The 137,497-nt window shown below is 50.9% G+C and overlaps 7 protein-coding genes across 14 annotated transcripts; 5 read left to right on the plus strand and 2 right to left on the minus strand.

Annotated features, from left to right (window-relative positions):
• The first annotated feature begins 6,858 nt into the window (after positions 1-6,858).
• SH2D2A (SH2 domain containing 2A) lies at positions 6,859-16,019 on the plus strand. 4 transcript variants are annotated; one of them, XM_003937860.2, is made up of 9 exons: positions 6,859-7,032; positions 7,615-7,703; positions 8,475-8,659; positions 9,368-9,457; positions 9,631-9,799; positions 12,132-12,278; positions 12,461-12,748; positions 14,927-15,097; positions 15,695-16,019. In XM_003937860.2, the coding sequence occupies exons 1-8, from the start codon at positions 6,999-7,001 to the stop codon at positions 15,092-15,094; spliced, it is 1,170 nt and encodes a 389-aa protein (XP_003937909.1). In that variant the 5' UTR covers positions 6,859-6,998; the 3' UTR covers positions 15,095-15,097; positions 15,695-16,019. The 4 variants fall into 4 exon arrangements, with proteins under 4 accessions (XP_003937909.1, XP_074246074.1, XP_039316003.1 ...); XM_039460069.2 differs by having other exon boundaries at positions 6,886-7,032; positions 15,175-16,019; XM_074389973.1 differs by having other exon boundaries at positions 14,927-16,019.
• Positions 16,020-21,378: 5,359 nt separating this feature from the next.
• Positions 21,379-58,149, minus strand: PRCC (proline rich mitotic checkpoint control factor). The gene is made up of 7 exons (XM_003937859.3): positions 57,406-58,149; positions 44,530-44,577; positions 39,191-39,757; positions 32,275-32,370; positions 28,939-29,082; positions 26,136-26,201; positions 21,379-21,899 (listed from the first exon to the last, which is right to left on the minus strand). Exons 1-7 carry the CDS (start codon positions 57,871-57,873, stop codon positions 21,813-21,815), a joined length of 1,476 nt encoding a protein of 491 aa, XP_003937908.2. The 5' UTR covers positions 57,874-58,149; the 3' UTR covers positions 21,379-21,812.
• Positions 58,150-68,392: 10,243 nt separating this feature from the next.
• HDGF (heparin binding growth factor) lies at positions 68,393-78,595 on the plus strand. The gene is made up of 6 exons (XM_003937863.4): positions 68,393-68,817; positions 75,366-75,442; positions 75,592-75,730; positions 76,374-76,559; positions 76,826-77,052; positions 77,239-78,595. The coding sequence occupies exons 1-6, from the start codon at positions 68,731-68,733 to the stop codon at positions 77,243-77,245; spliced, it is 723 nt and encodes a 240-aa protein (XP_003937912.1). The 5' UTR covers positions 68,393-68,730; the 3' UTR covers positions 77,246-78,595.
• Positions 78,596-79,457: 862 nt separating this feature from the next.
• Positions 79,458-82,889, plus strand: MRPL24 (mitochondrial ribosomal protein L24). Of its 2 annotated transcripts, none has more exons than XM_010348472.2 (6): positions 79,458-79,543; positions 81,447-81,675; positions 81,760-81,855; positions 82,056-82,159; positions 82,421-82,551; positions 82,660-82,889. In XM_010348472.2, the coding sequence occupies exons 2-6, from the start codon at positions 81,508-81,510 to the stop codon at positions 82,794-82,796; spliced, it is 636 nt and encodes a 211-aa protein (XP_010346774.1). In that variant the 5' UTR covers positions 79,458-79,543; positions 81,447-81,507; the 3' UTR covers positions 82,797-82,889. The 2 variants fall into 2 exon arrangements, with proteins under 2 accessions (XP_010346774.1, XP_003937902.1); XM_003937853.4 differs by lacking the exon at positions 79,458-79,543 and adding an exon at positions 79,594-79,725.
• A 346-nt stretch (positions 82,890-83,235) lies between these two features.
• METTL25B (methyltransferase like 25B) lies at positions 83,236-92,003 on the minus strand. Of its 4 annotated transcripts, none has more exons than XM_010348470.3 (8): positions 91,594-92,003; positions 88,505-88,629; positions 88,151-88,258; positions 87,583-87,645; positions 87,089-87,232; positions 86,110-86,594; positions 84,264-84,448; positions 83,236-83,547 (listed from the first exon to the last, which is right to left on the minus strand). In XM_010348470.3, the coding sequence occupies exons 2-8, from the start codon at positions 88,607-88,609 to the stop codon at positions 83,426-83,428; spliced, it is 1,212 nt and encodes a 403-aa protein (XP_010346772.1). In that variant the 5' UTR covers positions 88,610-88,629; positions 91,594-92,003; the 3' UTR covers positions 83,236-83,425. The 4 variants fall into 4 exon arrangements, with proteins under 4 accessions (XP_010346772.1, XP_003937900.1, XP_010346773.1 ...); XM_003937851.4 differs by lacking the exon at positions 91,594-92,003 and adding an exon at positions 91,420-91,589 and having other exon boundaries at positions 88,151-88,343; XM_010348471.3 differs by lacking the exons at positions 86,110-86,594; positions 91,594-92,003 and adding an exon at positions 91,420-91,589 and having other exon boundaries at positions 88,151-88,343.
• Positions 92,004-92,126: 123 nt separating this feature from the next.
• On the plus strand, positions 92,127-99,087 carry ISG20L2 (interferon stimulated exonuclease gene 20 like 2). Its single transcript, XM_010348469.3, has 4 exons — positions 92,127-92,215; positions 92,868-93,731; positions 96,560-96,760; positions 97,469-99,087. Exons 2-4 carry the CDS (start codon positions 92,985-92,987, stop codon positions 97,580-97,582), a joined length of 1,062 nt encoding a protein of 353 aa, XP_010346771.2. The 5' UTR covers positions 92,127-92,215; positions 92,868-92,984; the 3' UTR covers positions 97,583-99,087.
• A 15,243-nt stretch (positions 99,088-114,330) lies between these two features.
• Positions 114,331-121,824, plus strand: CRABP2 (cellular retinoic acid binding protein 2). The gene is made up of 4 exons (XM_003937849.3): positions 114,331-114,555; positions 119,463-119,641; positions 119,848-119,964; positions 121,345-121,824. Exons 1-4 carry the CDS (start codon positions 114,486-114,488, stop codon positions 121,393-121,395), a joined length of 417 nt encoding a protein of 138 aa, XP_003937898.1. The 5' UTR covers positions 114,331-114,485; the 3' UTR covers positions 121,396-121,824.
• Positions 121,825-137,497: the final 15,673 nt, after the last annotated feature.

Genomic DNA, 137,497 nt, shown 5'->3' on the forward strand with positions numbered 1-137,497 from the left:
GGCAGGAGAACTATGTCAACCCAGGAGGCGGAGGTTGCAGTGAGCCAAGATGGTGCCATTGCACTCCAGCCTGGGCAACAGGAATGATTTAAAAAAAAAGAAGGCCGGGCGCGGTGGCTCAAGCCTGTAATCCCAGCACTTTGGGAGGCCGAGGCAGGTGGATCACGAGGTCAAGAGTTCGAGACCATCCTGGTCAACATGGTGAAACCCCGTCTCTACTAAAAATACAAAAATTAGCTGGGCATGGTGGTGCACGCCTGTAATCCCAGCTACTAGGGAGGCTGAGGCAGGAGAATTGCTTGAACCCAGGAGGCGGAGGTTGCGGTGAGCCGAGATCGCGCCATTGCACTCCAGCCTGGGTAACAAGAGCGAAACTCCGTCTCAAAAAAAAATAATAATAAAATTAAAAAAAAATAAGAAAGAAAAAAAGAAAGGGAGGGAGGGAGGGAGGAAGAAAGGAAAGGAAAGAGGAGAAGGAGAAGGAGAAGGTGGGGAGGGGAGGGAAGGGGAGGGGAGGGAAGGGGAGGGGAGGGGGGAAGGGAAGGGGAGGGAAGGGGAGGGAAGGGGAGGGAAGGGGAGGGGAGGGAAGGGGAGGGGAGGGAAGGGGAGGGGAGGGAAGGGGAGGGAAGGGGAGGGGAGGGAAGGGGAGGAGAGGGGGAAGGGAAGGAAGGGAAGGGAAGGGGAGGGAAGGGGAGGGGAGGGGAGGGGAGGGGAAGGAAGGGAAGGGGAGGGGAGGGAAGGGGAGGGAAGGGGGGAAGGGAAGGGAAGGGAAGTGGAAGAAAAAGAGGAAGGAAAGCCCCAACCGAAGTTCAGGCTGTGGCACAAGCTCTCTGCCTCCTGAGCTATGTGACCCAGCATGTCCAGTGATGCTGGAATCACCATGGTGGATAAAGAATGGAGTCTTTGGTGAGCTCCCAGGGAGAACTGCAGCACACGCCCTAGGGTTCCAGACAACCCTCCCATGTCATCTCTGACAAAGACGTCATCCTCTCTCTGACAAAGAATTACACTCTGAAAAACAGCCATAGTATGCTCTTGGGCCCTCACAGAGACTAAGAGCCTGACCGGTGGATACCAAGTGACCATCAGCCTGAGATGGCCGTCCTAAGCTGAATGATGGGTCATAAGGTTGGACATGCAAGGCAACAATCCAGTATGTGATGGGAGGGATACATTCGAACCAGGCTCAGCTGCTTCAGAACACGTAAGTAAATTGCATGAGCAGCTGGTGGCCCAGATCCCCAAATCACCTGCCTCTATTGTACTACTGCTGCTTCAATCCGCATGTACGACCTCTGGGCAGGGGTGGGCAGGGTGTCCATATAACCAACTGATAAATGTGCCAGCATCATATGCTGGCACTAGCAGCAGTGTGGCTGCACTCAGGAGGTCGCTGAAAGATGACGGTAAAGGAAAATCCTACCAGAGGTCAGAGCTGCAAGCATATAGCTGTTCATCCATTTTGCACATGGGGAGCGATAGTCCAGGGTAAGAATATACACTGACTACAGGGAAGTGGCACCTGGCCGAGCCAGCTGGACAGGGCTCTGAAAGGAATAAATAAAATGGAAAGACTGAGAAAAGAAGATCTGGGAAAAACACAGGGTACGGCAGGGCCGGGACCAGGGGGCATCTGCACAACCTAAGGATGAGTGCCTCCCTAGGAACCTCCTTGCCTCACCCAGTCCCAGCCTTGGCAGATGGGCTATGGAAGTGGGCACACAGGGTGTAGATCTTTGGGACTCACATTAATGCTCACCAAAGAGCATCCATCACCAGGGAGGCAGTCAACAACGCGTTGGGTAGGATAACTCATCCTGTAAGATGTTAGCCAGCCTTTCCCTTCAGCCACCTGTACCCCCCAGGGCTGGCACAATGGGCTGATCAACATAGTAGACTTGGTGGCTTCTCAGGGGCTCAAGATCATAGACACCGTCTCACTAACGTGCAGAGCTACAGCTAAGCACCCAACTTGCTTGCAGCAGACACTGACACTGAGTCCTATACCTGGTGCTATTCCTTAGTGGGGAGAGAAAACATCCAGCCATATGGTGGCAGGTCGATGACATCAGAGCCCTTCCTCTTTTGAGGGAGCAGTGATTTGTCCTTACCAGAATTATGACAAACTCCAGCAGCAGCCTCCATGTGCCTACAGAATGCCTGCTCTCTCCGCATGGTATCCCACAGCACAGTGCCTCAGACCAAAGAACCCATTTCACAGCGAAGAGGCGAAACAGGCTTTCGATCACAGGGTGAACTGGTCCTGCCCATCACCCATAATTAATCAGCATGATAGAATGATGGAGTGGCCTGTTGAAGGCCCAGGAAGGCACCATCTGGGGAACAACTCTTTGTGGGGGTGCTGGTATAAAAATAGACACGTAGACCAATGGAACAGAATAGAGAGCCCAGAAATAAAGTCAAATATGCACAAATTTGTGAGCTTTGACAAAGCACACAAAAACATAAATTAGGGGGCTGGGTGCAGTGGCTCACAACTATAATCCCAGCACTTTGGGTGGCCAAAGCAGGCAGATGGCTTGAGCCCAGGAGTTCAAGACCAGCCTGGGCAACATGGCAAAACTCTGTCTCTACAAAAAGTACAAAAATTAGCCATGTATGGTGGCGCATGCCTGTAGTCCCAGCTACTTGGGAGGCTAAGGTGGGAGGATCGCTTGAGCCCAGGAGGTTGAGGCTGCAGTGGGCTGAGATTGTGCCACTGCCTTCCAGCCTGGGTGACAGAGTGAGACGCTGTCTTTTTTTTTTTTTTTAAGATGGGGTTTCACCATGATGGCCAGGCTGGTCTTGAACTCTTGACTTCAGGTGATCCACCTACCTCGGCCTCCCAAAGTGCTAGGATTACAGGCATGAGCCACCACACCCAGCTGAGACCCTGTCTTAAAAAATAAACAAATAAATATATTGGGGAAGAACACCTTGTTCAATAAATGGTGTTGAGTAACCTGGCAAGCCACATGTAGAAGAATGAAACTGGTTCCCCATGTCTCACCTTATACAAAAATCAACTCAAGATGGACTAAAGACTTAAATCTAGGCCAGGCGTGGTGGCTCAAGCCTGTAATCCCAGCACTTTGGGAGGCCGAGGCGGGTGGATCACGAGGTCGAGAGATCGACACCATCCTGGTCAACATGGTGAAACCCCGTCTGTACTAAAAATACAAAAAACTAGCTGGGCGTGGTGGCGCGTGCCTGTAATCCCAGCTACTTAGGAGGCTGAGGCAGGAGAATTGCCTGAGCCCAGGAGGCGGAGGTTGCGGTGAGCCGAGATCGCGCCATTGCACTCCAGCCTGGGTAACAAGAGCGAAACTCTGTCTCAAAAAAAAAAAAAAAAAAAAAAAAAGACTTAAATCTAAGGCCTGAAACCATAAAATTTTCAGACGATAACATTGGAAAAACTCTTCTGGACATTGGCTTAAGCAAAGAATTCATGATTAAGTCCCCAAAAGCAAATGCTATGAAAACAAAAACAAATAAATGGGACCTGATTAAACTAAAAAGCTTCTGCAATAGCAAAAAAAACTCATCAGCAGAGTAAACAGCCCACAGAGTGGGAGAAAACATTCTCAAACTGTGCATCAGTTCCTATAGGATAAACAAAGACTAGTGTCCAGAATCAAGGAATTCAAACAAATCAGCAAGAAAAAAACAATCCCATCAAAAAGTGAGCAAAGGACATCAATAGACATTTCTCAAAAAAGTTATACAAACAGCCCAAACACATACAACAAAATGTCCATATCAGGCCGGGCGCGGTGGCTCAAGCCTGTAATCCCAGCACTTTGGGAGGCCGAGGCGGGTGGATCACGAGGTCGAGAGATCGAGACCAACCATGGTCAACATGGTGAAACCCCGTCTCTACTAAAAAAATACAAAAGATTAGCTGGGCATAGTGGCGTGTGCCTGTAATCCCAGCTACTCAGGAGGCTGAGGCAGGAGAATTGCCTGAACCCAGGAGGCGGAGGTTGCGGTGAGCCGAGATCGCGCCATTGCACTCCAGCCTGGGTAACAAGGGCGAAACTCCGTCTCAAAAAAAAAAAAAAAAAAAAAAAAAAAGTCCATATCACTAATCATCAGGGAAATGCAAATTAAAACCACAGTGAAATACTACCTTTCTTCTGTAAGAATGGCCATAATTAAAAAGTCAAAATACAATAGATGTGGCCAGCTGTGGTGGCTTATGCCTGTGATCCCAGCACTTTGGGAGGCTGAGGCAGGGGGATCACCTGAGATCACGAGTTTGAGAACAGCCTGGCCAACGTGGTGAAACCATGTCTCTACTCAAAATACAAAAGTTAGCTGGGCATGGTGTCAGTCACCTGTAGTCCCAGCTATTTGGGAGACTGAGGCAGGAAAATCACTTGAACCTGAAGGCAGAGGTTGCAGTGAGTCGAGATCGCACCTCTGCACTCCAGCCTGGGCGACAGAGACTCCATCTCAAACATACACACACACACACACACACACACACACACACACACACACACACACAAATAGATGTTGGCATAGATGTGGTGAAACGGGAAAAACGGTTTTACATTACTGGCAGGAATGTAAATTTTTACAACCACTATGAAAAATAGTACGGAGATTCCTTAAAAAAAAAAAAAAAAGTAGAGGCCGGGCGCGGTGGCTCACGCCTATAATCCCAGCACTTTGGGAGGCTGAGACAGGTGGATTATGAGGTCAAGAGATCGAGACCATCCTGGTCAACATGGTGAAACCCCGTCTCTACTAAAAATACAAAAAAAATTAGCTGGGCATAGCGGCGCACGCCTGTAGTCCCAGCTACTCGGGAGGCTGAGGCAGGAGAATTGTCTGAACCCAGGAGGCGGAGGTTGCGGTGAGCCGAGATCGCGCCATTGCACTCCAGCCTGGGTAAAAAAAGTAGAAATACCATTATATCCAGCAATCCCATTAGTGGGTGTCTATCCAAAGGAAAAGAAATCATTCTATAAAAAAGACATATGCACATGCATGTTTATAGCAGCACAATTTGCAATTGCAAAGATATGAAACCAACTTAAGTGCCCATCAACCAATGAGAGGATAAAGAAAATGTGGGATATATGCATCATGGAACGCTACTCAGCCATAAAAAGGAATGAAATAACGTCTTTTGCAGCACTTGGATGGAGCTGGAGGCCATTATTCTAAGTGGAGTAACTCAGGAATGGAAAACTCATTTATAAGTAGGAGCTAAGCCATGAGGACACAAAGGTTTGAGAGTGATATAAGGGAATCTGGGGACTTGGGAAGGATGGGAGGTGGAGCAAGGAATAAAAGACTACATATTGCATTAAAATCTCAGAAATCGCCACTAGATAACTTATCCATGTAACCAAAACCCAACGGTACCTCCAAAACTACTGAAAATGTAGAACATGTTTTAAAAAGGAAGAGAACAGTACATAATTTTTTTCAAAAACAGTATGTCTTGGCAGGTCCATCTCCCCCACCTGACATCTTGAGACAAAGTTCCTTTTCCTCTTTGTTCTCAGTACCAAGAACAGCGCATAGCACATAGTCATGAACCTTTGGCCTAAATCACAGTGAACGTAGTGAAAGGAAGTCCAGCTTCTAGTCCCAGCACTCACACCAACTTCTCAGACACTGAAAGACTCTGGCCAAGGCACTTCTCTGAGCTTCAGTTTACCCTTCTGGTAAATAGGGACAATGTTCTTGTCCCGTTCTTAGTCTGTGAGGATCAATTTAGAGAGAAATGGGATTAGTCCTTTGGTGTGGCGGGAAGTCTAAGCACACTGGGAGTTTAAGACATCAGCACCAGCCAGCGCGGTGGCTCACGCCCGTAATCCCAGCACTTTGGGAGGCAGAGGCGGGTGGATCACTTGAGACCAGAAGTTCAAGATCAGCCTGGCCAACATAGAAACCCCTCTCTATTAAAAATACAAAAATTAGCCGGGCGTGATCCCAGCTACTCGGGAGGCTGAGGCACAAGAATCCCTTGAACCTGGGAGACGGAAGTTGCAGGGAGCTGAGATTGTGCCATTGCAGTCCAGCCTGAGTGACAGAGCTAGACTCTGTCTCAAACAAACAGAAGACACCAGCACCGATGTTATTAACAACAACTGCTGATAGCATTGATGCTAATGATGACCTGCTTAGCTGGAGGAATTCTCCTTCCTTCCTCCAGGATTCCCTGGTTTTGACCTAATTAAGCTCCATTATCTGCTGAATGATGGAAGCCAGGCCCCCTCCTCTCTAACCCCTTGTCTCACAGATTTCTTTTTTAATTTTTAAAAAAGAGAGATGGGGTCTCACTATGTTGCCCAGGCTGAGCATGAACTCCTGGGCTCAAGCAATCCTCTCAGCTGAGCCTCTCAAAGTACTGGGATTATGGGCGGAGCCACCACGCCCAGACTCATAGATTTCATATGTCCTCAAAAAGTCCTTCCAGAAGTCTGACCCACATCCTTCATGTTGCAACCCTGCCCTCTCCCTTCTTCATGTCGCCTCAAAGCATAATCCGTGAGCACCTTGTGTAGCTTATCCCTGAGAGTAACATCCCCATTCCCACTGCAGAACAGGCCAAGAGGCAGAGGGGGAGATTTTCCAGAGAGAAAGAAATATAAGCCAAGAGAGATAAGAGAGAAAGAGTGAGGGGGGGAGAGAGAGAGAAAAAGGAAAGTTCTAGTTTGCGATGAGGGAGCAGAGAAAGAATCTGGAGGGATGGAGGTCAGATAGCAGTAAGGACTTCCTAACACCTAAACACAGAATGACACAGATACCCCCACCACTACACCACCGCTATCTACAGCTGCACGGCTTCCGGGGGTGGGACCATTGTCTTAAGGCTTTCCATGACGTGGGTCCTCTGCCAGAACGAAGGCTGTGGGTAAGGCGACATTTCCTGCCCCCGGGGCCAGGGCTCGGGGAGAGATGATGAGTTGCTGAGTGTGCACCCCTTTCCGGAGCACATACACACTCCCTGCTCTGGGGTCCCTTGTCAGGCTGCCCCCATGGAGCTCCCCCTGGCCCAGATATGTCCCCGAGGTAAGTGTGAAGTTGGAGGATACGGGTGAGGGGGACACCAAGACCCCCCCCCAACCAGCCCTGTCTCCAGGGCCGGAGCTCCCACTTCAGGGATGAGGGGCCCCACCCTAAGCCAGAGCTGGAAAGGCTCTTCAGCACCACAGCCCTGCCTGGGGCTCCATGCTCACTCATCCCTGAGGATAAAGGTGACAGGGTTTGTTGAGTGCTTCTCAGAGAAGAGAGAGGAGGGAGCAGGAGGATGAAGGGAGGAGGAGGCAAAAGACCCAGGACCAGAAGAGGGGCCTGCCCTGAAGCGATCTGCCTCTCTGACCATCCAAGGGCCAGCCTGGTTCCCAGGCTTTCCTTCTAGGCACCTGGTGTCCCTGACAGCCTCCTCTGGCAGCAATAGCTCCCACCCCCCATCCCCACCCCCATGCCACCTTGGCTCCTTATCCTCATGCCTGAGAAACTCCCCTGCTGCCCTCCTGCGTTTTTCCTGTCTTTAAGACTGTCCCAGCCCTCCGGGTCCCCGGAGCCTTGGGGGACGGGTGGTCAGGCTGAGATAGACACAGTCTGTCTCTGAGAAACCCTTTGCGCTCACAGGGAGTCACGAAGTCCCCGTCCCAACCTTCAGCACCTTCCAGCCCACGCACATGACCCGCAGGAGCTGCCAGCGCCTCGGCTACACTGCGGTGAGTGGAAACCTGGGGCGGCAGGGGCGTGCAAGGCCGTCTTCTCTCCCGCCCTCCCATGGGTAAGGACTTGCAGATGGACAAAGGCCACCCCGAGAGAAGGCAGGAATGATCCGGGTCTGCCAACAGCCTGGGGCACAGAGGGAGAGAATGAAAATGGGGAGTACCTCCTTCATGCACTGAGTTTCCCACTCACCCCCTCGATGCTCCTAGGCCCTCCGGCAGCTCAGGCTGAGTCCGCAGGTGACCAGGGTCCAGTGCATGGAGTCCCAGAAGCAGCCATCGGCACTTCTGGGACTTGCCCAGTGCATTCCACTTTCCCATCTCAGCCCTCCTCTCCCGCCCCGTCAAGAACTTTCCCTGCAAATTAGCTCAGTCCCTCATATGGTGGAAAAAGCCCCTCCCTCATTCTGGCCTCTTGGGTGACTTCTTGCATCATGTCCCTGCATCCTCGAGGCCAGGGAGTGACTGTCCAACTGGAAGGCCATGCTGCCTTTCCCGCCCCTCCAAGAGCCCAGCATGACAGCTCACTGCAGCTGGATTAAAAGCCCTCAGGACCCAGATGGCAGAGGAGAATCTCTGGAAGCCACAACAGCTGAAGCTGACAAAGCGTTTTAAGTTAGACTTTAGGAAGGACTTTCTGGGCAATTGTACCCTAAAATAGGCAGGAAAGGCTAGGTATGAGGAAGAGAAGGTGGCAGGTGGCTCCAAGTCAAGAGAAAGCCCACTCATCATGCTGCTTCCCTCTCCTTGAACTCTTCCCCAATCCAGGCATCTCCCCAGGCCCCAGAGGCTGCCTCCATCCCAGAGAATGCTGAGAGGGCAGAGGAGGTGCCTGGGAAAGGAAGCCTGTCCCTGCAGGCCAAGATCCGGGCTTGGTTCCAGAAGACCCAGGCCCACTGGCTCCTGCAGCACGGGGCAGCCCCTGCCTGGTTCCATGGCTTCATTACCCGGAGGTGAGTCACAGAGGAGGAAATCAGCCAAGACAGGCGCAGGGCAAGTCCCGGGTCTGGGTCCTCCCACTCCCACCAGTGTAGATGGAGGCATTCACTGCAGGCTGCCCCTCCCAGAGTTTCCCAGACCTTTCACTGAGGCATTTCTCCAGGGGAGATCATTGGAGAGGCTCCAATCCAGCCTGCTCTGTGCCTCAGTTTCCCCTCTCTAGGCTCCATTATCCTCCTGTCCCTAGGCCTCGAATGCTGGTATTTTCCAGCTCTCTCTCCCTCCAGACTTACTGCATCTTTACCTCCCAGGCCTCTCTTCTTCCACCCTTGCAGATCCTCCCTCCTCCATTTCTCAGCCTCACTTCTCTCCTATCTCTTTGTTCACCCTCCTCAGTTCAGCTTTGACTTCTGAAATCTGCCAGTCCAACTACTATCCCATCCCTGTTGCTACAGTAGCAGCCCCTGCAGGCTGCCCTTCCGGGATGAGGCTAGAGGAGGATGCGGGGGTCTCCTGAATGGGACTCCTGGCCCCTGTCCACGACCAGTACCTGCAGCGGGAGAGCAGCGCCCACATGTTCTCTCTCCCCATCTCAACCCTAGCCCTCTAGCTGCTCCAGTATGCTCGCTTGCGGGTAGGGGTTCCTCGTGAGAGCCGGGGAGACAGAGGAGAGGCTGGAAGTGTCAGAGCAGGGTTCGGCCCCCTCTCTCTGTCACCCACAGGGAGGCAGAGAGGCTGCTGGAACCCAAGCCTCAGGGATGCTACTTGGTGCGGTTCAGCGAGAGCGCGGTGACCTTCGTGCTGACTTACAGGTGAGGGGCGAGATCGCGCAGCGGGGCTCGGGCTCGTCGGAGGGGTGGGGCTTGGGGCTGGAGGAGCGGGGCTCTCAGCTCAGTCCCCGGGCTGCTGAGGTGGGGACACGCCTCGAGCTGCTGGCCCTGGCCGAGGAGAGGGAGACAGTCTGATCCCTAACGGCGCCCTCCAGGAGCCGGACTTGCTGCCGCCACTTCCTGCTGGCCCAGCTCGGGGACGGGCGCCACGTGGTGCTGGGCGAGGATAGCGCCCACGCGCGGCTGCAGGACCTGCTGCGGCACTACACGGCACACCCTCTCAGCCCCTACGGGGAGACGCTCACCGAGCCCCTTGCCCGCCAGGTACGCGCCCCAGACCCTGACCCGAGAGCCCAGGGTCTCAGGCCAGCGCCCCTCCCACTCAGAGCCCAGGCGCAGGACAGGGCACCAGGCACTTTCTCATCCCGAAACACCACCGGCCAGGCCTCCCTTACGCTGGCACGCTGGCACCTTCCTCTTCGTGGGAGGCCCTTCGAGAAACAGGAATGCTGGGCTGGGCTGGGTGGGGGGGCAGGGCGTCCTTGAGAGGCCAGCACAGCCGCACGGAGACAGAGGGGCAAGGAGAGACCAGGGGCACACAATCATTTGGGGTTTTTTGTGTGTTTTGTTTTGTTTGAGACAGAGTCTCTCTCTGTTGCTCAGGCTGGAGTGCAGTGCCATGATCGCTGCTCCCTACAACCTCCGCCTCCCGGGTTCACTTGATTCTCCTGCCTCAGCCTCCCGAGTAGCTGGGATTACAGGAGTGAGCCACAGCACCCAGCCTAGTCATTTGTTTTTTTAATGTAAGAGAGATTTACAAAGTACTTAGGCTCTACCAAGTGCTGGCAGGTCCTGAGAATAGACCCATGAGCAAGACAGACAGGTGGGTCTCAAACTCACAAAGCTTACTTTCCAGCAGCAAAAAATGGACAAGTAATAGAAATCCAGTGTGGAGAGTGTGATTCTAGAGGAAACCCAGAGTGCCCTTTAGCTTAGCAGGCAGTGGTGCACAAGTTCAGGCAGTGCTCAGGGGCCATTCTATGCCAGGCTACCTTCTGGGCACTGGAAAAACAGCAAGAACAAAACAGTGGGTTGGAAGGACAAGACAATGCAGGGAGAGGAGTCAGGAGCCTGAACTAAGGTGCTGGCCATGTGCATGGAGAAAAGTACACAGACATGAACAACAGACAGTGGAAGGGGCAGGACTTGTGTATGATTTCATGTTGGAAGGAAGGTGGAGCCATCAAGGCTGACTCCTAAGGTGCTATTTTGGTAACAGGGTGGAGATGTCACTTTTTAGTCAGGAAGGACATACTGAGAGAGGAGGGGGTTAGGGCAAGGAAAAGAATTCTTTAGATTCCACAGTACACCTCCGGATGGAGACGTGCACTTGGTGGATAGCAGGAGCACGAGAAAAGCCCTGTGACCTTAGCCTACAGGGGCCGTGGGCATGGGGACAGCATTCATGGACCAAGGGCTAATGAACGCTGAGCTAAAAGCACACCCTCTGTGAGATGGAACCATCCTACATGGGGATCCTCTCTCCTGAGGTAGTCTCTGCCCTTAAAAATGTTAGCTTATGGCTGAGCACGGTGGCTTATGCCTGTAACCCCAGCACTTTGGGAGGCCAAGGCCAGTGGATCACCTGAGGTTGGGAGTTCAAGATCAGCCTAACCCAACATGGTGAAACCCTGTCTCTACTGAAAAATACAAAAATTATCTGGGTGTGGTGGTGGGCCCCTGTAATCCCAGCTACTTGGGAGGCTGAGGCAGAAGAATTGCTTGGACCTGGGAGGCAGAGGTTGCAGTGAGCCGAGATCACGACACTGCACTCCAGCCTAGACGACAGAGTGAGACTTGGTCTCAAAAAAAAAAAAAAAAATTCGTTTATAACTCCATAAATTAACCAGCAGTGCAGAAATAAACACAAGCACAGCTGTCATAGAGATTAGTCCCCATGCCAGTAATTTTTCAGCTAAAGACGTGTAAGGCCTACAGTGTAGAGGATAGCTGGGAAAAAGGAAAAAAAAAAAAAAAAAAAAAAAGACCAGTAAAGTTCTGTTGCATTTTCACAACCACAGGCACAAATGGAATCTGGCCTGGCCCTGTGTTCCAGATGCAATTAAGTTTAATGCAGCCAAGTGTGGTGGCTCACGCCCGTAATCCTACAATAGAAGGCTGCAGTAGGAGGATCACTTGAGCCCAGGAGTTCAAGACCACGACGCCTGGGCAACATAGTGAGACCTCATCTCTATAAAAAATGAAAACACAGTTAGCTGGTGTGGCAGCACATGTCCGTAGTCCCAGCTACTTAGGAGGCTGAGGTGAGAGGAGGGCTTGAGCCCAGGAGGTCAAGGCTGCAGTGAGCTGAGACTGCACTTCAGCCTGGACAGCAGAGTAAGACTCTATCTTAAAGAAGAAAAAGTTTAACCCTAGATATGGCCTGTGACCAGCGTTCAGCACTGCCTCCACCCAACCCAGGGTCTCCTCACCATCTCCAGCCCCTCTTCCGCATCCAGAAAACCCAGCCCAGGCCAAATTTCTGGGCCCATCCCACCCCCCATCCTCCACTTAGACCTGATGATTTTGTGCTCCGAATCACCTCCCCCTCCTCAACGTCCCCTCAAGTTTCTCAGAACTCCTTCTTTCCCAGCAGACTCCTGAGCCTTCAGGACTTTCCCTGAGGACTGAAGAATCAGACTCCGGAAGCAAAAGCCAGGACCCAAACCCCCAGTACAGCCCAATAATCAAGCAGGGGCATGCCCCAGTCCCGATGCAGAAAGAGCGGGTCGGAGAGAAAGAGGTATTGGGCTGAAGGGGCTGAGGGAAGGGGAGGAGAGGCCTGCCAGGGGGTGCAGGCAGCAGGGAGGAGGAGGGGCGTAGCAGGGCAGAGGCTCAGCTGGGAGTTAGGCTAGGGCTTTAACCGCGCTGCGGTGTTAACCCTGCCTCCCTCGCTCTACTCTTCTCTGGCCTCACCTCTCCTAGCCCTCCCAGCCACTCAGGCCCAAGCCTCCCATCCCCGCCAAACCTCAGCTGCCCGCAGAACTCTACACAAGCCCTGCTCCACGCCGCTGCCCGGCCTCACCCCCCAAGCCCCCCAATCCTATCTACAACGAGCCTGATGAACCCATAGCCTTCTACGCCATGGGCCGGGGCAGCCCCGGGGAAGCCCCCAAAAACATCTATGTAGAGGTGGAAGATAAGGGCCTGCCTGCCACCCTTGGTCACCCTGTCCTACGGAAAAGCCGGTCCAGGCCTGTCCCAGGAGCCCAGGTAATGGGTGTGCCAGGAAAGGTGGGTGCAAGAAGGTCTCCCTGCAGGTAGATCGGGGAAGGGGAAGAAGGTGTTGGGAGTCGATGCCCAGGTCAGGGCGAAGGACAGGGGTGTGAGGTGATGTGGGAAGGGCGGAATGATCCAGGTGCCAGCCTCCCTTCTCCAGGCCCAGAGACTCCCCCGTCTTCTCCCCAGAGTCACTCAGACCTCATCTTTGTCAAGCCCCTATGCCCTCCTACCTCACAGAGAAAATTGAGGCCCCGGGCAGGGATCCCCTCAGCCTCCGCCATCGAGACGTTTTTGATCTGCATCCATCTTGTCCTGCAGGCCCGCTTCAGACGCACCTGGGGCTGACACCCCCCGCCCCCAACCACAATGCCTCTCGGGCTCTCTCCCTTGGCCTTCATGGTCCTGCTGTCCTGGAGAAAAAGAGCACTTGGGGTCCCTTATATCATCTCAGGGAAGTCCCAGGAGGAGGATTCTGCTCTCCCAGCCTCCTGTGTACTCCCCGTCTCCCTCTTCCTTCTCCCCACCCCGAAGTCTTCTGGCCTACCTTTCAAGTCAGTATCTCATGGCATGGGTTAGCCCCAGCAGCCATCCCACCCTCTCCCTCGGCCTCTGCGGCTCTCGTGAAGCCCTTCCCCAGCCTCCCTCCTCAGACCCTTCCCCAGCCTCCCTCCTCAGACCCTTCCCCGGGCTCCCCCTCAGCCTGAGCCTGCTGGCGCTCACCCACACCCCTGCCGACGCCTGCTGTCCTAGAGCTGACGCCCCTGTCCATGTCTCCATCCAAACTTCTCTCCAAGCTTCCGGTCAGTTCCCCCAGCATTCCACGGTCCCTCAGACCACACAGCCAACACCGCTGTCACCCTTGCCCTCCAAACGGCTCCTTCCCATGTTCCCTATCCTGACTGGTAACTCTCCAGCCACCCAGCTATCCAAGCCAGAATCCCAGGGCTCCCTCTGCACTGCTCCCTCTTCGCTCCCCACAGAAGCCACTCGTTCACTGCTGGATCTCTTCCTGAGTATATTTTTCCTTTCCCCAGTTCCAGCCCCCATCATTGGGGTCTGGCTTTGTCACCCAGGCTGGAGTGCAGTGGCACAATCATAGCTCACTGCAGACTCGAACTCCTGGGTGCAAGTGATCCTACCACCTCACCTGAGATTTGCAGGCTCGAGCCACCTCACCTGGCTCCCAAGAGCTTCTTTTTTGTATGGAGTCTTGCTTTGTCACTGAGGCCGGAGTGCAGTGGCGCAATCTTGGCTCACTGCAACCTCCGCCTCCCAGGTTCAAGTGCCTCAGCCTTCCGAGTGGCTGCTTCTGTGTACGCCCACCACCATGCTCGGCTAATTTTTGTATTTTTTGAGAGACAGAGTTTCACCATATTGGCCAGACTGGTCTTGAACTCCTGACCTCATGATCCACCCACCTCGGTCTCCCAAAGTGCTAGGATTACAGGCGTGAGCCACTGCACCTGGCCCCAAGAAAAAGCTTCTTAACTGGTTTCCTAACCACCATTCTTGCGACTTCAGATCCACTCTGCACCGAAGAAGCCAGGATGGCCTTGCTGAAGCAGCTGCTTGGCCCATGATGTACTCTAGACTTGGATGAGGGGATCCCACCTCCAAAGCCTTACCACCAGCTGCTCCCATTCTCCTGGAATGATTCACATCTCTCTAAACTCACCAAGTAGTTGCAAGCCTCCTGGGATTTGCACCCATCAGTATCTCTGCCTGTAGCAACTTCCTGCAAGCTCATCCTCTCGTTGCCTGGCAACTTTCTAATCATCAAAGCTTCAGGACCAGCTTTCCCTTCTCAGAGGCCACAGAGGCCAACCCCTGTGCTTTACAGACACCTGCCATGCCATTGATCACCTGACACACCCATCTCTTCCCATCTCCTTCTCTCTGTCCCTTCCCCAGCTTAGAGTGTGAGCTCCCTGAAGGCAGGAGCTGAGATTTACTCATCTGTTTCCAAAACACCCAGCCCAGAGCCTGGCATGGAGCAGGTACTCAGGAGACGTTTATTGAATGAATGAATGAATGAATGAATGAATGAATGAATAAGAAGAGTTTAGACACCCTCTCTGGAAGCCAAAGTCTGTTACGTGTTGAGACTGTAGGTACACCTAGGAGGCAGAGGGTAGAGGGTGTGACCTTGGACTGTTCTTATCTCTGCAGAATACAGGTGGCTCCCAGCTGCATTCTGAGATCTCTGTGATTGGGCAAGGCCCTCCCCTGCCTCACCAGCCCCCACCTGCCTGGAGACACACCCTCCCCCACAATCTTTCTAGACAGGTGCTTCAGGACAGAGGAAAGGCATGGCTCCCTCTCGGGCCTCCTCAGTAGGCGGTAAGTCTGAGCTTGGGGAGGATAACTTGGGAGCATCAGGTCCATAGACCTTCACACACACCTGGCACCCTTCTCAGGAAATGTGGATGGATCAAACCACAGGTGATCAAAGCTGGAAAAAACCTCGGCCATCATCTATTGCAAGAATGGCAAAGAGGCGTCATCTTGCATGCCAACTCCAATCCATTGGTTGTGGCTGCCTAGAGTGCTGCATTGGAAAGGATGCTAAGGTCGTATCTGAACTCAGCAGAAAAAAAGCGCATGATTGATTAGTGATGTCTGCCACGGGTAGGGGCGGGAGGATGAGCAGCGTTACATTTGCCCTCACTGATCAAGTCCAACCCCCTCACTGTGCGGAAAGGAAACACAGCCCGAGAGGGACAGTGACTTGGCCAAGGTCAAGGACTGGAATCCAGACTTCCTGATTCCCTGTTTAGTGCTCTGCTCCTTCCCACACATCCACAAACTCCAGTCCACAGGAAACATCCGAGATTTTCTCAAATAGGAAGTCTGGCCACTTTCCAGAGTTCTGCTACACGGAGGCCTGGGTGCTGGGTCCCCTCCTCTGGATCCCAGCTTAACTCTGTCCCCTGACAGGTCTGGCCTGACCCCCAACAAAGAAGCCTGGAGGTCAGAGAAGGAAATGTAGAGTCTGCTCCCTCCGGAGATCCCAAGAATCCAGTGGCTCAGTGCTTGGTGATTGTCTAAGACAGCAAGAAGTGTGCGAGGAGGGCCCTGCTGGCTCCCACTGTCCTGGTTTCTCCTCCTGGAGTCTAATTTCCTTGGCCCTTGAGCCTTTGGGTCTGGGCCCTGGTCCAATAATGCTGCTGTTGTCTGAGGAATGGTTTGGTGAGAACAGATGTTAGAACTTGTTTGTCGATTCTTGTCTGGCTAATAAATCATCACCAACTGCCTCCCCCTACAGGGATTCAAGTCCTCCAGGCTCCTTCTGTCTCTGTCTCTGACTTTCTCTCTCTCAAACTGTGGAAAGCAAGTGGTTGAACTGCCATTGCAGTGAAGGTGGAGGGGCTCGAGGGCTGGCAGACACCAAGGCCAGGGCCACAGACCTCTGCAAAGTATTCCTTCTCTGGCTGGGACGGTTGAGTGGGCAGCCAGGGACATAGAGGTGGCTGCACCACCTAAGACATAAAGAAAGAGGGGCAGAGAGGTGAGCAGTTGAAACAGCCCCTTCACTTTCTCTGCAACCCTCGCTGCTATGTACAGGACTGGGAGAAGGAAGATGTGTGTGTGAGCCCTTAGAGGACAGGAATCCCCTTGGAACTGGCTCCAGGACTCTCATCTTCTAGCCTCTTGGGCTTAGGCCCTTTGCCTCAATTAGGACCCCATTCTCTCCCCTATCCCTCTTGCTTCCCCATTCTCTGCCCAGACCCACTAAAGAGCCAGCCTCCTGTCCTCGTGCAAAGCTCTACACTCTGGGGCTCTGGCATGTGCCTTAGGTCTTACTCTTGTCTCAGACTGGGGACTTTTTTTTTTTTTTTTTTTTTTTTTAAGACAGGGTCTTGCTCTGTCGTCCAGGCTGGAGTGTAGTGGCACAATCATAGATCACTGCAGCCTTGAACTCCTGGGCTCAGGAATCCTCCTGTCTTAGCCTCCCAAGTTGCTGGGACTACAGGTGTGCACCACCATGCCCGGCTAATTTAAAAACAAATTTTTGTAGCCGGGCGCGGTGGCTCATGCCTGTAATCCCAGCACTTTGGGAGGTGGATCACCTAAGGTCAGGAGTTCGAAACCAGCCTGGCCAAGTTGGTGAAACCCCGTCTCTACTAAAAATACAAAAATCAGCCAGGCATGGCAGTACATGCCCGTAATCCTAGCTACTCAGGAGGCTGAGGCAGGAGAATTACTTGAACCCAGGAGGCGGAGGTTGCAGTGAGCCGAGATCACACCATTGTACTCCAACCTGGGCAACAGAACAAGACTCCATCTCAGGGAAAAAAAAAAAAAATTGTAGAGACAGGGTCTCACTATGTTGCCCAAGCTGGTCTCAAACCCCTGGCCTCAAGTTATATATTCCTGTGGCAGCCTCCCCAAGTGCCGGGATTACGGCTGTGAGCCACCACACCCAGCAAGACAGGGGGCTTTCTAAGGCAGGGCTGTGTCTGCCCCTGGATAGTCCTCAGGGCTCAGAGCTGAGATGAAATCATCCAGAGCTGCCCAGGCTTGGGGACTCCAGTGGTCCCATCTGTGCAGGCTGTTCTTTTCACATTCACTCCTACAAGAGTCTAGTCCTGGCAATCAGCCGGTCAGGGGCCCTGTACCTACCTGAGACACAAGAACCCTCCAGACCCTTTCCTTAAGCCACAGTCCCTAGGCCTGGGCATTGCCACCACCACACCACCCCCAGCCTGGCCCAGATGCCAGCTCCAGTGACTGGCCAATTCCCCTCCTTTCCACTCCAGTGCTAATCAGCTTAAGGAGAAATATGGTGCTGAGTCAACAGAGTTGGGGTTCCACTTCCCTTTGTATAGACCTCAGATCTCAACACCCTCCTAAGCAAGAGGAGAGGTGGGGAGGGAGGCAGAGGGGCAGGGAGGGAGGAGCAGATGGCTTTGCTGCAATCAAGGAGGAGGCTGAAAGTGCCAGAAAGGTCTCAGATTAGACACAGGGAGCCAGTTACCTCGTGGCTGATTCCTTGGGGCAGGGGAGGAGGCAGAAAAGAGTGGCGTATTTATTGCACAGCAAGAGACAGGAATCAGAAAGTCAGAGAAGAGATTTCCTCAGACTTAGGGATGTAACAGAATGGGCAGGTGTGGGGAGGGGGACCGAAAAGGCCTAGTGACCCACTTGGTGTTTCTGGAGGAGAAAGCCTGGGGCAGAACAGGGGCAGGAGCAAAGCCAGGGGCAGGGCATGACCTAGGGACCCTCTCCGTCCTTCTGCAGCTCCACAGAACATGGGTGGACACACCAAAGGGGTACTGGAACTCAGATGAAGCTATGCCACCAAGACTCTGGGTCTGTCGTGGACTAGTGTCAGATCCACTGCTCCCTCCGTTCCTTATGCAATGGAGATATGCCTCATTTGCACACAGGGTCTCATGGCACACAGATGAGACCATGCAAGTGAAGGGCTTTGAAAAGCAGTACTGCTGGGGCTAGAAGGGACTTCAGAGACCCTTGATGACAGTTTTTGGCTCAACTAAAGAGGAAACTGAGCTCTAGAGAGGGGAGGTGACAGGGAGCCAGGTACAGTCAGGCTCAGGGGCCGGATCTTGTCATCCCAACCCAGTGTTCCTCCAAATACCACGGGGCCCCCCCTAGGCCAAAAGATAAGGTCCCAGTCCTGCTGAGGGCCACAGCTGCAGGCCCAGCTCTGAAGACCAAGGTGACGGAACCTTCCTTCCCCTCATGAGGGGCCCCCTGCACCACTGCACCATCCTGTACACTTTCCTCCAAGCTGAGGCCTGGGGCTGCGGTGAGACCTCAGGAGGGAGAAGTTGAGTAACTGTCCAGGAAAAGGGAACTGGGGCAATTATGCTGAGCCAGACTCCACATACCAAGAGGGGGAGGGCATTTCTCACCGCCTCAGTCTCCGTGTGGCCATTCCATCCTTCCTCCTGCCTCCTCCAGGCAGAGTCGCTCTGGCTGAGCCCATTCCCAGATCTGTGAGAGGACAGCCTCTCACCCTGTCACAGCACATGGAAGACCTTGCTGTGAGTAGAGGGCAGTGCCCACTACAGGGTCCAGCTCTGCCCTCCAGCCCCATCCCCTTCAGCACCACACCTTACCCTGACGGCTCTTTCCTGCTCCGGCCTCCCCTGAGCTGCCCCTTTCATCCTATCCGCTCCCTCAACTAATGCAGCACAGTCTCAGTAAGATCTGTAACTCTGGCTCAGGGGCTTCCCCGGGAGACTAAAGAGCTAACATCACACCCCATGAACCCACTCAGGGAGGGGCAGGGGCTGGTCATCACCGAGTCCTCACCTGAAAGAAAGCTGAACCCAGGCTGGTCATGGTGGCTCATGCCTACAATCCCAACACTTTGGGAGGGCGAGGTGGGCGGATCACCTAGGTCAGGCATTTGAGACCAGCCTGGCCAACACGACAAAACCCCATCTCTACTAAAAATACAAAAACATTAGCCAGGCACGGTGGCAGGGGCCTGTTTTCCCAGCTACTTGGGAGGCTGAGGCAGAACGGCTTGAACCCGGAAGGCTGAGGTTGCAGTAAGCTGAGATCGCACCATTGCACTCCAGCCTGGGCAACACGAGCAAAACTCCGACTCAAAAAAAAAAAAAAAAAAAAGAGCTGTTATAACTCAATCAAGACAGTAAAAAAAGCAAGCAAGCTGAACCCAGAGGGAAAGGGATAAAAGAGGCAGACAGAAGCCCACAGCCCAGAGCGTTCCAGCGCGTTCCAGCACCCTTGCCACTTTCGCCAGCCACCACTGAACTACTCCTTGATACATTGGGTTTCTTGGACAGCGAGCTCAGCACCCCAGCTAGGGTGGAGACGTGGCTGGCCCCCCTGAAGGGGCCAGTGGTGTTGCAGAGGCACTGAAACACCCTCTTTACGACAACTTCATCGTCTCTGTGATCCTTGTCGACCTCAGCTTCTCCAGCTCCACCGTCCTGGTCGATGCGATACTGCACACCCAGCTTTGCCCCAGCCCCTCCAACATCTTCCAGCGCTAACTGGATCCATTTCTGACCAAGGCCTTCACACCTTCCTCCTTCTGCCCCTTGGCTGTTGCTGCCGTGCTAATTTTAACCGTCACTTATTTCTCCCTCATTTCTGTCTCTGTCTTCTGTTCATCAGAACTTGAGGCTACCACCTCCAGGAAGCCCTCCCAAATGCAGGCTATCCATTTTCTGTTAGTTATTTCTCAGTGACCAGGAAATTCCAACCATCAAATAAAATGCCATCTTTGGTAGGACTAAAAAGTGGCTTTTAAACAAAATGTGGCTTAAGACTACTTGAGTGAACTGAAGGAAGTGGGAGGCAAGAAGACCCTTAGAGGTATTGAGCCCAATTCTGTCCATTTCCAGAAGACCCTGGGACTCTCCCTCGCACCATCTTCTGCCTGCCGGCCCAGAGCACTTCCGGCTACATTACGGCACAGCCCCCAAAATGAGAAAGTTGAATCCCAGGAGTGTGGCAACTCACAGGGGCAGGGCGGCATCTGAAGCATACTGGATGTAAGAAAGGAAGCACTGGACTCATTGGAAGTTGAGATTTTAGGCCCTTCTAAGCCCACCTCACCACCTGCGACATCCCAAAGGGACAGGATCTCAGCCCCCCTGACCCCCAGTGCCTGTTACCACTGGGAGCATAATGGGGCTGAAGCTCCTTGCTGAAGGCTTGACTGGATGCACGGATTTGGACAACTACAGCCCGAGTGTCCCTGTGGGATGCAGGAGCCCTGTCTGGCTCCAACCCGAAGTAGGTCAGATTTCAGATAAGCGGGTGGTTTTCCTGTAAGTGATGAAACCCTCTCTGTGCTTAATGAGAAACAGACTCCTCAACTTACCCCAGCATACAAAACCAGAAGCTTGGTGAGGTTCCTAACTTCTGTCTCTTCCTTCCCATCCCCAGATCCCCACTACATACCTCAAATGGCCCCTATGGTCTCAGCCGCCCCTCTCTGTCCCCAGGAATTCCAAACACTAATTCTTCCCAATGTTTTCCTGCAACAGTACACTCAAGTGTCTATTTCTGATCAACAGCTCCTCCACCTGACATCCAAGGCTCCCCGGGCTCTCTTGTAGGAGTTTCCTCAACAAACCACAGCAGCGGAGCCCTACTGGAATCCTGGTACCCTTAGCCGTATTTTTCAGTGGTTTGCAGTATGATTTGCACATCATTTTGGAATCATGCCATTTGTCTTGTCACTTCTGGGCATCAAAGTGCCTTACAGATAATTGGAGTCTATAGACCCTGTACCTCTTGTCTTCAAAAAAAGCTAGGGCTCTGGAAGTCTCCAAGGATATCTTTCTAGTGCCCAAGTTCAATGTGAAACTTCCAACCCGATCCAGACCAATGACTACCAGTGTCAATCTGAATCATCTTCAGGGACAGGGATTTTGCCACTTGACCTACTGCTGGATAGGACTTACCATTTCGTGCTACAGAAAGAACCTCCTGACTTCATCCAGTCTCCAGAGGTACCTGAGATCAGCAATACACATTTAGGATCACAGGCCCCTCTGAAAATCATCCCGCCTCATATGAAGTTGTGCACACAATTTCTAGGGTCTTCAATGGCCACAAACTCACATTAGATGGTGGATAGAGAGGAACAAAAAGCAAAGTGATGAGGCAGCTCAAGAGGGTTTGGAAGGTGCTTTACACAAGGTAAACACAAATCCAGGGACAGGGCAGGCAACGTCTGTCAGACTGAATGTTTTATTTCAACAGACATCCCTGGTTTAAAAAAAAAAAAAAAAAGAGTGGTGGCGGTGGGGAGGGTTCAACATTTCATCACACCTGACAGGGAGCAAAACTCCCATCCCAGAACTCAGAGCCCCTTCGGAGGCATCACACAAGTCTTTGCTAGCTCCAGGACAGAAAGGAGCTGAATTTTTCTAACTTGTTAAGAAAAATCTATCAAATATGTTCATTCTCGCAGAGGCGAGGGCTGGGTCCTTGGGGAAAGAGATCCTGGGCTTAGAGCAGCTGGGGTCCCAGAGGTGAAGCTGGGGGCCAGGCCAGCTGGGCTGGCAGGAAGGAGATCCTGGGAGCAATCAGTTCCAGAGCCCTAGAATCCGTATTTGGCTTGGGTCTGACGACGGCTGAGCTTGTTCTCTGACCATGTGTTCTTCAGTTCCAGCTCCCGCTCCTTGGCCTGTGGCAAGGAAGAAGGGGGAGGGGAGGGTCAAACTGGAACTCTGAGAAACACTGTCCTCTTGCCTCTGTGAGCTTCCCAATTTACAATCTTTCTCCTCTCAAAAAAATTATGGGGAAACAGCAAACCTCTTGAAAGACTTATCCAAGCAAAAGGGGAAGACCCCAAGAAAGCAAAGAAAAAAATCATTTCTTTGGAGAGGTATAAAGGCTTATGCAGAATAAAGACTCAAGAATCGCCGGGCACGATGGCTCAAGCCTGTAATCCCAGCACTTTGGGAGGCCGAGGCGGGTGGATCACGAGGTCGAGAGATCGAGACCATCCTGGTCAACATAGTGAAACCCCGTGTCTACTAAAAATACAAAAAAAAACTAGCTGGGCGTGGTGGCGCGTGCCTGTAATCCCAGCTACTTAGGAGGCTGAGGCAGGAGAATTGCCTGAGCCCAGGAGGCGGAGATTGCGGTGAGCCGAGATCGCGCCACTGCACTCCAGCCTGGGTAACAAGAGCGAAACTCCGTCTCAAAAAAAAAAAAAAAAAAAAGATAAGAAAAAAGAAGACTCAAGAATCCTGGTGTTTCCTCTAGTAGAATTAAAACTCAAAAGCTGAAATGGGAAATGGGTAAATGAAAACTAGAATTAGCATCTAAAAGGAAGAAAATCAGCTGCCTTAGACACCTAAGCAGCAGAGTAGGAGGGGGCAGCTTCAAAGGCTTGCACCAGTCAAAACGGAACACTAACTAACAATCGCTTAGCTTGGATATGCAGTTTTGCAGTTGTGTCAAATACAGTATGTGTGGTACCTTAGAAATTCAAACAATTAGGCCGGGCACGGTGGCTCAAGCCTGTAATCCCAGCACTCTGGGAGGCCAAGGTGGGTGGATCACGAGGTCGAGAGATCGAGACCATCCTGGTCAACATGGTGAAACCCCGTCTCTACTAAAAATACAAAAAATTAGCTGGGCATGGTGGCGCGTGCCTGTAGTCCCAGCTACTCAGGAGGCTGAGGCAGGAGAATTGCCTGAACCCAGGAGGCGGAGGTTGCGGTGAGCCGAGATCACACCATTGCACTCCAGCCTGGGTAACAAGAGCGAAACTCCGCCTCAAAAAAAAAGAAAAAAGAAAAGAAAGAAATTCAAACAATTTTAAAGTAAGGACTGAAGCTTTGAAAAACTGAGAGGTACAAGAATGACTTCTCTCTTCAGATCTCAACAACTCCTGGCTCTATACTGCATTCTGAAATGTAGAAGTACCACCCTAGAAAGGGGGTTCTCAAGCCCCCTCAAAAGTGATCTGATGCCTGTTCATTTCCTTTGGAATTTGGGGTGGGGGTTAAGAGAGTGGGTTTAAATAATATCATAATCTCAAATCCTTTCCCACAAACCACAAGATAGGGAAAGAATACAAAGGAGTTCCTGAAAGGAAGGTGAAAATACGACAAAACAATGAAAGCCAGATTTACCATGAAATCACCAACCAGAATGTACACTCCCCAGGAAAAGGGCCAGGAGAGGGTCTTATTCATATCTGTATCTCTGACAGAATTTAGTTCAATTAGTCTTAAAAAGATGTTTAGCCAGGCGTGGTGGCTCACGCCTGTAATCTCAGCACTTTGGGAGGCCAAGGCAGGTGGATCACGAGGTCAAGACCAGCCTGGCTAAGATGGTGAAACCCCGGCTCTACTAAAAAATACAAAACTTAGCTGAGTGTGGTGGTGGACGCCTGCAATCCCAGCTCAGGAGGCTGAGCCAGGAGAATTGCTTGAACCCAGGAGGCGGAGGTTGCAGTGAGCCAAGATCACACGACTGCACTCCAGTCTGGGCAACAGAGTGAGACTCCGTCTCAAAAAAAAAAAAAAAAAAAAGATGTTTCATGACTATTGACCCTTGAACAACATGAGTTTGAGCTGCACAGATACGCTCATGCGTGGATTTTTTTTCCATTAAATATTTAATATTTTAGAACTTTTTTTTTTTTTTTTTGAGACCGAGTTTCGCCCTTGTTACCCAGGCTGGAGTGCAATGGCGCGATCTCGGCTCACCGCAACCTCCGCCTCCTGGGCTCAGGCAATTCTCCTGCCTCAGCCTCCTGAGTAGCTGGGATTACAGGCACGTGCCACCATGCCCAGCTAATTTTTTGCACTTTTAGTAGAGACGGGGTTTCACCATGTTGACCAGGATGGTCTCGATCTCTCGACCTCGTGATCCACCCGCCTCGGCCTCCCAAAGTACTGGGATTACAGGCTTGAGCCACCGCGCCCGGCTATTTTAGAACTTTTTTGGAGATTTGAGGTAATTTGAAAACACAAATTGTGTAACCTAGAAATACTGAAAAAATTAAGAAAAAGGTATATTGCGAATGCATAAAATATATGTAGATACTAGTCTATTTTATCATTACTACCATAAAATATACACAAATCTATAGAAAGTTAACATTTATAAAAATGTACACACAAATACAGATCATACGTGGTGCCATTTGTAGTCAAGAGAAATGTAAACAAATTAAATCCTAACTGTGTAAAATTCACTGTAATACACACTGTACTAATGTCATAATTTCATAGACACCACCTCTTATTGCTATTGCAGTGAGCTCAAGTATTGTATCTGCTTAAAACACCAGATAACACTAATCATTTCCAAGGGAGCTGCTTGTCTCCTAGAACATTGCGTAACACAGCTAAATGTGCTCACTCAGTTCTTGTGTGTTTTTCATTGTGTACAATACCATAAATCTTTTTTTTTTTTTTGGAAACAGAGTCTCACTCTGTCACCCAGGCTGGCATAGGCACGATCTCGGCTCCCACCTCCCAGGTTCAAGCAATTCTCCTGCCTCAGTCTCCTGCGTAGCTGGGATTACAGGTGCGCACCACCACACCCAACTACTTTTTTGTATTTTTAGTAAAGATAGGGTTTCACCATGTTGGTCAGGCTAGTCTCGAACTCCTGACCTAGTGATCTGCCCATCTCGGCCTCCCAAAGTGCTGGTGGGATTACAGGTGTGAGCCACCACGCCCAGCCCATAAATCTTAAGTAACACCACAGAACCCATATGAAGTGCTACTAGTCATGCTAAAGTGTTCCCAAGCTGCAAAGGGATGACATCACAAGAAAAAGTTGACTCGTTTGGTATATTCTGTAGATTGGGGTCTGCAGCTGCAGCTGCCTGCCACTTCAAGACAAATAAATCCAGCATAAGGACAATTGTTTAAAAAGAAAAGAAATCATGCCACTGTACTCCAGCCTAGTGACAGAGCAAGACTCTGTCTCAAAAAAAAAAAAGGAAATTTATGAAGTTATTGTCACTGCTATGTCAGCAGGTCTGAAAACCCAGCACATTTTGCAAAACACAAAATGTGTTATCAGTAAGGATTCTGGTCAACAGTAGGCAATTAGTAGTTCGGTTTCGGGGGAAATCAAAAATTATACACATAGCCTGGGCTACAAAGGAAAATCCTATCTCTACAGAAAAAATTTTTTTAATTAGCTAGATGTGATGGCACACACCTGTGGTCCCAGCTACTTTGAAGGCTGAGGTGGATCATTTGAGCCCAGGAGATGGAGGCTGCAGTGAGCCGTGATTGTGCCACTGCACTCCAGCCTGGGTGACAGAGTAAGACCCCGTCTCCAAAAAGGAAAAAAAAAAAAAGTTATATGCAGATTTTTGACTGTTCAGGGTGTCGGCATCCCTAACCCTCTGTGTTGGCCAAGGGTCAACTGTATTTGAAAGCTGCCCAGTCATATTAAATAAATTGCGAGACATTCTAATTTCAAAAGACATTTTTGGATTACTTGTAATTCTGAATTATTTGTGTTGATGTTCCCTGCCACAGAAGTGGAGAATATAAAACCAACCTCTTCATCAGGTGGATGTTTTGTTAAATTGATGAATCAACTTTTTTTAGTTTTTTAAATTACTAGAGAAAGTTGCTATTTAAAAGAACCCTATGATAAGCCATTTCACTCTCCTCTTAAATTATGTTTTGGATATCTGGATTTTCACTTAACAGAGTTTTTATTCAAGCACCTGCACCTGAATCTTATCTGCAGTCAGACTGAAGTAGAGCAGAATAATTCTGAAGGATATATCCCCTCCTAGTGGCCACTCTGAGAACAGGAGGATGCCTGCCAGAAGATGGTCCCTGGCATCCGGGCTTCTAACCGGTACCTCAGCCTTCAAATTCCCAGATTTACAGGGATTCTGCCTGAGCCAGAGCCCTCAGCTCTCTCTCACCTGATGAATCAGATATGTGATCTGGTGTTTCCGCCGCTGCTGGCCTGTTGGCTGCTCACCTTTCTTCTGCAAGAGAAGAAAACATAGTCATTAATCCACAGGATGAAAGCAGAAATTTCTCATGTGCCCAGATGGTGTGGTGTTAGGGACTGAGAGGCCAATTCCACAGCCCAAAACCTGGGGAAGAAAAGTTGGAGCTGTTTTTACCTCTATATACTTACAAACCCTGTATTTTCATTAAAGCCATTAAACAAAAAACCCAAGCTAAGAACACTTGCCTGAAATAGCCTGCTAATATACCCTGCTAGACTGGAAATACTTTGAGGTCAGGATTGTCTTCTGCATCTTTGGTAATCCCACCAGATCCCTAGCACCCAGCACAGGGCTTTGGCCCCTTGGACGTGAGATCAGTTTTACTGCCGGCAGTCAGTCTGAAACAGTTTGTGGGCCAGGGCACAGGTGACCTTCTGCCCCCCTGCCAGGCACCCCCACAATCCCCATGCCCATCTCCCTTCAAACCCTCTTCATCTCTGTCCCCTTCTCCCCAGTCAAGCCAGATGTCTAGCCTGTCTCCTACCTACTGCTTACCAAGCTCGCTCCCATCAATCAGCTCTGGCTAAAACCCCGCCTTCCCCATTCTAGTAAGTGCCAGCAGCTTCCCTGGAATTAGAAATCTCATAATCACTCCACCTCTCCCCAATCTTCCAGCCTCCGCCCGTAACGGCATTGAACCCGTAACCAAACTTTGATGCAAATGATTTACTGTCAAAGTCTATATTGGTCTGGGCTTTCATTCTGCGGTTTTTCTGTTCTCTGCCAGAGTTGTCTCAGACTAGAAGCTTCCTAATCATCTCCACCCAACTCCCAAAACTCCTCTCTAGAGTCTCCTCAGCACTTATGTAATCAATTTGTGCTGTAATCATTTACACTCAAGTGTCCTTAAATCTCTTCTTCCCAACTATGCTGTCAACTCCTCAAGGACAAGGACCATATCTTTTTCTCCTTATAACAAAATCTACTTCAATACAATGAGAGGGTGGCAAGAAAACTCGAAGATAGGAAAATAGCAAATACTAACTGCTTGCTGCTATTGAATGTCATTTAATGTGACAGTTAAAGATGACATACATAAAACACCCAGCTCCGTTCCTGGCCCACGGTGAGCATTAACGACAGTAGCTATTACTACGTGACTATGCTTCTCGACCCACAGTTGGTAGAGCACACTCTCCTAAGTGGCTTTTCCAGTAAACAGTGATGGATCTACGCTGATCTCTAACCACAATCCTTTGCTCTGTCCTGTATGACCGCCAGCATTCAGTTAAAACAAACGGCTGGGGCTTGCATGGCCATCTGCGGCCACAGAACAAAGCAAAGCAAATGGGGGGAGGAAAAGGGAACAAAATCCTCGACCCTGGCCTTGCTGGTGCTGGGCACAAGTCCAGGGCTTCCCAACATTTTCCCCCAGTGGCAGGCTCATAAATACCCACATTTGCTGTTCTCAGCTACTAGGTGGAGATGTTCATCATACTGGCTGAAGAAAACTAGGACAGAGAAGGCAGGAGTGTGTTGTGGGAAATGTGATGAATAAAAGCACTGGACAAGACTACAGCTGGCTACAATAAATAATGGAGAGGACACAGAAGAGTTGAACGCTCAGAATCTCGGGACTCCAGGACTTCTGAGGTTCTGTTGTGCCCACACCTCAAAGATATGCTGGGCCAGGTACCAGCTTGAAACAATGAACTGAGGTCGGGTTTAGTGGCTCATGCCTATAATCCCAGCACTTTGGGAGGCCAAGGACAAGGTGTGTGGATCACTTGAGGCCAGGAGTTCGAGACCAGCCTGGACAACATGGTGAAACTCCATCTCTAAAAAATCAGATGGGTATGGTGGCATGCACCTATATTCCCAGCAACTCAGGGGACTGAAGTGGGAGGATCATTTGAGCCTGGGAGCCAGAGGTTGCAATGAGCTGTGGTTGAGCCAGGGCATGCCAGTTTGGGCAACAGAGTGAGACTCTGAAGAAAAAAAAAGAAAAAAGAAAACAAAAGGAAGGAAGGAGGAAGGGAGGAAGAGAAGGAGAGGAAGAAGATAATATTTTAAAAGAATAAAAATCAAAACAAAAAAAGCGAAAAACTTTAAATCAAAAAAAAAAAAAAAAAAAAGACGGATCTGACCATAGGGAAAAAGTAGAGCAGCTGTGGATTCTGTGCAGCCTGGGAAGGAGCCACAACCACAGGCTGGGAGTCCTTTCCAACCACTCAGTCTCAGCAACCAGACACCCCCATCCAGCTGGAGAGCTGTTAAAAGTACTGCAAAGTTCTGAAGTGCAGGCGCTATATCTGTGAGGTTTGCTGCATACTCTAGTGCCATGAGCAAAATGTGTTTACTAAAGATGCTGTGGCCGGACGAGGTGGCTCACGCCTGTCATCTCAACACTTTGGGAGGCCAACGCGGGTGGATCACGAGGTCAGGAGTTCAAGACCAGCCTGGACAAGATGGTGAAACCCCATCTCTACTAAAAATACAAACATAAGCTGGGCATGTTGGCAGGCACCTATAATGCCAGCTACTCAGGAAGGCTGAGGCAGAAAAATCGCTTGAACCTGGGCAACAGAGGCTGCAGTGAGCTGAAATCACACCACTGCACTCCAGCCTGGGTGACAGAGTGAGACTGTCCAAAAAAAAAAGGGGGGTGCTGTGACAATAACAATGGGGTGTGGGGTCAAGATGGGGTGTAAGACAAGATCTTGCTTTGCAGTTTCCCAAGTTGGCCACTCAGTAGACCTTTCCCACTTACTTTGCTGAAGGACTTCATGGTTTTCTCTTCTGTCAACGACTTAGTCATCCATTGCTGGGCCCCACTGAGCTGGTCATCACCTTTGATCTCTACAAAGTTGATTTCTTCCCTCCCTCGGTTCCTCTTGCCCTGTAGCCGCTTAAACTGGAAAAGAAAAAAAATGCAGGAGTCAGGAATCTGGGCAAGAGGATCAGCAGACGTCACTAAAGAGCCAGAGTTTATGGAATGATTTTGTGACTCACCAGTCCCAAGGTACCCTCATTTCTTCTCTCCGTCCTTTCACCCTGCCACCTACCAAATTCCCTTGATGCCAGATAAAAGGCTACTTCTACTCAGGTCTCCTGGACCCAAGGAAAGGGAAGCTAAGGGGTATCTCCAAACATGAACGAATGCAGAGAACCAGCGGTATAAATCTGCATTCAAATGGTACCTGCCTACCACTGTGCAATATACCCATGTAACAGACTGGCACACGTACCCTTGAATCTATTTTATTTTTAATGGCATCTGCCTCAAAGGACTGTATACAATTTCCATATTAAGAATTCAGAGTAGGCCAAGCAAGGTGACTCATACCTATAAAACCAGCATTTGGGAGGCCAAGGTGGAAGGACCATTTGAGACCAGGAGTTTAAGACAAGCCTGGGCAACAAAGTGAGACCCCATCTCTACAAAAAAATTAGCCAAGTGTGGTGGTGTGTGCCTGTGGTCCCTGGGAAACACAGCAAGACCTTACCTCTAAAAAATAAAAATAAAAAATAAAATTCCAAGCCCCCCAAAAACACAAAACTCTAGGATTTCTCCTTTAAAAATCAGTTCTTTGTTCATCTCTGTTCCTTCTAATTGTTTGGTATCATCGAATCAACAGACCCCACACCAGAGTGGACATTACAGACAAAGAATGTGGGGCTGCATAGAAAAGAAGCCTCATGTACACACACAGCTTTAGCTTTACTTCAAAAGAGTTTTTTTCTTTACTTTTCTGCTGGCTTCTCGACATGGATCAAAAGAGTTTTTAAGGGTAAAGAAGAAAAAAAAAAAGTCCAGTAAACTTTCTAGGAGACTGTTACTTTTTCCTCCTTTAAAAAAAATAAAAATAAAAATAATTGCGAATCACACAAGTCATCCAGAGGTGAGCCTCAAAGGGAATGTGGGTGAAGCAGAATCGAATTTTAAAACTCAGAAGGTTCAGTGAGACTCAGATCCTGATCTCAACATTAGTGGGGCCTTCTACACTCACTCTACCTATAAGAAACTGACTTTTCCACTAAGTCAGTTCTCAGCTAGGCTTAGCTGGTTCCCAAAGAAACCAACTATCAAACTTGCCAAGAAGGAGAGTGGATGAACACACTATCAAGCACAGGCAGAAGCATGCAAAGGAATGGATATGTTTCTGGGAAAAGGTAAGCAGAAAAGAGTTATTTTTTATAAGAACCTCCATGGAGAGGTAGCACCCTCTATTTCTGCAGATTCCTCCTAATAGGCTGTGACTTACCTGCAGATAGAACGGTATTTTATATCCTCAATAAGGGCCTGAAAGTCACAAGACATTGTCCTTTGACCTTTCCTTTTGCTGAAGCTTGGGAAAGCTCAGGAGCAGGGAGATACCATTATGCGAAACACAAGGGTTACTTAACATAGCTGCTTGGTGCCTCCCCAAATCCATTCTCCTCTTCTTTAGTGTGAATGAATCCAAAATTTTTGCTAGGCATATTACCATACAACTAAAACACTACATTTCCTAGACCGCTTACAACTAGCTGGATGTGGTGGCTCACGCCTGTAATCCCAACACTTTGGGAGATTGAGACGGATCACTTGAGGCCAGGAGTTCAAGACCTGCCTAGGCCAATGTGGTGAAACTTTGTGTCTACTAAAAATCCAAAAATTAGCTGGGCATGGTGGCACATGCTGTAATCCCAGCTACTCCTATTCGGAAGGCTGAGGCACAAGAATCACTTGAGCCTGGGAGGCAGAGGTTGCAGTGAACTGAGGTCGTGTCACCACACTCCAGCCTGGGTGAAAGAGCAACACTCTGCTCCAAACAAAAACATTAAAAAAAAAAAAAAAAAAAAAAAAAAACCCAAACAACTACATATGGCCACGTGAGCAGATTCTGGTGAGATCAAAGTGGACATGCTCTTGAGAATTTTCAGGAAGTCTCCTATAAAGGGGGGGAAGTGCTCCTCCTCTTTCTTTCTCTACCCTGCTACATCTCCAACACCAGTGTGATGGCTGTAGCTTTCTTTTTTTTTTTTTGAGACGGAGTTTCGCTTGTTACCCAGGCTGGAGTGCAATGGCGCGATCTCGGCTCACCGCAACCTCCGCCTCCTGGGTTCAGGCAATTCTCCTGCCTCAGCCTCCTGAGTAGCTGGGATTACAGGCACATGCCACCATGCCCAGCTAATTTTTGTATTTTTAGTAGAGACGGGGTTTCACCATGTTGACCAGGATGGTCTCGATCTCTTGACCTTGTGATCCACCTGTCTCGGCCTCCCAAAGTGCTGGGATTACAGGCGTGAGCCACCGCACCCGGCCTGGCTGTAGCTTTCTGTAGCTGCTATCGTGGACCATAAGAATAAAGGTCACAGCCAGGCCGGGCGCGGTGGCTCAAGCCTGTAATCCCAGCACTTTGGGAGGCCGAGGCGGGTGGATCACGAGGTCGAGAGATCGAGACCATCCCGGTCAACATGGTGAAACCCCGTCTCTACTAAAAATACAAAAAATTAGCTGGGCATGGTGGCTCGTGCCTGTAATCCCAGCTACTCAGGAGGCTGAGGCAGGAGAATTGCCTGAACCCAGGAGGCGGAGGTTGCGGTGAGCCGAGATCGCGCCATTGCACTCCAGCCTGGGTAACACGAGCGATAACTCCGTCTCAAAAAAAAAAAAAAAAAGAATAAAGGTCACAGCCTAGGGACGGCAAAGTGATAATCAGAAAGAGACTGAGACCAGGCATGGTAAATCACCACTGTAATTCCACCACTTTGGGAAACCAAAGCAGAATTGCTTGGGCCCAGGAGTTCAAGTGCAGCCTGGACAACAAGCAAGACCCCATCTCTACCCAAAAAAAAAAAAAAAAAAAAAGGGACTAGATACCTGACTCTGTGGAGCTGCAAAGCACCCCTGGCCTGCCTACCTATATCCTTCTTCCATGAAGAAAAAAGCTAACTTCCTTTATAAACCACTATTATTTAGAGTTTCTCAGTTACATGTTGCCAACCTAATCCTGATACAGTTTTGTCTTTTGTGTGTGTGTTTTTTAATTTCCTTTGGCTTCAGATGTGAAACATGGTGCCCAGGGGTCAAAAATGGTCACTTGCAGCTTTGTTAACTTACTGCTTCGTCATCGATGAAGGAGGCATCTGGGGCAATTTCCTGTGAGGGGACCAGGGCCGGGTCCTGTGCAGGATAGTAGCCACCACTGTAATAATCCTGCAGCCGAAGAGGAAAGAACACACTAAGTGAGGGCAGAGTTGGACAGGGGACAGTAAGGTGTGTCCAGAAACATAATATCCTCATCAAACAGGCAATGGTGAGACACCCACACTACAGCTTCCTCAGACCGACCAGTTAAAGACATAGATCCCAAGGACCTACCCTATAACTCAAGAACTATCCCTACAGCTTTTCTAAGCTACACTATCCAGACAGATGGGTATTTTTTAGGAAAGGGTAAGAAGAAATAAAGACAGTCTCTCTTGCTTCAATCTATACCCTGCTCCCTCAGCTAAGAGCAACTCTCACCCCTCACCTCTACCATGCCCTCAGCCCTGCTCCTCCTGCCCATAAGACCCCCACTGAGCTGCAATGCGAGCAGGGACAAGAAGGCATATGTCATGCCATTCCTGCTCCTCATTCTAGTTTGGTACTGTGGATACAGGGAACAGTCTAGACAGGGTGGGGAGGTTGCAAATCTCTGATTTAAAATAACCACTATTAGGAATGTAAGGAAACTTACAAAGCTGAGAACAAAGCAGGTTTGTTTACCAGATTTTTAGCTCAGGAATCCCATGATTCCCCTCAGAGTTGAGTGGCCCAGATGTTGTTGCAGACCGTAACGGAAGAGGAGGGTGACGGCAATGGCAAGGCCCCTGCTTGGCCAAGTCAGGCAGCCACAGGGCCAATAAACTCTTTCCTCCTTGCCTACACTTTTTCCTAACTCTTCCACTTCATCTTAAATGCCAGGAAATGCACCGCTAAGAACATTCGTTTTATGGTGAGGTAAATGAAAATCGGTTTAATACTCACTACATAAAAATAATATATGGCCCGGCGCGGTGGCTCACACCTGTAATCCCAGCATTTTGGGAGGCCGAGGTGGGTGCATCACAAGGTCACGATATCGAGACCATCCCGGTCAACATGGTGAAACCCCGTCTCTACTAAAAATACAAAAATTAGCTGGGCGTGGTGGTGCCTGCCTGTAATCCCAGCTACTCGGGAGGCTGAGGCAGGAGAATTGCCTGAACCCAGGAGGCGGAGGTTGCGGTGAGCCGAGATCGCGCCATTGCACTCCAGCCTGGGTAACAAGAGCGAAACTCCGTCTCAAAAAATAATAATATATAAAAATCCAGAGCAATTACAGTATGGATTTTTTATAACAGTATTCACAATAAGATACATTTAAATTTCAGCATCCCCTAGTGTATTTAAAATGTTTTACTTTATGTAGATTATCTCGATGTTTATAACTGCATATAGAATTCCAATTTATTGGCCGGGCATGGTGGCTCATGCCTGTAATCCCAGCACTTTGGGAGGCCAAAGCAGGTGGATTATCTGAGCAAGACCAGCCTGACCAACATGGTGAAACCCTGTCTCTACTAAAAATACAAAAATTAGCCAGGCATAGTGGTGGGCGCCTATAATCCCAACTACTTAGGAGGCTTAGGCAAGAGAATCGCTTGAACCCAGGAGGCGGAGGTTGCAGTGAGCCAAGATCGTGCCATTGCACTATTGCCTGGGCGACAAAAAAAATAATAATAATTTCAATTTGTTATTCATTTGCTGGGTTAAATCAGTGGTTTCTTGGATTGAAATAGCATCTTTTTGTTTTTCTGCCAAAGAAGTAAAAACACTTACTATCTTCCTTCTCCATTCTTTTTTTTTTTTTTTTTTTTGAGACAGAATTTCACTCCTGTTGCCCAGGCTGGGGTGCAATGGCACCATCTCGGCTCACCGCAACCTCCGCCTCCCGGGTTCAAGCAATTCTCCTTTCTCAGCCTCCCCCGAGTAGCTGAGATTACAGGCGCATGCTACCACATCTGGCTAGTTTTTATATTTTTAGTAGAGGCAGGGTTTCATCATATTGGCCAGGCTGGTCTCCAACTCCTGACCTCAGGTGATCCACCCACCTCAGCCTCCCAAAGGATTACAAGCATGAACCACCATGCCCAGCCTATCTGCCTCCATCCTTCTAACAACAACCTTAAGGGAAGACATACTGTCTCTGCTCAGCCTATAGGAAACAAGGTTTAACAGCAAAGATTTACGAAACACAATTGTTCTCAAAGCATTTGGTCAGAACAGGTTCTCCTCAAAGCCCTCCCTCCTGACTCATGCCCAGATTGAAAATAATAACATTGCCGGGCGCGGTGGCTCAAGCCTGTAATCCCAGCACTTTGGGAGGCCGAGGCGGGTGGATCACGAGGTCAAGAGATCGAGACCATCCTGGTCAACATGGTGAAACCCCGTCTCTACTAGAAATACAAAAAATTAGCTGGGCATGGTGGCACGTGCCTGTAATCCCAGCTACTCAGGAGGCTGAGGCAGGAGAATTGCCTGAACCCAGGAGGCGGAGATTGCGGTGAGCCGAGATCGTGCCATTGCACTCCAGCCTGGGTAACAAGAGCAAAAACTCTGTCTCTAAAAAAAAAAAAAAAAAAGAAAATAATAACACTGACCATTCAGAGAGTCACAGTGGTTGAAGGGACTTAAGTCTTCCAACCATCCCAGGCCGGCAGTAAAACTTGCTGAAGCTGCCCAGTCCCTGGGGCCAGCCAGCTGCCTCTGTTCAACTGCACCACTGGTGCCAGGTCCCCCAGCTGCTGCTCCGAGGAGCCCTCTACATCTTGGGAAGCTCTGACTGCTAGGAATTATCCCTTAAACCTACTTACAACCTGGAATTCTATACTTTCACTCTGAGGCCATCTGGAACAAATCTAAACAGCTCTTCCAAACAACAGGTGAATAAAATGTGAATAAAAAGTTACAATCACCACTTACTAAACATTCACTATTTTCCAGGAACCACCATGCTCAGCTAATAAAATTCTTTCAGCAAGCCTTTGAGTTGGGCTCTGATATCCCATTTCACACCTGAAGAATCTGAGACTGAGAGGCAGTTACTAAGTAACTTGCTCAAACTCAGCTTGGGATTCAAACCTCAACCACCCTCAGGATTCACTTTATTCTTACTTCGCACTCAACCCTCCAGATTCCCTTCTTTCCTCCTCGGCCCCACCTCTCCCTTCCTGTTTTCTCAATACTCCTCACCTCTGGAAACTCTTCTTAGACGAAGTGCTATCTAGAAGTCTATGCCGTAGTGCCCTTATCCTCATCACCCACTTTTGGGGACGCTATCCTGTAACTCTAAGATTAGAGACCAGTCCTCTTCTGCCTTCTCCTCACACCTCTCACCAGCTCCCACAATCAGATTTTGTTTTAACATAAGGGATGTGCTCCAGGACATCGGTCTAGGCAAATATGTTACAGCTAAGACCTCAAAAGCACAGGCAATAAAATCAAAAGTCGGCCAGGCATGGTGGCTCATGCCTGTAATCCCATCACTTTGGGAGGCGGAGGTGGGTGGATCACATGAGGTCAGGAATTCCAGACCAGCCTGACCAACATGGTGAAACCCAGTGTCTACTAAAAAATATAAAATTAGCCGGGCGTGGTGGCAGTCGCCTGTAATCTCAGTTACTCAGGAGACTGAGGCAGGAGAATTGCTTGAACCCGGGAGGCAGAGGTTGCAGTGAGCCAAGATCACGCCACTGCACTCCAGCCTGGGTGACAGAGCGAGAGTCCATCTCAAAAATAAATAAATAAATAAAAACAGGACAGGTGCAGTAGCTCATGCCTGTAATTCCAACACTTTGGGAGGCTGAGGCAGGTGGATCATTTGAGGTCAGGAGTTTGAGTCCAGACTGACTAACATGGTGAAACTCCATCTCTACCAAAAACGCAAAAAAATTAGGCATGGTGGCACATGCCTGTAATCCCGGCTCCTCAGAGGCTGAGGCAGGAGAATCGCTTGAACCCAGGAGACGGAGGTTGCAGTGAGCCAAGATCGTGCCACTGCACTCCAGCTGAGCAACAGAGCGAGACCCTGTCTCAAGAAAAAAATAAACAAATAAAATTAAATTAAAATAATAAAAATTAAAATACAAAAATTAGCTGGGCATGGGGGCAGGCACCTGTAATCCCAGCTACTCAGGAGGCTGAAGCAAGAGAATCTCTTGAACCTGGCAGGCAGAGGATGCAGTGGGCAGAGAGTGCGCCAACTGCACTCCAGGCTGGGCAAAAGAGCAAGATTCCATCTAAAAAAAAAAAAAAAAAAGTACAAAAACAAAAAACCCACAAAACCAAAATTTGACAAATGGCACTATATTAAACCAAAAAGCTTCTGCACAGAATAAAGAGACAGCATGTAGAATGGGAGAAAATATTCATAGACTATCTATCTGACAAGAGATTAAATTGAAGAATATACAAGAAACTCAAACTTAACAATTAACTCCTGATCACAAGGTCAGGAGTTCGAGACCAGCCTGGCCAACATGGTGAAACCCTGCCTCTACTAAAAATACAAAAATTAGCCGGGCACAGTGGTGGGTGCCTGTAATCTCAGCTATTTGGAAGGCTGAGGCAGAAGAATTGCTTGAACCCAGGAGGCAGAGGTTGCAGTGAGCCAAGATCGTGCCACTGCACTCCAGCTGAGCAACAGAGCGAGACCCTGTCTCAAGAAAAAAATAAACAAATAAAATTAAATTAAAATAATAAAAATTAAAATACAAAAATTAGCTGGGCATGGGGGCAGGCACCTGTAATCCCAGCTACTCAGGAGGCTGAAGCAAGAGAATCTCTTGAACCTGGCAGGCAGAGGATGCAGTGGGCAGAGAGTGCGCCAACTGCACTCCAGGCTGGGCAAAAGAGCAAGATTCCATCTAAAAAAAAAAAAAAAAAAGTACAAAAACAAAAAACCCACAAAACCAAAATTTGACAAATGGCACTATATTAAACCAAAAAGCTTCTGCACAGAATAAAGAGACAGCATGTAGAATGGGAGAAAATATTCATAGACTATCTATCTGACAAGAGATTAAATTGAAGAATATACAAGAAACTCAAACTTAACAATTAACTCCTGATCACAAGGTCAGGAGTTCGAGACCAGCCTGGCCAACATGGTGAAACCCTGCCTCTACTAAAAATACAAAAATTAGCCGGGCACAGTGGTGGGTGCCTGTAATCTCAGCTATTTGGAAGGCTGAGGCAGAAGAATTGCTTGAACCCAGGAGGCAGAGGTTGCAGTGAGCCGAGATCAAGCCACTGCACTCCACCCTGGGTGATAGAGCAAGACTCCGTCTCAAAAAAAAAAAAAAAAAAAAAAAGTAACAGAAATGGCCAATAGCTATATTTTTAAATGTTCAACATCACTAATTATCAGGGAAATATAAATCAAAACCGCAATGAGATACCATCTCACACCAGTCAGAATGGCTATTGTTAAAAAGTCAAAAAATAACAGACACAGGCAAGGCTGTGGAGAAACAAGAACACTTATACAATGCAGATGAGAATGTAAATTAGTTCAGCCACCATGGAAAGTAATTTGGAGATTTCTCAAAGAACTTAAAACAGTTGTTCTTGCATCTGCCTGGAAAGTTCAAAAAAATAACATAAAAAATAAAAAGAACTTAAAACAGAACTACCATTCAACCCAGCAATCCCATTACTGGATATATACCCAAAAGAATAGGAATTATTCTACTGTAAAGACCATGCACACATGTTCATCACGGCACTATCTGCAACAGCAAAGACAGAATCAACTTACGTGCCCATCAACAGTGGACTAGATAAAGAAAATGTGGTACATATATACCATGGAATACTACACAGCCATAACTATAGAAGAAAATCATGTCCTTTTCAGCAGCATGGATGTAGCTGGAAGCCATTAAGCAAATTAATGCAGAAACAGAAAACCAAATACCACATCTTCACTTATAAATGGGAACTAAACATTGAGTACACGTGGACACAAGGAAGGGAACAACAGACACCAGGGCCTACTTGAGTGTGGAAGGTAAGGATCAAAAACTACCTATTACAGCCAAGCATGGTGGCTCAGACTGTAATCCCATCACTTTGGGAGGCTGAATCAGGAAGATCACTTTAAGGCCAGAAGTTCAAGACCAGCCTGGCCGACATGGTGAAACCCCATCTCTACTAAAAATGAAAAAATTACATTAGCGGACATGGAATACATCAGTAGTCCCAGCTATTCGGAGGCTGAGGCAGGAGAATTGCTTCAACCTGGGAGGCAGAGGCTATAGTGAGTCGAAGTTGTGCTACTGCACTCCAGCCTGGGCGACAGAGCGAGACTCCATCTCAAAAATAAAAAAAATTAAAAATGAGCTAGGCCTGGTAGTGGTGGTACACACCTGTAGTTCCAGCTACTCAGGAGGCTGAGGCAGGAGAATCACTTGAACCTGGGAGGCGGAGGTTGTAGTTAAACCGAGATTAAGCCACTGCACTCCAGCCTGGGCGACAGAGTGAGACTCCATCTCAAAAAAAGCCAAAAACCTATCTATCGGGTACTATGCTCATTACCTGGGTAACAAAATAATCTGTACACCAAACCCCCGTGACATGCAATTTACCCACATAACAAACCTGTACACGTACCTCCTGAACCTAAAATAAAGGTTAGGAAGAAAAGAACACATATATGTATCAATCATAAATATGTACAAATATGGAGCAATAAAAAATAAATACTGTTTTCAGAATAAAGGTGTCATTTATGTGGTTCACCCTGTCAGACTTCAAGACTTGGGCAATTTAGATTAATATGGTTCAGAATAAAGGTACGTTCTGTGGCCTAATAAGCACAAAAAAATCAAGACACTGGAAGGTTAATTTAGCCAAAGTGACGGCACAGAGGCAGCATCACTAGCTCAAAGCTCTCCCTGACCACCGGGCTCCAACATTCCCTCACCTGCCCTCCCTGCCTCCTACCCACCTGATAATAAGCACCAGCGGCATTGGCATCGCCATATGTGGAAAACTGATTGTAGCTGTAGTCGTCCCCAGGCTTAGGCATCCAAGGGGCGCCACTTGAGCCTGCTGCCATCTTGAATTCAAGGGGGGCATTGGCTGCATCGTCCTGGAAAGCCGGTTCTGTTTCTGTGCCTGGAGGCAGCTCCTCAGGGACCGTGGGGATGGGATAAGGGTATGGCTCAACTCCAGGTGGCTCAGCCTTTTCAGGGAGGGAGAAAAAGTTTTCAGGGGCTACTTCTTCATCACTGTCATCTTCCTCCTGCGTGATCTGCTTTGTCACCTGCAGGGCAGCACTCTTGGCAGCAGCCTTGATAGCAGAGGGTGACGGAGTGGTGGTTGTGGTGCCCACAACAGGGGCAAGAGAGGAAGTCTTGGTCTTAGACGCCAGTCTGGAGGGCTTAGTATCAGGGGAGCCATCCGAGGGTTTTCGGGAGAAGGCATGGGGCAGGAGCAACCTGTTAGTCTCTTTCACAGTCAGGTTTTTAGGTTGGGGAAGCAAGGCAGACAAACCAGTCCCCTCGCCGGATCCCTGGTGAGCCCGGGTTTGGGGTAGGAGGAAAGAAAGATGACAAGTGAGATTTTATGTACGAGCATCACCAAAAACAACAATATCTTAACAGCCCTTGTTTCCTTCTTACCTCCATCCACTCAGATCACCCAATCTGGGCTTGACTACTCCTGCCTCAGGCCCTTCTGCTGGCTGCGTCTCCCAAGATGAGGCATCATTCCTTTTCTCTTAGACTCCATCCCAACCCAGCTCCACTGCCCTCTTCCAGAGAGCCTTCCTCAACTCCGTGTCTTCAGCAAACACGATGCTCTTAACCCCACATTGTCCTTCCTCCCAAAAAGCCCAGGTCTCTCTCCAGCTCATTGCTCAACCTCTCTCCGCGTCCTGAAGGCACTTCTTAACACAAGAACCCTCTCCTTCCTTTGGAATGCTAACCAAAGTCAGGAACAAAGTTCTGTCCAAAAGAGACAGTAATAGTGTTGCCAAAAGTCCCTTCTCGGCTGGGAACGGCAGCTCACGAGTATACTCCTAGCACTTCAGGAGGCCAAGGCGGGCGGATGACGAGGTCAGGAGTTCAAGACCAGCCTGGCCAACATACTGAAACCCCATCTCTACCAAAAATACAAAAATTAGCTAGGCGTGGTGGCGCACACCTGTCATCCCAGCTACTCGGGAGGCTGAGGCAGGAATATCGCTTGAACCTGGGAGGCAGGGTTGCAGTGAGAGTTGAGATCGCACCACTGCACTCCAACCTGGGCAACAGAGTGAGACTCCATGTAAAAAAAAAAAAAAAAAAGTCCCTTCCCCTGACCAAGGGAGTAAGCTAACCCTGAGTGAGACCCCTCAGCAGTGCTACTGATGCCTAGGAAAGAGTGGAGGCCCAGCATGTTTGACAAGGAAGCAGTCAGCCCAGAGACCGCAAGCGGCCTGACACAGCTTTTTCCAGCTCTTTATCACCATCCCCAAAGCAAAGAAGATAGGATTTCCTTTCTCTCTCTTTTTTTTTCCCCATTAGATGGGAACCTGAAGCCTCAGATCAGGTGGGGCAGATCCCTTTGCACTTAAATGCTAAGGGTATTATTTCTTGAGTTGGAGTCTCACTGTCGCCAAGGCTGGAGTGCAGTGGCACAATCTAGGCTCACTGCAACCCACCTGCCAGGTTCAAGCAATTCTCTGCCTCAGCTTCCGGAGTAGCTGGGATTACAGGTGTCTGCCGCTATGCCTGGCTAATTTTTGTATTTTTGTATTTTTAGTTTTCACCATGTTGGCCAGGCTGGTCTTCCAACTCCTGACCTCATGATCCAGCCGCCTCTGCCTCCCAAAGTGCCAGGATTACAGGCATAAGCCACCACCCCCGGCCTGAAAGAGTTTTTGTAAGATCATCTTCCGTTCTTTTCAGACTTACTCAGCTTGCAATTTCCCTAATCTAAGACATTATTGCTTTTTTTTTTTTTTTTTTTTTTTTGAGACGGAATCTCACTCTGTCACCCAGGCCAGAGTGCAGTGGTGCCATCTCCACTCACTGTAACCTCTGCCTCCTGGGTTCAAGCGATTCTCTTGCTTCATCAGCCTCCTGAGTAACTGGGATTACAGACACCCACCATTAAACCCGCTAATTTTTGTATTTTTGTAGAGACAGGGTTTTACCATGTTGGCCAGGCTGGTCTTAAACACCTGACTTCAGGCGATCTGCCCACCTTGGCCTCCCAAAGTGCTAGGATTATAGGTGTTAGCTACCATGCCTGGTGACATTACTGCTTTTTATAAAAATATGTAATTTTAGTGCCATCATACATACAGAGGTAGTTTTGTCAGCCAGAAATGAGTGTATATATGCTGTATTTTTAAAACCTGAAGACAGTCCCCGACCCTACCAAAGGAAAGTCCTATAGATATGGCTTGTTAGCTTGTTCCTTTTGTTTTGTTTTGTTTTTGTTTTTGTTTTTGTTTTTTTGTTTTTTTTGAGATGGAGTCTTGCTCTGTAGCCCAGGCTGGAGTGCAGTGGCATGATCTCAGCTCACTGCAACCTCCACCTCCCAGGTCCCAGTTCAAGCAATTCTCCTAACTTAGCCTCCCAAGTAGCTGGGATTACAGGCACAAGCCACCATGCCCAGATAATTTTTGTATTTTTTTAGTATAGACAGGGTTTCACCACATTGGCCAGTCTGGTCTTGAACCCCTGACCTCGTGATCTACCCGCCTCAGCCTCCCAAAGTGCTGGGATTACAGGTGTGAGCCACTGTGCCCAGCCTTTTTTTGTTTGTTTTTCAAGATGAAGTCTTGCTCTGTCACCCAGGCTAGATTGCAGTGGCTCGATCTCAGCTCATGGCAACCAGGTTCAAGCAATTCTCCTGCCTCAGCCTCCCAAGTAGCTGGGATTACAGGCGCCCGCCACCACATCAGCTAGTTTTTATATTTTTAGTAGAGACAGGGTTTTACCATGTTTTCCAGGCTAGTCTCAAACTCCTGACCTCATGATCCACCTGCTGGGATTATAGGCGTGAGCCCCACCACGCCCAGCCATATAGGCTTGCTAATGCCAGAGTCAAGCATTTAACTTTTAATCTGTAAACTAGTTGGCCCAGCCTACCAGAGTTCCTATTACTCAAAAGAATCTCTCAGATTCTGCTTTCTCTATGCTAAAAGGCCAGGTTGGCCCAAGTGTAGGGCTGAGGGAAATGCCAACTGGAAAAGGAGAATGGAATAAGGTTACTGTGTCACTATCTTAGAGTACCAGTGTACTCCAGCTCTCTCCGCCAAGAGTGAATAAAATAAGACGCTGAGTCAAGCAAGCCACACAGAACAGCTCATCTAGAGAGTGGGCTCTTCTTGCTGTGAGTGTTCACAAATTTGGATTAGCTCAGCCTGGCAGCGCCCAGAGGCTCCAGTTCACAGGAACCAGACTGAGGTATGGGCAGGGCACACCCGCAAGCCACCTCTGAAGTGTCCGACTTCTCAGATGTCTGGGATCATGGCTGCATCACTTTGCAGTGCTGGGTCCCCACTCTGCTTTACGAGCTCAGAATTCGTCTATCTACTCATGTCTTCCTACCATCTGGAAGACTGTTCTTTACAGTCTTTACAGTGGGGGCACCTTCTGAGCCAGTCCACCTCCTCCAGGGAGCCATCCTGGTAACAGGACAGCCTTTGCTCAGTCTCGGCACACCAGCTTCTTCCATGACTCCTTTTTCATCCCCCGTAAGTACAAACACCAGCCTCGCCAGTTTATCTCTCTAACTTCCACAAAGCCACGTCCTTCTAAGACTGCTCAGAGGTGGAAGCAACATTTAGCCGAGTCAGGAAAACGGGCAGCTTTGTATAACTGAATCACAGGACAACCACTTTATAAAAGCAGGACCACTTCTGTTTTTCCCTGAGACATACGATCAACATGAAGTTTAGTGTATATATCACAAAGCATGGAAAAAATGGGGAGAAACTCCTGGGGGCCAGGATAACGGTACTGAGATGAGGGGAAATAGAAGCAAACAGCAGAAAAATCATCTATTAGCACTGTCTTGTTGAGGACGTTGGGTTTCCATTACAAAGAGCTAAGTGCAGCAGTTAAGAGCTTTGACTCAATAGTCAGAGTGGCTGGGCGTGGTGCCTCACGCCTGCAATCCCAGCACTTTGGGAGGCAAAGGCGGGCAGATCACCTGAAGTCAGGAGTTCAAGACCAGCCTGGCCAACATGGTGAAAACCCATCTCTACTAAAGATACAAAAAAGTAGCCAGGCGTGTGGCACCCACCTGTAATCCCAGCTACTTGGGATCCTGAGGCAGAAAAATCGCTTAAACCGAGGAGGTAAAGGTTGCAGTGAGCCGAGATTGTGCCGTTGCACTTCAGGCTGGGTGACAGGGTGAGGCTCTGACTCAAAAATAAATAAATAAATAAATAAAAATAGTCAGACTGCTTGAGTCTGAATTCCAGCTCTGCTCACACTAGTTGTCTGATCTTGGGCAAGTTCCTCAGTTTCCTCAGATGTAAAACACTATGACTTAGGGATGATAATACTATGACTTAGGCACTATCATGAGGATGAAATCAATTAAATGCTAGTAAAGCACTTAGAACAGTGCCTGGTGGCCGGGCGCAGTGGCTCACACCTGTAATCCCAGCACTTTGAGAGGCCGAGGCGGGTGGATCACGAGGTCAAGAGATCGAGACCATCCTGGTCAACATGGTGAAACCCCATCTCTACTAAAAATACAAAAAATTAGCTGGGCATGGTGGCATGTGCCTGTAGTCCCAGTTACTCAGGAGGCTGAGGCAGGAGAATTGCTTGAACCCAGGAGGCGGAGGTTGTGGTGAGCCAAGATCGCACCATTGCACTCCAGCCTGGGTAACAAGCGAAACTCCGTCTGGAAAAAAAAAAAAAAAAGAACAGTGCCTGGGACACAGTAAGTGCTTTCCAGTGTTTATTTTCCAGGTTAAAAACGAGACAGGGAGATAGACAATTTTAACACCATTTTGACTAATCCACTTATTCTACCCTCCCTAAATCATCCTTTCACACCAGATGTAATGAACTGAATTGAGTTACAATTCCTCTCCCTACCACTGCCTCTCTTCCAGGAAAGGTAATACCAGCATGTTTAAGCCAGGAACAGTGCGGAGTGTGTAGAAATGCACAAAGTCTGAAATTATAAAGAAGAACAAAGCCGAATCTAAACAGTCCTCAAATATTTGTGTTTGCTCTAAACCTAATTTGAAAACTGCTAGATACTGTTAAGTCCTGTCTGTCAGGAAACAATACAGGAAGAGAAAAAAATAGTTTATGTCACAATGCTTACCTGAAGAATAGTTTTCTTCTTTGTGGGTTCATCTTCCTCAGAATCTGACTAAGAGAAAGAGAAAGGAAGTAAGGCCTCACTGTTTTGGGACAGTAGAGGAAACATATTAAATAAAGCACTTGAAGGGTTGGACAACACAGGCCATCCTGTCTGTGCCTCGATTCTGTACAGATGTACACTCACCCCAGGCCCAGTTAAACAACACAGCTTCCTTCCTGATCTCAAATAGCTTCAGAGAAATTGGGGTATGCCTTGGCCTCCCTTGATCACTGAATTCCCCTACCTTCTCAGACCTGTTGCACAGACTTTTTGGCATCAATTTCTTTTCTGTTAAATTAACAGTATTTCGTCCCATTTGGTCCTTGGTGGAAAGAAAAAGCTATACCCATTCTTCTTCCTATAATTCTGTCCACTAGAAGATGAATGGGAATTGGCCCACAATCGCACCCAATCTCAGCTTCACTTTTAAAACCACTTATATAGACTACATAACCACAAGGCTGGGGAACTCCAGTGGGATTGAGTGGTGTGTTAACTACTCTTCTATGAGACATTAAAGGTCAAAGCCATTGGAGAAATCCATTCCCTCTCCAAGTATGATCTATCGTCTGACATAGTTGTTCATGACCAAGAAGAAGGCAGGCAAATGATGACCGTGAGGGTCTGGGGCAAGACAGGAGGTCGTCTGTGTTACCCTTCTGACTCAGCAGGATTGTTTCTTTTTCTTTTTTTTTTTTTTTTTTTTTTTTTTTTTTTTTTTTTTTTTTTTGAGATGGAGTTTCGCTCTTGTTACCCAGGCTGGAGTGCAATGGTGCGATCTCGGCTCACCGCAACCTCCGCCTCCCGGGTTCAGGCAATTCTCCTGCCTCAGCCTCCTGAGTAGCTGGGATTACAGGCACGCACCACCATGTCCAGCTAATTTTTTGTATTTTTAGTGGAGACGGGGTTTCACCATGTTGACCAGGATGGTCTCGATCTCTTGACCTCGTGATCCACCCGCCTCGGCCTCCCAAAGTGCTGGGATTACAGGCTTGAGCCACCGCGCCCGGCCAGCAGGATTGTTTCTAAGACAAACTCTCACACTAAAAAATAGCCAAACTTTTAGCTCCATCTCAGTTCCTTGGCACCTTCAGGTCTAGGAGAGATGTGAGGGATATGAATAGCAAGCTTTAACATTTTTATTTTAAAAAATTACTCCCCCAGCCATAAACCTTAAAGCTTTCCATTTGTTCCCAGGGCCTTGGTTTGGATATCTGTAAATAAAAAAGCGATTATTCAAGAATCTCACATCCCATTCATCTCCAAGATTCTGTGAGAATTCAAATCCTCTGTTCTATACTCACTCGCTCCCGTATCTCACAAGCTCCTTTTTGAATTCATCTGTTCCCAGGGTCTTTCAATCACATTTATTATAATCAAGACACTGTGGGTCGGGCGCAGTGGCTCACACCTGTAATCCCAGCTCACACCTGTAATCCACTTTGGGAGGCTGAGGTGGGTGGATCACCTGAGGTCGGGAGTTCGAGACCAGCCTGACCAACAGGGAGAAACCCCGTCCCTACTAAAAATACAAAATTAGCCAGGCGTGGTGGCACCTGCCTGTAATCCCAGCTACTCGGGAGGCAGAGGCAGGAGAATCGCTTGAACCCAGGAAGCGGAAATGCAGTAAGCCAACACTGTGCGCCACTGCGCTCCAACCTGGCGACAGAGCAAGACTCTGTCTAAAAAAAATTAACAATAAAATTACCATGTGACAGGCTGGCAAGGTGCCTCATGCCTGTAATCCCAGCACTTTGGGAGGCCAAGGTGGGGAGGACTGCTTGAGCCCAGGAGTTCGAAACCAGCCCAAGTAACATTGTGAAATCCCGTCTCTAAAACAAAATTAGCCAGGAGTGGTAGTGCATGCTCTTTGGGAGGCTGAGGTACTAGAATTGCTTGAACCTAGGAGGTGGAGGTTGCAGTAAGCTGAGATTACGTCTCTGCACTCCAGCCTGAGTGACACAGCAGACTCTGTCTCAAAAAAACAAAAAAAAAATTAAGCCAGGCATGGTGGCTCACACCTGTAATCTTAGCACTTTGGGAGGCCAAGATGGGAGAATCACTTGAGGCCAGGAGATCAAGATCAGCCTGGTCAACATAGTGAGGCACCCATCTCTAATATTTTAAAAAAGATGAAATAGAAAATAAAAAAGAGGGAACTTACTCAGAAATGTTTTACAAAATAAAAATAAATAAAAATTTAAAATAGGCCAGGCATGGTGCCTCACACCTGTAAACCCTTTGAGAGGCCAAGGCGGGCAGATTACTTGAGGTCAGGAGTTCAAGACCAGCCTGGACAACATGGTGAAATCTCGTCTCTACTAAAAATACAAAATTAGCTGGGTGTGGTGGCACATATCTGTAATCCCAGCTACTCGGGAGGCTGAGGCAGGAAAATCACTTGAACCCTGCAGGCGGAGGTTGCAGAGCCAAGATTGTGCCATTACACTCCAGCCTGGGCAACAAGAGCAAAACTGTCTCAAAAAATAAATAAATAAATAAATGATCATAGGACAGCCGGGGCAATATGGCGAAACTGTCTTTACAAAAAAACACAAAAATTAGCTGACTGTGGTGGCGTGTGCCTGTAGTCCCAGATACTTGGGGGTCTGAGGTGGAAGGATCATTTGAGCTATAGTGAGCTGTGATTATGCCACTGCACTCCAGCCTGGGCAACAGAGTAAGAACTTGCCTCAGAAAAAAAAAAAAAAAAAAGAATTACTATATGATCCAGTAATTTCACTTCTCTAGGGGGTTGCCTAAAAGATTTGAAATCACTTTGCCAAAGAGTTATCTGCACTCCCATGTTCACCGCAGCATTATTCACAGTAGCCAAGTGATGGAACCGACCTAAGTGTCCACCAAGAGGTGAATGGATAAAGAAAACCTGATGTATACATACACAACGGAGTAATACTCAGCCTTAAAAAAAGAAATTCTGTCATTTCCAGCAACATGGATAGAACTGGAGAACGTTATGCTAAGAGAAATAAGCCACTCACACCAAGTATACAAATAGCACATGTTCTCACTTATATGTAGAATCTAAAAGAATGTACTTCATAGGAGCAGAGAGTACGATGGTGGTTACCACTGAAGAGATGATGGTCAAAGAGTACAAAATCTCAGGAAGAGTAAGTCTGAGGGGTTTTCTGAGATCTATTGCACAGTATGGTGAATATAGTTAACAATAGTGGATTATACATTTCAAAATTGCTGACAGTAAATTTTGAATGTTACCACCACACAAAAAAATGAGCATTTGAAGTGATAGCTATGTTAGTTTATTCTACAGTATTCATAAATCCTAACATTACCTTGTATCCTATAGATACAATTATAAATTGTCAACTTACACTAAAAATGTTTCATGCCCTTAAAGAATCTGCTGTTTGTATTTGTGCTTCCTCTCATGTAAGTCCTTCCCCTTGTCACTCCCACCGCCCATTATCACTGCCACCTCTCATTCTCTTACCAATCTGCATTCTGCACTTCCTGACTCAAAACTCCTGAGAAGTCTCTCTGATGAACCTCACTTTGCTCTTTTTCACTAGGTGTCCCTACATCACTCAATTGTTTAGGGTGGCAACATATTAACTTGGGTTCATTTGTGCCTGCTCTGTAAACATTACATTTTTCACATATATTCTTGCTTTTACTCTAACAGCAAAGGGTAGTATTTCTTATAGTTGAATACTGCCTCCCAGTAGTCAGTACACAATGAATTTAATGACTCACTGCCGCCAAATCTTTGAGACAGTCTTGCTCTGTCTCCCAGGCTGGAGTGCAATGGTGCAATCTCAGCTCACTGCAACCTCCTCTTCCCAGGTTCAAGCAATTCTCCTGCCTCAGCCTCCTGAGTAGCTGGGATTACTGGCACCAACCACCACACCCAGCTAATTTTTGTATTTTTTAGTAGAGACAGGGTTTCGCCATGTTGGCCAGGCTGGTCTCGAACTCCTGACCTCAGGTGATCCACCTGCCTCGGCCTCCCAAAGTGCTAGGATTACAGGCGTGAGCCACCGCACCCGGTCCAAATATGTATTTCTTTTTAAAACCCATAAGAGAAATCCATCTTGGTATCTAAATGTGGGGATAAACAAAAGGGTGCCAAAGGTAAGGACAATCACCTACCAAGGGCCTCCTATGTGTCAGGCAATTGACTCACTTTTCATTTAATCCTTATAGAAACATTTCAAAGTAGGCATTATTATCTCAACTTCATAGTAAGGAAAGCAAGGCTCAGAGAGGTAAAACAGGAGGGGGCAGAAGCAGGATCGGAACAATTCTGGGGCCCGTGCTATTGCAGGAACACCACACTGAGCCATCTGCTGTCCAGGTCTGAGATTCACAGTCACTAGATCCCACACGACACAGCTGGAGAGCATGAGGCACACGTCTGAGTCTCGGCTCTGCCACTTACTGGCTGAGGGATCCCGCTACTTAACTTCCCAAGCCTAAGCTGCAAATCATACTTACCCATGGCACAACCACAGCAGCCGCTGTCAGTGAAAATGACACAAACTAAAATTCTAAACAAAGTTCAAAAATTACTGTTTTTCTGGTTTGTCAAGATGTCAAACTCACCTAAGACTTATGCACCTAGCACCTAAGCATTTTCTACCTTTTCTCTCTATTCTAAAGTAACTCTCATTGCCTCTTACAGGCTGCTGACCATCTCTCTTGTCTTTTGACCATGAAGACTTAGCTCCTTTCTGGCACACAAGAACCACCTCACTATGGGGTATACAAGGTTTTCATGGAGTCCCCGAACACATTTAAACTTTGACATCCTAGGCAATAGGTCCGATGACAATAATCTGAAATAAACAGATTTTTATCCAAATTTAAGATGATTACATTTATAAAACTATACAAGTATATTCTTATTTTTCAGATCCTATGACAAACAAAAAGTAGCTACTGTGAGAGTGTAGTAGGCAAATTGTCCCACAGCTAATAGAATTGAAGGCCAGATCCGCTGTGGAAAGAAAATTCAATTTCTCTGTAAATGTCACAGAGAATGTCACATTGTTTCCATTATACTGACAACCTGAGTTTATCATTTAAAAGCGCGTACACACACACACACACACACACACCCGGTACAAAGACTTCAGAACAGTCTATTATTTCTGGATTTAGAGGACTGCTATGGCTACTCACAATCATCTTTCTCTCTGAACATCTTTTTCCCTTGAGACATGGTCTTGCTCAGCCGTGCCCAGGCTGGAGTAGAGTGGTGCAGTCATAGCTCACTGTAACCTCAAACTCCTGGGCTCAAGCAATCTTCCTGCCTCAGCCTCCCAAGTAGCTGGGACTACAGGCACTTGCCCTACCATGCTCAGCTATTTTATTTTTTAAATTTTTTTTGTAGAGATAAAAGGTATGATCTCACTCTGTAGCCCAGGCTGGTCTCGAACTCCTGTCTTCAAGCAATCCATACCTGCCTTGGCCTCCCAAAGTGCTGGGATTGGAGGCAAGAGCCACTGCACCCAGCCTAAACATCTTATACAGAACTTCTACTGACCCCTATTATAAATCATCTCATGACATACCCTAAATGACTGACTCCCTGAAACAGAACATTAAAACAACAACTTCAAAAATGAGGTGAGGCGGGGACGGGCAGACACAGTGGTTCACACCTATAATCCCAGTATTTTGGGAGGCCCAGATGGGAGGACTGCTTGAGTCCAGGAGTTTGAGACCAGGCTGGACAATATAGTAAGACTTCATCTCTACAAAAAAATTTTAAAAACTGGCCATACACCTGAAATTCTAGCTACTCAGGAGGCTGAGGTGGGAGGATTGCTTGAACCAAAAAGGTCAAAGCTGAAGTGAGCTAGGATTGTGCCACTGCACTCCAGGCTGGGCAACAGAGCAGGACCCTGCCTCGAAAAAAGAGAAAGAAAAATGAGGCAGGAGGATCGTTGGAGCCCAGGGGTTCGGGACTAGCCCAGGGAACATGGTTAAGACCCTATCTCCACAAAAAAAAAATTTTTTTTTTGAGACGGAGTCTCGCTCTGTTGCCCAAGCTAGGGTGCAGCACCTCCCGGTTCAAGCAATTCTCTGCCTCAGCTTCCAGAGAAGCTAGGATTACAGGCGCCTGCCACCACACCCAGCTAATTTTTGCATTTTTAGTAGAGACAGTGGAGGGGGTTCATCATCTTGGCCAGGCTGGTTTTGAACTCCTGACCTCGTGATCCACCAGCCTCGGTCTCCCAAACTGCTGGGATCACAGGCATGCGCCACCGCACCAGGCCAAAAATTTTTTTAAAAACATAGCTAGGTATACCGGCACATGCCTGTAATCCCAGCTACTGGGGAGGATGAGGCAGGAAAGAGGTGGAGGTTGCAGTGAGCCATCATCGAGCCACTGCACTCCAGCCTGGGCAACAGAGTGAGACGCTGTCTCAAGACAGACAGACAGAGAGAGAGAGAGAGAAAGAGAGAGAGAGAGAGAAAGAAAGAAAGAAAGAGAGAGATGGGAAAACTCTATACCCTTTAAACAGTTACTCCTCATCCCCACCTCCCCTCAGCCCCTGGTAACTGCTTTTCTACTTTGAGTCTTCATGAATTTGACTTTTCTAGGACCTCGTATAAGTGGAACTACACCATATTTGTCCTTTTGTGGCTGGCTCACTTTACTTAGCATAATGTCTTCCAGGTCCATCCATGCTGTAGCACGTATCGGAATCTCATTCTTTTTTAAGGCTGAATAATACCCTAATGTGCGCACATACCACATTTTGTTTATCCATTCATCTGCTGATGAACACCTGGGTTGTTGCCACTTTTGGCTACTGGGAGCAGTGCTACTATGAACACTGGCGTATAAGTATCTGTTTGAGTCTCCACTTTTGATTCTTTTCACCTAAGAGTGAAATCGGTGGATCATCATTCTGTTTGTTTAATCTTTTACGGGACCGATGAATTGTTTTCCTCAGGAGTATATTAAATGGAGGTTGTGGAGTCAACTCCCAGAGAATACTAGAGACCAGCAAACGGCCATCTGAGTGGGTCTATGCCATTAGATCAAGAAAGACGGGCATTGCCAGACACACCGGAGCATCCAGGGCTGAGAGAAGCCGAGACACAACAAGCACACATGGGTTTTGAGGCACAAACGTTGCGTCTGTGAATAAGAAAGTATTGTCTTTCTTCTCGGCCTCATGAGAACCTGAGCCTCAATGGCCACCACTGTCCTCTCTGTTCCAGCTGCCAAGAGTGACAAGACACACATACCCCGAGACTGCTGAGCAAGAACGGAAACAGACATTTTCCATTAAGCTAGCTAGGTCCAGTGGGATCTGCTAATCTATCAGAGCCTCACTCCCCACGGCAGCCTCTCTCTTATCTTCCCACGCTCTGGTTCTGAGGCGCTCCCGCTCCAAAAAGCAATCACTAGCTGCCAGAGCTAAGAGCCAAGGAGGAAATAAGAACCCAAGAGCAGACACCCCAGTGCCTCACACCCCGGGGCTCCAAACCCTAATCACTACTACTGTTATCCCCATTAGCTAGATTCATCAACTTTTTTTTACTCTTTAGTATCAAGTACCTGCTGCTAGGATACCATTTTTGCTCCCGTTTTCTCACTCCTCCTTTGTATTGCTTTCTGCTTTCTGGCTGCCCCAGGCTCTTCCTTCTATCTTTTCCATAGACACCCTGATAAACAAAACGAATCTCATCTAGGTTCAAATCCAGTCTCAGCTACTCACAAACTGTGCGGTTTCAATCAAATCACCTCTGTTCTCCAAACTCCTGTTTTCTTCTTTGCAAAGTAAAGGTAAGTGCCCAGCACAGTGTCAAACATTAAGCAGGTGCCCCACAAATATTAGCACACTCTCCCTTCCCTTTGGCTAGGTCCAAAATTTAGCTAAATCCACTGCAGGCAATTCTTTTTTTTTTTTTTTTGAGATGGAGTTTTGCTCGTTACCCAGGCTGGAGTGCAATGGCGCGATCTCGGCTCACCGCAACCTCCGCCTCCTGGGTTCAGGCAATTCTCCTGCCTCAGCCTCCTGAGTAGCTGGGATTACAGGCAAGCACCACCATGCCCAGCTAATTTTTTGTATTTTTAGTAGAGATGGGGTTTCACCACGTTGACCAGGATGGTCTCGATCTCTTGACCTCGTGATCCACCCACCTCGGACTCCTGAGACGGAGTTTCGCTCTTGTTACCCAGGCTGGAGTGCAATGGCGTGATCTCAGCTCACCGCAACCTCCGCCTCCTGGGTTCAAGCAATTCTCCTGCCTCAGCCTCCCGAGTAGCTGGGACTACAGGCGTGCACCACCACGTCCGGCTAATTTTTGTATTTTTAGTAGAGACGGGGTTTCACCTTGTTGACCAAGATGGTCTCGATCTCTTGACCTCGTGATCCACCCGCCTTGGCCTCCCAAAGTGCTGGGATTATGGGTGTGAGCCACCGCACCTGGCATTTTTTTTTTTTTTTTTTAAAGACGGGGTTTTACCATGTTGGTTAGGCTGGTCTTGAACTCCCGACCTCGGGTGATCTGCCTGCCTTGGCCTCCAAAGAGCTTGAATTACAGGCATGAGCCACCGCGCCCGGCCCACTGCAGGCAATTCTTATTTGGTTACTAGAAGTGACAAAAATTAACGAAATCTGTCTCAGAGCCTCAAGTTTTCTACTGTCTGTGTAAACAATCTGAAAGTGGTGGTAAAGACTAATCCGGATGACCCTACCATTTCTGTGTGCTTTGGAAAACACATTATATGACAGAAAACTTGGGCTGGGCGCGGTGGCTCACACCTATAATCCCAGCAGTTTGGGAGGCCGAGGCGGGTGGATCACGAGGTCAAGAGATCGAGACCATCCTGGTCAACATGGTGAAACCTCATCTCTACTAAAAACACAAAACATTAGCTGGGCATGGTGGTGCGTGCCTGTAATCCCAGCTACTCAGGAGGCTGAGGCAGGAGAATTGCCTGAACCCAGGAGATGGAGGTTGCGGTGAGCCAAGATCACGCCATTGCACTCCAGCCTGGGTAACAAGAGCGAAACTCCGTCTCAAAAAAAAAAAAAAAAAAGAAGAAGAAGAAAACACTTACAGCAGACTTATTTTTTTGATTTTGGTTTTTTCATATCCTAGGGAAGTCTGCCTCCCCTGAGCCTATGAAATCAACTAGCGTAGCTTGGGTTACAGCAAGAAGGGAAAGAAGGGGAAAAAGAAGGTATGATTATCCATTCTATGGATCGATCATTCCTAACGCCTCACAAAAACCAAAAGCTGCCTGAATTTAATTTTGGAATACACCTGGAGGGAGAATTTGGTACTACACTGACTGCAGATGACTGGACAATATGACCTAAATCAAATCTAGTTCAATCTAGACTAATCTCTAAAAGGAAAGAAATAAAAACCAAGTTGTGGGTGACCACCTTTCACCTACAACAAAGGTTAAGAAGCTAATCCGCAGAGAAATAATGAATCAAGGCCAGGAGCAGTGGCTTGAGCCTGTAATCCAGCACTCTGGGAGGCCAAGGCAGGCAGATCAGTTGTGCCCTAGGAGTTTGAGATCAGCCTTGGCAACACGGTGAAACCCCGTCTCTACTAAAAATACAAAAATTAACCAAGTCTTATAAACTTGTCTCAAAATAAATTAATTCAAATTTTAAAATAAAACAAATTTTTTTAAAAAAATGAATCAAGGCCAGGTGCGGTGGCTCACACCTGTAATCCCGGTACTTTGGGAGGCCGAGGTGGGCAGATCACGAGGTCAGGAGTTTGAGACCAGCCTGACCAACATGGTGAAACCCTGTCTCTACTAAAAATACAAAACTTAGTTGGACGTGGTGGCATGCACCTGTAATCCCAGTTACTCGGGAGGCCAAGGCAGGAGAATCGATTGAACCCAGGAAGCAGAGGTTACAGTGAGCCAAGAATGCACCACTGCACTCCAGCCTGGGCAACAGGGTGAGACCCTGTCTCAAAAAAAAAAAAAGAATCAAATGTTCAAAGAGCAACTGTGTGGAGATCCCCAACAGATCTCCAGTTTCTGATGCCAGGTCCCTTCTGAGGTATCACAGTATATTTATGATGTATTACCACTCAAGGCCAGGCATGATGGCTCATGTCTGTAATCCCAGGACTTTGGGAGGCTGAGGTGGGAGGGCTGTTTTGAGCTCAAGAGTTCAAGACCAGCCTGGGCAACATAGCAAAAACTTGCAATAAATGAAATCTAACTAACTCCCCATCTGCTCTGCCTCCCATATTCCCTCAATAAATGCCACCACCATTCCCCAGCTGCCTGAGGCAAAATGCAGTGGGGGTCAACCCTGAATCCTCTCCTGAATTTAACATCTAATCAATCCTCCAGTCTTCTCATTCCTCCCTCCTAAATACACCTCGATGCTCCAGTTCTCTCCATCCCATTTCATCATCCGGGCCACGAGCCTCTCACATTCTGCTAGTCCTGCTCCCTCCAAGTTCCTCACCACTCTGTGATCAGAGAATTCTTGCCCGTAAGGAGTCTACACTCCCCCAAAACGAAGTAGAAAGACCCTATGGCATCCAAGGCCCATTCTCATCTGGCCTCAGCCTCTCTCTCTCAGCACTCCCCATCCCCTCAAATGCTCCACCCACTGTCCTTCACTCAAGTGAGGTTCCCTGAAAGCATTTTCCCTCTCTGTTCTCCAGACTTTTACACGCTGTTTCCTCTGCTATGCTGCTCCCCTACTGCCCCCTTTCATCAGCCTTATCTCTGTTTAGACATCTTCCCTCTAGAGGGCTCCCCAACCTGCCAAAACTGGACTAGTGCCCACTAGGTGTACTCAAAACAGCACCAGCTTATCTCAGTCCTTCTCTGCCTTGACTTAAAATCTATTTCCTTCTGTTTTCTACAGAAGATGGTGAGTTCCTTTTGGGCTGGAGCTATCATGCTCACTACTGTATATTGTTAGCTCCAGGTACAAAGAAACAGCTCAATACCAATTGAATGAAATGGTTGAGTTCATCACTTCTAATTATTTCTACTTCAGCACCAAACTGTAAAGGAAAATTACTTACTTAAGGAAACCTAATTCATTCTTTCAAATGTGTACTAAGAGCCTACTAAATGTAAGACACAGAGCTTAGAACCCAAGGGGCTTAGAACTGGAGGGGGCACAGCTCTTTTAAAGACAAAGGTTGGGCGGGGCGCGGTGGCTCAAGCCTGTAATCCCAGCACTTTGGGAGGCCGAGGCAGGTGGAACACAAGGTCAAGAGATCAAGACCATCCTGGTCAACATGGTGAAACCCCGTCTCTACTAAAAATACAAAAAATTAGCTGGGCATGGTGGTGCATGCCTGTAATCCCAGCTACTCAGGAGGCTGAGGCAAGAGAATTGCCTGAACCCAGGAGGCAGAGGTTGCGGTGAGCCGAGATCGCGCCATTGCACTCCAGCCTGGGTAACAAGAGCGAAACTCCGTCTCAAAAAAAAAAAAAAAAAAAGAAGAAGAAGAAGAAGAGGGAAATAAAATGGAAGAAAGTTGAGAGCAAGATAAGAAGGGAAACTCTGGAAGCTCCTTCTATGAAGAATCCATATTTGAGGTTTTTTCACTCACAAAATATTCATGGGAGTATTCAGTATGCGCCAGGCACTGTTTTAAGTACCAGGGTATAGCAGTGAATTCTTTTTTTTTTAATCCCTGCCTTCATGGAGTTTATATACTAGTGGGAGGTGGGTGGATAGATGATGGTAAATGCAATGGAGAAAAATAAAGCAAAGAGCAATGGGGAGGAGGACGAGACAGGAGGTTGCAATTTAAATATACAGCAAACTAGGTAAGTCCTCACAGAGAACAGGCCTTTTAGGCCAAGAGTCAATGACCTGAGGGAAAGAACGTTAGGATATCTGAGGGAAGAAACTTAAGTAACAGCAGGTACAAAGAATGGAAATGGTTTCTAGGCAGAGCTTCGAGTCTGAAGAAAAGCCAAGGGCAATAAATTTCTCTCTGGTAAGTAATTCTAAGCAGTCCCTGCTCCCAGGCTTAATCTCTCCTTATCTCCAAAGCCCTCACTCCAGAAGAGGCCTTGTGGTATTTTTCCACTGTCATATACAGAAACAGGTAAGTCTGGCTGCCTCTTCTAGAAACAGGACCCAAGCATCCTAATTCACCTAGGTTTGACAACAGTTAAATGGCGAAATGAGGCACAGATCTGAGATTCAGAGAGACTGAAAGTTAATCTTCACTCTGCCCTTTACCAGGCAAAATCGTGCAGACTGGACACCTGTTTCTCATCTGTCAAAAGAAAGAGTATGCTGCCTCCCAGAGCTCTGTAATCATCGAAAGAAAGGACCAGTGAACGGCAAACCATCTGCACTCAACAAACAGTCGATTTCTCCTCTAACTCCCCTCAAAAATGGAATCCAAGATTGCTATCATCTTCCTCCAGGCCTCACGCGTGTGAGTTCAGAGGCCAAGGGAAAGATTGGTCCCAGATGTTCCGCGGCGGTTCAGGAGCCCTGTCTCCTGTCATTCCTCAGGTGCCAGATTTCATCCTGTTCTCAGTAAGAGGAAAGGGGGAAAAAGCCGGACTGAGTGAAGATGCAAAGAGGGGGAGCGAATCCAAGCGTCCCTAGGTCTGTCAGTACCAGACGATGGCATGTGGCCTTCTGCAGGCAAAGCCCAGCTCGGGGAAACCCACAGGAGCAAACGCCCACACTCCCCGAAGTTGACAAACTTCAGCTCAATTAATCGCACTCTAAGAGGGTTCCAGTGGCCTTGGATGCACGGCTGCGTCTGCAGGAAGGAGTTCCGAGACCGCCGCGTGTTCCTCCTACAGCCGACTCAAACCCAGCGGACAGTTTGGGGGCGCCTTCCCCGGATACTCACATCTCCTTTATGCAACTCCGGCGCCGCGATCTTCACGGGCTCTTTCCTCTTCTTTGGCTTGGGAAGCCCCATCGGGGGGCCGGCACCGCCCATTGGAGGGGGCAGACTGAGGCCAGGGCCCCGGGGCGAGGGCAACCCCAATCCCAGTCCCTCCCCAACTCCCGCCGCTTCAGCCGGGCTCACGCCTGGAGGTGGGGGGAAGCCTCCCAGGCCGAAGGGCAAGGGCGGGGGAGGCTGAAGCCTGGGGTCTCCGGTGGGTGGGGGAAGCAAGAGCGACGGGGGAAAGGCTGGGGCCAGCATCTGGGGGGGCGGAGGCAGCAAGGCCGGGCCCTTGGGCGCAGGGAGAGAAGCGAACAAGCCCCCTAAAACGGGCCCAGATGGAGGGGCCACCGCCTCCTCTTCCTCCGGCTCGGGCTCAGCCTCATCCGGCTCGCTCTCATCGCTGCTGGCGTAAGCAACCAGCGACATGGCGCCTCCCGCGTTTGGGGCGCCCTTGCCGGCAGACGAGGCCTACTTGAGACCGGGGATGCCCAGAGGCCTAGAAGGCCCCGCCGCCCGGCGGGGCGGGGAACAGAAAAGTCCGCCTGCTCCGTACTCTAGGGCTAGCCCCGGCGGAAGCTCATGGCTACGGCTGATTTCCACCGAACAAGGCGCCCCTCTTCACTTAAGCTCCCAGTCCCGGGCAACTACACACAGCTAATGGCCGCCGAGTCACTCCGCCTCCTCCTGCCTCACCAATAGGAGAACTACAACTCCCAGAGAACACTTTGACCACAGCCCGATTCTTTGCCACAGGAATCTCAGCGCAAGGCACGGCGGGAGTTGGAGTCCGAGGAAGGATTTAGAGGCGAGTTGAGAGAGACAGGAGAGAAACCCGCCTCTGACGCAGGGACACCTGGGGTGAGTAGTTTTTTTTGGTCGCCTAACAATTCCGAGATGACTACAAGCCCCACCGGTCACTACGGTAGTCACGGAGACGGACAGGAGAGCATTTCGGTACTTGAAGTTCCCTAGGGTAGCCCCTTGAGCACTAAGATTTCTGGGAGCTGTGGTGCTCTTAGAAACTGCAAGTGATGCCGGGAATGGAAGGGAGTCTGGGAAGCTGGCGGATTGGGGAAAATTGCTTAAAGGGAAAGTGATCTGCGAATTAACTGGTGAAGCTTCCTGGTCGGCAGGGGATGGGAATAAGAATAAAATATCCCAAAAAGAGCAAGGGCCCAAGGGACCCGTACGAAATTGGGCTGCAAGTCAGAAAGAAGCGAAGCTGCAGGCCTAATGATAAGCTCTGAGCGGGCGCGGTGGCTCACACCTGTAATCCCAGCACTTTGGGTAGCAGAGGCGGGCGGATCACGAGGTCAGGAGATCCAGACCATCCTGGCTAACACGATGAACCCTCGTCTCTACTAAAAATACAAAAAATTAACCTGGCGTGGTGGCGCGCGCCTGTAGTCCCAGCTACTCGGGAGGCCGAGGCAGGACAATCGCTTGAACCTGGAAGGCAGAGGTTGCGGTGAGCCGAGATCGCTCCATTGCACTCCAGCCTTGTCAACAAGAGCAAAACTCCATCTCAAAAAAAAAAAAAAAAAAAAGAAAAGAAAAGAAAGAAAAGGAAAAAAAAAAAAAAAGAAAGAAAGCTTCTGAAAAACATAAATTCCTGAAATCTAGCTTTAGAGATTCCTATTCAGTAGATGTGGGTGGGGCCTCAAAGCCCGGATCTGTAAGAAACTCCTCAGCTGGTTGCAAAGCAGGCACTGAGGACCACGTTGAGAAACTAGACCATCAGGTCCTGCCTCACAGCTACTGTCCCTTGCACAATGCCGATTTCTAAAACCTGCTTTCAAATCTAGATTCCCCAACAGGACTTTGGGCGGTCACTTCTCTTCTCTGAGTCTCACTTTCCTCCTTTGCAAAATGAGTAAACTATTAGAGAGTCCCGTCCTACTTCTGTGAGGAATGCCTGGTATTAACACAGAGTGAAATGGTTTAAAACTAAGAGAAATGACTGTCCTCGTTATTTGTCAACACATTTTGCCACCTTGCAGAGAAGCCGCTAAAGAACAGAGACCTGTCTTCGTTGAACAAATGTTTTCTCTTTTTTTTCTTGTGGAAACAGAGTCTCGTTCTGTCACCTAGGCTGGAGTTCAGCAGCGCGACCTCAGCTCACCATGACCTCTGCCTCCCAGCTTCAAGCAATTCTCATACCTCAGCCTCCCAAGTAGCTGAGATTACAGGCATACATCACCATGCCCAGAGAATTTTTGTATTTTTTAGTAGAGACAGGGTTTCACCACGTTGGCTGGGCTGTGTTTAACAAAGGTTTTCTAATCAGGGGTCTCCTTACTGTGAAAATTCGTGATTGGCAGGCGAAGTGGCTCACGTCTGTAATCGCAGCACTTTGGGAGACCAAGGCGGGTTGATCACGACGTCAGGAGATAGAGACCAGCCTGGCCATGGTGGAACCTTGTCTCTACTTTGAAAAAAAAAAAAAAAAAAAAAAAAAAAAAAGCCAGGTATGGTGGCTCTTCCTGTAATCTCAGTACTTCAGAAGGCCGAGCCTGGCCAACATGGCGAAACCCCTTCTCTACTAAAAATATAAAAATTAGCCAAGTGTGGTAGCACATGCCTGTAATCCCAGCTATTCGAAAGGCTGAGGCAGGAGAATTGCTTGAGCTGGGAAGATAGAGGTTGCAGCGAAACGAGATCATGCCACTGCACTCCAGCCTGGCAGACAGAGCAAGACTCTGTCTAAAAAAAAAAAAAAAAAAAACAACAACAAAAGAAAACATCGTCTGGGCACAGTGGTTCACACCTATAATCCCAGCACTTTGGGAGGCCGAGGCAGGCAGATCATGAGGTCAGGAGATCAAGACCATCCTGGCCAACATGGTGAAACCCTGTCTCTACTAAAAATAGAAAGTAAAAAAACAATAGCTGGGCATGGTGGTGCACACCTATAGTCCCAGCCACTCAGGAGGCTGAGGCAGGAGAATTGCTTGAACCCAGGAGGCGGAGATTGCAGGGAGTCAAGATCACACCACTGCACTACAGCCTGGGCGACAGTGCGAGACTCCATCTCAAAAAAAAAAAAAAAAAATTAGCTGGAGGTGGTGGCATGCAGGTGTAATCCCAGCTACCCAGAAGGCTGAGGCAGGGGAATAGCCTGAACCCAGGAGGCAGAAGTTGAAGTGAGCCGAGATCGCGCCACTGCACTCCAGCTGGACAAGAAACAAACAAACAAAAAAGAAAATTAATGATTCACCTTATTGGGTATAAATCCTCAAAAAGTTGTTTTCAAGCAAGAAATTCATCATAGAAACTTCATGATAGTGAAGGAAAGGAGATTTATTTCTCATTATGTACCGTTTTATACCTTTAGAAATTTGTAACTGGGCAAGGCTAGGCGCCGAGGCTCATGCCTATAATCCCAGGAATTTGGGAGGCTGAGGCGGGCGGATCACCTGAAGTCAGGAGTTGGAGACCAGCCTGCCCAACATGGTGAAACCCCTTATCTACTAAAAATACAAAAAATTAGCCTGGCATGGTATTGGGCGCCTGTAATCCCAGCTACTCAGGAGGCTGAGGCAGGAGAATCGCTTGAACCTGGGAGGCAGAGGTTGCAGTGAGCTGAGATCGCACCATTGCACTCCAGCCTGGGTGACAAGAGCAAAACTTTGTGTCAAAAATAATTTTTTTTTTAACTGGGCACGGTGGCTCACGCCTGTAATCCCAAAACTTTAGGAGGCCAAGGTGGGAGAATCCCTTGAGTCTGAGTTGGAGACCACGCATGGCAAAACCCTGTCTCTACAAAAAGATAAAAAAAAAAAAAAAAAAAGCTGGGCCTGGTGGTGCACACCTGTAATCCCACCTAGCTGGGGAGGCTGAGGCAGGAGGATCACTTGAGCCTGGGAAATGGAGGCTGCAGTGAGCCAAGATTGCACCACTGCACTCCAGCCTGGGTGACAGAGCATAACCCTGTCTCCACAAAAATTTAAAAGAATAGAAATTTGTAATTGGTATATCTATGTCCTTTTCCAAAGTAATCATTATAAAAGTTCTCTAGTGAAAGAGAATGAAATGAATAAACATATTTAATTTGTGTCCCTCCTCAAACCCTACTGAAACATCTGTCAAGAGATTTTTTTGAAAATGCATTAAAGATCATTTTGAAAAAAACCCCACAAAGATGGAGAGTTCAGAAGAGAAAACAACACAGTCACATTTTGGAAGGTGGGAAAGAGAAGCGCCAGAGGTATGTTACTGGGCACATCTGAGAGAGCTGAGAACCGAGGTGGCCTCGGGGAATGTTGAGAATCAGTGTTTTGAATCTGATACCAGGGATTCCCCCTACAAACTCCCAACCAGATCACCCTGATGTCAACTTTTTACTATGACAAGCCCCAACCAGGTACCCAGAGGTTCAAAGTGGCTTTTCTAGCCCACTGCTCTTACACATGAGCAGGAACCAAAGGTTATATATTGAGGAAAGCCTCTAATAAGAGTAACAGAGATAAAACAAACGGTCCAGGAGCAGTGGCTCACACCTGTAATTCCCAGCACTTTGGGAGGCCAAAGTCCACAGATCACTTGAGGTCAGGAGTTCGAGGCCAGCCTGGCCAACATAGTGAAACCCCTGTCTCTACTAAAAATACAAAAATTAGCCCAGCATGGTGGCAGGTGCTTATAATCCCAGTTACTAGGGAGGCTGAAGCAGGAGAATTGCTTGAACCTGGGAGGTGGACGTTGCAGTGAGCCAAGATTGTGCCACTGCACTCCAGCCTGGGCAACTCAAAAAAATAAATCAGCATATAAGTGCAAGAAGAAGAAAACTTGTAAAACCTATCAATAATTTTCTTTTTGTTTATTTTTTATTTTAATTTTTTTTTTTTAAGATGTGGTTTCACCATGATGGCCAGACTAGTCTTGAACTCCTGAGCTCAGGTGATCCAGCCACCTCGGCCTCCCAAAGTGCTGGGATTACAGGTGTGAGCCACAGCGCCCAGCCAAACCTATCAATAATTTTCTCAGATAAAAAGAAAATATAGCCCGGCGTGGTGGCTCACACCTGTAATCCCAGCACTTTGGGAGGCTGAGGCAGGCGGATCACCTGAGGTCGAGAGCTGGAGACCAGCCTGACCAACATGGTGAAACCCCGTCTCTACTAAAAAAATAAATAAATAAATACAAAATAGCCAAGCATGGTGACGCATGTCTGTAGTCCCAGCTACTCGGGAGGCTGAGGCAGAAGAATTGCTTGAACCCAGGCGGTGGAAGTTGCGGTGAGCCAAGATCACACCATTGCACTCCAGCCTGGGCAACAAGAGCAAAACTCCAACTCAAAAAAATAAATAAATAAATAAATAAATAAATAATATATATATATGGAATAAGAAATAAGAAAAGAATGCCATAGAAGAAAACAACATGCAGGCCGTGCCTAGTCTAGCTGCTCAGGAGACTAAAGTTGGAGGATCTCTTGCGCCCAGGAGTGTGATTCCAGCCTGGGCAACACAAGACTGTACTTCTAAAAATAATAAGAATAAAACATATTTTTTGTTTTTAAAAATATATATTTTTAGTATTTATTTATTTATTTTTTTTTTTTTTTTGAGATGGAGTTAGGCTCTTGTTACCCAGGCTGGAGTGCAATGGCGCGATCTCGGCTCACCGCAACCTCTGCCTCCTGGGTTCAGGCAATTCTCCTGCCCCAGCCTCCTGAGTAGCCGGGATTACAGGCACGCACCACCACGCCCAGCTAATTTTTTGTATTTTTAGTAGAGACGGGGTTTCACCATGTTGACCAGGATGGTCTCGATCTCTTGACCTTGTGATCCACCCGCCTCAGCATCCCAAAATGCTGGGATTTACAGGCTTGAGCCACCGCGCCCGGCCCATTTATTTATTTTTTATAAAGACTGGGTTTCACCATGTTGGTCAGGCTGGTCTTGAACTCCTGACCTCAGGTGATCCGCCTGCCTTGGCCTCCAAAGTGCTTGGATTACAGGCGTGAGCCACCACACCTGGCCTATTTGTTTATTTATTTTGAGACAGAGTCTTGCTCCGTAGCCCAGGCTGGAGTGCAGTGGCACGATCGCGGCTCACTGCAACTTCTGCCTCCCAGGTTCAAGCAATTCTCCTGCTTCAGCCTCCCTAGTAACTGGGATTACAGGCACCCACCACCATGCCAGGATAATTTTTGTATTTTTAGTAGAGATGGGGTTTCACCATGTTGGGCAAGCTGGTCTCCAACTCCTGACCTCAGGTGATCCGCCTGCCTTATCTTCCCAAAGTGCTGGGATTACAGGCATGAGCCACAGCGCTTGGCCAAAAATAAAAATGTAAAGAAACATGCAGAACACAAAACGGCTCTGGGAAATAAACATGTAAGAGCATAAAGAAAATCTTCTTTAGAAGAGTTAGAAAAGTGAAGAAAATCAGAGAACCAGCCCAGAAAATCCAGTGTCTGAGAAATAAGAATTCCAGAAAAAGAGAACAGAAATAACAGAGAGGGGAGGAAATCATCAACAAAATAATCACAGAAGGCTGGGTGTGGTGGCTCACACCTGTAATCCTAACACTTTAGGAGGCTCAGGCGAGAGGATAACTTGAAGCCAGGAGTGCAAGACCAGCTTGGGAAACACAGGTGATCTCACCTTGGCAGATCACCTGAGGTCAGGGGTTCAAGACCCGCTTGGCCAACATGGTGAAACCCATCTCTACTGAAAACACAAAAATTAACTAGGCATCTGGAATAATGTGCCTGTAATCCCAGCTACTTGGAGGCTGAGGAAGGAGAATCACTTGAACCCAGGAGGTGGAGTTTGCAGTGAGCCGAGACTGTGCCATTGCACTCCAGCCTGGGCAACAAGAGCGAAACTCAAAAAAAAAAAAAAAAAAAAAGGAAAAAAAAAAGAAAAAATATATATAGAGAGAGACAGAGAGTTCAATTTTAACTGTTTCTAATGTTATAAAAGGATATCAAGTTGTGATGGCTTACTTTTTTTTTTTTTTTTTTTTTTGAGACGGAGTTTCGCTCTTGTTGCCCAGGCTGGAGTGCAATGGCGCGATCTCGGCTCACCGCAACCTCCGCCTCCTGGGTTCAGGCAATTCTCCTGCCTCAGCCTCCTGAGTAGCTGGGATTACAGGCACGTGCTACCATGCCCAGCTAATGTTTTGTATTTTTAGTAGAGACGGGGTTTCACCATGTTGACCAGAATGGTCTCGATCTCTTGACCTCGTGATCCACCCGCTTCGGCCTCCCAAAGTGCTGGGATTACAGGCTTGAGCCACCGCGCCTGGCCAAGAATCTAATTTTTAAAGAAGATTCCCAGGTGAGGCCAGGCGTGGCGGCTCACACCTGTAATCCCAGCACTTTGGGAGGCTGAGGCAAACGGATCACAAGGTCAAGAGATCAAGACCATCTTGGCCAACATGGTGAAACCCCGTCTCTACTAAAAATACAAAAATTAGCAGGCGTGGTGGCGGGCGCCTGTAGTCCCAGCTACTTGGGAGGCTGCGGCAGGAGAATTGTTTGAACCCGGGGGCGGAGGCTGCGGAGGACAGAGGCTGCAGTGAGCCCAGATCATGCCATTGCATTTCAGCCTGGCGACAGAGCAAGACTCCGTCTCAAAATAAATAAATAAATAGTAAAACTAAAAATAAAAAAAAAAAGATTCCCAGGTGATTTTTTTGCACATTGAAATCTGCAAAGCACTAAGTTAGATGTGAATCCCAGGGGAAACAGGCTTATGCCTGCCTGTGTAACTGACCCTCTATAGCTCTTGGCTTAGTTGTTAGGGGCAGCTGTGAGTTGGTTGATGATGTTATTGTAAGGAGAACTTGGATATTAAATTGCAACCAAGGCCTGGGAGATTACTGCAACAAAGGGAACCCAGGTTGTATTATTACAACCAGCATCTGCACAGTGGACTGAATGACAGGCCCAAGAGATTTTGTTGCAACAAGAATTTAGAAGCCTATTGCCTCCTCCAAACTGGCTATTATGATGCAACAAAGCGGAGAAATGGGAAGGGCTTTTGCTTTTCACTAAATTGAGTGTATTAAATTGGAAAATAGTTTTTGTTTAGTTTTGTTTTTGAGATGCAGTCTTGCTTTGTCATCTAGGCTGGAGTGCAGTGGCGCGATCTTGGCTCACTGCAACTTCTGCCTTCCGGGTTCAAGTGATTCTCCTGCCTCAGCCTCCTGAGTAGCTGGGATTACAGGCTTGTGCCACCACACCCAGCTGAATAGCCAAGGCCGAGCTCAGAGCTCAGCGGTTCACACCTGTAATCCTAGCACTTTGGTTGGCCAAGGCGGGTAAATCACCAGGTCAGGAGTTTGAGACCGGCCTGACCAACATGGTGAAACCCCATCTCTACTAAAAATACAAAAATTAGCCGGGTGTGGTGACACGCGCCTGTAATCCCACCTACTCAGGAGGCTGAGGCAGGAGAATCGCTTGAACTCGGGAGGCGGAGGTTGCAGTGAGCCGAGATTGCTCCACTGCATTCCAGCCTGGGTGACAGAGTGAGACTCAGTCTCAAAAAAAAAAATGTTGCATTGAAACTGTGCGTATTTATAATAATCACCCAAACAGTTAATGGAAACCTGTTCTGATGCTGGACTTCTTGAAACATCTTCAAGAACTTGTGACAAGACTCTCTCTGAACAAAGAAAAAGATTAGTCTGATAGAATCTGAACTATTACACTGACTGCGTTTCAAAATGGAATGCATTGTAAATACCAACTAGAACGTAGTTGCTCTGTTGCAACAAGTTTGAATTTGCTATGGGAACAAATCGACAAGCTTGTGGCTGAGGGCCTGCGTGGCTGATTTCTTGCAACAGGACCTTCCAGAATGCCCCACTGTGCCAGCAGCCTGGTGAGCCTGTGGAGAGGCCAGAGGAACTCTTATCACAAGGGGAACTATGGTGAGAGGCCACACTGTTATAAAGGCAAAAGTCGTGAAACATATTTCCATGGGCATAAGGACAGCCAAGTGTCAAGCAGGACTTTGAGAACAACTGCAGGCATCCCCTAACAACAAGCAGCCATTCTATGCCTCTGATGTCAGTTAGCAGGGCAGTCAGGTTATCCCATCTGATAGTAGAGGAAACAGGCTCAAAGATGTTCAGGAGGGTGTCCAAGTTCTCAGGACTGGGGAACAGCAGGCTATGATGTGGATTTGGGCCTTTTGGCTTCATCCCGCACTTCCTTGCAGGGAGACTTTGCAAATGCTTTTAAAATGGGATCAGGAAACACATGGGAAGAAAAACATGCTTTTACCTCTTCAAACCTAGCATATTTTGTTGCTAAATTTTAAGGACATGTATATGCTGTAACATAAGATCCAAATATCTTCTTTCTTTCTTTCTTTCTTTCTTTTTTTTTGAGACGGAGTTTCGCTCTTGTTACCCAGGCTGGAGTGCAATGGCGCGATCTTGGCTCACTTCAACCTCCGCCTCCTGGGTTCAGGCAATTCTCCTGCCTCAGCCTCCTGAGTAGCTGGGATTACAGGCACGGGCCACCATGCCCAGCTAATGTCTTGTATTTTTAGTAGAGACGGGGTTTCACTATGTTGACCATGATGGTCTCGATCTCTTGACCTTGTGGTCCATCCACCCACCTCAGCCTCCCAAAGTGCTGGGATTACAGGCGTGAGCCACCGCGCCCGGCCAAATATCTTATTTCTAAAGGAACATAGGTGTCTGGAATGTGGGCAAATACAGTGACAGCAAATCAAAGATGTAATTACAATAAAGTCTTCTTTTTTTATTATTTTTATTTTTTGAGACGGAGTCTTGCTCAGTCACCAGGCTAGAGTGCAGTGGTGCAATCTCCGCTCACTGCAAACTCTGCCTCGCCTCCCGGGTCCAAGTGATTCCCCTGCCTCAGCCTCCGGAGTAGCTGGAACTACAGGCGCCTGCTACTACGCCCGGCTAGTTTTTTGTGTTTTAGTAGAGACAGGGTTTCACCATGTTGGCCAGGTCGGTCTCGATCTCCTGACCTCGCGATCCGCCCATCTCGGCCTCCCAAAGTGCCCTGGGATTACAGGCGTGAGCCACCGCACTTGGCCAAAATCCTACAAATTCTTTAATGCCCAATTCAGTCACCACCTTTGTGAAGCCTTCCCAGACCCCTCTCCCCACCTCCTAAAAGAGGTGGCACCTGGCCCCTCGGTCTTCACAGCTGACTGAAGGGTTTGGATTTATTGGCATTCTACTGTAACCCACTAGAACAGAGCTCATCTTTGCAGGGTTAGCTAGCCGTGGAGTCCAAGTCTCTTTGGCAAGACAGTAGCTAGAGAAACAAGATCGTCTGAGTAGTGTTTGAGAGGGAAGGAAGGAAAAAACAAAAAACAAACAAAAAAAGGAACAAGATCGAATGCACCCAAAAGGTGGCCAATTTGTGTCTCAACTCCTTGGCCATCTCCTGGCTACGAAACTTAAGCCTTTCCTCCTTAGCAAAGGCAAACGTAGGGCTCAAATCCCCGACATTTCCAGGGCCATCCCACATACGGTAAGCACGGAGAGGTCCAGGGAAGACCCCAGAGCGCGGAGCGGCACGGTGCTCCCTCCTCTCGCTCTGGACACCTAGCACGCTGCCAAGAATCGCGAGTGCCCAGTAAATATTCGTGGAGCGAGATGGAGCAGAGGGCAGGCGGACACCGGGTATAGACGTCCACACTTAACTGCGCTGGGGCCGCTGTGATGAGCGCCCAGCGGAGTCGGGGGAGGGGCGGGGGCCGCTCCGTCCAGCCGGGCGCCAGCTCCTCCCGGGCAGGCGGGCACCCACCGACAGCGGGCACACAAAGCCTGCTCGGCGTGCTCGGCGATCGGCTCCTTACGCCTGTGCTGCCACGCGCCGCCAGGCGGCTCCAGGTTGGGCGCTGGGCCGTGGCAAGCCCTGGGCGTCAAGAAGCTGCACGCATCAAACCGCCGCGGGAGGGAGCGCGAGGCGCGGGCGGGGGGGTGGGGAGGAGGAGGAGTGGGCCCGGGAGGAGGGAGGAGGAGAAGGAGGAGTGGGGACCGGGCGGGGGGTGGAGGAAGAGGCCTCGCGCAGAGGAGGGAGCAATTGAATTTCAAACACAAACAACTGCACGAGCGCGCACCCACCGCGCCGGAGCTTTGCCCCGATCCGCGCCCGCCCCGTCCGTGCGGCGCGCGGGCGGAGACGCCGTGGCCGCGCCGGAGCTCGGGCCGGGGGCCACCATCGAGGCGGGGGCCGCTCGAGGGCCGAAGCGGAGCGGCGCCGCCACCGCCGCACGCGCAAACTTGGGCTCGCGCTTCCCGGCCCGGCGCGGAGCCCGGGGCGCCCGGAGCCCCGCCATGTCGCGATCCAACCGGCAGAAGGAGTACAAATGCGGGGACCTGGTGTTCGCCAAGATGAAGGGTTACCCACACTGGCCGGCCCGGGTGAGCAGCGCGGCCCGCAGCCCCCTAACCCCTGCGGGCTTGGGTTGCATAACACCGGGAAGGGCACGAGCGCTCCGCGCGGAGCGGGCAGAGGTGGGGGCAGGGGGCTTGTGGGTCTCTGACTCTTTCCCAGTCGCTTCCAAGCCCACCCGCTGGTTATATAATGGTGGAGGCGGGCGGGGGTGGGGGTAGACACCTGGCGGGCACGGCGTCCGCGCGTAGAGGCGTGTGCGCGGCGTGGGGATCCGAGGGCGCGGGTCACTTCCCGGCCTCAGGCTCCGCGTGCTCAGTTCCGCCCCCAGCCCCCATACTCCCAGAGGTTTCGAGCGCGAAGTCTGGCTTTGGGCCAGTCGTGTTATTTCTTCCCCCGACCCCATGCGCTGCCGCCACCCCCTTAAAACCCCCTTAGAGATCCTCAGTTTCTTCGTTGATCGTCGTTCCCAGTTCAAACTCTTCTCTTCCTGGATAAATTTTTAAGAAGTATCCCAACCCGGAGAGGGCTAGATGGAGGCGAGGCGGAGTTCGCTTCTAGGAAACTTTGGTTTGGGGCATCTTTAAGAGGTCTAAAGTTGGGAAGGTCGAAGGATCGTTGCCGGCGGCGTAAGAGGTGATCTACCTGGCTTGGAATTACCCGTCAGAACCCATCAGCCCTCAGCTCCACAGAAACATTCTTCCATATGCTGCCAACTCAAATTTAGGATTGAGGTGGCAGGCTCCCTTGTGGTATTAGGAAGTCCAATCCAGACTGCCTCTTAGTAGGGGCTGGGGGAGCCCCAGTTCCTTCCCCCCCCAAGATGTGAAGATCTTCTCGCCACAACGGCCCCAGTCTCTGCCATGTGGTTGATTCAGCCTGCCAGTATAAGCTCCCCCAAAACCCCAGCACTTGACCAGGTGGGAGGGTGGGGCCCCACAGCCGAGCCTGGTGTGCTCATCATGTTTCCCCTAAGGACTGAGACAGGTTAAGTAAGGAAGATGGGAGGTTGCCAGTTGCTGGAGGAAAGGGGGGTGGGCAATGCATTTGGCAACTTAAAGTTGGTGTAGAGGGGCCTTTGGTTTTGGGTCAGGGCATGATTCAGTCCCCTGGAGTGTAGGACTCCTGTAGAGTGAAATCCAAGGGCAGAAAGACTACCGTATGGCTTTGGTCGGGTTCTCTTCTCAGGGTGTCTGTCTGTCTGGCCCAGGCACTGCTCTGAGCTTAGGAAATTGTCCCAGGCACATTCAGGGTATCAGGCCAACTTTGGGGCCACTCTGAGAAAACTCAGAGACCCTTCCTCGCTCTGTACCCACTCCTCAGGAGTGTGCTTGATCCCACGTGCCTTGAGCTCCTGGTTCCCTGAAACTTTCAGATGAAGCAAATGGGAACCGGCCTCTGTTAATGGGAGTGAAGTTCAGAGAGAAGCAGGACTCTCCCAGCTTCCAAGGTCTCCTGAGGAGCTGGGGAAGGGGGCCAGTATGGGGAAGCAGCCACAGAGAGCCTTCTGTCTGCACGTATGTGTGTGGCCTGCGAACACTCGTGTACTTTACCCTGAACCCTTTGACCCAACTGGCTTCTTGGCCCAGATGCCAAGGCCCTGGTGGGCAGGGCAAGGACTGAACGCTTGTCTCTACTGTTCCTACCTCTTGAGGGTGGGACAAAGTCCACAGGCTGGAACTAAGCCCTGGGGAGGGGGTATTACCTGGAATGTGTGTTGCAGGGAACCCCTTCTGCATCCCATAAGAGAGAAATGGGGTAGGGACACAGAAGGACCCACACTGGCCCCTGTGAGGAAGACCTCAAATGTCTGGTGGCCTTTAGAGTGAGGGCAGTGCCTGGGACTAGGGATGCCATCCATTTCCTCTCCACTTTGGGCCTCCAGGACAGAAGGGAAGGACAGGGGAGGCAGCGTTTCTTCCTCTGTTGAGGCCTGGACCTTTCAGATAAAGTTAGAACTGGGGTAGGGAGATCAGACTGGGTTTCAAAGAGATAGGGCCTCACACTATGCCTGCCTCTGGCTTTTGATTGTGATACTTGTGGGAAATGGCTACACCCAAGGCTGTTACCTCCCAGACACAGTCCCCTTGTACTCCAAAGGAACAGACACGTCTGAGTGTCCTCACCATTCCTTGGACCCTTTTTTAGTCCCTAGAGTGACAGAGCCTGACGGGCCCTTCTTGAGATGGATGACAAGTAAGAGGGAACCTCAGTGACTCCCCCATCTCATAGGCCAGATCTTCAGCCATAAAGATCCTATGTGGATCTTTCTTTCCTCAGTCCCTGCTGCTGGGGAGGATGGGTGATTCTGGGTGAGACTAGAAGGGCCCAGTGCTTGAGAGCCCAGCCAGAGGGGCCACGTGATAGGCAGGACCTGCCTGGAAGGATGGTGTGACTCCATCTTAACCTTCTCCTTTCCCTCTTCCTCCTGCCTAACTTCCTGGGGGATCTCCAAGTACTTAACAATTAACCTCCAAGACTTCAGGGATTTCTCCCCCATCCCTTCCTCCATTTGCTGCTTCCTGTTTCACAATCCCAGAAAACCTGGGCAGCCAGGAGCTCACCCGTCTTTCCTCCCAGTGCCCCTTCCCCCTGCACCTTCTCTTTTCTGCCTCTTGGGCTTGCCACACTTTCCTGGCCCCAACTGTCTCCTGCCCCAGATTTTCCGGTTCCTGGGTCAGGTTGGGCCTCAGCCCTGGGTGTGGTGGTCAGAACCCTGGCTGGCAGCCAGTGTGTGTGCTGCCTCCCTAAATGCTGAGTCTAAAGTCAGACTAAAGTCTGAGGCTGGGGGAGAGGTGTGCAGTTCTCTTTCCCCACTCAACCTGAAAACTAAAGATGCCTCTTTGGACCTCAGAGGGTGTCTGTGGCTGGGGAGGCTGAGATTTCATGGGCTCAGGCCTGTCGGATGGAATCAGGCAATGCAAGGCCTGAGAAGTACCTTGCCTGGATCTGGAATGGCTAAGAGGTAGCAGAGTCCCCCTACTGCTGGCTAGCGGAGGCGTTACGGTGGGGTCCCTTGCACTATTTGACTCCACCCTGACCCCGTTAGCCTTGACTCACTTTTTTTTTTTTTTTTTTTTTAAAGACGAGATTTCCCCATGTTGGTCAGGCTGGTCTTGAACTCCCAACCTCAGGTGATCCAACCGCCTTGGCCTCCAAAGTGCTTGGATTATAGGTGTGAGCCACCACGCTCGGCCAGCCTTGACTCACTTGTTCTAAGTCACAGCCTGGGTATAAAGGCACTGCCTGGAACACAGATGTCTGTATTGGGGTACAGGCTTCCCCTGAGACCTCATATCCTCTATGTCTAGGAAGATCCACCCTCCACTTCCAAATGTAAGAAAGGACATTTCTTTTGTAGCTTGAGGGCTGGAGGTGCCACCATAGAAGGGATTTCTCCCCTTTTGAGTGAAGGGTTAGGAATTCCATTAAGTGAAAAGAGCATACTTCCCCGGGCCCTTCCCCCACAGGTGCAGACACTAGGTGAGAGAGCCAGGTGGGATGACGCTTTGTGGGGAGGTGCCTATCTGCTTAGGCCCCTGTCTTCCTCTCTCTTCCCTCTAGACCTATCTTTTCTGTAGCTAGAAGTCAGCAGGGCTGGTATATCTGGTGTGCCTCATGCTATTTTTAATCCCATTCGTTCTTTTGTTTCTCCCCCACCCCTGGGGCTGGGCAGCTGGTGACCTCCTGGGTCCCCTGCCACACCATTCAGCAATCTGTCTCTGAGTTTGCTTTCCTTGGGAAGCTGGGATGGCATGAGACCATAGCCAGGTAGCTGTTCTGCAGTCTGTGCTTCTGCCAAGAACCTCAGTTCTCCTTATTTCTGACCCTTCACCCAATCCTCCCCTCTCTTACTGAGCCTCAGTTTCTCCTCTCCCGTCTCACGTTTACTGTGGGCATCTTAAAGACCTGGCTCAGGTGTGGGTCCTGAAAATGCAGGGCTCTAAGTCCCCTGCTGCATTCCCAGCCTTAGACCTCCAATCCCCACCCCCACCCCTGGTTCTGGGTGTACACAGATCCGTAGGAGAAAGGCCTAGGGAAGGCATTCGCTGTTATCGTCCTGTGCCTGTCTCCTGAGATCTCCAAGCCCTGGGGGCCTCCTGTTAAGAGGAGGGTGGCTAGCTGGTAACAGGATCCAGGTATCCTGGCTGAGGACTGGCCCCTCCACCCCTGCCCCGGGTCGGGCTTCCTGAGAAGGACGCCCCCCTCCTCCCTGCACCCCCTGTAGTGGTAATCCAGCCCTAGCTGTGGTTTCCAGCACAGCCGGGGACCCAGGTGCCAGACTGCAGGCTTGGGGGTGGGGTGTGTGTTAGAGTCCCCTCCTCCCCAATCCGGAGAGAGGGCCTGGGGGGGGAGGGGCGGTCACATTCCTGGTTGCTGAGTGGCCCTGGGGGCGGGGTTGGGTTGTCATGGCGATGGGGATCATGTTTGTGGGGGGAACTGCGTGCCTTTCCACCCCCTGCTCTCACATCCGACGTCTCCTGGTTGTGGGAAGGGCCCAGTTTGTGCTGGGCCTTCCTGGGGGGAAGGGCTGGACCTCTGTCCCCAGAGGCCACGGGGCAAACGGGGAGGTGCCCAAAAGCCTGAAGATTCCAAGTCTGGGGCAAGATGCCCCTCAGATTCATGCCCAGGGCCCCACCCCCTCTCCTGGGTGTGTCTCAGCGCATTCCCATCCACCCAGCCTCCCTGTCTCCCCAGGCCCCCAGTTGGGCCCTCTTTCCCTGTCTCTGTGATAATCACTGCCTTGGCCTTTCTGTCTCCTGTCTGCGCCTGGGGCCCCAGTCATCATGGCCACCTGGCTTCTGTCCGGCGGGAAGCCCGGCTGCTGGGGTTGCTGCAAGTGCTGCTGGGAGTTGTAGTCCCCACCCCCCCCACCCCCACGGCTCAGCTTCGTCTGGGCTTCCAGGCCTGATCTGGGGAAAGCTGGCGAGCACACTGCCTCTGGATTCCCTGACCTCAGATCTCTGCACCTCTCATCTTCAGCACAGCACTCCTCACCACGGGCACACATGGGGCAGGGGATATAGTCAGGTGATCTGAGTCTGAGACCTGGCCCTCAACAACTTGTTGTGTTATTTTGGGTAAATCACTTGCTTTCTGGGCTCAGTTTCCTCATCTGTAAAATAAGAGTTTGACTATGTGCCTTTCAGAGATCCCTAGAAGACTTTTAGGGGATGTTGGATAGGCAGCCCTTTGACCTTACCCCTACACTTCAGCCAGAGCAACTTGCTTTTATCTATTTTGTAAATTAATTCAGTAAATGATTGTATACCTACTGTGTGCTAAGCACTGTGCTGCAGATAAAAGCAGAGCTGGTCTCTGACCTTGGCTGGTCTAGTCCAGGATAGTAGTGCACATAGATGTTAATCAAATAATAATATGGATCAGTGTAAAAGAGCTGGGAAAGCACTGTAAACAGGACATGTTAGGAAAGAGTCTAGTCAGCCAGACCAGGAGTGGTGGGGAAGCTTTCTGGAGGAGGTAATGGTGGAGCTGAGGCTGGAAGGCTGATCAGGAGTGAGTGAGATTAGAGACTGCAAGAACCATGGTCAGAGCAGAAAGGACAGTGTGCTGGGAGAGGCTGATGAAAGCAAAGACATGTAGGACGTACCACATGCCAAGTTATGGTCATTTCATCCTCACAGCCCTATAGCGTAAGTACTATGACTGTCTCCCTTTTACAGATGAGGAAACTGAGGCAGAGAGACGTTCAGTAAGTTGCCCAAAGTCATACAAGTGAGGGCAGAGTTGGGATTCAGATCTTGCCATTGTGGAGAAGAGGTGAACAGGTGGGCTCTAGAGTCCTGAAAAGGTATTGTAGGGTTTTGAAGCAAGGGCAGGAAATGCTTGGACCGGCATTCCCAAAGGCCCACTTTGGCTGCGCTGTGGAGAATGGATTGTTGGTGGGGGCAAGAATGGAGATCGTGAGAAGAGGTGGTTGTTTCGTTTTGTTTTGTTTGAGACGGAGCCTTGCTCTGTTGTCCAGGCTGGAGTGCAGTGGTGCGATCTCGGCTCACTGCAACCTCTGCCTCCCAGGTTCAAGCGATGATTCTCCTGCCACAGCCTCCCAAGAGGCTGGGACTATAGGCATGGGCCACCATGCCCAGCTAATTTGTGTATTTTTAGCAGAGGCAGGGTTTCACCATGTTGGCAAGGCTGGTCTCAAACACCTGACCCTGTGATCCGCCTGCCTCGGCCTCCCAAAGTGCTGGGATTACAGGCATGAGCTACCACGAGCGGCCTGAGGCAGTGGTTTTTGTCCAGGCAAGAGATGACAGTCGTTGGACCAAGGTGATGGCAAAGTGACGGGGCTGTGTGGCCCGACATGTCGGAGGCAGAATGGATGCTGTCTGGCTGGTGAGGGAGAGGGAGGGACTTGTGGGTTTCTGTTGGGCTTTTGTGTCTGACTTCATTTGAATAAAGTGTCACTGCTGAAAATGGTCCAAAAGCCATCTTGCTGACCTCCTTGGTCCCTCTCAGTCTGATTTTACATAAATGTGCCTTGGAGGCCAGCAGCCCTGCCTCAGACTCAGAACCTCAGAACTCTGGCTAACGTCACTCCCTCATCTCACCCCAGATTGACGAGATGCCCGAAGCTGCGGTGAAATCAACAGCCAACAAATACCAAGTCTTTTTTTTCGGGACCCACGAGACGTGAGTGGAGGCCAAAGGGGCACAGGTTGGGAGGGCCCCGGGAGGACCGCTCTGGGGGAAGAGAGGTGGTGGTGGTGCCCTTTCGAGTCGGGCTGTGCAGCTCCGGGGCAGTGAGGGGCTTGAGAGCACAGTCTCCCATCTCTCACCAGGGCATTCCTGGGCCCCAAAGACCTCTTCCCTTACGAGGAATCCAAGGAGAAGTTTGGCAAGCCCAACAAGAGGAAAGGATTCAGCGAGGGGCTGTGGGAGATCGAGAACAACCCTACCGTCAAGGCTTCTGGCTATCAGGTGAGCCACCAGCTGCCCCGAAGACCCCCTGGAAAGCAGATGTGGCCATGGGCCCGCAGATGATGCTTAGTCTTCAGAAACTCCAGGGCTTTCAGGGTAGGAGCTAATGGGGTGGTGGGGAGGGGGCTTCCTGCAAGAGGGGATAGGGTTGGTCTGTGTGATATAGTCGTGGTTAGGGACAACTGTGAGACAGCAGTCTAGGGGGCAGGAACAGGATGGCGGCGGTAAGTGGGGACAGGCCTTCGATGGGCCCAGCGTGAGTATAGGACACGGCCTTAACTCTTTCCACGAAGGCTTCCAGGAGGAGGTGCTTGTGAGCCGGGCAGGACGAGGCGGGAGGGTGGGGGGCGGGGGTTGGCGGGGAAAGGGTCCTAGCTCCCTTTGGGAGAAGTTGACCCGAGGTTTTGCCTCCTGCTCCAGCCCTCCCCCCTCCTGCACAGAGCCCTGCCTGCCCGGCCAGTGGGTTTATCCCGGGGCTAATCCGACAGAGGTGGGTCTCAAATCACTCGTGAGACTGGGCACCTGGGTGGGGGCGGGGGAGAGGTGGGAAAAAGAAGGAGTGAGTGGCCGAGGGAGGGGTCTGGGGAGGGGGCCCAGCATGGCATCGACTGGTGCCACTCAGCCTGTGCTGTGTCTGCTGCAGTCCTCCCAGAAAAAGAGCTGCGTGGAAGAGCCTGAACCTGAGCCCGAAGCCACAGAGGGCGACAGCGATAAGAAGGGGAGTGCGGAGGGCAGCAGCGACGAGGAAGGGAAGCTGGTCATCGACGAGCCAGCCAAGGAGAAGAACGAGAAGGGAGCGCTGAAGAGGAGAGCGGGGGATCTGCTGGAGGTAACTGCTGCCTGCCCAGGGCCTGGGCCCCCCTCGGCGTTCGCCACGGGGCATGCCACAGGAGCAGGGCTCAGGAGCACATGCCTCAGGGGCGGCCGGTCTCAGACGTAGACCCAGCCCCTAGTCTTGGGGAGTCCGCAGCTGACAAAATGGGACACAGAAGGCATTTCAGCTAGTTGGGCTGGGGAAGGAGCCCCAGAGGAGCAGAGTGGGCGGCTGGTGGCCTCCGTCTCCGGCCTCAGCCCTCCTCCGTTGATCCTGCCCAGGACTCTCCTAAACGTCCCAAGGAGGCAGAAAACCCCGAAGGGGAGGAGAAGGAGGCAGCCACTTTGGAGGGTGAGAGGCCCCTTCCTGTGGAGGTGGAAAAAAATAGCACCCCCTCTGAGCCCGGCTCTGGCCGGGGGCCTCCCCAAGAGGAAGAGGAAGAGGAGGAAGAAGAGGAAGAGGCTGCCAAGGAAGATGCTGAGGCCCCAGGCATCAGAGATCATGACAGGTGAGTGAGACCCCTGACCCTTGGCAGCTGGACTGGGGGTGCCTGGCCACTCGGAGAGGAGGAGAAAAAGGGCCCACAGTGGTCAGCCTCCAGGGAGGCGGGGTGGGCACTCCTGGGCGCTGGCTGGGGCAAGGCCAGGCCAAGGCTGCACCACTAACCCTTCTCCCCTCCAACCCTCCCTCACAGCCTGTAGCCACCAATGTTTCTCAAGAGGAGCCCCCACCCTGTTCCTGCTGCTGTCTGGGTGCTACTGGGGAAACTGGCCATGGCCTGCAAACTGGGAACCCCTTTTCCACCCCAGCCTGCTGTCCTCTTCCACTCACTTTTCCCGCTCCAAGCCCAGCCCATGGAGATTGACCTGGACCGAGCAGGCCACCTGGCCCACAACGCTGGGTCCCCATACTCCTGTGATCTGAGTCAGAGCCATGTCTTCTGCTCCCTGGGATGAGATGAGGCCACTGTGTTCCTTGCGCTTGGAGCTATTTTCCAGGCTTTTGCTGGGGCCTGGGCCAACTGTTCCCACCTCCTGACGACCTTCTTCCACTCTCCTAGGCATTCTGGACCTCTGGGTTGGGATCAGGGGTAGGAATGGAAAAGATGGAGCATAAACAGCAGGGTGGGCTTGTGGGGCCTGGGAGGGGCAATCCTCAAATGGGGCGTGGGGGCAGCACAGGAGCGTGGCATCTTCCTGAGCGCCTGTCCCCTGCTACACCTGTTATCCCAGCTGCCTAGATTCAGGGAAAGTGGGACGGCTTGTAGGGAAGAGACTCCCTTCCATAAGTCCTTGATGGTTGGCAGCACCCATTTTTCCTTTTGTTGACCCCAAGAGTTGTGGGAGTTGTAGTTAATCATCAAAAGATTTTGGGGCTTCCAAGTTGTCTGGGCCAAGGCCCTGAGACCTGAAGGGCTGGCTTTACCTATTCGGGTGGGAATGTTGAGCATCTGTCCCCCTTTAGAACTCTGAAGCCAGAATGGGATGCTTGGGAAGACCCCTAGCTGCCCTTTTCCCTCTCCACACAGTGCTCAAGGCCAGCTTATAGTCACATATATCACCCAGACATAAAGGAAAAGTCACATTTTTTAGGAAATGTTTTTAATAAAAGAAAATTACAAAAAAAATTTTAAAGACCCCTAACCCCTTGTGTGCTTCCCATTCTGCTCCTTCCTTCCCCATCATTGCCCCCATTTCTGAGGTGCACTGGGAGGCTCCCCTTCTATTTGGAGCTTGATGACTTTCTTTTTGTAGCTGGGGCTTCGGTGTTCCTTCCAGTGTCATTTCTCATCCACATGCCCTGACCTGGTCCCCTCAGTGTTGGCACCAGATCCGATTTGTAATCCACTGAGAGGACAGAGGGAAATAAGTGCCCCTTCCCACCCTCTTCCTAATGATCTCTCTCTGCCTCTCTTCAGTCTCTTGTCTCTTTTACCCTGACCCCTCTTCCTTGGGCTCTGATGAAAAATTGCTGACTGTAGCTTTGGAAGTTTAGCTCTGAGAACCGTAGATGATTTCAGTTCTAGGAAAATAAAACCCGTTGATTACTAATGATGGATTCTGACTGATTCTTTGGGGGTATATTGGTTAACTGAAGACGGAAAGTAGGGTGAGAGAGAAGAGCATGCAGGTGATTTCCAAATAATCTCAGATTGAGGTAGGGATGTCAGCCTCCTCCATTCTTAGGTGTTTGGAAATCCAAACTTCCACATGTGGGCAGTGTCCTGGAATAAACCACGCCATTCATTCTACCTCTCCTCTCCAGCCACTGTTTAATGCATCTGGGAGAGTTTTTTTTTTTTTTTTTTAAGAGTTTGCACAAGAAGTAGGGTGTGGGAGGATGCCAGTATCGGCCACAGCCCAAAATGGCCATGAAGTGGGAGTTTGGGAGCTGGCTGTATAAACAACCTTGACTTCAAAGGGCAAGTCAAATAAGAGGATAACCCTTTCTCCTTGCTAATGCCAGGGGTGCCTGCCACTCTTAGCTGGTGATGGGGTGGTAGGGGGAGGGCGTTGGTAGGGTAAAATCCCTCCATTACTCCCTGGATTAAGTGGAATGACTGGCTTAGATCATTTCTGTTTCCTTCCAGATCTGACATTTTCTAACTAGATCGGCTACTAGCATGGGAAGGGCCCACGTTTCATCCCTTCCTCTAGAAAGCCTCCGGCAGTTATTGAATCTGCCCTGCCCCCACTCCAGCAGAGAAGGACAGGGAGAACATTGGCTGTAGCCCTGTCTAGAAAGGGCGGCCCTTTGCTTTGAACAGGAAGCCACAACCACCTAGAAAATGGAGCCATCTTCTCTAGAAACTACAATTCCCAGCGGCCTCCACGCAGAGCATGCGCGGGAATGTGTCAGGCGGGCCGGCCTAACCAGCTTGCCTTTCGATTCCCGACATGCTTCACGGTGTGTTTTCGGTTTCCTTGATTTCCTACCTCGGCCAAACTTCCTGGTTCCAACCTTGTAGCGGCGGACTACGACTCCCAGCATGCTGGCAGGTAAGATGCGTGGTTGAGCTTCCGTTTTACAATTGGACTACATCTCCCAGAAGGTCGACAGGCGTGGCAGGGGAGGGGACGCTGAGGGCCCATGTGCTGAGCTCTTGAAGTGCCGCGGAAAGTGGAGGAGAGGGCCGCCCGCCTCAGAGGTGTTGCAGTTCCGGGGCTCGTCCGAGAGGCAGGTGCGAAAAGGGCCTATCCTTTTCCCAGGCTGTGGCTCAGTCGCCTCCCCAGGGTTTCTCTGCACTGGAAGTTTGGAGCGGGTGGGTGCTGAAGACAGCTAGGCTTTGGCGATGCCTGGGATGAGGCTGTTGGGGGAAAGCCTTTGGAGCCGTGACCTTCGACCCCATTACATTGCACAACGCCTCCAGAACATGCAGGGAAAGCCCCACAGCGGGACGCTCACCAACAGCATCTCCAGATTGTGGAGGGAAAGAAGCGAACGATCTCGGGGGCATGCAAGCTGCTATGGGCTGGGCTGGTTCAGACCCGGCATGACAGGTGAAGGTGATTGCCGCTCCTTGCAGCAAGCACGCTGGAGGCTTGGGTTTTAAAATTGGCCCTCCTCCTGGTCCTGTCGAGCTGTAGGAACCAGGGTAGTTAGTCGCTCTGGCTCTCAAGGCTTTGCTTTTCTTGTCTGTAAACGGGACTTTATGATACATCTGGCAACCTCACTTCCCTCACTGGGCCACGTGAAGACCAAATGCCAGCAGTGAAATTCCCAGCATTAGGTTTGTCATATAGTAGCACTCCCTAAACATTTGTTGAATCTGAACAGGAACACTTAGGCCAATCAGCATTCATTGAAAATAACAGGGGTTTTTTTTGTTTGTTGATTTGTTTCTTTTTCTGAAAATAACATCAGGCCTTTACACTGAGAAGTATAAAGAAGAAAAATGACCCAGTATCTCACTGTTCAGATAAACTGCTAATACATATTTTTTAATGCACATGGTTAGAAAATGTAAATGTAATGGGAAGGAACGAAATGGAATGAACAGGCCTCCCAAATAGTTCCCCTCCCCTAAGACAGGTACTTACTTTGCTTTCTTGTTTCCTTTCCATAAATATACCTGTGCTGGAATATATATTTGTATATTTTCCCCGAAGGGATACTACTACTCATGTTATTCTGCACCTTGCTTTGTTAAAATATTTAAAATTATTTACAAATTTTAAAATTTATTACATTATTAAATGGTGGCTCACGCCTGTAATCCCAGCACTTTGGGAGGCTGAGGCAGGCAGATCACGAGGTCAGGAGTTTAACATGGTGAAACCCCATCTCTACTAAAAGTGCAAAAATTAGCCAGGTGTGGTGTTGCATGCCTGTAAAATCCCAGCTACTTGGGAGGCTGAGGCAGGAGAATCGCTTGAACCCAGGAGGTGGAGGTTGCAGTGAGCGGAGATCACACCACTGCACTCCGGGATACAGCAAGACTCCATCTCAAATAATAATAATAATAATAATAATAACTCAAATGACACAACCCTGTAAATCTTTACGGATGATGAAACTGAAGGTCAAAAGTTAGTTTCAGGCTGGGCGCAGTGGCTCACCCTTGTAATCCCAGCACTCTGGGAGGCCGAGGCAGATGGATCACCTGAGGTCAGGAGTTTGCAACCAGCCTGGCCAACATGGTGAAACCCTGTCTCTACTAAAAATAAAAATAAAAATAAAAATAAATTAGCTGGTCATGGTGGCTCATGCCTGTAATCCTAGCTACTCGGGAAGCCGACATGGGAGAATCACTTGAAACCCGGAGGTGGAGATTTCGGTGAGCCAAGATCGCACCACTGCACTCCAGCCTGGGCAACAAAGAGCAGAACTCCATCTCAAAAAAAAAAAAAAAGTGTTCCTTCCCTTGCCTCTTTGCTCCCCTGTTTCTATCCATCTACCTAGAGCTGACAAGGAAGATTTCTGAGCCTTTTGCTGGCAAAGGAATTTCTTACACCCTCCAGCCATGCGTCTTTCTGCCCTTCTGGCCTTGGCATCCAAGGTCACTCTGCCCCCTGGTTACCACCCTGGGAGGAGCCGCCAAGGCTACCCGGCAGACAAGAGGACCAAGCTTCGCCCAGTGGTTGTGGAACCCATCTCTGATGAAGACTGGCATCTGTTCTGTGGGGACATGGTAAGAGCCTCATACAGGGCGTAGAGTGATGGGGAGCCTCCTGGGCAAGGATCCCCCTCCCTAACCTTCGTTATCTTCCCACAGGTGGAGATCCTAGAAGGCAAGGATGCTGGGAAGCAGGGCAAAGTGGTTCAAATTAACCGGCAGGAAAACTGGGTGTTTGTGGAAGGGCTGAACACAGTAAGTAGAGAGGATGGGGATGCTTGGGAAGCCTGTCTCATCTGGCCCTCTCCATTCAGAGCAGCACAGGGTGGCAGGAGGCTGCCTGAGGGGATGGTGGCACTAATGAAACTTTTACTTTTCACCTTAGGCTGAATGCGCGGAGTAGCAAGGGCAAACCCCTTTCACACCCTTTGCTGACACTCCCCTCTCTTGAACAGTATTACCGCTACGTTGGCAGGACCCTGGGTTCCCGGGGAACCATGATCCCTGACGAAGCTCCCTTGCTCTACCGCCAGGTCAAACTTGTGGATCCTGTGGACAGGCAAGCAGTGGGGCTCTGGGCAGAGGGTTTCTCACCCTCTGGGTCCACAAAATGCTGTACAATGGGAATGGTAGGTTGGATGCTCTAGAAATTGAGAGGGGCCATCTCATGGACATGAATGACTCCCTGTGGGTAACCCCAACACCAAGGTGGAGAAACACGGTGGTAACCCTAGTGTTCTGAACTATTGGCTCTGCTTTTGGGTTAGAGGACGGCAGGAAACCTGACTCATAGGCCAGACTCACCTCTTCTATCCGCCAGGAAACCCACTGAGATCCACTGGAGATTTACTGAAGCAGGAGAGCGGGTACGAGTCTCCGCACGATCAGGGAGAATCATCCCTAAACCCGAATTTCCCAGAGCTGATGGCATCGTCCCTGAAACGTGGACTGGTGAGAGCGAGGGGCGGGAAAGTCCAGGGAGTTGCTAGGAGTGAAAGTAGGGATGTTAATCAAAGCGGGCAAGCCCTCCTACCCATCTCCTTTCCTCTGGCTTAACAGATGGCCCCAAAGACACATCAGTGGAAGATGCTTTAGAAAGAACCTATGTGCCCAGTCTAAAGACACTGCAGGAGGAGGTCATGGAGGCCATGGGGATCGTGGAGACCCGGAAACACAAGAAGGTCTATTGGTATTGAGCCTGCGGAGAGCAGCTCCTCTCCCACTCTGTCCCCGCCTTGAAGGCTGAGGCACCCCTTTTTCAAATGCCAATAAAGAGCTGTTTATGAGTCTTTCTGTGTACAGCTGCTGTCTCTGGTAGAATGGTACTAATCCCAGCACACTCAGGGACTGAAGGGAAGGAGCCTCTTTCCTGAGTTTGTGACAGAGCCTGGATGAAGTTAGCCAGCCTTAAGGCAGACCTCCAAAGGGGCAGGGCCTGCAGATTCTGGGTTGGAGGTCAAAGTCAGTACCAGAAGTCCCCTCCATGGAGATCTGTGAGTAGCAGAAACTGTCACCCACACCCTACTAGGGAGGGCAGTGGGGAGTGGTCTGAGTCCTAACTGTAGCACCCTTGCAGCAGCGCCACAGGGACGGTGTGCGTCTCCTTTTATCTACCTATAGAAATGGGAAGGAAACAAAGATTTCCAATTTTTAATAAATTAAAACTTTACACTGTTTTACGTAATCCGTGGAGGGAGAGAAAAGGGATGGAACTGAAGGTCTGTGGGGAACCAAGCTTCAGGAGGATGCAGGATACTGGTTCTCCGGATGAGGTGTACTCTGCCACACTGTGCAGATGATGGGTGAGATGTGGCCTCGGGCTGCCTCAGCTGTCTTCAGTCTCCAGAACAGAGAAAGCCTGACCCAGGGGCATCTTGGTGGCCACCAGAACCAGGTTTCTGGGAGAGAGTTCAGGACTGAAGATGGGCAGGAGCTCAGCATGGAAGCCTGGGAGAAAGGAAGGGCTGAATCAGCGGGGGAAAAATGAATCAAACTCACTCAGCCTCTTCTGCCCAGGCCTGTACGTACAGTCCCTTTTCCCATGGGGGAGGATCGATCCAGCGTGGGGGCTAAGAAGAGCTGTTCTCCATAAGGAAAGCAGGTTCCCAAGGCACTGACTTGGGAGGCAGTCCTCTTGTATTGTGGGTTCTCAGTGCCTGGGAAGCTTGCTTAACATGTACCTCAGGGAGGCTCACCAGAGGCTGATTTGGTAGGAATCTTAATTTTTTTTTGAGATGGAGTTTCTGTTGCCCAGGCTGGAGTGCAGTGGTGCAATCTCAGCTCATTGCAACCTACACCTCCCAGGTTCAAGCCATTTTCTTGCCTCAGGCACCCGAAGAGCTGGGACTACAGGCATGCTCCATCACCCCTAATTGTTGTATTTTCAATAGAGACGGGGTTTCACCATGGCTGGCCTCGAACTCCTGACCTCAAGTGATCTACCCACCCTGGCCTCCCAAAGTGCTGGGATTATAGGCATAAGCCACTACACCTGGCCTAGATTCTTAATTTTAACAAATCCCCTACTCCCAACCCACTAGTGACTCAAAGGTGGGTTCCAAGAATCACAACAGTGATCAGCTGGGCCCAGCTGAGACCTAGAGAAGGAGCCTCAGAACTCCAACCTCTGTAGTCCCTGTGTCCCTGCTGTAGGCCACCCTTACCCTGCTCCTGTAGGTACAGCAGCCGGTCCAGTAGAATAAGCGTCTCCACCAGTGGGGCCAGCAGTAAGGCTAGGCTGAAGAAGGCCACCACACGGTTCTCCTGGGCCTGGTGGGCCTGAAGGGCAGCCAGATTCAGTGGCAGCTGGGGGTCCAGCCCCACTCGCTGTAGCCCTCGCTGCACATATCTGTGGGATCAGTCACATTCAGTATTCAGTTTGGTTTTAAGAACTGTCACTTCTCACTTAAACTGTGCTTGTTCCTACTTCAATTCCAACTTTGTTTTACCTTGTACCCTAATATGCATTTTCATGTATACATGTTTGTTTGTTGTTGTGGGTTTATTTATTTATTTATTTATTTTTTTGAGACTGAGTTTCGCTCAGTTACCCAGGCTGGAGTGCAATGGCACGATTTCAGCTCACTGCAACATCTGCCTCCCTGGTTCAAGCAATTCTCCCTGCCTCAGTCTCCCAAGTAGCTAGGATTACAGGCACCCACCACCCCTCCCGGCTAATTTTTTAAATTTTATTTGTTTTTTTTTTTTTTAGATGGAGTTTCACTCTTGTTACCCAGGCTGGAGTGCAATGGCGCGATCTCGGCTCACCGCAACCTCCGCCTCCTGGGCTCAGGCAATTCTCCTGCCTCCGCCTCCTGAGTAGCTGGGATTACAGGCACGTGCCACCATGCCCAACTAATTTTTTGTATTTTTAGTAGAGACGGGGTTTCACCATGTTGACCAGGTTGGTCTCGATCTCTTGACCTCGTGATCCACCCGCCTCGGCCTCCCAAAGTGCTGGGATTACAGGCTTGAGCCACCACGCCCGGCTTCTTTGGTATTTTTAAAAGAGATGGGGTTTCACCATGTGGGCGAGGCGGGTCTTAACTCCTGACGTGAGGTGATCCACCCACCTTGACCTCCCAAATTGCTGGGATTAGAGGCGTGAGCCACCATGCCTGGCCGTATACACGTATTTTTTAAGACAGGGTCTTGCTGTCAACCAAACTGGAGAGCAGCAGTGGGATCATAACTCACTGCAGCCTCAAATACCTCCGTCCTCCCACCTCAGCCTCCCAAGTAGCTGGGTCTGCAGGTGTGAGCTACCATGCCTGCCTACTTGTTTTGTATAGACAAGGTCTCTCCACATTGCCCAGGCTGGTCTCTAACTCCCAGCCTCAAGCAATCCTCCTGCTTTGGCCTCCCAAAGCGCTGAGATTACAGGCATGAGCCACCATATCTGGCCATGCATTTTTTAATGTTTCTTTAGCTGTGAGCTGTCTGTCCAAAAGCAAATTTATTTAAACATTTTCAGCCAGTTTTGTCCAACTAGCCATATTTTTACCATTTAAAAAATTTTATTTTTTTGAGGCAGAGTTCCTGCTCTGTCACCCAAGCTGGAGTGCAGTGGTACAATCTCGGCTCACTGCAACCTCCGCCTCCTGGGTTCAAGTGATCTCCTACCTCAGCCTCCGGAGTAGCTGGGATTACAGACATGTGCCACCACCACGCCCAGCTAATTTTTGTATTTTTAGTAGAGACGGGGTTTCACCATGTTGGCCAGGCTGGTCTCGAACTCCTGACCTCAGGTGATCCACCCACTCCGGTCTCCCAAAGTTCTGGGATTACAGGCCATGAGCCGCCAAAACTTTATGTTTCTTTGTTGGTTTCATGATAAAAGAGGGACAACTCTCTTAAAGAAATTTTGAGAAGCTGCCCTGGTCAGAGAACTCCAAATCACTCCTCTGGGTGTGCTTAGATTTTCTTTAGGCTATGCTGAAAGTGAGGGTGGAAGATATTCAGTTAGTGATCTCCCCTCCACTGCCCCCCACCCCAGTCCCCCAACCTCACTCTTCAATCTTGAGCTCGTGGACCCTGGGGATCCCCTGCACGCCTGGCCGACGGAGCTCAGGCCGGGCCCGTCGTATGACTGTCTCCAGTGCTGCACGGTAGCAGTGAGTTCGGAGGCCAGGGACAGCTTTCTGGAGCCGCTCAGCATATTCCTCCAGGGCATGGCAGGCCCCCTCCCGAAGCCTGTAGGGCAGTTCATAGCCAGGCAGCCCAGCCACCCACTGACTCAGTGGGTAGCCACCAGGGTCACTCAGCTTCATGTAGCAGCAGCCCACTGAAGCCAGGGCCACCACCTCAGGACAGCAGGAAAAGTGCCTCAGCAAGGCAACACTCAGATCCCCACAGGCATGGAGGCCTGTGAGCAGCAAGCGGGCCCTGCCCTGACATGGGCTCTCCAGTGGAAGCAGAAGCTCCTCACACAGGGCTGTGGGATCTACCCACCTAACCACATGATGTGGGGAGTGACGAGGGCTGGTTTGGACCACCTGTGAAGGCAGGAAAGGACAAAGGCAGATGGGAAGTCTGTTTGCTACCCCCAGGCCACCTCAGGCCACAGGAAGGGATCCGTCCTCCATGTTAGTCCCCAAGGAGGAATGTGGGAGATAAGCTGGGCATGGAAGAGGGCTGGACCAGGAATCGGGAGATGGGATAAATCCTGGACCTGTCAATTACCATGTACATCTCTCTTCTCATCTCTGAGACCCAGTTTTCTTATTCGTAACAAGTCTAAAACCTGACTGGCCACTTCACGGGTTGTAAGAGGTGCACGTTGCTGTGGAAAGCATTTTGTAAATAGAAAGTACCTTTGGGATATGAGGAGGCACTGGGGAAGGGCGGACCTTGGGAAAGAGGTGATAGAAATTAGACACCACACCGCTTCAAGCTGAGAAACTTGAAAGATGGAATCCAGCCTCTGTGCCCAATTCCAGCCAAGCAGCCCCAGCTCCTGCAGTCCAGGCTGCAGAAAGGGGTGGCCTACCTGCGGGTTCCTCCTCTCCTCTTTCTCTAGAGCCTGCAGAAGCTCCTGGTCCAGGCGCTGGGCTCTCTCCACCAGTCTCTGATCCCCTTCGATGCTCTTCACCATCAACCCCAGGCCAAGAGCCATGAAGCGGGAGAGATGACCCTGGAGTCGTAAGAGGGAGATGGAGACAGCCCTGTTCAGTGCCCTATCCACTGTCATCCTCCCTATGGGTAGCCTGGACACCTAGGTCCCAGGTCCCACAGAAAGTTCAAATTTTACCCCACAGAACTTATTAACATCAGTGTGGCTTAAGTTGGAATATAACCCTCCGCCAACAATTGTTAAATCTGACTGGCTTAAAAACAATTGTACAAAAAGGAAAAAAAAAATCTACCCTGCTTGGTTCCACAACTTGACACCTGCCTCACTGGGCCTGTGGCCTGATAACCTGCCTTCTGGCTGTTCTATCTCCCCACGACTGAAAAAAACAGTACATCAAGACTCTGGCTCACCTGGCCTGAGCCCACATCTACAACCTGGGTGCAGCCTGTGAAGTCACTCAGCTTCTTCACCAACTGAAAGAGGAGAGAACAAAGGGCTCCTGGCCACTGGTTCTGGACTCCTGGGGCAAACACCCATCCTGAGAGTGGAGGAGACAAAGATGACAGAGAAAGATGGACAGAGGGTGCTCCAGAGTGATGGCAGATATGGAAAGATATGGGGGCGAGGGTGGAAGTGAGGAGAGTGATCTGACCCCAGGTTCCGGCCACTCTCCTTGCCCCACAGATCAGTGATTCAATCTCTCCCACAGAACAAGAACCCTTCTGTGACACCATGAGCAGATTCAGATGTGAGAACAGGAATGAGATTGTGATTCAGACCTAGCTACTAAGCAACGCCACAAAATGATGACAAAGAACCCCAGCATCAAAACACGATTGCAGTTATGTCTGCTGAGGCAAGAGAACGTCTAGGGCCTCTGGCCTTGCATGTGAGGTAAAGGGCACACATCTTTGCAAGTTACAGCTTAAGGAGTCCCTGGGCTTCCAGATATCACCCATACTCCAGCCATCTCCTCACCTCTCCCAGCCTCCGGATCTCATGCTGCTTCTTGGGCCTGACATGTTTCCGGAATGGAGCTGTTAGTCGAGAGCTCTGGCTGGGGTTCTCCAGGAACTCTGAGGGGGTCTGAAAGCCAGGCGTCCGGGTAAAGGCCAGGGCACAGGCCGTGGACTTCAGGGCCAGCAGGGTGAGTGGCCACACTGACCTGTACCTGAGATAGTCCAGCCCAGGCCTCCAGTGAATGGTTCCATCACATCTGAGTGCACCAGTTTATACCCCGAGGTCCAGGAAGACCTTATGAGACTGAGCAACACGCTCACTGCAGGGCTCAAAGCACAGGGTTCCCCAGCACAGGGTCCTTCTAGCCCATACCTGATGACCTCCCCTTCTCCAGGCATCCCCAGCAGCAGTGTGGCCAGCTGTGGTGGGTTCAGTCCATCCAATGCTTCCTGCCATGAGCGGGGGAGTGTGTCCCATAGGTTGTCTGTGAAAAATTCCTACAGAAGGGGAGAAGCAATCAGCAAGCTACTACCACTTTCAGTTCTACACCTCACTGCCTGCCTCTTCCCAGCACTGCTGCCACATAGGGCCACTGGCTGTAACCAGCAGGTACCTCCTACTCAGCCAAGTCAGTTCTCCGAAGCCTTCTCTAGCCGTGGCTGAACTCTGTTTCCCTGGAATCCAGATTGCATTCTGGACACCCTTCTTTGAGCAATTTCTGCACTTATGTGTCTGTTTTCTCTATTCAACTGAATTTCTTAAGGGGAGGGATGGTATCTTCACGTATGCATCCCTAACACAAGTGACTGACACACAATATTAGTATATTACCACTTAGTAACCTGCCATTATACGCACCAGACACTGGTGTCTTATTTATTTATTCATTTGTCCATCACAAATTCTGGGGCTGTGTTTTGGTTATACATCAAGCTCTACTGTAGGTTCAGGAAATACAACAGTGAGCCTAAGACAAGATTCTGACTCTGGCAGAGTTTACGTTAAAAAATAACTTCAGACAACATCAAATGTCACATAGACAAAACACTAAGGAAACAGTAACGTAATGAAGAGTTTGGGCAAGGACTACTTTAAATAGGATGATGAGGGCAGACTTGTCTGAGGAGTTGACGTTTGAGCTGAGACTTGAATGATGAATAGGTTAGGCATGTAAAGAAAATACAGGTAATATGGCCGGGCACGGTGGCTCAAGCCTGTACGGTAGCTCAAGCCTGTAATCCCAGCACTCTGGAGGTCAAGGTGGGCGGATCACCTGAGGTCGGGAGTTCAAGAGCAGACTGACCAACATGGTGAAACCCCGTCTTAAAAAAATAAAAATAAGCCGGGCGCGGTGGCTCAAGCCTGTAATCCCAGCACTTTGGGAGGCCAAGGCGGGTGGATCACGAGGTCAAGAGATCAAGACCATACTGGTCAACATGGTGAAACCCCGTCTCTACTAAAAATACAAAACATTAGCTGGGCATGGTGGTGCTTGCCTGTAATCCCAGCTACTCAGGAGGCTGAGGCAGGAGAATTGCCTGAACCCAGGAGGCGGAGGTTGCGGTGAGCCGAGATCGCGCCATTGCACTCCAGCCTGGGTAACGAGCGAAACTCCGTCTCAAAAAAATAATAATAATAAAATAAAATAAAATAAAATAAATAAAAATAAAAATAAAAAAATAAAAATACATAAGAAAATACAGATAATAGCAAACACTTATTTACTACCTTCTCTGCCAGGCCCTGTTGTAAACATTCGACGTGTATTAATGCATTTGGTCCTTTAAACAATCCTTTTAGGTGGGTACTACTTTTTTTTTTTTTTTTTTTTTTGAGACAGTCTTACTCTTGTCACCTAGGCTGAAGTGCAGTGGCACAATCTCAGCTCACTGCAACCTCTGCCTCCCAGGTTCAAGCGATTCTGCTGTCTCCTGAGTAGCTGGGATTACAGGCGCATGCCAGCATGCCCGCCTAATTTTTGTGTTTTCAGTAGAGACAGGGTTTCACCATGTTGGTCAGACCAGTCTCGAACTCCTGACCTTGTGATCCACCTGCCTCAGCCTCCCAAAGTGCTGGGATTACAGGGGTGAGCCACTGAGCCCGGCTAAGGTAAGCATTATTTTTTATCCCCCATTTTACGGATGTAGAAACAGGCACAGCACTTAAGTAACTTGCTCATGTCCAAAAGCTAGTAAATAGCTGAGCTGGGATTTGAAACCAATTTTACTCTAGAGTCCTTGCTCTTAACCATTCTGCGATTGCCTCTCTGTGGAGGAAAAGCATTCCAGTCAGATCAGTAAGTGCAAAGATCCAGATGCCTGCCAGATTTGCAAAACAGAAATCAGGCTAGTGGAGGTACAGCATAGTGAAATGTGTGACAGAATAAAATGGGATAGAGTTGAAGGGACAGTAGGAGCCAGATCATGGGCTTTACAGGTAATAGTAAGGAGTAAGGATTTCATTAAAGTACCTAGGAAGCAAGGGGCTGTCATGAAGAGATTTACATTTGAATGCTATCAATCTAGCTGCTCGTGAAGAACTGGCAGTTAGTAAGTAGTTCAGAAAAGAGGTGATGGTGGCTTGGCCCAAGGTGGCAGCAATGGAGGTGGGGACAAATGGATGAATTTGGGAACTATTCTGAAGGCAGAGCCAAGACTGGCTGAAGGACTCAGTCGTGGATCAATGAAGGACAGTGCTGAATGAAGGATGGCCTCTGGGTTTGTGGTCTAAACAGTTCAGTGGATGGTGGTGCCATTTACACATTCTCTCATTTATTCTTCACGATGAACCTTCAGACTGGAATCCGTTTGATAGCTAAGGAAACCCGGGCTAGGACCAGCCGGTGGTTGGGGAGGCCTAAGGTTAACATCGTAGGGGAGGCTGGATTCTAGACCAAGCCTTTTTGATTCCAGAACCAGGACTGTTTACTTATACCACAAAACCACGAATGTATTCAAAGCTTGGATAAATAACGTGTATTCCTGGATCCCCTCACATGTTCCAAGAAGAGTTCAACATAGCTGCAGCATGGCTCCAACATCCACGCGTTTTATTACCTTGGATCTAAGAAGATTACAAAAACAATCTAGGCAGATATTAGAAATATTACGTATGCCAGCTGAAAAAAAAAAAAAAACGAGGGAACACCCCAGTTTTAACCCCTTTTTGTACAGACAAAAGACTGAAACTCATAGAAGGAAAGAGATAAAACTCTCCAGATTCTCTCCCTGACGTGGGCACCTAGGCAATCACACAGAGACACCCCGCCCACGCCCCTGTGGCCTCACGATGATGTAGGCATCCAGGATGGGACGGTAGAGCGCCAGGACACGGGTGAGGTTAACAGCTAGCTGCCTCCTCTCCTCATGAGAGAGGCCTCGGGCGGAGATGCCCGGCATCCCGGGGTCCAGCAGGGAGCGCTGGGAGCGAGAACGAAGTGAACAGGGATCCAGAGTCAGTACCACGCGGGTCCAGGATCCAGACGGGGCTCAGCTCCGCCGGCGGAACAGGAAGTTTTGAGTCCAATCTCCGACGCTGCCTTTCCGGGATCCCATGCTGGAGCTGAAGATTTGAGGCGTCCCCCTGACGACACAGGTCCCGACGTTTCACAGTGCGAAGGTATCAGCGTCGGAGACACATGGGGCGGGGTAACAGTGCAGTGACGCCACAAAAGCGTGCCGCGGAGCTCAGCTCACAACGAGCGGGCCAAGTTCCAGGTCCCGTCCCTTCCCGTACACTCCTCCTCTTCCGGAAGTGAAGCCGGAGGTACCCGGCGGGCTGCAGTTCCGGTTTATCTCGGCCTTCCCACACCTTCGCATTGTACCACCACGGGGCTAGAGGGGCCGGGGAGCGCATCCCGCCCCCGCCCCCACCCACGCCGCCCCCTCCTCCGCCGCCACTGCCGCTCCTTACACACTCCGAATCTTTGGCCTCGCTACCAGAGGTCGGGGCGCTGCGGGTGCGCGCACGCCGACCTCTGATCCGTTCTAATCTGCGCGCCTGCCTTTCCGGGCTTCGTCGGCGCGCACCAATTTCCGCATCCGGCTCCGGACGCTTCCGGTCTTAGCTGGGATCATGTACGAGGTAAGTTTGTGAGCGTGAGTGGACTATCTCTACCGCCGTGGGGATCCGGAGTATGCTTATCTAGGTGGGCTACCTCGAGCCTCGATCTCCCCCTTCCCTCACCCCGTAGGTGGTGTCAAGGTCCTTGCTTGGGAGAAGGACTTGGGTGAGATGCATGTGGAGATTGCCTCCAGTTCCAGCCAGGAGCCAAGGGAAAGGGATGCCTGGATTTGTGTCTCTATTCGTGGGCCCCGCGCTGCGGATGCCTGAGTAGCCCAGAGGTTATCTACGCCATGCCCCTCAGTGCCTTCGAGCATACCTAGATGTTTCTTTCCTAGGCGGAGTATAGAGTATATTCTGGCCTCTTGGACTCATAGAGGGTTCGAGCTCTAAGGGCCCCTCCAGTCCCTTCATTTTACAAATGAGACTCAAACCTAGAGCGCGGCAATGACCTTAGTAAGACCAAACGGCTGGTGAATCGGGCTTCACTAGAATCCAGGCTTGCTGGCTGACACCAGTGCTCTCTCCATCATTTCATGTTATGTTTCCCTTTCCCCTCTGTCTAAGAGATTGCTCTGATGTTTTTCCTCCCGTAAGTCGTACCGAGATCGATCTCACCTCATTTCTCTCCCAGGCCTAGGAGCTCAATTACTAGCATCACTTTCTTCCCCAGGGTGTGCTACAGACTTCCACATGTTGGACAGTAGGATTCAGCAGAGAATGAGTCCCACATCCTCTTTTCATCCATAAGCCACTCTTCGCAACTGCTCTTCCACCTCCCATTGTCCCTATGTCTACTTTACTGCTCAATCTGGATTTTGGGGAACCTCCGCCCAAAAAGGCATTAGAAGGAAATGCCAAGCACCGAAATTTTGTCAAGAAGCGGAGGCTGTTAGAACAGAGAGGCTTTCTGAGTAAAAAAAACCGGCCCCCTAGCAAGGCGCCTAAGTTGCACTCTGAACCTCCAAAGAAAGGGGAAACTCCTAGGGTGGGTGGCACTTGGAAGACCCCTTCTTTCCCAAAAAAGAAGACAGCTGCCTCCAGCAATGGGTCAGGAGAGACCCTGGACAAGAAAACTGCAGTGTCTTGGGTGACCCCTGCCCCTTCAAAGAAGGCCGATTCTGTCACTGCTAAAGTAGATTTGCTGGGGGAGTTCCAGAGTGCCCTTCCAAAGATCAGCAGCCACCCAGCCCACTCCCAGAAGAAGGGCCTCCAGAAGAAATCCTCTAAGAAGAATCATCCTCAGAAGAATGCCCCACAGAACTCCACCCAGTCTCATTCAGAGAATAAATGCTCCAGAGCATTCCAGAAGTTGCCACAGAAGATGGTGGCAATTGACTGTGAGATGGTGGGCACAGGACCCAAGGGGCATGTTAGTTCCTTGGCTAGATGTAGCATTGTTAACTACGACGGAGATGTGCTTTATGATGAGTACATCCTTCCCCCCTGCCAAATTGTGGACTACCGGACCAGATGGAGTGGTATCCGGAAGCAGCACATGGTGAATGCCACACCTTTTAAGATTGCCCGAGGCCAGGTAAGATTGTCCAAGGCCAGTTAAGAAGGGGCTTGACGGTGGCAGGGAGGTGGAGGGAGAGAGGTCTAAACAATTTTCAGCAAAGGATATCACTATGGGAAGACACCAAAGGTTGGTGGAGGGAAGGAGAATATATCAGTTGTTGAAGAAGGCCCCCTGGTGGTGGAAGGAGCCGTGAAAGTCAGGAAGGTAAAATTAGCTAGTGTCACAAACTTCATTGGTCAAGACCTACTTTACCCTGGTGCGGTGGCACATGCCTATAATCCCAGCACTTTGGAAGGCTTCGGTGGCGGAATCACTTGAGCCCAGGAACTCAAGACCTGTCTGGGTAACATAGCGAGACTCGTCTACAAAAAATTAGCCAAGCCTGGAGGTGCATGCCTGTAGCCCCAGATACTTGGGAGGTCAAGGCTGCGGTGAGCTGAGATCACACCACTGCCACTGCACTCCAGCCTGAGTCACGGAGTGAGACGCTCTCTCGAAAAAACAAACAAACAGTTTTAAGTTCCAAATTGGGTCTGGGGAACTGGGAATTTGCATAGAGAATTAACAGCAAGTGATGAAACTGGACAGAGCTGCAGACATCAGTGTCAGGAGAAAGGATTTGATTTGGAAATCCCTTGTGAATTGGAACTTGAGAGTGGAAAGGTGGAGAGTTCTTCCCAAGCAAAAAGTAGCCTGGGGCAAGTGTGGAAAATGGTGGTGGTAAGAGAGGGCAGAAGGTTGATGGGAGGAGCTAGGGTATATTTGTCCAACTGGAATGGGTAGCCTGCAGTGAAGGGCATAAAAGGCACAGGGCCAGGCTGGGCGCGATGGCTCATGCCTGTAATCCCAGCATTTTGGGAGGCCGAGGCGGGCGGATCACCTGAGGTCAAGAGTTCGAGGCCAGCTTGACCAACGTGGAGAAACCCCATCTCTACTAAAAATACAGAATTAGCCAGGCATGGTGGTGCATGCCTGTAATCCCAGCTGCCCGGGAGGCTGAGGCAGGAGAATTGCTTGAACCTGGGAAGTGGAGGTTGCGGTGAGCCAAGATCACATCGTTGCACTCCAGCCTGGAGAATGAGAGTGAAACTCCATCTCAACAGCAACAAAAAAAGGGCACAGGGCCAGCGCATCAGGTTGTCATCTCACTCCTAGCCCTGGTGTGGCTGTTGGGATTGCATGGCATGAATCGGAAAGAAGAGTGAGCTGGGAGGGGTGAGAGGAAGAAGGGAAAGAGAGAGCAAGAGGGGCGCCTGCTGGTCTCAGGAGGCCACCAGAGGGCGCCCTTGCTCCACTTCTATGCAGTTGCAGGTCTACACTGCCTTCTGTGGACATGCTGTTCCAATAATGCTTATATGCCATCAGTTGAAGGAAGTTCATTAGAGGTGAGGTGACTATTTTAAAAAGACGGAAAGAAGAGTTAAGCATCCTGTTCGCAAAAGGGCACAGCTGAGCAAAGGCATAGGAGAGGCAGAAGATTGGATGGGTCCGAGACAGCAAATCAGCCCAGCTTTGATGAGAGCTATATGTCGAGATTAATAAGAAATGAAAGTGGTGGTGGACAGTAAGTAGGTGAAGTCAGGAGTAACTAAATATGCAGTTCACGGGGCTACATCTATAAAGCACTTCCCCAGTGCCAAGCTGGGGTTATGAGACTAATGTATGTCCAGATGAGCGTGGCCTCTTCAAAGGGTGTCCCTTTAGGAGTCTCTGCAGGACTGTCACTTTTGTTGCAAACCTGTTTGGAACCTCATTTTGGGAATGGCCTTCAGAGCCCGTGGCATGTTCTTCGGTTGTCCTCATTGGTAGCATGTCCCCCTGCTTCAAGATCCTGAAATGGCTAGGTGTGGTAGCATGTTTCTGTAATCCCAGCTACTCAGGAGTTTGAGGTGTTACTTGAGCCCAGGAGTTTGAGGCCAACCTGAGAAAAATAGCAAGACATCTAGTTCTGTCACCCAGACTGGAGTGCAGTGGCACGATCTCAGCTCACTGCAACCACTGCCTCCCGGGTTCAAGCAATTCTCCTGCCTCAGCCTCCCGAGTAGCTGGGATTACAGGCATGCATCACCACACCTGGCTAGTTTTTGTATTTTTAGTAGAGGTGGGGTTTTGTTGTGTTGGCCAGGCTGGTCTTGAACTTCTGACCTCAAATGATCCACTTGCCTTGGCCTCCCAAAGTGCTGGGATTACAGGCATAAGCCACTGTGCCTGGCCGAGACCTCATCTCTTTTAAAATATAAGCTTCCTAAAATATTGAGAAGTTATTTTACTTGATTCCAAAACTAGTATGAATAATGTTGCTTCTACAACTTTAGTTTATCCATGATTTTTAATCTTTTATGTTTGTAGACTCTGAGAATTTGATGAAAGCCACAGACTCCCTTTCTCTAACAATACCCATACACATCCAATTGCATGTGATTTGGGGCTTCTGTTAACCTCCCTGGAGCCGGGGTCCCAGCCATGTGTCTTAAGGCCAGCATAATGATAATAGTTAAAGGACTTCATGTAGCAAGCCAGAACTGAACTGAATACATGGACATCTCAACATGAGTGTCATTTAGGACTGAAGGCAAAGTAAGGTCATAGGGGTAGGGATCAATAAGAAGGTAAGGAGCCACTGGCAGTATTAGTCCAAACAGGGTACACCATGAAAATCACCTGTGGAAGAGAAAGGTGGATTCCAGAAGAAAGAAAACTTGTGGGAGGGAACGTTCCAAAGATGAAGAGGTGGGCAGTTGGTGAAAGAATCCAGAAGGGACTGAAGGTCATGTTGGGCTTTCAGAATGCAGGGGTTCTATCTCAGTCTTCCTTCTCACCACTCTCTTCCACACTTGTTCCAGATCTTGAAGATACTCACAGGGAAGATAGTGGTGGGACATGCCATCCACAACGACTTCAAAGCCCTTCAGTATTTTCACCCCAAGTCCCTCACCCGTGACACCTCCCACATCCCCCCACTCAACCGGAAGGCTGACTGCCCGGAGAATGCCACTGTGTCTCTGAAGCTTCTCACCAAGAAGCTGCTAAACCGGGATATCCAGGTAGCATCGCCCCACATCCTCCACCCCCATCTTGGACATGGCTCTCCTTGATGCCCTAGCCAGACTCTGATCCCAGAAGTCCTATGGTTGTAGAGATCCCAGTGGGTTGCTGTGATGGGAAGAGCTTTGGATGCAGGAGCCCAGTAGTGTCTCTCCATCTGTACACGAGGATAATAATTCCTGTTGTCCACCTCATAGAATGTTTCAAAGTGTGCTTTGGAAAAGGAAAGAAGTCCTAAATAGATGTAAAACCCTAACTAAGGAAGAAAGCAGGTAGCAGTGGTGGTCTAAAAGACCATGTGGTGGATGCAAAGACCACTCATGTATTGTACAGGCTAGCATTTCAGCAAAGGGTGGCCCATCTGACGGGAAGGTGTGGACGTATGTCACATAGAGCACAGGTAAGGAACTAGGGAAAGTGGAAGGCTCGGAAGGCCTGTCTGACCTGGCATGTTCCGTCTCTCCGGATCCTAATCTGGCTTATACATACTACCACAGAAAGGATTGAAGTAGACAGTGGCAAAGGCTTCCTAGGAGTTGAACCCCTGAAATTACATAAGGAGTAGGGCCCCACCAGTGTTCTGTCTTTGCAGCCTGCTGACTGCAGAAGAAACTAGCTGGGGCAGTGGGGAGAGGAGCGCAGAGTCAACTGGGAAGGAAGAAGCGGTTTCTTGTAGCCTCATGCTCTTGTCTTCCTTGCTTGTTCAGGCTGGGAAGAGCGGACATTCCTCTGTAGAAGATGCCCAGGCCACCATGGAGCTGTACAAGTTGGTTGAAGTCGAGTGGGAAGAGCACCTGGTCCAGAATCCCCCTAAAGACTAGCAGCAGTGGGGATGCTGGTGGTGTGGGGAGGCAGAGGCAGTACCCAAGAGAAACAGCAGCGGACCAGCGACAGCTCCACCAGCTCCTCATCTTTGGAAGCTAGAATTGTGGGGAGAGAGCGCTACCCCAGACTTAATATCCATTGAAATTCACCTCAGGTGTTGTGTCCTGTGTCTAAGTGTCCCTTGGAAGGGGGAAGCCTTCACATCAGAACTCAGCCCTATACCGTTTACTTGTTAAATGGTGCTAACCAGGTGTCCAGGGTGCTCTGTGCCAGTCAAGATTTTTAACTTTCAAGGGGCAGGGCATACTGGGAAATGTAGTTTCCCAAGCTGCTTTATCACTTGGGCAGACATTTGACTCCTTTTATGCCTTTTCGTCTTGAGTAATTAACAGCACCTTCTTCCATGTTCAGAAGTGTCCTGGTTGGGGCCAGGCATGGTGATAATCCCAACACTTAGGAGACGGAGGTAGGCAGATCACCTGAGGTCAGGAATTCAAGACTAGCTTGGCCAACATGGCAAATCCCCATCTCTACGAAAAACACAAAATATTAGTGGGGCATGGTGGCGGGCTCCTGTAATCCCAGCTACTTGGGAGGCTGAGGCAGGAGAATCACTTGAGCCTGGGAGGTGGAGATTGTAGTGAGCCAAGATCATGCCACTGCACTCCAGCCTGGGCAGCAAGAGCGAGAATCCGTCTCCAAAAAAAAAAAAAAAAAAAAAAAGATAATATTATCTTACCAATGAGTGCAGAGTAGTAAAATAAAAAGAAAAAGAGTAGGAGAAATAAATAAAAGGAAAAAAAAGATAAAAAAATTTATCGGCCGGGCACGGTGGCTCAAGCCTGTAATCCCAGCACTTTGGGAGGCCGAGGCGGGTGGATCGTGAGGTCGAGAGATCGAGACCATCCTGGTCAACATGGTGAAACCCCGTCTCTACTAAAAATACAAAACATTAGCTGGGCATGGTGGCACGTGCCTGTAATCCCAGCTACTCAGGAGGCTGAGGCAGGAGAATTGCCTGAACCCAGGAGGCGGAGGTTGCGGTGAGCCGAGATCGCGCCATTGCACTCCAGCCTGGGTAACAAGAGCAAAACTCCGTCTCAAAAAAAAAAAAAAAAAAAAAATTATCATCGTGGTTGGATAATAAATTGTGTGGTCCCTTTCCATGTCACAGACTCTGCTTTTGGCTCAGAATCTGTATCTAGCCTGCGTCAGGACATTGCCTGTTCTTCGCACCTTGACCTCCAGAGCAGCCGTAGCTGGTGAGGTAGTTCTCCTGAGGGTCCTAAGGCGGTGTAGCGTGGAAGTCAACTTTTGTGATTTAGGAAAGCAATTATTTCCTAAGGTAATAAGGGGTTTATTTCATTTAGGCCCCAGTTGGTAGATTTTTTAATAATTTATAAGGTGTTTTAATAATTTTGTTGTCTTTTTTACCTTGCTAAACCAAGCCTCTAAAAACTCAGAATTGTTCCCTTGATAAATTTTTATAATGGAAAAGCAATTGTGTATGGTTTCTTCTTAAATTTCATGTTAAATAGCTCTGTCACAAAGTACTGTGGGGCTGTAGTTTTCTTAGAGGGTTTCCAAGGTCACTGGATGACACTAACTGGGGCCTTTCCTGGAAGTCATTGAGAAGCACTGACCAAGACTTTGTGCATAACACATGTGACACGTATAGTGCCTTGTTCTCATACATGCCACACATCAGTACTGGGCATGGTGGCTCATGCCTGTAACCCCAGCTACTCAGGAGGCGGAGGCATGAGGATTCCTTGAGCCCAGGAATTTGAATCCAGCCGGGCCAAAATAGACCCCATCTCAATTTTTTAAAAAATTAATGAGCACACTTAAAATGACACCCCACATCATGCAACCCTCCCACACACAGGGTGTGTGACCAAGAGAGTGAGGTAGACAGTGAATCAGAGAGTGGGCATGAAGGAGGGGCAGAGCTGGGGAGAAAGGGTGCTGGGTGACGGCAGCCTGGTCCCGCTGCCAGCTCTTGCTTGGTGCTACACACCCCATCTTGGGAAACAGTCACCAGTCTGACCTTGTGTCCAGGATCATTATCTGCACTTTCCTGAGAGAATGCAGACTCCATGTCTACACCAGGAGTTTTGCATTCTTGAATGGCTGGTCTGGTCCCAGGGGCCAGAGTCACAGCCACAGCTGCCTATAGAAGGGAATTTCCTGCACCCAGACCAGACTCCAGACATGGTCTTGTGGCCTGCACTGTGGGGTCTCTTTGCACAGGCAGCCATTGTGCTCTAAGCAAACTGGTTCCTGTGGGGCCCGACAGGTTTAATGTGCATGACTTCACAAAGGGCTGCCAGGTACCCTTACACAGCAAGAAGTGAGACTAGTGCAGGGAGGCAGCACCCAAGTCTGGTAGGAATACACGTAGAAGCAGTTCTTCGCTGTAATCAGGAAACTGGAAGATAACTGGAATCTTCACATTAGTTTTCTTTCTTCCCGAAGTGCTGGGATGACAGGCGTGAGCAGCCGAAACAAAACTAGCTGAGTGCAGTGGCTCACACCTGTAATCCCAGCACTCTGGGGAGCTGAGGCAGCAGGACTACTTGAGCCCAGGAGTTTGAGAGCAGCCCGGGCAACATAAGGAGACCCCATCTCTATGGAAAAAAAACAAAAACAAAAAACCTGGCTTTGCATGTGCCTTGGTAAAGTAGCAACGGGCTTTTATGACCTACCTACCTCCCACCCCCATGTCTAAAAAGGCAGATGAGTCTGCTACAGCTTGAAAACAAAAGTACCTGATCTCAGTCCAATGCTGAAAAGAGTTCGTTCTTACTTTTGCTCACCAAGAGGAACCTGGGAGACCAGAAGACCTTGCAGACAACTCCTTAACTCTTTACCCTCATCACTCTCTTGTCAGAGCCCAGCTTACCTAGCAAGGGTGCCTGGGAATCCCCTTTCCTTCCATCCCCTTCCTGTTCTGTCTGTCCTGGCTTCATCCCACTGACAGTGGACAAACTCTATTGTAGATTGCCACCTGAACCCCAGTCAGCAAGTCCTGTTTTGCCTTAAATCTAAGGTCTTGCTGGGTGTGGTGGCTCACGCCCATAATCCCAATACTAAGAGGCCAAGACAGATCACTTGAGGTCAGGAGTTCAAGACCAGCCTGGGCAAAGTGAAATCCCATCTCTACTAAAAATACAAAAATTGGCCAGGCACGTAGGTCATATGCCTGTATTCCCAGCTACTCAGGAGGCTGAGTCAGGAGGATAGCTTGAATCTGGAGGCAGAAGTTACAACGAGCCAAGATGGTGCCACCGCACTCCACTCCAGCCTGGGCAACAGAGTAAGGACTCCGTCTCAAAAAAAAAAAGTAACTAAAAAAAAAAAAAATCTAGGCCGGGCACAGTGGCTCATGCCTATAATCCCAGCACTTTGGGAGGCCAAGGTGGGTGGATGATCTGAGGTTGAGAGTTCAAGACCAGCCTGACCAACACGGAGAAACCCTGTCTCTACTAAAAATACAAAATTAGTCGGGTGTGGTGGCGCATGCCTGTGATCCCAGCTACTCAGGAGGCTGAGGCAGGAGAATCGCTTGAACTCGGGAGGCAGAGGTTGTGGTGAGCTGAGATTGCACGATTGCACTAAAAAAAAAAAAAAAAAACTATGATGGTTTGTCTTGCAAATGCATGACAAAATGTGAGCTTTTGCTAGTAATGTTCTTTTCATGGCATAATGAAGGTTTTTGGTTTGTTTTTTTTTTTTTTGAGATGGAGTTCCACTCTTATTGCCCAGGCTGAAGTGCAATGATGCATTCTCAGCTCACTGCAGCCTCCTCCTCTTGGGTTCAAGCGATTCTCCTGCCTCAGGCTCCCGAGAAGCTGGGATTACAGGTGCCCACCACCATGCCTGGCTAATTTTTTTTGTATTTCTAGTAGAGGTGGGGTTTCACCATGTTGGCCAGGCTGGTCTCGAACTCCTGACCTCAGGTGATCCGGCTGCCTCAGCCTCCCACAGTGCTAGGATTACAGGCATGAGCCACCACACCTGGCTGAAGTTTTCTAATACTAAAAGAACCTCTGCTACAAGTGAGACTGGAAAAAGAGTGTAAGAACATACTCTGGTGAACATACTTGCAATAGTCTAAAACTTCATTTAACAAAGTAGTTCTCACAAGGAGAAGGGAGAATGTATTTTGAGGTTTTAGGCTTTAGTACTACTCCTCTCTCTGCCCTTAAGAACCAGTGATCTAGGGAACGCTTCAAGGAGGAATCATTTGATTACCAGTTTAATAGATAATTACAGTGGACAATAGGAAAGATCAACAGTACCGTAATTATGAACTTGCCCCAAGGTACATTAGCCCAAGTTCAAGTTTAGAGAGACAAATACCTAAGAATGCGATATGCCAGGTGCTTCTATGAATATCCTGTATCCACAGTCTGGGTGTAATGTAGGTCACAAAGCACTTTGACGAAAGAGCTGACAGCTTAAAGAAGTTACTTTGCATTGATAATGAGTTCCGAACTTGATTTTGCCACTTACTAAATTTGTGACATGAGTAAGTCACTTTAATTTTTGGAGTCTTTATTTATTATTATTTTTTGAGATGGAGTCTCTCTGTCATCAGGTTGGAGTGCAGTAGCTCCATCTCGGCTCACTGCAACCTCGATTTTTGGAGTCTTAATTGTTCTAGTGCCAAAATTCTGGGATTTTTTCCTAATCTTGATATTTAACTGATTGTTGCTGTCATCATCAATGATAATAATAATGGCAACCATTTATTGAGTGCTTCTCTGTGCCAGGCAGTGTGCTAACCCCTTTAGATACATTATCTCGGTCTGGTGCAGTGGCTCACACCTGTGATCCCAGCACTTTGGTAGGCCAAGGCAGGCGGATGGTTGAGGCCAGGAGTTCGAGACCACCATGACCAACATGGAGAAACCCGTCTACTAAAAATACAAAAAAATTAGCTGAGTGTGGTGGTGCATGCCTGTAATCCCAGCTACTCGAATTGCTTGAACCCAGGAGGCAGAGGCTGTAGTGAGCCGAGATCATGCCACTGCACTCCAGCCTGGGTGACAGAGCGAGACTGTCTCAAAAAAAATAAATACATAAATAAATAAAAAGATGCATTATCTCAGTCTCTGTAAGGTAGGTGGTATTGTAATGCGACAGTTGAGGAAACAGGCTGACAAAAGATAAGAAATATTTCCCAGGCCAAATAGCTGGAGGTTGGCAATGCTGGCACTCAGACTTCCCAGGTCTGCCAATCTGAAGTCTCTGCCCTTAACCACTGCCCTGTTCTGCGGTTAACACATTTAAGTGGCATCTGATGAGACTTGGACTCTTGCTACTGAAGTATTTATTAAGCACCTGCTATGTGTTAGGCTTGTGCTAAGACTAGGGAAATGGGCATGGTCTTTGCCCCTGAGTTCCTTATAGCAACCTGAAGAAGAGAAACCAGTCAACTATTTTCAGTGCACTGTGGCAAGTGTCATCCCGAGTTATTGAAGAATTTCAAGCAGGGGAGTGATGAGATCAGATCTGTAGGGTTTTTTTGGTTTTGTTTTTTGAGATTGAGTCCTTACTCTATTGCCCAGGCTGGAGTGCAGTCGGCTCACTGCAACCTCCACCTCCCAAGTTCAAGTGATTCTCCTGCCTCAGCCTGCTGAGTAGCTGGGATTACAGGCATGCGCCACCATGCCCCACTATTTTTTTTTTTTTGAGATGGAGTCTTGCTCTGTCTCCACTGCAACCTCCGCCTCATGGGTTCAAGCGATTCTCCTGCCTCAGCCTCCCGAGTAGCTGGAACTACAAGCGCACACCACCATGCCTGACCAATTTTTGTATTTTTAGTAGAGACCGGGTTCACCACTTTGGCCAGGAGGGTCTCAATCTATTGACCTTGTGATCCGACCTCCTCGGCCTCCCACAGTGCTGGGATTACAGGCATGAGCCACCATGCCCGGCCCAGATCTGTGTGTGTGTGTGTGTTTTTTTTTTAAGAAGATGATGCTGGCAACCAAATGGAAGCTGAATTGAGGAAGGCCCCAGAGATGAGTTCTGTTGGGAGAATTGGTATAAGCAATGATGGAGGCCTCAATCAATGAAGCAGGAGGATGCATCTGAGTGTCACTGAGGAGAAATAATCAACAAGACAGAGATCAGGGAAAGAGATAAAAGGTCGACTTTATATTTCTGAATTAGGGTGAGTAGACAGTAGTGGTGCCATTGGAGAGACGGGCAGGTTTTGATGAAGATGAGTTGGGTATTCTATTGGGTTGACTTTGAGATGTCTGAAGATACCCAAATGGATATGTGCAGTCAGCAGCTGGATAACTAGACTGGAGCTTAGCATAGCAAAGAGATCTGGGGCTGGAAACTAAGGCTCAAAGACAACAGAGTAGCAGTGGGATGGAAGACTTGGATTGGGATGAAGCCTTCCAGGAAAGGTATATAAAGAAGGCCAGAAGGTTGGCCCAGTGCAGTTGCTTATACCTGTAATCCCAGCACTTTGGGAAGCTGAGGTGAGCGGATCACTTGAAGTCAAGAGTTCAAGACCAGCCCGGCTAACATCGTGAAATTCTATCTCCACTAAAAACACAAATAAGCCAGGCATGGTGGTGCTCACCTGTAATCCCAGCTATTCAGGAGGCTGAAGCAGAAGGATCACTTGAACCTGGCAGGAAGAAGTTGCAGTGAGCCAAGATGGCATGACTGCACTCCAGCCTGGGTGACAGAGCAAGACTCCATCAGCAGAATCGCGTGCACTCAGACGGAGGTTTCGGTGAGCCGAGATTGCGTCATTGCATTCCCACCTGGGCAACAAGAGCAAAACTCCATCTCAAAAAAAAAAAAAAGGAAGGAGCCGGGCCCGGTGGCTCACGCCTGTAGCCCCAGCACTTTGGGAGGCCGAAGCGGGTGGATCTCAAGGTCAAGAGATCGAGACCATCCTGGTCAACATGGTGAAACCCCGTCTCTACTAAAAATACAAACAATTAGCTGGGCACGGTGGTGCGTGCCTGTAATCCCAGCTACTCAGGAGGCTGAGGCAGGAGAATTGCCTGAACCCAGGAGGCGGAGGTTGCGGTGAGCCGAGATCGCGCCATTGCACTCCAGCCTGGGTAACAAGAGCGAAACTCTGTCTCAAAAAAAAAGAAGGACAGAAGGTCAAAATCCGAGTTTTAGAGAACACATAGACTTATAAACTTCTGGAGGTAGAGAGGCCTAAGAGAGAGCTACCAGCTGGGCACAGTGGCTCAAGCCTGTAATCCCAGCACTTTGGGAGGCTGAGACGGGTGGATCACGAGGTCAAGAGATCGAGACCATCCTGGTCAACATGGTGAAACCCTGTCTCTACTAAAAATACAAAAAATTAGCTGGGCATGGTGGCACGTGCCTGTAATCCCAGTTACTTGGGAGGCTGAGGCAGGAGAATTGCCTGAACCCAGGAGGCGGAGGTTGCGGTGAGCCGAGATCGCGCCATTGCACTCCAGCCTGGGTAGCAAGAGTGAAACTCTGTCTCAAAAAAAAAAAAAAAAAAAAAAAAAAAAAAAAAAAAAAAGAGAGAGCTACCAGAAAGGTAAGTGGACAACCAAGGAGACTTTCCAGGAAGGAAGAGATCGGACTTCATAGAGAAGTCAGTAAGGTAAGGTAAGAACAAACAAAGGGGTCTATTGTAGCCCCTCCTCTGCATAATATCTGGGGTGGGAGTTGAGAAGGTACCAAAAAGCTCAACTGCAGTGGGTTGCAGGATAAACTGGAGTGGGGAAGGAGAGAAGTGGTGTGGACTGCTCTGTCTTGCTTCTGGAGGGAAGCAGGTATGGGTCGCTACAGAGGCAGAGGCCTGAAGACACTGAGGGATGGAGCCAGTGGATCATAATGTGGCTGGGTAAGGGGCAGGTGAATGCTACAGAAGATCCTGAAGGAGTAGGGAGGAGGGATCCCAAGCTCAGCCTTGGCCAGCAGTAAGGTCAGCTTGTCTTCTGGGAAAGAAAGGAAAAAGGAAAGGGTAAGGGCGGATAAATACGTTTCTAGGTGGTGGTGGAAAAAAGTGGTTATCACCTAGTGACCTTGACCTCATTCATTTGGAGACAGGGTGGTCTGCTGAGTGAGGGGGAAGCCAGTGGGTCATGAACTTGGAAAGAATAAAGACCGCTTGGAGGGGCCTTTGAGAAGAATGGGAGAGGGAACTGACCAAGAACTGAAGGAAGGGCTGCCGAACAATGTGGAGTTCCTGATTTGTCAGAAACTGAATTTGCTGGGGCACTGCAAGCTTGGCAGCCCAAATAAAGAAAGGGAGAGTTTACATGGTTGGGCTGTGTAGGCTGCAGTGGAAGGACGGGGTGTGGGTCCAGAGGCCAGTGTCAAACAGGATGGAGACAAAGTAGTTGGCATCCATGTTGGGTGAGCACTGAAGGTGGCTGCAGGATTAGAAACAGAGGAAGATTGGGAGCTGAGCTAGGTACGCAGTGACTTGAGCTGGGCAGACGCAGCAAAAGAGGAGAAGACATAGTAAGTACATGGCATGAGCCTTAACGAATTTGGGGGAGGCAGCCAGGCGCAGTGGCTCCTGCCCGTAGTCTCAGCACTTTGGGAGTGCGAAACAGACGATCGCCTGAGGTCGGGAGTTCAACACCAGCCTGGCCAACATGGCAAAACCCTGTCTCTATTAAAAATACAAAAAATAACCAGGCATGGTGGCACACTCCTGTGATCTCAGCTACTCCAGAAGCTGAAGTGTGAGATTAGCTTGAACCCAGGAAGCGGAGGTTGTAGTGAGCCGAGATTGCGCCACTGCATTCCAGCCTGGACGACAGAGTGAGACTCATCTCAAAAAAATAAAAAATAAAATAATTTGGGGGAGGGGATTTTATTTATTTATTTATTTATTTATTTATTTATTTTTAAGATGGAGTTTTGCTCTTGTTGCCCAGGCTGGAGTGCAATGTCTTGATCTCGGCTCATCGCAACCTCTGCCTCCCAGATTCAAGCGATTCTCCTGCCTCAGCCTCCTGAGTAGCTGCGTTTACAGGCATGCGCCACCACACCCAGCTAATTTTGTATTTTTCTTTTTTAGTAGAGACAGGGTTTCCCTGTGTTGGTCAGGCCTGTCTTAAACTCCCGACCTCAAGTGATCCACCCCCACCCTCGGCCTCCCAAAGTGCTGGAATTATAGGCATGAGCCACCGGGGGCCTCTGTGCTTTCTTTGAAAGGGTACATATAATGCCTAGGATTTTGAGAGGTGGGGAAGTGTGGAGAGAGAAGGTGTTTTTAAGAATTTGGCATGGAAAGACAAGCACACCTTAATCCTCTTCCAGGCTCAACCAAATTCCTTTCCGAAGTGTGTAAAAGCAAAGCTTTGGAATCAGACACACCCAGGACACCACACGGAAACTCTTGCAGTGCTGGGCCCAGAGTAAGTGCCACTCATTTCCCAGGCCCGCGCCTGTGACCCTGACCCTGCCTGCCAGAGCACACAGCAGCACCAGAAATGTAAATCATCAATCATCTGGTTCCCCGAGGCCAGAGGCAGCTTCCTTAAATGCCAGGTCCTTTATTTCCCTGCACCCTGTGGAATCTTGCTTGGTCGCTTCTTTGGAAGGATTTCATGAAAGGGATCCAAACCATAACTGAAGGAGAAAGAAGGCAACTGACTGTCCCTGCCCTGGGATCTGGGGACGGGGAGGGAGTCCACACCCAGGACCGATGGGGAGGCAGAGGCAGGCAACCCAGCCTGCAGTGCTAGACCCAAGGATGTGGCTGGCTTTCCTGCCTGTGCTGGCAGAACGGGTAGTTCTTGGGAAGGTTTCCTGAATGGTGGGAGGGTGGAGTTCAGGTGGGAATAAAGGGGCCAGGACTGGGGTAAGGGCAGAGTATTCTGATGGCTTCCTCAGCCACACGTGCACATGCATACGCACACACACATTCTCTTTCTCTCTCTCTCTCTCTCTCTCTCTCTCTCTCTCTCTCTCTCTTTCTCTCTCATATTTCACTCCACCACAGGGACTGCCCCTTCCCAGCTTTGGAATCAATTCCCTGGGACTCCTGTGAGCCCAGCACCTGAGGGTCAGAGAGCTTATGAGGAGATTCAGCCCACAGAGACCATAAGTGCCCTCAAGCAATGAGAAAGGTGCACCCAGTGAGTGTCCTGGACCTGGCGGGCTCCCTCTCTAGGATAGTTACTGTGGGCTCAGTGGAAAGACCGAGCCACTAAATGGCCAGATCAGGTCAGGTGCGGTGGCTCATGTCTGCCTATAATCTTAACGGTTTGAGAGGTCAAGGTAGGAGGACTGCTTGAGGTCAGGAGTTTGAGACCAGCCTGGGCAACGTAGCCAAGACCTCATCTCTACAAAATAACAAAATGTTAAAGTTAGCTGGGCATGGTGGTGCATGCCTATAGTCCCTACTACTCAGGAGGCTAAGGTGGGAGGATCACTTGAGCCCAGGAGTTCGAGGCTGCAGTGAGCTACGACTGTGTCACTGCATTCCAGCCGGGGCAACAGAGTGAGACTCTGTCTCAAACAAAACAAAACAAAACAAAACAAAACAAAACAAAACAATCCAAAACAACAAACAAATATCCAGATCATCTGGAAACCCGGCACTGACAGTCCCTGAGCTCTGGGATTTAGGAGGCTGAGACTGTGGCAGGAGGTTGGTGGCTGTGAAATTCAGGAACTGCTGGTTCCTTTGATCCCCCCAGGGATGTGTCCCTGCGGATCCCCAAGTTCCAAAGCACCCACTTGGATGCTTAGCTCCAGGTCTTTAGAGGAATCACAGGCAGGGGGAGGTTGGGGCTTCATCAGCCTGGCTAACTCTGTGCCCTTTAGTTCAGTGCCCTTTGAGAATCCAGGCAGGCTGGGGGGCCCCGGCAGATGGGAGTGGGGAAGAAGACTGGGCAGGAGGAGGTGGGAGACTGTTCAGTCTCTCTTTCTTTGACAGCTAACATTTTCCAGAGCTGGTGCCTGCAGGGGAAAGGAAATCAGTTCTTCCCACCTCACACATCTTTTTCCCATTTCGTTCATGCTGCCCAGAGAAAACCGTTAGGGCTAGGTCAGTCTGGGGCCTCCCCTGACCGCCCATCTCTCAGCCCTGCTAGAAGGAGGGGTGGGGGTAGGGGGGTCATTGGAAGGACAAGGCCCTAGCCTGGCTAAGAGGCCAGACTCTGAACTCTTGTATCCCTTCTTAATTCCCTTCTTAATCGCCAGTTCGAGATAGGAGGGTGGGGACGGGGACCAGGAATCTGGGCTCCTGGGGCCCTCCTTTATTCCGAAATCCCCCAACACCTCTGACTATCTCCCAGGAGTCTGGCTCACTGGCCCCAAGGAAAGGGCCTGCCCGGCAGCCAGTCCTGGGTCTGGTCTGCAGCAGGAAGGGCCCATGGCTTGGGGAAGCTGGTCCTTATTTTTCTACTTCTGGGACCCCAGCCTCCTCCCTGGAACCACTGGGACAGCTGGTTTCCACGGGTCCCTGGGAGGCAGGCTGGGGGATAGACTGCTGGGTCCCCCTGTCTGGAGATAAGAGCTGCATCTGAGGGCTTGAGAGGAGGGAAATGGGAGCCCCAAGGAGCCTTGGAGAGTTCTACGCAGGCTGGCTGACCACCTTCCTAAAGCTGACCCATCAGCCCCTCCTACCCTGCCTCCTAGGGACAGTGAGTCCGATATCGTCGTTCTGTCCCCACCTAGAACCTCAAAACCCAGAGCTGTGCCCTCAGCCTCCTCAGCCTCCTCTTCTCCGGGACCTTGCCTCCCTCCTCCCCTCTGGCCACTTTCCTCTTCAATCCCAGGATCAGGCCGTCTAGCCCAGTGCCCACCTGCCTGCGGCACACACCCAGCCCTTTGCTTCTTCCTCCAGAAACTCCAGATCGTCTCAGTGCCAGGGGCCAGGGAGAGGAAGGCGAAGGTACCCAGACTCTGGATCTTCTATTTCCCATCCTCAGATTGTGGGCGAGGAGGCATCCGAGACATGGCCAGTGTCCCCCAGGTCTAGCGGCCTGGGCCACGGCGGCAGGGTCGGAGGCCGGACTGCAGGCTGAGCACCTTGTCTAGCGCTGGCCATTTCTAGGTGCCACGCGAACCCCTGTGTTCAGCTTGCCAAACTTGCCATGGCTACACCTTTGCCTTCCTGCCCTGGGCTGCCAGAGGTTAAGGGGCCGGTGTAGGGTGAAGGGTGGGAGTGGCAGAGGGGTCTGGCCCTAGAAACTGGATCTTAAAAGCTAAGAGAAGTTTAACTGTAGGTCAAGTCACGGTGCAGACTGACTTCTCCATCCAGGGACCTGAAACCCGTCTGGACAAGTCCTCAACCAGTGCATCCCCACCTCCTCCCTCTCCTTCCCGCTGCTCAGCAGCCCAGCCCAGCCCTGAGGAGAGCGTTGGCAGCTGGAGCTGGGAATGAGGTGGCAGAGCCAAGAACAACAGAGGCACCGCCTGGGCACTGTGCAGATCCTCCCTGGTCCGCCTAGAAAGCCTCTTGTCACAGTCAGAGGCACCGCCCGGCCACCTGGGCGCTGTGCAGACCCTCTCCTTGTCTGGCTGTAATCCTGGTCAGCCCCCTCCTCCCAGTCTGTGGCCCTGACCATACTGGACCACACCTGCCTCTGTTTGCCAGGCCTCAGGGCTGGCCTTGGAGGTCACCGTCATCCCCTGCCTTTGGGTCCAGCTGCCCTTTCCCCGGGTCACTCAGAAGTCTCTGCCCTAAGCATTCCTGGTTTTTGGGGATCTCTCTCCTGCACCCAGTGTTCCTGGGAAATGAGTCCTCTCCTTTCCAGATCTCCGACCCTTCTCCCCACTTGCACTTCAGTTTGCTGGAAGCTTTTTTTGGACCTAACTCCTATTCATCCTACTGCAAGGACAGTTTCATTTGGGGCAGATCAGAGCCTGGCCTTCTCAGATTTGAAAAGGGCTGGGCCCCTGAACCAAGAGAGACAAGAAAGCAGCACTCTCCTCTGTACCAAGGATCAGGCCAGACTGGGAGGCAGGCTGCCTGAGTCTGTGCTCTGTGCTAAGGGGGATCCCGAGGGCTCAGGGTGGCCAGGAGACACTGCCGCCTTGCCCCAGCGGCTGCCAGCCCCTCTCTTCTACTCTCAGACCTCCCTGCATTCTGTAGCAGTCCTGCATTCACTGCTGCCCCTACGCTGAGCAGCAGAGACCCAGGTGTCCAGCCCCACCTCGGTTTAATTTCGACATGCGTTCCAGCCAACAAACTCTCCGACCCAGCAGATGCAATAACACTGCCCAGAGTGAGGTTCTTCTCCAAATGCTGAATTTGGCCAGAGACTCTCCGTGGTCCCGGTTGGGGGTGAGGGCGGGGGCTTCATCACTCTCCCACACTTCCATCCCCAGTCAACCCTTCCCCCTCCAGCAGCTGGGCTGGGTGGCCGTCACTCCTCCCCACTAGCCCCAAGGAATTAATGGAGAGGGGAGGGGGTCTCCTCTCCCCAAGTCCTAGAGCCCTCAGTTATACACACATCTATACCCACTCACACTCCTCACCATCCAGGAGCCCTCCCCTGCCCCTCTCCATTCCTTCAGGTGGAAGACCAGCCCCCTTCCTTTTAGCCACACCACCACGGAACAAAGTCCCAAAATGTTGCTCTCCTAAGTCTCTTGATCTGGTTTCCTCCTCACTCCGCCCCTACCTATCCCACCTCTGCTCGCCCTGCTTTTCTCACCAACTTTGCACCCTCCCCTCGCTGAGTCTCCAAATTCCATGGGGAGGCCCAAGAGGGGTAGGACCAAGGCCCCTGCAAAGGCGGAATGGGTCACCCTGGGCAGATCTGTAGCAGATTTGGTCATAATTAAAAGGCCAGAGGCACTGGGAAATTCCTTCCCCTTATTGATCCCAGCGGGAAATTAAAGCCAGTTGTTTGTGACTGAGTGGCTGATGGGGGCTGCAGCTCCTTCCCACCGCCTGCTTTCAGGTCCCGGCCCCTGCTCCTTGCCCCCTCGGCCTCTCCATCCTCCTCAGTCAGCCCTCTCCCCCAGGCCCCTCCAATCTCCCTCATCTCCCACCCCTCGGCTTCCCCGTCCCCTTCCCCAGTATCTTCCCTAAGCACCCTCCCTGCCTGCTGCTCCCTGGGGTAACAGAGCTGCTGGAGGCTGAAACCTCAGCCCCAGCTATTCAGCACCCTGCTTGGACCCCCTGCCCACCTCCCTCAGCCAGGGCTGGAGTTCTGGGCTGGAGCTGGAGCTCAGACCCAGAGCTGCCAAACCGCAAATGCTCACATCTGGAAAGAATTCCTCTCCCAGCCCGACTTCCCTTTGTCTTACTTCTGTCTCTTTGGAAATCAGGGCCAGCTGGCTGGTGGGGGGAGTGGGGAAGTGAGGGGAGGGGAGTGGGCCCAGATCTCCCAGCCCCCCTCCTAGGGAGCCCCACTCCCTGGCTCCAGCCTCCCCAGCAGCCTCAGCCAAGCCATCCAGCCTGTGCCCCCCTGCTGCAGCATCGAGGGGCCAATCACCCCCTCCTATGGATTCTGTCCCTGCCCTCCTATGGATTCTGTCCCTGCGTCCTGGTGACCATCTTTGGGGTGAAGTTTTAACACCCTTAGTCACTCATAAGGCTGTGGGGGAGAGGGCCTGCACTGGGTCTTTCGTGCAGGAGGAGGGATGCCTACTGAGCGGGAGGCTGGCTCTTCCGGCTGGGGGCCCAAGAGGGCTGGTGGTGTGGAGATGGACACAATGGCCTGGGTGGGGGAGGCGGTGAGCAGTGAAGGGAAGGAGGGCAGCAGGAGTCTGGTTTCCACCACGTTCCCTCCTCTAGCCTCTCCTCATCCCTTTGGCCAGGAGCCTGACTTCACTGTCAGAACCTAATCCCCCTCCTTTACCTACAGCGCTGCAGAGCAGGGAGGATAGGGCAACCCCAGGCCCTGAGCACTTCCCAGGGAACCCCCTTCCTGCCACCACCTCTGCTCAGAGAGCTCCTTGACCTGCTGCCTTCTTCCTTCCAGAAGTCCGGGCCCCCCTACGCTCCCAAATAAGTTCTTCCACACAAAACTTGGACCCCTTAACCCAGGCTGAAGTATACCACTCCCTTCTTCAAATCTCAGTTTGTTGGCTATTTCGGGGCGGGGCACCATAGAGAAGTTCTTTCCGCAGTGGAATCTCCATCCCTCCCGCTGCAGTCAGCTGAGCTGCTTTATTTTCTCTACCCACCCATTTCTGCAGATTTCTCTCTCTGCAACTCGGAGGCCTGACCCCCACCCCCCCGGTACATTCTCCAGCCTTTAGTTCTCAATACTGAGGTCACTACGGCCCCTCTCCTTTGGTCCTCTTCCTCTGGACTCCTCCCAGCTCCCACCAAAGACCCCAACTCCCTAGACCGCTCCTGGGTTCTAAACATAAGGTCTCAGAGATCTGAGAGCGACTGCCTGCTCCACCCTTGGCCACGCTGGCGAGGAGGGGCCAGGGCAGGGACCCAGGGCTGGGGCCAGATGTGGGGTTTTTCTTCCCGCCTCAGAAGGAGCTGGGAGGGAGAGTCACGGGAGGGTAGGGGTTGGGGTGCGGGCAGCGGGGCCACAAGCATCGGTTCGCCCTGGGTCACCGGGTCGAAGGGTCCCCTGCGTTGGACAGGCCGGGACGGTTCCTTTGGCTCCAGTCACTGCATCGCGCCAGGCTCGGCTCCTCTGCGATTTCCGGCCTCGGGTCCGGGCCTGAGCTCCGTTTCTGTTTCTGTGTCTCCCTGCCATCTCCACTGGGGTCTCGCCCACTCCCACTCGGGTCTCTGCGGGAAGCCGTGCCCTCCCCCCACCCTCTTTGATCTCCCGTTTCAAAGCCGCTCGCCAAGGGAGGTCGCTCCTTCCGCCCGTTTTACAGCTCAGGATGGTGACACCTGAGACCCGGCTCCGCCTTCTCCCCGGGCACGCACCCCCGCTCCCGTCTAGATGGCAGCGCAGCTCGCCAGTGCTCCGCGCCGCTGCCCCCGCCCCCCTCCCTTTCGCCAACCGAGACCCCCTTGGGGTCTGGGGAGCGAAGCGACAGAGAAAGCGCTTTAATAAAGACCTCGCGTCAAGTGACTGGCTGTGACCTCTGCCCTCCCAGCCTCGCGCCCTGGGCTCCTGCTTAACCCTTCGATGGCCGCCCAGCACATTAAGGGGAGCCAGTCGCCCGGCGCCTACTTCCAGCGTCCCGGGCACTACTGGAGCTCGAAGCGGGGTGAGGGGGCGAGGGGACCGTGCCGCCCCCGCCCAGCCTCTCCGAGTTGTTCCAGCAGGGGGCGCCGTTGCCTCACTTAGATCCCCCACCCCCGAACCCCAGAGCTCCCCAGCCCCTTTCTGAGTTCGCAGCGGTCCCACGGATCCAGTTCAGGCTACAACGGGGCCAGGGCTCGACTGCCCATTCCCCCCGCCAGCTACGGCTCAAAATCTGGGGTCTGCCCGCGGGTGGGGTCGCCAGGTGTCGGGTGCCGAGGAGTCGAATGCACCGAGTCAAGTTGAGGACGGGTGGGGAACAGGCGAGGCGGGAGGAACTCGGGTAGGGGACAGCCATACACGAGCCCGGAGCATCTTCGCCCGCAGCTGGCTCCCCCCGCCTCGGCGGAGAGCGCGATTCAAGTGCTGGCTTCGCGTCCGCTTCCCCATCCACCCGCCAGCGCAGGAGAAGGCTCTCTCGGTCCCCAGAGAAGCCTGGATCCACACACCGGCTAGATCCAGACGTTGGTGTGACGGGGGCGCAGGGGCCCCCAGGTGGTGGGGGGCGGAGCGGGAGGCGGGGCCGCCTCAATCCTGGGCAGGGGCGGTTCCATACAGGGTATAAAAGCTGTCTGCGCGGGAGCCCTGGCCAGCTTTTGGGTTGTCCCTGGACGTGTCTGGGTTCCTGAATCTCACGACCCGACAAAGGCGACGGCGACGTCTCTTTCGGCTAAAAGACTCAGTGTCCAGTGCTCCAGCCCAGGGGTCTAACGAGACTGCCGCCCGCGCCGCCACCATGCCCAACTTCTCTGGCAACTGGAAAATCATCCGATCGGAAAACTTCGAGGATTTGCTCAAAGTGCTGGGTAAGGAAATGTTCGAGGGCCCAGGCGGTGGAAAGGGGGCTCTGGAGTCCTCCAAGGTGGGGATGAGAAAGAAAGCGAGACCTCAATCGGGGCGTGAGACACTAGGCGCCTGCATCCCCGAGAAGCGTCCGGGTCCCGGGGCGCTGCGCCCAAAGCCTAAATCCCGCTTTCTCCTGCGGGGGCCCACCCGTGCCAGCGCTGCGGTGACTCACAGCCTGTGAATCAAGTAGAAACCAGAAGCGCGAGGTCGGCCTCTGGGGGAAGGGGAGGCTGGCCTCAGCGACTGGACTCGGCGGACCGAGGCACCTGGCTCTCTGCAGTTCAGAAGCTGCGGGCTGCTGGAGACTGGCATCCAGACTGCGAGCCCGGTTCCCTACCCTGCGCAGCCCTTCGGAGACATTCCAATCTCCTTCCTGGTGCCCCTGTCGGTAACCTAATCCCTGGCCGGGGGCAGGTTCCATAACCCTCGGCGCCCAGCTCCGCCCACCAGGTGAACTGCTGCCCCCGGGCCCCCGAGCCTCCCTTTCCTCCCCCTCTGCATTTTCCACTCTGCTCTCCCCACCCCCCATCTGTGAGACAAGTATTTTCCTACAGCGAGCAGCTCCAGAGTCCTAAAATCGCTCGGGATAATTATCACTTTCTTGGATTTCAACAGATGGTTTCGTGTGAAACCCCAATCTCACATTCCAAAATCTAGGTTCCCCCCTCCTTCCCCATAGACCAGCTGCGGCCCAACTGGGTGTGTTGGTCAAAGGTGGGGGAAACTGAGTCAACCCAGACTGCCCTTCCCACTTTCCCAGCCCACGTTCTGTGTGCCCTCTGGGCTAACTGGGCTAGACGGCTGGGGCAGGGGAGAGGGCCAGGACCTGGTGATAGCAAGAGGGCTGTGGGGGAGAGACAGACTTTAGTTAAGGACCCCAGCCACTGGGAGCCTAAAGGCAGACCTGCTGCCTTCAATTCCTGCACCGAACAGAGACGATAGTTGGACTGGACTGGGCTGAGCTGGGAGACGGGGCAGGGAGGGAGGGCATCTGGACTATAGGAATGAGTCTGGATCTAAGAAGGGTCTAGAATGCCGGGCGCAGTGGCTCAAGCCTGTAATCCCAGCACTTTGGGAGGCTGAGGCAGGTGGATCACGAGGGCAACAGATCGAGACCATCCTGGTCAACATGGTGAAACCCCGTCTCTACTAAAAATACTAAAAATCAGCTGGGCATGGTGGCACGTGCCTGTAGTCCCAGCTACTCAGGAGGCTGAGGCAGGAGAATTGCTTGAACCCAGGAGGCGGAGGTTGCGGTGAGCCGAGATCGTGCCATTGCACTCCAGCCTGGGTAACAAGAGTGAAACTCCGTCTCAAAAAAAAAAAAAAAAAAAAGGAAGGGTCTAGAATGCTGCGGAGAGAGCAGGGATTTCCATCATTCCTTGATGTTAGTTCTTCTTGTGATCTAACCACAATACTTATTGTAGTCTTGTCAGTCTTTCTTGCTCGCCCTTGCTAAACTTAAAGACAAAAATTAGAAGTTTTCCCTCTGGAAATCCTAGCTGCCACTCCCTCCTCATCTTCTCTGGATTCTGGTCCCTGTCCCCAGTGGATGAGGTGATGGCCTGGCACACCCCCAGGCCCCAGTCCTGCTGTCTTCAGTCTGTTTGTCCTCCCTGCAGGGTCTCTCTCAGCCACGTGCCCTCCTCAGACCCTGCAGGGGGCAGATTAAAAACAGATCCATTAGACAAACACGGTCCTGAGCCAGCCACCCCCAGCTCTGTGGGCAGCAGGGGCTCGCTGGAGGGATGTCTCCTCTGAACCCAGGCTTGCCTCTGCAGGAACTTCGGTCCTGGCAAACCGCTCTTAGCTCTAGTCAAGGGTCCATCTCAATAGGACTTTGGGACCTCAGTCATTTCTCCCTAGACCCAGGAGTTCAGCAGCCCACAGGGAGGCTTCTGGGCTCCTCCGGGACAGGGCTTCCTCTCTCCCTCTCTCTTCTGTTTGGAGTAGGGTAGGTATGCTTTGGTGCTGAGGGGAAAGAGGTTTTGTTTCTCTAGGAACCCAGGTCTGAAGGAGGGGTGGGGAGTTGGCCCGATCAGGGGCAGGGGGCCCTTTCACCCCTGCCTATTGCGTCCCTGGCTCTACTCCAGTGCAGGGCGGTGGGTCAGGCTGGAAGAGGTGGGCGTGTGGAGCTTACACCTGGGCCCCATCCAGAGGGGCCCCCTGCTCTGCACGTCTTCCTGTCAGAGGGATGCTGTCTCCTGTCTCCCCCACTCCAGTTAATAACTGGGGAGCAGGGAGAAGGGATCCAATCTGGGCTGGGCTAAGGAGGTGCACAGAGAGTCTGAATCCACAGAGGCTGAATGAGATAGCCAGACCCTGTGAGGAGGAGTGGGGGACCCTGGAGTATAGGACACATCAGGCAGAGGGGGGAGGGGAGGGTCCTTTTCTGTCCCTTCTTATCGCAGAGGGGGTTCCTTTGAGGGGACAGGGGCATGGGAGTCTTCCAGAAGGGCAGATGAGCACGGTGCCTAATACAGGCAGCTCTGTCTGAGCTCCAGCCCGGCGCTTTGTTTTTCTTTTCTGTTTTTTTTTTTTTTTTTTTTTTTTTTTTTAGACAGAGTCTCACTCTGTTGCCCAGGCTGAAGTGCAATGGTGCAATCTGGGCTCACTGCAACGTCCACCTCCCAGGTTCAAGCAATTCTCCTGCCTCAACCTCCCAAGTAGCTGGGACTACAGGCACGTGCCACCACACCCAGCTAATTTTTTGTATTTTTAGTACAGACGGGGTTTCACCATGTTGGCCAGAATGGTCTCGATCTTCTGACCTGGAGATCCACCTACATTGGCCTCCCAAAGTGCTGGGATTACAGGTGTGAGCCACTATGCCCAACCTTTTTTTTTTTTTTTTTTTTTTTTTTTTTTTTTTTTTTTTTGAGACAAGGTTTCTCCATGTTGGTCAGGATGGTCTCAAACTCCCGACCTCAGGTGACCCACCCACCTCAGCCTCCCAAAGTGCTGGGATTACAGGTGTGAGCCACCGCACCCAAACTTTTTTTTTAAATAAAGGTGTGATGTCACTATGTTGCCCAATCTCGTCACAAACTTCTGGGCTTAAGCAATCCCCCTGCCTTGGCCTCCCAAAGTGCTGGGGTTACAGGCACGAGCCACAGCACCTGATCCTTTGCCTTCCTTTTGTCAGTAAAAATAATAACAATAATAGCTATTGTTCCCTGAAAACTTAAGAGTATGCCTGGCACTGTGTGTACTAAGTCCTAAACACATACCCTCCCATTTGATTGGCTCTTTCTTTTTTCTTTTCTTTTCTTTTCTTTTTTTTTTTTTTTTTTTTTTTTTTTTTGAGACGGAGTTTCGCTCTTGTTACCCAGGCTGGAGTGCAATGGCACGATCTCGGCTCACCGCAACCTCCGCCTCCTGGGTTCAGGCAATTCTCCTGCCTCAGCCTCCTGAGTAGCTGGGATTATAGGCACGCGCCACCATGCCCAGCTAATTTTTTGTATTTTTAGTAGAGACGGGGTTTCACCATGTTGACCAGGTTGGTCTCGATCTCTCGACCTTGTGATCCACCCGCCTCGGCCTCCCAAAGTGCTGGGATTACAGGCTCGAGCCACCGCGCCCGGCCCTTTTTTTTTTTTTTTTTTTTTTTTTTTTTTTTTTTTCAGATGGAGTCTGGCTCTGTTGCCCAGACTGGAGTGCAATGGCACAATCTTGGCTCACTGCAACCTCTGCCTTCTGTGTTCAAGCGATTCTCCTTCCTCAGCCTCCTGAGTAGCTGGGATTACAGGCTCACCACTATGCCTGGCTAACTTTTGTATTTTTAGTAGAGACAGGGTTTCACCATGTTGGTCAGGTGGGTCTTGAACTCCTAACCTCAAGATCCGCCCGCCTCGGTCTCCCAAAGTGTTGGGATTACAGGTGTGAGCTGCCTCACCTGGCCCTGGCAATTTGGTGGTGGTGGTAGCGTCAGGATTCCAGCATGTTGCCCAAGCTGGTATCAAACTTCTGAATTCAAACAGTCCACCCACCCGGGTCTTGCAAAGTGCTACAATTATGGGTGTGAGCCACCTTGCCCGACCTTGATTGGCTTTTGAAGAAGCTGCTATTTCCATTTTATGACTGAGGAATCTAAGGCTCAGAGAGGTTAAGCCATTTGCTCTGAGTCACCCACCCTCCAAAGGGGCTGAGCCAGGAGGATGTCACAGCCTAATGGACCTTACTCCAGAACCTCTGTCTTCCCAGGTTACTGACCATTCTGTAGAGGGAAGGAGCTGGCCCTGCTCTTTCCTTGCTGGGAATCCCTGCTCCTCATTTTGGGGAAAGGCAGAAATTGGGCAAATGAAGACCTCTCTAGCAGTAGACAGGGTGGGTAGCTAGGGCAGGGAGGTAAGGGGCCCCTACTTCCCAGAACATGAGTGAGGGGCCTGGCCTGTGCGTGGGCAGGGTATAGACCCAGTGACTCTGATGAGCTGTCAACAGAGTAGACAAAAGGCCCAAAGTGAGGCAAACAGAGACAAGGGGAGCCGGTAGCAGGATGTTTGTTGGGGGAGAGGGGACTGGAGTGAAGCCACCTCTGGGCATTCTGGGACTGAAGAGCTGAGACATGGGGAGTCCGATCCAGGCCTCCTGACTCAACACGATGGGGCCGCACGTAGGAACAGGGCTCCCGGGGGCAGGCCACTGCCTCTCTGCGCCTCCTCCCTAAGCCCCCTCGTCTTTCAGGCTGTACCACCTGCCACCTCCTTCAAGTCACCTTCCTGGACACCCAGGCACCAAGCAGATGCACCCCCCAACACACCCACCCCAAGCGAGTCACAGATCAGCCGGCTCCAACTGAATCACGGGGAGGGTGTGAGAGAGGTGCCCAAAGCCCCCCAAAAGGTGAGCGTCTCCACTCTCCCCACAGGGGTGAATGTGATGCTGAGGAAGATCGCTGTGGCTGCAGCCTCCAAGCCAGCAGTGGAGATCAAACAGGAGGGAGACACTTTCTACATCAAAACCTCCACCACCGTGCGCACCACGGAGATTAACTTCAAGGTCGGGGAGGAGTTTGAGGAGCAGACTGTGGACGGGAGGCCCTGTAAGGTGGGTGCCAGGAGGGGCTCCAGGTCGTGGCACCATTGCCCTGCCTCTCAACCTGCCATTTCCCAGTCTTTCCTAGCTTCTCTCTGTTCCCACTGGGGAAAGCCCCTAAGTCGTGGTGGGGGCTAGAAAGGGCCTCTCTCCCTTCTCCCTGTCACTGCGTTGTCTCTGCTATGGGCCCAGCCCACTTGGCCACCTGTCTCTTGCAGAGCCTGGTGAAATGGGAGAGTGAGAATAAAATGGTCTGTGAGCAGAGGCTCCTGAAGGGAGAGGGCCCCAAGACCTCCTGGACCAGAGAACTGACCAATGATGGGGAGCTGATCCTGGTAAGTCCCACCTCCTCCCCGCTAATAGCAAACCCAGCACTACCTTCTGAGATTCTCTGGGAGACCTCAGGGTGCCGGAGATTCAAGAACACCCATGGCTGGACTCCTGCACCCTCCTGATGGGACTGTTTGGACAGAACTAAGCTGTCCCTACCCCATACAGTGCCCCGTGTGAACTAGAAATGGTGTTCTGGCCGGGCGCAGTGGCTCAAGCCTGTAATCCCAGCACTTTGGGAGGCTGGTGGGCGGATTACTTGAGGTCAGGAGTTCGAAACCAGCCTGGGAAACATGATGAAAGTCCGTTAAAAATACAAAACGATTAGCCGTACGTGGTGGTACACCCCTGTAATCCCAGGTATTTGGGAGGCTGAGGCAAGAGAACTGCTTGAATCCAGGATGTGGAGGTTGCAGTGAGCTGAGATCGCACCACTGCACTCCAGCCTGGGCGACGGAGCAAAACTGTCGAACGAACGAACGAACAAACGAAAGAAAGAGAAAGAGTGTTAAGAGTGTTCCTTTTGCCCGGCGCGGTGGCTCAAGCCTGTAATCCCAGCACTTTGGGAGGCCGAGGCGAGTGGATCACGAGGTCGAGAGATCGAGACCATCCTGGTCAACATGGTGAAACCCCGTCTCTACTAAAAATACAAAAAATTAGCTGGGCGTGGTTGCATGTGCCTGTAATCCCAGCTACTCAGGAGGCTGAGGCAGGAGAATTGCCTGAACCCAGGAGGCAGAGGTTGCGGTGAGCCGAGATCGCGCCATTGCACTCCAGCCTGGGTAACAAGAGCGAAACTCCAGGCCGGGCGCGGTGGCTCAAGCCTGTAATCCCAGCACTTTGGGAGGCCGAGGCGGGTGGATCACGAGGTCGAGAGATCGAGACCATCCTGGTCAACATGGTGAAACCCCGTCTCTACTAAAGGTGCAAAAAATTAGCTGGGCATGGTGGCGTGTGCCTGTAATCCCAGCTACTTAGGAGGCTGAGGCAGGAGAATTGCCTGAGCCCAGGAGGCGGAGGTTGCGGTGAGCCGAGATCGCGCCATTGCACTCCAGCCTGGGTAACAAGAGCGAAACTCCGTCTCAAAAAAAAAAAAAAAAAAGAGAGTTCCTTTTATGCAAAGCAAAGGGCATGTACTGAGGGGCCCCAGCAGTTCTCCAGGGAGATCTTCCTGGCTTGAAGAGGAGGACAGGCCCCAGGGGCACTATTGCCATCCTCCCTCCAGTGACGCCTGGGCATTCTGGGACCAGCTCCTGCCTACTGGTCTTGAGCCAAGAAGCAGGTTTGAACCTGGAGGCCGAGCAGATACCTCCATTCAACCTTCCCCTCCAAAGCCACAGGACCCCAGGGGCCTCTCCAGCTAACAACTACTTCTGTTCTTCCAGACCATGACGGCAGATGATGTTGTGTGCACCAGGGTCTACGTCCGAGAGTGAGTGGCCGTGGGTAGAAGAGCGGCCACTGCCCCCCACCGGCCATACTCACTGCCCTGCTACACTGCCCCCTGCCCCCCACTCCCTCCTTCTAGGCTAGCGCTCCCCTTACCCCAGTCACTTCCAAGGGTCACTGGGCTGCCTCTTGCAGGATCTTGCTTTCTTTGACCTCTCCTCCCCTCCCCTAACCAACAAAGAGGGAAGGCTGGCGAGAGTCCAGATCACCCGTTCCGAGTTCACTCCCCGCCTCCCCAAGTCAGCAGCCCCAGCCCCAAACCAGCCCCCAGAGCAGGGTCTCTCCAAAGGGGACCTGAGGGCCTGAGCAGGAAAGACTGGCCCCTCTGGCTTCTACCCTTTGTCCCTGTAGCCTATACAGTTTAGAATATTTATTTGTTAATTTTATTAAAATGTTTAAAAAAAAAAAAAAACAAATCCTGTCTCTGGTTCATTGGGCAGCGGGTATATGTCACCTGAGTTCAACCTTGCCTCTGAAATGCAGTGCGGGAAAGCCTTGTGTTTCTGCAGGATGGAACCCAGCTACACAACAGCAGCGAACAGTCCTTCTGGTCACCCTTCCAATCACCATCCCTTGATTGACTGCTGAATCCATAAGCATCACCTTCACATTCCCTCCTCCAAGGTCCCTCCCTGGAGTCCTGCTCTGGCTTCCAGGGTCCCCAGGGCCTCCTCCTCCTGACCTCTCAGCTGGAGCACTGGGCTCTGAGGAGCTGACTCCCACCTTCTCCTCCCATGCTTACCATCATGGTGACACAGTTTCCTCCTCCTCCTCCAACTGTTGCTTCTCTCTCCTCCAACTTCACCCCATGGGTGACCCCAGGCCTGGCCTTGGTCTCCCACATGTTCCCAGATGAGCTCATCAACACCCACAAGCTGGCCTTGCAGCTGCCTGGGCCTCTGGGTAAGAGGTCTCAGCCTGCCCGTCAGCCCTTTATGTCAGAGACAAGCCCATCCCTGCGACCATCCTTCCTCCCCGCCTGAATCTCCCACATGTGCTCTGCCCCTGGCTCCTAAATCTTCCAGGCCCCTTGGATCCTCCCCCAACTCCCTCCCTGAGCCTTCACACCCAGGTCTACACCAAGTCTTCCCGAACTCCATCATGATCTCTCTCAAACTCTCCCCTCCTTCCCCAGGCCGCTACCCTAGACCAGGTCTTCTCCTTGCTCACCTGGTTTGATGGGGCATCGACTTCCCCTGTCCAGATCTCTCTATCATCAGGACATGACAGTGAGACTAGCAGAGGTGTTGGAGTAAGATGGGCGTGAGTCCTGGTTCCATTTACGGGGTCTGTGACTTTAGGCAAGTTACTTGGTTTCTCTGAATCTTAGGGTTTTGTTTGTTTGTTTGTTTTTGTTTGTTTGTTTTTGAGATACATTCTCACTCTGTCTACCAGGCTGGAGTTCAGTGGCGCAATCTCAGCTCACCGCAACTTCCGCCTCCAAGGTTCAAGTGATTCTCCCGCCTCAGCCTCCAGAGTAGCTGGGATTACAGGCATGAACCACCACACCCAACTTTTTGTACTTTTAGTAGAGACAGGTTTCGCCATGCTGGCCAGGCTGGTCTCGAACTTCTGACATCAGGTGATCCACCCGTCTCGGCCGCCCAAAGTGCTGGGATTACAAGCGTGAGCCACCGCGCCCAGCCTCATCTGTTTCTTTGGTGCATCAGTCACATTCAATTCTGTCACACAGTTTTCTCCAAGTCATGGGAAATTGGCTTCAGATGCTCCAAGCTTACATAGTTACAGTTTGAGACCCAAAAAGAAGAGAGACTTCCTGTGACTCCCGTCATGGCCACTACCAAATGGTGGCTGCTAAAGGAAAAAAAGAAGAGAGACCCAGGGTCCCTATCTTCAACATTCCAAGACTCAGCTCTGTTCTGCTTTGCTCACATGACCATCCCTTGGACTAGCTGCTGTCAGCACAGGTGGGGCACAGTGACAATCCTTCAATCCTAAGGAATGGGAAGGGACAGTCTTCCAGTGATGAGGGTCACCATAAGTCTCAGGTTTCTAATCCATATTATAGCAATTATAAATAACACCTCACAAGAGTTAAGTAAAATAAGTCGCATTCAGCACATAGCACTTAGCCACAGGAAGCCCTCAGAAAGTGATGGTCCTGTCTCTGATCCACCCTCTGCAATTCTGCCAGGGGATTCTTCTTTTTCTTCTTCTCCTCCTCCTCTTCCTCCTCCTCCTCCTCCTTTTTTATTTTTTTATTTTTTTATGGAGTCTCACTCTGTTTTCCAGGCTGGAGTGCAGTGGCGTGATCTTGGCTCATTGCAACCTCCACCTTCTGGGTTCAAGCAATTCTTCTGCTTCAGCCTCCCGAGTAGCTGGGACTACAGGAGTACAACACCACACCCGGCTAATTTTTGTATTTTTAGTAGAGACGAGGTTTCACCATATTGGCCAGGCTGGTCTCAAACTCCTGACCTCATGATCTGCCTGCCTTAGCCTCCCAAAGTGCTGGGATTACAGGCGTGAGCCACCATGCCTGGCCAGGGATTCTTCTAAAACAAAATTTTTATCATGTCAATGCCCTGCTTAAAAAAACAACAAAATAGACTGGGCGCAGTGGCTTATGCCTGTAATCCCAGCATTTTGGAAGGCCGAGGCGGGTGAATCACCTGAAGTCAGGAGTTCAAGACCAGACTGATCAACATGGTGAAGCCCTGTCTCTACTAAAAACATAAAAATTAGCCGGGCGTGATGGCGTGTGCTTGTAACCCCACTACTCGGGAGGCTGAGGCAGGAGAATTGCTTGAACCCAGGTGGCGGAGTTTGCAGTGAGCCGAGATCATGCCACTGCACTTCAGCCTGGGAAACAGAGCTAGTCTCTGTCTAAAAAACAAACAAACAAAAAACCCTCACCTTAGCTGCAGCCCTTCCTTTTGCCCAGAATAAAATCCAAAGCAGTATTAGAGGCCCTTTAAGCCATGCCCCTGCCCCTTACCACATGTGCTCCTCTGAGAAGGACCCACGGCACAGCTTGCCGCCCTCTCTGCCCATTGGCACCCAGCGCTTTCCCAACGCTTAGCTCCTTGTGTAGCCTGAAGCGGCCTCTCCCTCCATCAGTGCTGACAGTCAGTGGTCACGCTTCGTAGCCTATGAGCTTCCTCTCCCTGCAAGACCAAGGTGCCTTGGGGCCAGGGCCTCCCGCTCCTGCACCATGAGAAGCCACGTGCTATGGCTGAGGGCAGAGAGCCAAGGTCGGGGAGTAGGGAGACAGTGTTCAGAGTCCTTGGGCAAGTGAGTCCCTGCTCTGAGTGTGGGACGGGGGGAGATGAGGGGCTTTTTCATGTATTTGTCTAATATTGTTTCCTGAGAGCTTCCTAGGAGCTGGGCACCCTGCTAGGTACTAAGAACACAGAAATGAATCAAACAGACAAGCACTCCCCCTTTACGGAGCCTGTGGGGGAAAACAGACCTTTAGTGAGGAAAGATAATTTAAAAATAAGTGTACTGATAAATACGTAACTGCATATTGTGGTAAGTGCTAAAAGAAAAAGGGGATGAGGGAGAGAATAATAAAGCAGACTTCAGGTAGATAGGGCGTGGGCAGAGGCGTCAGGAGAGGAGGTGTGTAGAGCACTAAAAGCAGACGAAGGCGCTCTGGGCTGCAGAAGCCACAGGGTCAAAGCCTGGAGGCCGCAAAGCACTGGGGGCTTGACTGCAGGGAGGCTGGACGGGTGAGCAGGGCCTGGTCCTGCAAAACCTGATGGCCACACTAAGTATTTATTTCTTTTTTGTTGAGACACAGTCTCGCTCTGTCGCTAGGTGCCAGGCTAGAGTGCAGTGGCGTGATCTTGGCTCACTGCAACCTCAGCCTCCTGGGTTCAAGCAATTCTCCTGCCTCAGCCTCCCAAGTAGCTGGGACTACAGGCGTTCGCCACCATGCCCAGCTAATTTTTGTATATTTAAGTAGAGATGGGGTTTCACCATGTTGACTGGGATGGTCTCGATCTCTTGACCTCGTGATCCACCCGTCTCGGCCTCCCAAAGTGCTGGGATTACAGGCGTGAGCCACGGAACCCAGTCTTATTTTTCTTTTTTTTTAAAGATGGGGTTTCACCATGATGGGCAGGCTGGTCTTGCACTCCTGACCTCAGGTGATCCACTCACCTCAGCCTCCCAAAGTGCTAGGATTACAGGCATGAGCCACCGCACCCGGTTCTTTTTTTTTAGATGGAGTCGCCCGGGCTGGAGTGTAGGTCTCGGCTCACTGCAACCTCCACCTTCCGAGTTCAAGCGCTTCTCCTGCCTCAGTCTCCTGAGTAGCTGGGATTACAGCCAGCTGTCACCATGCCTAGTTAATTTTTGTATTTTTAGTGGAGAGGGAGTTCCACCATAGAGGTCACACTGGTCTCGAAATCCTGACCACGTGATCCGCCCACCTCAGCCTCCTGAAGTGCTGGGATTACAGGCATGAGCCACCTCACCCGGCCATATTTCTTTATTCTAAGAGCAATGAGATGCCATCAAAGGATTTTTGAAGGGGGCAGCATTGCGTGTGTGTTTTTAGGGGCTTCCTCTAGCATCGAGATGGAGAGGGACTGGAGAAGTGGGTAAAGGAAGAGCCCGCAGGAGGCGGTGAAGTGTGCAGGCAGAGGGTGGAGAGTCAGGAGGAGGGCACTGTGTAGAGGGGAGGTGAGAGGATGAGAGAAACAGAGGCGGCAAGTGGTTCTGTGGCTTCTGGTTTCGGTCACTGGGTGGCTGGCGGGGCTGTTTTCAGAAATGGAAAAATGAAGCCTGCTGCACTGGCTGCTGAAAGTCTTTCTTAGATGCCTGCTTTTTGTTTCTTTGTGTTTGCTTGTTTTTAGATAGAGCCTCCTAGGCTGGGCACTCACACCTGTAATCCCAGGACTTCGGGAGGCCGAGGTGGGAGGATCATTTGAGGCCAGGAGTTCGAGATCAGCCTGGACAACAATGGTGAAACCCTCTCTACTAAAAATACACACACACACACACACACACACACACACACGCACACACACACAAATTAGCCAGGTGCGGTGGCACGCGCCTGTAGTCCCAGCTACTTGGAGGCTCAAGCAGGAGAATAGCTTGAACCTGGGCAGTGAGGGTTGCAGTGAGCTGAGATCACAACGCTTCTCCAGCCTGGGCAACAGAGCAAGACTCCATGTCAAAAAAAAAAGGGTGGGGGGCCTGGGCATGGTGGCTCATGCCTGTAAACGTGGCACCTTGGGAGGATCACCTGAGGTCAGGAGTTGGAGACCAGCCTGGCCGACAAGGCAAAACCCTGTCTCTAGTAAAAATACAAAAATATGTCAGGCATGGTGGCTCACGCCTGTAATCTCAGCACTCTGGAGGCCAAGGCAGGCAGATCACGAAGTCAGGAGTTCGAGACCAGCCTGGCCAACATAGTGAAACTCTGTCTCTACAAAAAATATAAAAATTAGCCAGGCATGGTGGCATGCACCTGTAGTCCCAGCTACTCAGGAGGCTGAGGCAGGAGAATCACTTGAACCTGGGAAACAGAGGTTGTAGTGAGCCAAGATCTCACCACTACACTCCAGCCTGGGCAACAGAACAAGAACTCTGTCTCGAAAAAATAAAAATAAAAAATTAACTGGGCATGAGGACATGCACCTATAGTCCCAGCTACCAGGGAGGCTGAGATAGGAGAATCGCTTGAACCCAGGAGGCAGAGGTTGCAGTGAGCCAAGATCATGCCATTGCACTCCTGCTGGGAGACAAAGTGAGACTCCACCTCAAAAAAAAAAAAAAAAAAAAAAAAAAAAAAGTTACATAGAGTCTCCCTCTTTTGCCCAGACTGCAGTGCAGTGGCGCAATCTCGACTCACTGCAACCTCCACCTCCTGGGTTCAAGCGATTCTCCTACCTCAGCCTCCTGAGTAGCTGGGGATATAGGCGTGCGCCATCACGCCTGGCTAATTTTTGTGTTTTTTTAGTAGAGACAGGGTTTTGCCATGTTGGCCAGGTTGGTCTTGAACTCCTGGTCTCTAGCCATCCGCCATCAGGCTCTCAAAGTGCTGGGATTACAGGCGTGAGCCACCGCTCTGGGCCAGTTCCTTTGTTTCCTCTCCTCCTTACTGCACCCCCGTCTCCCATCTCACCTCCTCCCTGACTCCCTGCTCCATCTCACCCCCACCGAGGTCGCCCAGCTCCTCCTCCCCCTCCCCACCTTAGCCTGGCTCCCTACTCCCCACTGTCTCTAGGCTCTGGAGGCTGAAGCTCTGTCTGTCGACTCATCTGGATGGAGCATGTGCTCTTATGTCTCTGCCTAGTTTGTCTCTTTCTAGAACAAAGCTATTGAGAAAGGCAGAAAGAGGAGGTCTCCTTCTTTTTCCCTGGAGATCCCTGAGGGCAGGAACTGGGGCTCCCTGCTCAGACTGGGGGTTCCCTGAAGGCAGAGGCAGTGTCTCATCCCTGAGACGGCGCTCCCTGAGTGCAGACGCAGAGTGGGGGCTGCTCCCTTTCCTGGCTCTGCTTCTCCAGTTACTTTCCTGCCTGCCAGCTTGAGACAACAGGGAAGTTACAATCATGGACTGGGAGACTGGATCAGGGAGGGGCCACCTCACCCTGCTGGCCCAGCCTGGCCCCACCCATGAGAAAGTCCCTCCAGCTTTCCCCTCCTATCCTGGGCCCTCTTGGGCTCCTCTTCCGTTACCAGGCCTTTATTACTCAGCAATGCATTTGGGAGAAAAGACACAGCAGCCCCCATCTCCTGCCTGTGCCCCAAATTGTGTGAGATCTTTATGGGCAGAGAGGCTTCTCTTCTCTGAAGTCCAACCTTCTCAGAGCCCAACCATGGGAGAGGCCGAAATATCTCGAGCAGCAGAGGGCCTGGGCCACCAGGTCCCAGTCCTGCTACACAGCAGGAGCAAGGGGGCCCGGAGAGGGTGGAAGGGCAAGGCGAGCCAGAGGGGACGGGGGTGCAAGAAGAGAATGACTCTCCCCCCCCGGGTTGGGAGATGACATACCTGGCAGACCCTGACAGGCACTGGGAGAGTCTACACCTACATCCTAGGGAAACTGAGGCAGGGCTGATCCCTCCTCTTCCCCGGCAAGAGACGGGAGTCTGGAGCTGAGAGAAAGGCCCAGTGATTCAAAACCCAGAGATGCTCAGGGCATAGCTGAGACCAGCGACGAGCCCAGGGCCCAGTGAACACCAGAGGACAACGCCATGCCTCGTGTGGCAGGAAGGGCCGAGTTACAGGAGTCCCCAAAGGAGGGATGCAGAACCAGAGATGGAAGCCCTGACAGAGACGAAGAGAGACAGAACGAGAGACACAGACAGAGACAGAGAATGTGAGGGACAGACAGAGAGTGGAAGAGAGACAGAGAAAATGAGAGAAGAGAGAGGCAAAAGAGAGAGAGAGAGAGAGAGAGAGAGAGGAGCCTGGGTGGGAGGAGAGGAAAAGGAGGAGCCTGCGGAGGTGACGCTGGAGAAACGAGGGAGACCTGGAGACGCTCGGGAGGAGGGGAGGAGGAGGAAGGGGAAGAAAGGGCCCGGGGCGGTGGCCCCAGGAGAGGGGGCGGACCGGCCAGGCCTCTGACCCCAGGTCCCGACAAAGAGTGGCTTAAGGACCGCCACTGGCGCAAGATGGATGGGCCTGCGGCCGCTGGCCCCTTTGTGGCGGGGGATGAAAGGCGGCCAGCTCTGAGGACAGGCTTCAGGGCTCCCCAGCCCCTCCCCCGGTGACTTCCCCGGTGACCTCCCGAGCCTCGGTGCTGGGTGGGGGAGGAGCTGGGTCCAACCAGGTGTTTCTCGTGGCTGGGCCTGTCGCACCTGAGGAAAAAGGGGGACGGGTTGAGGGGCCTTGAGGGGTCTGGGAGGGACTCCTGGAGTCTTTGAGGCTTTGTAGAAAGTGAATCCTTCACAGGCAAATAAGTTGCCTGGGCCAGGCCGACGGGGCCCCGGCAGAGGGGGTTGAGGCTATTGTTCTAGTGACCGTCGGTGGTCCCCTGGACAGGGCTTCCCACCAGTGTCCTTTGGGCCTGGCACTGCCCTCCTGACCTTTTGGCTTCCTCCTGCCCTGTCCCCCTTGGCGTTGCCAGTCGAGAAACCAGTTCTGTTCCTGCCCTGGATAAGAATCTCTGGGCTGGGCGCTTCCCAGGCAGAGGCAGAAACCTGGCAGGAAGACAGCACCCCCGCCCCCAGCCAGCTGCAGGTGGCCCCTTCCCACCACCCTTCCCAGGGGCCAGTGCGGCCGTCCCGCAGCCCCGGGGACACCTCCTTGCTGCCTAGGCTTGGTTTCCCCTGCATCGAGGTCAGACTCAAGGCTCTTTATGGAAGGATGGGACCTCGGAGCCCCTCCCCTCCCCTCGGGTCTAGCCTCCTCCTCCTCCTTCCACTTGGCCCTCTAGAGTGCCTTGCCCGTCCCATTTCCACTCCAAGAGCAGAGCTCCTCAGAACACCCTTGTAGGAGGCAGGGTCCCTCCGTGCTTTTACCTTGGGTGTCCCAAAAGCCGGGCTGCTCCTTCTCCCCCACCAACACCCCCTTCCCGAGCCCCCTCCCCCACCACACAGGCTCCCACAGCTGCCCTCATCAATCGCTCCCCCACGGCAGGGTCAGCCCCTTGCCCAGTCACTGGCACCGAAGGGCGTCGAGTGAGACAGAGTTGACCCCACTTAACCCCAGCCCCGGGTCTCCTCTCGGCCCATCATTCATTTCCTGTGACATTCTGGTCCTTTTTTCATCCTTTGGAGCTGCAGCCCCCACTCCTCCAGCGGAAAGGGACTTTAAAAGGTCATCTCCTGGGTCCTTCTCAGATATCTGCCGCCCTCCGTCCCCACCCTGCACCCCAGAAACCTCAGGCTGCTCCTCATTCCTGTCCCGGCCCCCCAAAGTGCTAGTCACCCTCTCCAGCTCCCCCCAGGCACCCAGCCGCTCCCAGGGGCGGTGGGGGGACCCAATGGCAGAGTCAGAGGACAGGGCAATTCTGGAAGCCACAGGGAAGATTTGGGGGCCTCTGGAGGAGTCTAGACTCGAACCTCAGCTCCCACCCCCGCTGCTTGAGGTGAGCGGGTGTGTCAGGCCAGGCAGGGACTTAAGCTGGTGACTCAAACCCGACAGCTGCACGGTCCTCGGCAAGGAGCCCTCCCTTCCGCCGCCCCAAGGTGGAATCTTAGAAGCTGGGAATTCTAGAACCAGAGAGCAGAGTCCCATAAGGAAGGGACCCTGGGGATCCTGCCTCTCCTCTACGTAAGAGGAAACGAATGAGAGGCCCACAAAGGGGCACGGCCATTTGGGGAGTCACTCAGATGTCAGGGAAATCATCAGTCACAGAGGAGGGACTGCTTGGGTTCAGTACTAATCAGATTGGTCCCAGTGGGTAGCAGCTAGACCCCTCTGCACCCTCTTCCTCTCCACCGAGGGGAGTGGGTTCTTCAGTGCGGAGAGAAATGTTAGTCTTGCCCACAGCCCACACCCCACCTCTCATCCTGGAGTGGGCAAGCCCCTGTCCTGGTGCTCGGCCTCACTCCTCTCCTTCCTGCTGCAGATGCTGAGGCCAGGACAGGTGTGGGACCCTCCAGGCTCAGGTGAGGGGTTATGAGCTAAGGTTTCAAGAGGAACCTGCGAGCAGGGGACCCTGAGCTCAGCCAGAGCTGCGTGGAGAGGAGCCACCTTGCCTGATGATGGCTGCACCCTGAAGGGGGAACCCAGGAGATTCCTCAGCTGCCCAAGCAGCCCCTAAGTCCCTCCCAGCCTGCCCTACAAAGTGCCTGAGTAGAAGGAGACCCAAGACACAGGCACAGATGTCATTACTGTTTTCATGTCCACTTGGGGCGCCTACAAAGGTGGCCATGCCTATAATCCCAGCTCTTTGGGAGGCCGAGGCGGGTGGATCATGAGGTCAGGAGCTCGAGACCAGCCTGACCAACATGGTGAAACCCTGTCTCTACTAAAAATAAAAAAATTAGCCAGGCGTGGTGGTGCACACCTGTAATCCCAGCTACTTAGGAGGCTGAGGCAGGAGAATCACTTGAACCTGGGAGGCGGAGGTTGCCATGAACCGAGATCACACCACTGCTCTCCAGCTTGGGTGACAGAGCAAAACTCTGTCTCAAAAAAAAAAAAAAAAAGAAAGAAAGAAAGAAAAGAAAACGGACCCAGGCCTGTGCAGGGCCTTGGGCCCGCTGGCAGCATCTAGTCCCTTGAGAAACATTTGCTGAGCATCAGCTCTGTGTCAGACACTAGTGAGCGGGACCCATGCACTCTCTGACTCCAGAGCTTTCATTCAGCCTTCCATCCATTGAGGAAGCATTTTCTGAGCTCCTGCTGGCTGCCTAGCACATCTGCTCCCGCACCTCCCCTCGAGTTCTGGAGCCAGGACGGGACCTCCAGAGCAAGCACTGTGAGACGGGTATCAAGAAGAACCCGCTCTGCCACCGCCAGCCTCTGTTACCCTCAGGCTGCCTGGGTCTCAGCCCCAGCCCCCGTCCTCACAGCTGCAAATAAAGGCTCAATCTTTCAGCGAAAGTTTCCTGCAATTGTCCTGTTTTCACAGCCCCTGACGCAGAAACCGGCCAAGGATCTGTGGAAACAGAGCAGAAAGGTGAGGTCACTCCATCTGGCACCCAGTCTCAGGGCAAGAACTCAGTCCACAACCCAGCTGAGTCTCAGAAAGGGAGAGTCCACCCTCCGGCAGCCTTCTTTCACTCACTCCTCCCCAGGGTTTGCCCATATTCCTCTAGGGAAGTCCTTCCTGGAGGCTAACTTAAATGCCTCCTGCTGTAGCTTTAACTTCTCAAGGGGATGAAACCCAGAAGACAGGCTTCTTTTCTCAAGGGGCTCAGGGACTGGGGTGGGGAGTGGTGTGGCCGCACAAGTGGGAAAACTTTCTCCATGTCTCAGCTTCCTTTTCTTTCTCTTCCCCACACCTCATTCTCTCTCCTTCCCCCCCTCTCTCTTTTGTCTCCACTCAACTCTCAGCTGCTGGCTGGGAGCCAGCATTGTTCCTGCCTCGGCCCCCTCTTCCCTCCTCCTTCCCTCTCTGCCCCCGCTCCAGCCAGCCCAGTCCCCCGCATGCAGAAGCCCCAGCTGGGGGGCAGGGCAGCACGGGAGACCTTTCCTGCCCCATCCTCTGCCTCCTCCTCACTCTGCCCTTCCAGTCTCCACCGATGGCCCCCACCCGGCATAGGAGGCTGGGGAGCTTGGGTTACCCAGGCCCCTGGTTATTTTTAATGCCACCAGCTCAGGAGATAAATATACCTCCCCCTCCCCCCAGCTGTCTTGGACGGAGTAACATCCCTTCCCGATCCACTCCCTCTCCTACGGTTCATCCACTGTTCTCAGAGTTGAGTCACCTCGAAGTCTTGTGCTCACGTTCCCTCCTAGTCCGTCCCTCTGGACCCTGCGCTCGCTGCAGAGACAGCTTGACCTGCAAGCTCAGAACCGGGGCGGGAGGAGCGCCTCGGTGTCTTGGCTCCACCTAGTGGCTTCTCGAGACACCGCGCCCAGCGAAGCCGTCTAGTCGGAGCCTCGCCTTGATGCCACTGGGCTGGGGCAGGACTTCAGGAGGAGGCGCTGCGCAGAAGTCACTTTTGTTGGACGAGCCTGGGCTCTTAGGTCGGTCTCCCACGTGGCCAGGCCAGGGGCTGGTGGTCTAGAGCCCCTGCTTGTCCCCCACTGTGATTCCACGCCGTTGTTAGATCCCACGATCCAGGGAAGTTCTTGGAATACATTTCCGGGCCCCTGGAAATAGTTCAGGGCGGGAACTCCAGCTCTCCAGAGAGGACAGAGGGGGGACCCCTGGGGTCAGGAGGGACTGTTGTTCATTCCTAGCTCGTGAGAGTTTCCAGGATTCGAGAAGCCACCAAGGCCTCTAGAACAGATCCTGGAATGAATCACCCAGAAGTGGTTATCTGGTCTGTGCTTGAGCACTTCCAGGAACAGGTACTCACTACTTCTGGTGGCAGTCTGTTCCAGGACGGAAACGAGTATTGTGACTGGGTCCTTTGTCTGGGCTGAAATTGGTGCCTGTAGCTTCCACCCTTCAGACCTGGTTCTGCCTCCTGGAACCATGTAAGAAAAGTCTGAGCTCTTGTACGCGAGAGCCTTTTAGACATTTAAGATGGCCCCACTCTAGGTTTTATTTATTTTGAAATAGTTCATATGCTCAATCAGTAAGAATCATATTCCACACAGTGGCGTGCCTCTCAAGCGCCCACAGCTCCCAAGCATCAATTCCCTCCCTGCTTTCCTTTTTCTTTTTTTGCGACAATCTCGTTCTGTCATCCAAGCTGGAGTGCAGTGGCACCATCTTGGCTTACTGCAACCTCTGCCTCCTGGGTTCAAGCGATTCTCCTGCCTCAGCCTCTGGAGTAGCTGGGACTACAGACAAAGGCACCCGCCATCATGTCCAGCTAATTTTTGTAATTTTTTTGGAGAGACAGGGTTTCACCATGTTGGCCAGGCTGGTCTCAAACTCCTGACCTCAAGAGATCCAACCACCTTGACCTCCCAAAGTGCCAGATTACAGGCACGAGGCACCACGCCCAACCTCTGCTGGCATCTCTTTTTTCCTCCCAAGTGGGAGCCACTGTCCTCTCCATTCTTTTTATTGATATTTCGCCTTTTGAAAATATTTTTGCAAGCTGAGCATGGTGGCTCGTACCTGTAATCCCAGCACTGTGGGAGGCCAGATGGAGGGCAGATGACTTGAATCCAGGGGTTTGAGATGAGGAGTGGTGAGACCTCATCTCTACTTTTAAAAACATTTTAAGGCAGCCGGGTGTAGTGGCTCACACCTGTAATCCAAGCACTTTGGAGGCCAAGGCGGGCGGATCACCTGAGGTCGGGAGTTCAAGACCAGCCTAACCAACATGATGAAACCCCGTCTTCAAAAAAAAAAAAAAAAATTTAAGGCCAGGCACAGTGGCCTATAATCCCAGCACTTTGGGAGGCCAAGGCAGGCATCATGAGGTCAAGAGTTTGAGACCAGCCTGACCAATATGGTGAAACCCTGTCTCTACTAAAAAATACAAAAATTAGCAGGCATGGTGGTGCACACCTGTAGTCCCAACTACTCAGGAGGCTGAGGCAGGAGGATCACTTGAACCTGGGAGGCGGAGGTTGCAGTGAGCTGAGATCATGCCACTGCACTCCAGCCTGGGTGACAGAGAGAGAATCTCTGAAAAAAAAAAATTTGGGGGGTGGCCCCAGTTGGCTTACGCCTGTAATCTCAGCACTTTGGGAGGTTGAGGTGGGTGGATCACGAGGTCAGGAGTTCGAGACCAGCCTGACCAACATGGTGAAAACCCGTCTCTACTAAAAATACAAAAATTAGCTAGTCATGGTGGTGAGCACCTGTAATCTCAGCTACTTGGAAAGCTGAGGCAGGAGAATCATTTGAACCCAGGAGGCGGAGGTTGCAGTGAGCCGAGATCATGCCACTGCACTGCAGCCTGGGCGACAGAGGGAAACTCTGTCTCAAAAACAACCAACCAACCCACTGATTCAGAGAGTTAGAGTTGGAAGGGAACAGCTTGTTGTTTTGTGCCCTTACCCTTACCCTTACCTTGCGCGACCTCATCCAGGCTTATAGTCACCCTTTGTCCACCCTAACCAGGCGTCATCCTTCTAAATCTCAATCCCAGTGCTCACACCTAGAGCAGCACATCTGGAAACCGCTGGATCTCCCCCATGCCACTATCCCTCCCTTACCCCATGGCTTAACCACATATCTAGGGGTCTTCCCTGACCACTCCCTCCATCCCCGCATCTAACTCATCCTGGAGCACACCCAGCCTAGAAATTCTCATGTCTCTTCCCTCCTTTCCACCCCTAGGCTCAGGTCTCATCACCTCCAACCTTGAAGGTAGAAACAGCCTCCTGACTCGCCACCCTACCCCAACCCTCCAAGATGATCTAAGATGCAAATCTGACCAGGGTACCCTTTGGCTGAGGTTAAGTCCCCTCTTGGATCCTCGCTGTCTAGAGGACAAAGGCCCACGTGCCTCCCTTCACCAGCCCTGCCACCTCCTCCGGGTTCCCTTGCTCGTGCCTGCCTGTCTGCACAGGACACAGTCCCTGGCTTCCAGGCCTGTCCTCTCATGTAACCATAGGCCTCCTTGGGGAAGGGCTCCATATCGGTCATCTTTGATTCCTTTGCAACATTTATTGGCTGCCCACCACGCAGCTGCTATTCAATAGGTGCTTAATAAATATTATTTGGCCCGGGCGAGGTGGCTCACATCTGTAATCCTGGCACTTTAGGAGGCCAAGGTGAATGAATCACTTGAACCCAGAAGTTCAAGACCAGCCTGGGCAACATAGGGAAACCCCATCTCTATAAAAAATAAACAAAATTAGCTGGGCATAGTGGTGTGCATCTGTGGTCCCAGCTACTTGGAAGCTGAGGTGGGAGGATCACTTGGGCCTGGGAGGTCGGAGCTGCAGTGAGCCCTGATAACACCACTGCACTCCAGCCTGAGTGACAGAGTGAGGCCCTGCCTCAAAAAGAAACAAAGCTGGGCTCTCACACCTGTAATCCTAGCACTTTAGGAGGCCCAGGCAGGAGGAGTTTGAGACCAGTCTTTTATAGATATAGATATAGATATAGATATAGATATAGATATAGATATAGATATAGATATAGATGGGGTTTCACCATGTTGGCCAGGATGGTCTTGATCTCTTGACCTTGTGATCCACCCACCTCAGCCTCCTGAAGTGCTGGGATTACAGGCGTGAGCCACTGTGCCCGGCCCGAGACCAGTCTTTAGTTAAAAATTTTAATAGTCAGAACCAAGGACAGACTTCCCTTGGGGCAGCACACGGGACCCACTAAGCTTGCTCATAGCCGTCTCTGGGGATGATGCTGGATTGACTTCGTATCCACCAGCTTTAGTACCACATAGCCCATCTGCCCTGGGTCCAGAGACCCAATAAGAGGTATGGCCAAGGACCCCACAAACATCCCAATAACCAAATGCAGTCACCAGGGAAAAAGCGGAAGGGAGGGCCTTATTTCTCTAAGTGCCTTGAATATCGGATATCTGTTTAGAATCCGGTAAGCTCTGACGTCAGATCCTCTAGGCTGTGAAAGCTGGAGCCTACCTTCTCCTGTTTTAGGAAAATCAACACCACATTCTTCCCCAGAATTCATAGCCGTCTCTATTCCCCAGAATTCCTAAAACTCACCAAGAGTGATTCATGAGGGGAGGTTTTCTTCAGCTTAATGGCTTTCATTCTGATGGTTCTCAAAAAAGGCTTTCATGGTTCTCAAAAAAGGCTTTGTACAAAGACCTCCCCATACCGGGTCTATTTGATTATCAGGGCAAACTTAGAGGGATGGTGGTTATTAACCTGCTTTACCAAATAGGTAAACTCAGGCTTACTCAGAGAAGTTATGTGATTTGTCCAAGATTATTCAGTTAGAAAATGTAAAAGTCAGACCCCCTGCTTTTTGCATGAGACACAGTTCCAAATGTCTCCCCTCTGGGTGAGGGTGAGAGATTCAGAGAGGAACCCCTAGCTCAATGCCACCCTAACCCTTTAGGGGACCCCCCCAAGAATCCCAGGGGATCGCAAACATTTAGCATCCCTTTCCTCCCACACAGAAAGTAAAAGAGCGGAGGAGGCTGGGAGCGGTGGCTCATGCTTGTAATCCCAGCACTCTGGGAGGCCAAGGTGGGTGAATCACCTGAGGTCAGGAGTTCAAACCAGCCTGGCCAACAGGATGAGACCCCATCTTTACTAAAAACACAAAAATTAGCCGAGTGTGGTGGCAGGCGTCTGTGATCCCAGGTACTTGAGAGGCTGAGGCATGTTAGTCACTTGAACCTGGTAGGTGGAGGTTGCAGTGAGCTGAGAGCACGCCACTGTACTCTAGCCTGGGCCACAGAACGAGACTCATCTCAAAAATAAAAATAAAAGAAAGAAAGGAAGAAATTCTAAGCCAACTCTGCTGGCCACAACTCTGGGGAGCCCCCAGCGCAAAGCAAACAGCAGGATTTACGAGGCAATGAAAGGTTGAAGGAGCCTGTATCAGATCCTGTGCAGACGCTCAGCCTCCTGGTCTGCACTGACTGCCAGTCAATCTCCTGTCACTAACCTCTCCCTGGCCTCCATTCTACATATTGGTGGTGAAT

This window comes from Saimiri boliviensis, chromosome 19 (genome assembly GCF_048565385.1).
Source record: "Saimiri boliviensis isolate mSaiBol1 chromosome 19, mSaiBol1.pri, whole genome shotgun sequence".
Taxonomy (NCBI): domain Eukaryota; kingdom Metazoa; phylum Chordata; class Mammalia; order Primates; family Cebidae; genus Saimiri; species Saimiri boliviensis.

Excerpts from the sequence above, each read along its gene's own strand:
- MRPL24 (XM_010348472.2), top strand. The coding sequence starts at position 81,508 with ATGCGTCTTTCTGCCCTTCTGGCCTTGGCATCCAAGGTCACTCTGCCC. Across the intron at positions 81,856-82,055 it reads TTGTGGAAGGGCTGAACACA|TATTACCGCTACGTTGGCAG; the intron begins GTAAGTAGAGAG and ends TCTCTTGAACAG. Across the intron at positions 82,160-82,420 it reads CTTGTGGATCCTGTGGACAG|GAAACCCACTGAGATCCACT; the intron begins GCAAGCAGTGGG and ends TCTATCCGCCAG.
- METTL25B (XM_003937851.4), bottom strand. The coding sequence starts at position 91,530 with ATGCCGGGCATCTCCGCCCGAGGCCTCTCTCATGAGGAGAGGAGGCAG. Across the intron at positions 88,630-91,419 it reads TCCTGGATGCCTACATCATC|GAATTTTTCACAGACAACCT; the intron begins GTGAGGCCACAG and ends CCCCTTCTGTAG. Across the intron at positions 83,548-84,263 it reads GCTGTACCTACAGGAGCAGG|GCTTCCATGCTGAGCTCCTG; the intron begins GTAAGGGTGGCC and ends CCTTTCTCCCAG.
- ISG20L2 (XM_010348469.3), top strand. The coding sequence starts at position 92,985 with ATGTCTACTTTACTGCTCAATCTGGATTTTGGGGAACCTCCGCCCAAA. Across the intron at positions 93,732-96,559 it reads TTAAGATTGCCCGAGGCCAG|ATCTTGAAGATACTCACAGG; the intron begins GTAAGATTGTCC and ends CACTTGTTCCAG. Across the intron at positions 96,761-97,468 it reads TGCTAAACCGGGATATCCAG|GCTGGGAAGAGCGGACATTC; the intron begins GTAGCATCGCCC and ends TTGCTTGTTCAG.
- PRCC (XM_003937859.3), bottom strand. The coding sequence starts at position 57,873 with ATGTCGCTGGTTGCTTACGCCAGCAGCGATGAGAGCGAGCCGGATGAG. Across the intron at positions 39,758-44,529 it reads AGAAGAAAACTATTCTTCAG|GGATCCGGCGAGGGGACTGG; the intron begins GTAAGCATTGTG and ends CGGGCTCACCAG. Across the intron at positions 21,900-26,135 it reads TCACATATCTGATTCATCAG|GCCAAGGAGCGGGAGCTGGA; the intron begins GTGAGAGAGAGC and ends TCCTTGCCACAG.
- SH2D2A (XM_074389974.1), top strand. The coding sequence starts at position 6,999 with ATGGAGCTCCCCCTGGCCCAGATATGTCCCCGAG. Across the intron at positions 7,033-7,614 it reads GGCCCAGATATGTCCCCGAG|GGAGTCACGAAGTCCCCGTC; the intron begins GTAAGTGTGAAG and ends TTGCGCTCACAG. Across the intron at positions 12,279-12,460 it reads AGCGGGTCGGAGAGAAAGAG|CCCTCCCAGCCACTCAGGCC; the intron begins GTATTGGGCTGA and ends CACCTCTCCTAG.
- HDGF (XM_003937863.4), top strand. The coding sequence starts at position 68,731 with ATGTCGCGATCCAACCGGCAGAAGGAGTACAAATGCGGGGACCTGGTG. Across the intron at positions 68,818-75,365 it reads ACCCACACTGGCCGGCCCGG|ATTGACGAGATGCCCGAAGC; the intron begins GTGAGCAGCGCG and ends ATCTCACCCCAG. Across the intron at positions 75,443-75,591 it reads TTTTTCGGGACCCACGAGAC|GGCATTCCTGGGCCCCAAAG; the intron begins GTGAGTGGAGGC and ends ATCTCTCACCAG.
- CRABP2 (XM_003937849.3), top strand. The coding sequence starts at position 114,486 with ATGCCCAACTTCTCTGGCAACTGGAAAATCATCCGATCGGAAAACTTC. Across the intron at positions 119,642-119,847 it reads TGGACGGGAGGCCCTGTAAG|AGCCTGGTGAAATGGGAGAG; the intron begins GTGGGTGCCAGG and ends TGTCTCTTGCAG. Across the intron at positions 119,965-121,344 it reads ATGATGGGGAGCTGATCCTG|ACCATGACGGCAGATGATGT; the intron begins GTAAGTCCCACC and ends CTGTTCTTCCAG.